Here is a 133629-nt window from a genome sequence, read left to right on the forward strand (position 1 = left end):
ATTTTTCAACACACATAAAGAGACAGTGTAGAAATGGTTCACCTTTATGTCATGACAGCAAAGAAAGGCAAGCTCAAGATGATTTCTCTTCTGACACTCATTTATTTCATGCGGTACCCATCTATCCAGCTTCTTAACCTTTCCAATTTGCTTCAAATGGTCCAATATTGTTGGAATAGTAATGTCAAATCTTGCTGCTAATTCACATGTAGGTTGAGATGGATTTGCTTCCACTATAGCTTTCAACTCATCATTAGCCACGTTGGTCTCAGGTCACCTGCATAGCTCATTTTCAAAATTAAAATAACCAGAATGGAACTTCTCAATCCATCGACATACTGTGTGTTCATTAGCCATATCCTTCCCAAACACTTCAATGATATTTTGAGCTGTCAGTACTGCATTGATTCCATGATTTAAATCATATTCAAAAATAACATATTTTTTTGACTTAACCATCGTATCACAAAAATTGCTCTAAAAATGTGAAAGATAATCACAAGCCAAAATATGTATTTGATAATTATGGCTAAAATCATTATACAGAATTTACTATTATGAAAATAGTATGGAATTGGTAGAAGAATGTACCCATCAACAGGACAGCTGCTAGCATACAAGTGTACAGTGTTCGATGAAGAAAGGTTAAGATCTTAACAAGAAAGACTATGTTTTTCAACAAACAATTTTGGGGACAAATTGCTTACTTGGAAAAAAATATATATTACATTCACCTCTTACACTATCAACTAAAGACTGTGAACTGACCACCCGTGTACTATAACTAAGCCACAAATGTCTATTACTAATATGCTGAAATAAAAAAAAAAAGTCAAAAAAAAAATATGTATTTGAAAGACTGAGGGTATACCTTCACAATAGGGGGGAAAAAAAAGAAGTATCAAAGTGAATTGTCAGAAATGTCAACTGTCAAACAAGTACTTAAAGAAATCAGACATTTCATACTTAATGATCTAATACAAGGCTATAGGAACCAAAACAGAGTGGAACTGGCCCAAGAATAGACACATAGACCAATGGAGCAGGACTGAGAACCCAGCCATAAAACCATCTTCATATAGCCATCTGATTTTTGACAAAGCAGACAAAATCATACACTAGGGAAAAAAAAATCCTTATTCAATAAATGGTGCTGGGAAAATTGGATAGCCACATGTAGAAGACTGAAACAGGACCCACAGCTTTCACCTCTCACAAAAATCAAATCACGGTGGATAACAGTCTTAAATCTTAGGTGCGAAACTATTAGAATTCCAGAAGAAAATATAGGAAAGACTCTTACAGACATTGGCCTAGGCAAAGAATTTATGAAGAAGATCCCAAAGGCAATCCCAGCAACAACAAAAATAAATGAATGGGACATGATTAAATTAAAAAGCTTCTGCACAGCCAAGGAAATAGTCATGAGAATAAACAGACAACCTACAGAATGGGAAAAAAAATTTTTGCATACTACACATTAGATAAAGGACTGATAACAAGAATCTATTTAGAACTCAGGAAAATCAGCAAGAAAAAAATCAAACAACCCTATCAAAATGCGGGCAAAGGACATGAATAGGAATTTCTCAAAAGAAGATATAAGAATGGCTAACAAACACATGAAAAAATGCTCAACATCTCTAATCATCAGGAAAATGCAAATCAAAACCACAATGTGATATCACTTAACTCCAGTGACACTGGCCTTTATCAAAAAGTCCCAAAACTGTACATGTTGGCGTGGATGCAAAGAGACAGGAACACTCATACACTGCTGGTGGGACTGCAAACTAGTGCAACCCCTGTGGAAAGCATTATGGAGATACCTTAAACAGATACAAGTAGACCTACCATTCGATCCAGCAATCCCATTATTGGACATCTACCCAAAAGAACAAAAGTAATTCTATGAAAAAGACAACTGTACCCGAATATTTATAGCAGCAGAATTCACAATCGCAAAGATGTGGAAACAACCCAAATGCCCATCAATTCATGAGTGGATTAGTAAAATGTGGTATATTTATACCATGGAGTGTTACTCAGCTATAAGAAATAATGGTGATATAGAATCCCTCTTGTTCTCCTGGAGAGAGTTGGAATGCATTCTATTAAGTGAAGTATCTCAAGAATGGAAAAATAAGCACCACATGTACTCACTAGCAAATTGGTTTCCCTGATCATCACCTAAGTGCACATTTGGGAATAATACCAATTGGGTTTCAGACTGAGGTGGGGGGTGGGGGGAAGGAATACCTACATGATGAGTGCGATGTGCACTGTCTGGGGAATGGACACGCTTGAAGCTCTGACTCGGGGGGATAGGTGGGACATGGGCAATATATATAACTTGAACTTTTGTACCCCCATAATAAGCCGAAATAAAAATAAATAAATAACTTGGTGTATAAAAGATCACTAAAATGGAAATCTCTTAGCAGGACTAAATAAGGAAAAAGAGAGAAAACTCAAATACACATAGTCATAAATTAAAGAGGAGACATTAGAACTTATGCCACAAAAATAAAAAGGATTATAGAAGACTCCCCCAGGTTAGTAGATTACAACTATTAAGCATCCTTAATCTGAAAATCTGGAATCCAAAATACTTTAAAATCCAAAACTTTTTGAGTGCCAAGATTATGCTCAATGAAAATGCTTATTGGAACATATTGGATTTTGGATTTTCAGATAGAAATGCTCAACTGGTATGTACGATGCAAATATTCCAAAATGTGAAAAAAAAATTCGAAATCCCAAACACTTCTGATCTCTATCATTTCAGATAAGCGATATTCAACTTGTGTTTGGAAATAGGCTAAGAGACGTGAAAAGATTTCAGGAGCTTTGCAGGGCTTTGCCTTGAAGGAATCTGTGGACATGTTAGTTCACAGAATAGAACCTTCTTCCATCAAGGGAGACAGTGTCAGAGGACCTTTGCAAAGCAACATTTCTTCTTTGCTGCTGGCCATTGCCTTGAGCTTTTTTGCAAGGCAGAAACTCAGTTTGGGTCCTTGGCGGAGAAGCTGATTAAAATGCCTGCCCAGCAGATAACGTGCAGCTGGAACTATCCTAGATTTCAAGGCTATTCCTGCTTCACTCCTGACTACATGTCTCTGTGTTTAGAATAAATAGATTAGAGTAGTACACAGACTCAGTGTTCTCATTTTATACATTTTATCTTTAATTTGTATGCTCAGCTAGGTCTGTTTCTAACTTAGGGTTAACATGATTATCTTAGAAAAATTGTGCAACCATCTATTATTGTAGACAGAATTAGATAAGGTTCCCTTGGAAACCTCAAAAAGTGAATTGTACAAGTAATTCTCTAACAAAAGACAACTATTTGCTGTAACAATAAATACTGATGTGAGACTTCACTCGTGGCCTCACAGCTCATGGGAATGCTGGGGGCCCCATAACTCCCCCATCATTTAAACTGCACTTTGTCTCTGTCTTAATCATTTCTCCATCTATATTATTTCTTTATTTTCTATTATTTCCAAATCCCTTGCTAAAATCCTGCCTTGGGGCCTGTTTTGCTGGGAAAGTAGCTAACTCCTGGCAAACTTGTATGAACAATTTTATACCCCAACAGATTGGATAAACCAGAAGAAATGGACGAATTCCTAGAAACATAACACCTACCAAGACTGAATCACAAAGAAAGAAAAAATATGAAAAGACTAATAATGAGTAAGGACATTGAATCAATAGTCAGAAAACTCCCAACAAAGAAAAGTCTAGGACTGGATGACTTCACTAGTGAATTCTAATAAATATATAAAGCAGAATTAAGAGCTATCCTTATACTCTTCTAAAGTATTAAAGAAAAGGGAACACTTCCTACCTCATTGTATGAGGCCAGCAGAACCCTGATACCAAAGCCAGACAAAGACACTACAAGTAAAGAAAATTACAGGCCAAACATCCCTGGTGAACATAAATGCAAACATATTCAACAAGATACTAGTGAACCAAATTCAAAAGCACAGTAAATGTATCATAAATCATTATCAAGTGGGATTTACCCCTGGGATGCAAGGATCATGCAGCATACATAAATCAATTAATGTGATACACCACATTACCAGAATGAATTAAAAAAATCACATGCTTACCTTAATAGATGCAGAAAAAGAATTTGACAAAAGTCAATGCTGCTTCATGATAAAAACTCTCAATAAATTAGATACAGAAGGAATGTATCTCAACACAATAAAGGTCATATATGACAAACGCACAACTAACATCATACTTAATGGTGAAAAAGTGAAAACTCTTTCTCTAAGATCAGGAATAAGACAAGAATATCCACTCTTGCCACTTCTATTTAATATAGTATTGGAAGTCTTAATCAATTGGGCAATAAAAAAAGAAAATCATATAAATCAGAAAGGAAGAATTAAACTTATTTCTGTTTCCAGATGACATGATCTTATATTTAGAAAGACTATCTATAAAGACTACACACACACACACACACACACAAAAAAAATAAAAAACTGTTAGAACTGATAATACACAAAAATCATTTGTATTTCTATATACTAACAACAACCTATCTGAAAAGGAAGTTAAAGAAACAATTCCATTCACAATAGCATCAAAAAGAACACAATACTTTGGAATAAAGTTAACCAAGGAGGTGAAATACTTGTACACTGAAAACTATATACCATTGATTAAAGAAATTAAAGGGTACACAAAGAAGTGGAAAAAATGTGCCATGTTCATGGATTGGAATACTTAATACTATTAAAATATCCATACTACCAAGAGTGATCAGTAGATTCAATGCAATATATATCAAAGTCCTTGTGGCATATGTTTTATAGGAATAAAAAATACAATCCTAAAATTCCTATGGAACCACAAAAGACCCCAGATATCCAAAGCACTCTTGATAAAGAAGAACAAAGCTGGAAGTATCACACTGTTTGATTTCAAAATATTTTGTTTTTAAATAGCACAGGAATTAATGTGAGGGATAAGAACAATGAAAGAATAAAAAATGCATCCTACATTTCTGGCTTGTAAGTGGGTAAATGTCAGTACCATTTACTGAGAAAAGAGAAGAACTAGTAAGGATCAGATTTGTCCTTTGTGGACATCTTGGTTGTGATGTTCTTGTGAGACATTCAATTAGAGCCATTTTGTAATAGTTGATTATACACATCCAGACCTCAGAGAAGATGTATGGACCAGAGATAGACATTTGGAATTTACATTGCATTTGAAGCCATGAGAATGAATATATCACATAATGAAAAAGTATAGTGAGAACAGAATGTTCAGAACTTAATTCTGGAGAATTCTAACATTTGGAGGCCCAACAGAGAAGAAATGGCCTGCAAAGAAAACTGAAAAATGTCCAGGGAAGCAAAAACTCTTGGAGCCTGCGATGAGAAGAAAAGCAATAAATAAATAAATAAATAAATAAATAAGAGGATTTGAAGAAAGTGAAAACAGTCCACTGAATGAAACTCCACTGACAAGTTGTATAATATTAGGACAAAAGAAAATATCCTAATTTTACAATATGAAGACCAGTGGAGACTTTGGCAAGGACAATTTAGGTGGAACAGTGAGGGCAGAATTTAGACTGTAGTTAAGTGGAAGTGACAAGTGGAGACCTCATGTGAAGATAAATTTCTTTAGCACACTCTCTCACAATAATATTAACAATAATACCTTATAAATGTAAAGTGTTTTAAAATTTATACTACTATTTAATCTTTATAACCAAAAAAATCCTGAAAGACAGGTCCTGTATGTTCTTCCTACAAATAAGGATGCTCAGTAATTGGTGACATGTGCAAGATTAGAACACTAGTCAGGAATGAAGTTGTGATTAGAATCCAGGTCTTCTGATTTCAACTCCAGTCCTCTTTCTCCACAAGAAGAACCAAAGGGAAAAGGAATGACTGAATGATTACATAGTGCTCTTCACTATGTCACAAAAAATAATTCAAAAGACATGTTCTACTGACAGTGGACCAGGCACTCACCTGTCTGAAGCACATAATGACAAGTCTGCAATAAATAGAATATAACAGTGTACTCTTTTTTGACAGTGAGTCTTTTTTTTTTTTTTTTGAGACAGACTCTTGCTCTCTTGCTTGGGCTAGAGTGCCATGGCATCAGCCTCCTCACAACAACCTCAAACTCCTGGGCTCAAGCGATCCTCCTGCCTCAGCCATCCAAGTAGCCAGAACTACAGGCTAGCACCACCATGCCTGCTAACTTTTTCTATTTTTAGCAGAGATGGGGTCTAGCTCTTGCTCAGACTGGTCTCAAACTCCTGAGCTCAAGAGATCCTCCCACCTCAGCCTCCCAGAGTGCTAAGTTGCAAACCTGAGCCACCATTGAGTCTTTTTTTTAACAGATTATTTTATTTATTTTTTTTAATTCAGGATATTATGGGGGTACAAACATTTTGGTTACATGAAATGCACTGAGTCTTAATTCTTAAGCAAAATGAAAATTTCTGCAAATATTTCAACCACTAGATGGTGTAGGAATGACACAAGAGGTTCACTATTGTATACTCTGTCTTTGATTGCACTCGTCCAATCACACCCCTCCACATCTACCCAAAACACCTAAGCCCAACCAAAACTCCCTGATCAAAATCTTAAAATGGATAACAGCATCATTTGAAACAATGTGAGAAACATAACATGATGAAGTCTCAGGGAGTAAGATCCATTTGAATACTTGAAGAATATATAAAATTAAAGGAGAAATATTAGTGTTATTGATAAATCATCAGGGACATTAATAATTTTAAAAGACGTGGGAATTATAAGTTAATTCTTCAAAATGACTTTGCATTTTGAAGTAATATTTTACCACCAGATATATAAATTAAAGTTTAGTTAATGCTTAGTTTTTTAAAAATGTGATTTGTGGATGGTTTTATATAATTCATTAATTTTAAAATTAGAACGAAATAAGTGTAGATTCTTAATCAAAGTCATTAACTAAAAAACAAAAAAAAATCAATACCTAAAAAATCGTATCACCCATTTTAGAGAAATAATTATTTTGTTTACAGGGAGGTCTGCCGAACTCACATCGAATTATCTTACCCCACCACACACACACACACACACACACACACACATGCACACACACACACCGTTATTTTTCTAGTTAAAAATTCTAGATAAAATTTCAAATACTATCTCATTTAGTTACTGAATACATTTTTAGAAATTTTTCCAAGAGTCTTTTGACTAGCTTTACACAACTAAAGTGCAGGGAACTAGCAATTCGAGAGAAATGTTAATGTGAATAGGCCAAAGAGATAATTCAAGAGAAAAGACACCTTATAATTAAAATCCTAAAGCATTTCATTTATATGCCCTTCTGCCCTTAACTCCAATCTTACCTTTTTAAGTAGTTAAAATGTAGTATTTCTTGTAAAGCTATCAGTGTCAACCACTTGAGTAAATGGCAAATCCTCCCATTCCCCTATTGATTTAAAAAATAAATCCCATCTCAGCTTTTGTAAATATCCAGTTTGAGTTATGGTAGAAGCAGTTTCACATTCTATAATTCTGTCTTAAATCTAAACTACCTTATTTTAAAGTCTTGAGAGAGAATGTTGGCGCATTTGTTTCCATCTAAGTGGAAGATTTCAAATTGCACTACTTTAATAGTTTGTTTACCTGTATGAAAACAGTAAAGAGAATTACAGCTGTGATTGCTGCAATGAAGAGCTTATTTCTGGAAAACTCTGGGAGCAGGAAAACAAGGGAGAAGCATATCGCTCCCTTCAGACCCCCATAGGCTATGATAAACTGGTCCTTTCTGGTGACTATATTCACATGATATTTGTTCACGAAGAAAGTCAGAACAAGAACTCCTAAATTTTCCAATAGGAAGAAGAGCCAAGTAAGTAACCAACAGAAAGAAAAACATTACAACTATGTTGTAATAAATCAGTGTTAAACTAGAGCGGAATTTCAACGATTTATGATGGATAATTTAAGTATAAACTAATTAAACCATTAAACGATTTATTTCATAAAATTACTTGCAGGGAGTGTTCTTTAAATAGTTGTGTTTTGTTTGGTTGTGTTTTTGAGTTTCACTTTTGATTGCTCTCACTTTTTTTACAATGAAAGCAGTATAATTCCCTTTCTTAGGCTCATGTGGATTCTCTGGGATATTATGCAAAAGCAATCTTCACAATTAAAAGGTAATATTTCTCTTCAGTCTTATAAATATTAGTAGTACTGAGCTGACCCAAACTAGTGAACTAAAAGCTAAGTCATGTGATCTGTGCTGGTTTTAATCTTTGATGAGAACGATGTCTAGATAGTTTAAGGCTTTTAATAAAAAGTGGTTTTTCTCTTGCCATCCAGGGCGTGTCTGTGTAGGATTCTGAGACCCATGTCTCCATTAAAGCTTTATTTTTATTTTTATTTCAGGATATTATGAGGGTACAAACATTTTGGTTACATTTTATGACTTTGCCTCACTCAAGCGAGGATTAGAGGCATGCCCTTCCCCTCTACAATGCTCACCACATCCATTAGTTGTGAGTTTACCCCCCAACCCCCTAATCCCTAGAGCATATTATACCATGTGAGCTTTTTATTACTCACAATTGTCTATAGTCTCAAAATCTAGCCTTAACCATGAGAGATATACTTGGTCACATACCAATATAACTTGAAGGGCACTAATTAAATCTCTGTTCAGCAGATCTCACCCCTAGTGATGGGTTATATACTATTTGATTCATGCATTACTCATTTCTTCTCTTCTTTCAATATGCATTATGTCTCTAACATTTTATTGTGAATGAGTTTATCAGATGATTTGCTTCCAGACCAGAAAGAGAATGCAAAGTCCCTTGAAGGTGGACTAAAAGTAGAGACCTTTACACAAAATTTGAGCTGAAATAAGTTGTCCAACAAACAATTTAGCCAATTTTGCATGGAAAAAAATCATAGATTCTCTTCTTTTTAGTATATGGCCATTTGTGGTGCTGTGGGAGTAGTCTTGCAGCCTTTTGTGGATGATTAAGAATTTGTGTCTATTTTTCTATTTTTAAAAGCAATTTAATTGAATTTAAATATTTTACATGGTATAATAAAATTAAAATATAATCAAACTATTAGAGCAGCATAATTAGCTTAAAACAAGTGAAAGATAAATTCACTCAAAATTTCAGATTTTTAAATTTTCATTTTAAATCTTAAGTCTTTTTAGCTCTTTTGTCTTTTTTTATTACTATAAAAACAGAGGAAGTTCTTAGAGAAAATACAAATATGCAAAGGAAGAACATAATATCCATAATCTTAACCATCTGGAAAAAATTATTGCTAACATTTTGTAATAAAACCTTCCAAAGCCACATATAATTATATTTAATATTGTTAATTTTCTAGTAGTTTGTTTTAACTACTCCTCTATTGTTGGCCATTTAAGTTGTTCCAACAAATGCCTAAATATTAATATATATAACAACATTCCCAATCACCCTTATTCTATGTTAAAATGACCAGACCTCAAAGCTGGTGACAATATATTCATTTGGGCCAAGTTACAATTTTTTTTTTTCTTTCTGCATTGGTATTTTTTAAATTTTATTTCTATAAATTTATGGGATACAAGTGTAATTTTGTTACAGAGATAGATTGTGTATTGGTGAAGTTAGGGCTTTTAGGAAAGTATCCGTCGTTTCAGTTACGTATAGTGTACCCATTAAGTAATTTCTCATCATCATTGGCTAAACAGATAAGCCATCCAGCATATTTTCAATCAAACTGCATTTAGTCAACTTAAGTGTATTGCTTCCGCTAATCAAATATTGACAGGATCCTGACTTCAGTTTTGCTTATTGCTGATTCTATGTAGGTCCTTGAACCAAAAGTATTCAGAATATTCTGACATAACAACTACTGAAACCTTCTTATTTAATAGAATTGGAAAAAAAAAAAAAAGAACACTTATATGGTTAAAGTCCAAAGTGAAAAAATAGCATGTCCTCCTATGGTCTGTACTCACCTCATCTTTCCCTTGAATATCTAGGCACAGCATTAAACTAAATTCTGATCCCAAGTTCATGGAGTTGCAGACACCCCATTGACTATATTATGATAGAGATTTCTTCTTCTTCTCTCCTTACTCCAGAGGAAGTGATTATATATGCATTATAGCTTAGAAATAAAATGGTGTTGGAAACAGGATGTTTTGTCTCCTGAATTTTCACCAAAAGACTATATATACAAATATATGGAAATCCTTGCCTTTGTCTTGAATGCTTGCTCTTGCTAGGTGTTAGCATTTTATAGATAAACCTCCTCAATTATCTCTGACATTTTTTTCTTATCTGTCAGCTATTTTTCATAGCATACGGACACAAAGTAGTTTTTTGTCTGATTTTATTTTAAAATATGTGTAGATGAAAAAAGAACATTTTCCAACCTTAGTGAGATTTTCCAATAGGTTCAGAGTAAGCTAGAAATGGCCATCTATGAACTTGTAAGACATTCAGCTGGTGGTTCCACTGTTAATGGCCAACTTAAACACATTTTAGTTGGATAATAAAGCATGCCCTGGCCTGTCTTATTATTCATCCTTAAAACCCTAAGCAATTTTCCTAATGTGCCTCTCAGTATAGCTAGCATAAATTTCATAGTCTCCAAAGAAAAGTCTACAATGACTCTGTTCATTTATGGAGGAGGTGGAAAGTAGAGATATAAATGTGCAGAAAAGATGATTAACTGTAAACTGAATTCCTATGCAGACTATAAACTATAAGGTTAAAGAGACAACTCAGATTAAACAGCAATGACACTATGATGTTTTGGGGATGAAAAGTATGTTACACATGTGTATTTCACTTCAGTATGAATGGGATTTTTCTAATTCAAGGATTGGACTATGAAGAGGATTTAGCTGCAGCCAACAGTAAAGTCATATAGCGGGTGTGGTTTGGGGGCACCAGGTGTCACTCAGCCTCTGCCAGGATATGAAAAAAAGGCACATATGGTATGCATTTTCCTGTTGGAGTTAGCATTCCCCAAGATACAGTCAGTACTTCATAGCACTGATGCAGATGTTATCAAGATGCACACATGTGTTGTGCTAGGATGGGAAGTTGGAACAACAATGCTAAAGGCTGTGGTGATTTTTACTATTTCTTTGTAAGTTGGAGTGAGGCAGGAAGATGTAAAGACTCAGAAAGAGAAGAATGGCAGAAACCATTTAGCTCTCATCCTAGCAGTGGTAATAGTATTGGGTATTAGTTAATTCTTAGTAGTAGTACTAGGAGAATTCATGTATTTGTTATGTTATGCTATATTATACTAGTGTTAGTATTTATACTAGTAGTAGCAGTAGTAGCAGTAGCAGCACCTGAAGCCACAACAGCAACAATAGTGGTATTAGTAGTAGTAAAAATTAAATTTCACCAATGTGCCTGGCTCTGTGCTAAGCTCTTTGACTACACTATGTAATTCTCACAATATCTAGCAGAAGTTGGTAGTGTTACCACTCCCATTTTACAATTGAGGAATCAAAGACCTAGAGTGATTATATAACTTTCTCAAAGCCATAAGGCTAAAAAATGAAGCTAGGATTTAAATTCAGGTAGTCAGTTTCCAGAGGCAGTTTCTTAACCTTGCTATTACACACTTCCTATGTAAATGGAAATATTGAAAAGCATGCCTATGAGAATTAAAGCAAATATAGCATATTTCAATTTTAAATTTCTTGCTTCTGATGCAAATCCCAAGTTTAGTTGGCATATTTTTACATAAATAACAATATTCACCATACCTAATGCTCTCCAAATAAGACAAAAAACAACAGTGAAACAAATGTAAGGCCAATTCCATTCATGGTTATTTCCAATGGTAGAAACACCAAGGAAGATGAAGATAAGAGTGTCACTAACACTGCTACACATCTTCATAGAGTACTTGATAGTAGTATGGGACTTCTGAGAAACGTTAGCTTCCACATAGTGTTTCATGCTCATAGCACAGGTAACAATTCTAAAGAAGGAAAAAAATGTGTTGTGAGAGTAATACTTGTATTTCGCTCTAAGGGAAAGTGATCACACAAACATTCTTGAAGACTAAATCAAGATTTCTGTTTCTCAAGGTGCCTTACTCTGTTCCAGAATATAAAGTTGGAAAAATATGAAATTCTGGGAAAAAATATGCCATTTTTCCAGAATTTATACAATAGCATTTCCAAGACTATCAAATGCTTAGTTTTCAAAATAAATTACAGTGTCTATGTCACTTTTCTGTGCTGAGAACCCATCTGCTTTATCATCTTTAACATTGTCTAATCCGTCCTCCTTAAAAAGGGTTGCACTGAAAGATTCTAATCATTAGTTGGCAGGAAATCACTAAGAGGAAGGTGCAGAGAGTGAGAAATATACCCTCGTAGCCTCTAAAACACTGTGGTGTTACTAGTAAAAGTAATATTTTGTACTAAGGGAAGTTTTAACTTTTATTCATTACACTTTCAAAATTGTGTTTTTATCCTCCTGTTTAATAATACTTTCCAAGTCTTCCTCAAGAACATTTCAATGGATCTTTTGTTACCAAACCCAAAAGAGGTCCAGCCTAGGTCCTATTGCTCATGCATGTCACAGAATAACCAATTTCTGAGACAATGAGGATTGCCAAGGAAGAAAGAAATTTTTAATACAAAAGATTTCAGTCGAAGAATGGGGGAATGAGCCTCAAATCTGTCCCCTCTACTATCAGAGTGAGGGTACAGCCTTTTCAGGAGAGGTGTCAATGGAAAAGATGCCAAACTTGGGTGGTGCAAAGGCAATATATGTAACCAAAGCACTTGTACCCCCATAATATTCTGAAATATAAAAAAAATCATTAAGACATCAAAAAAAAAAAAAAAAGCCAAACTGTGTAAAATAAAGAGGATATTCTGAGCCAAATTTGAGAACCATGGCTCAGAGCCATGCCTAAGAAGCCTTGAACAAGTGGACTCACTGTGGTTCAGTTACAGTTTGGTTTTATACATTCAGGGAGACAGGAATTACACATAAATTCATAAATCAATACATGGAAGGTGTACATTGTTTTGGCATGAAAAGACGGGATATCTCGAAGCAGGGGGTTACAGGTCATAGGTGGGTTTAAAGACTCTTCAATTTGTAATTGGTTAAAAAATTAAGCTTTGTTTAAAGGCTTAGAATGTTTTAATTTAAAATAAGGAAGTCTGTTAATCAGAGATAAGCTACCAGCTTTATACCCAGGCTCAAATAATTTGTAATGTAAATTGAGGACCAGGTTTCTCTTGCATAGCCTTAGGTCAGTTAATGAGTTACAAAGGATATCTACAAGAAGGGAAGGGGGCATGATGAAGTGGGTCTGACTTCCATTCTCAAGACCAGCAACTCAGATTTAGGGTATTCTGTGGTTCCCTGGGCCAAGAGGGTGTCCAGTCAACTGGAGGGCTTCAAGATTTTACTTTATTTCACAGAAGCTATGTGCCTTGGAGAAGGTTGTGTGGAAATTAACCAGGGGCTATGTGTATTGGGATAGGTTGTAAGGGATACTGAGTCTTAGATTTAGGAAGTCTGTTCCAAGGGTCTTTGGAAGCTCCATTCCTTTGTCTTGTAGAAGTTCCATTTCTGGGAAGCAACTCAAAAAGGTTGTACAGTTAGCTAAAATTACAGGGTTTTGGTCATCAAGCCCTACTGGCCTGAGAATCTAAAACATGAGAGTGAAAGGATAATAAAAAGACATACATAGGCCATTGAAATTTGTTCATAGAGCCAATTACACTTTCAATCCACCAAAATGGTTTCTGGCCTGCAAGATTTTCTTCCTACACTTTTTTTTTCCTTTAATCTTTTTTTTTTTATTTCATCTTATTGTTATGGGGGATACAGAATTGCAGGTTACATACGTTGCCCATGTACCGCCTTTCCCCCCAAGTCAGAGCTCCAGGCGTGTCTGTTCCCCAGATAGTGCGCGTTGCACCCATCATGTAGGTATATATCCCTCCCTTCCCCACTCCCCCTTCCCGAGTCAGCACCTTCAAGCGTGACCATTCCCCAAACGGTGAGCAATGCACTCATTGTGTAGGCATACACCCATCCCCTCCACCACCCCCCCACCTCAGTCTGATATCCGATTGGTGTCGTTCCCAGAAGTGTATTTAGGTGATGATCAGGGAAACCAATTTTCTGGTGAGTACATGTGATGCTTGTTTTTTTCCATTCTTGGGATACTTCACTTAATATAATGGGTTCCAACTCTCTCCAGGAAAACCATAGAGATGCCATGTCTTCAATATTCCTTATTCCTGAGTAATATTCCATGGTATACATATGCCACAGCTTACTAATCCAATCATGTATTGATGGGCATTTGGGTTGTTCCCACATCTTTGCTATTGTGAATCGTGCTGCTATAAACATTCGGGTACATGTGTCTTTGTTACAGAATGACCTTTTTTCCTTTGGGTATATGCCCAATAATGGGATTGCTGGATCAAATGGCAGATCGACTTGAATCTGTTTAAGATACCTCCATAATGCTTTCCACAGGGGTTGCGCTAGTTTGCAGTCCCACCAGCAGTGTAGGAGTGTTCCTGTCTCTCCGCACCCACGCCAACATGTGTTGTTTTGGGATTTTTTGATAAAGGCCATTCTCACTGGGGTTAAGTGATATCTCATTGTGGTTTTGATTTGCATTTCTCTGATGATTAGGGATGTTGAGCATTTTTTCATATGTTTGTTAGCCATTCTTATATCTTCTTTCGAGAAGTTTCTATTCATGTCATTTGCCCACTTTTTGATAGGGTTGTTTGATTTTTTTCTTGCTGATTATCCTGAGTTCTAAATAGATTCTTGTTATCAGTCCTTTATCTGATGTGTAGTATGCAAAAATTTTTTCCCATTCTGTAGGTGGTCTGTTTATTCTCGTGACTGTTTCTTTGGCTGTGCAGAAGCTTTTTAATTTAATCATGTCCCATTCATTTATTTTTGTTGCTGCTGTGATTGCCTTGGGGGTCTTCTTCATAAATTCTTTGCCTAGGCCAATGTCTGTAAGAGTCTTTCCTACATTTTCTTCTAGAATGCGGATTGTATCACACCTAAGGTTTAAGTCTGTTATCCACCATGATTTGATTTTTGTAAGAGGTGAAAGCTGTGGGTCCTGATTCAGTCTTCTACAAGTGGCTAACCAATTCTCCCAGCACCATTTATTGAATAGGGATTCTTGTCCCCAAAGTATATTTCTTTCCTGCTTTGTCAAAAATTAGGTGACTATATGAGGATGGTTCTATATTTGGATTTTCTGTTGTGTTCCACTGGTCTGTGTCCCTGTACTTGTGCCAGTACCAGGCTGTTTTAAGAACCACGGCCTTGTAGTATAGTTTGAGGTCTGGCAAATTAATACCTCCCATTTTGTTTTTGTTGCTTAAAATTGCTTTTGCTATATGGGGTCTTCTTTGATTCCATACAAAGTGTATAATTATTTTCTCTATGTCTGTAAAGAATGATGTTGGTAATTTAATAGGGATTGCATTGAATCTGTAGATCACTTTGGGTAGTATAGACATTTTAACAATGTGGATTCTTCTGATCCATGAGCATGGTATATTTTTCCATCTATTTGCAAGTTCTGCTATTTCTTTTCTCAGTGTTTCATAGTTTTCCTTATAGAGGTCCTTTACCTCTTTAGTTAGGTATATCCCTAGATATTTTATTTTCTTTGTTGCTATTTGGAAGGGTATTGAGTCTTTAATTTGGTTTTCCGATTGACTGTTATTGGCGTATATAAATGCCTCTGATTTGTGTATATTAATTTTGTAGCCAGAGACTTTGCTATATTCGTTAATCAATTCCAGGAGTCTCATGGTTGAATCCTGGGGGTTTTCCAGATATAGCATCATATCGTCAGCAAAAAGTGAGAGTTTGATCTCTTCCTTCCCTATTTGGACTCCCTTGATTTTGCTCTCTTGCCTGATAGCTCTCGCAAGGACTTCCAATACTATGTTGAAAAGTAATGGGGACAGTGGGCAGCCCTGTCTGGTTCCAGTTCTAAGTGGGAGTGCTTTCAATTTTTCCACGTTCAGAATGATGTTGGCTGTGGGTTTGTCATATATGGCTCGTATCATTTTTAGGTAGGTTCCATCTACGCCTATTTTGTTAAGCATTTTTAGCATAAAAGGGTGTTGAATTTTGTCAAATGCTTTTTCTGCATCTAATGAGAGTATCATATGGTTTTTGGTTTTGCTTCTATTTATGTGGTGAATTACATTTGTAGATTTATGTATGTTGAACCACCCCTGCATCTCGGGGATGAAGCCCACTTGGTCGTGGTGGATTATTTTTTTGATAAGTACTTGGATTCGATTTGCTAGTATTTTATTGAAAATTTTTGCATCTATATTCATGAGAGAAATTGGTCTGTAGTTCTCTATTTTTGTTGCGTCCTTTCCAGGTTTTGGTATCAATGTTACATTGGCTTGGTAGAACGTGTTGGGGAGAATTCCATCCTTCTCAATATTGGAGAATAGTTTATGTAGGATGGGCACCAGTTCTTCTTTGTGTGTATGGCAAAATTCAGGTGTGAACCCATCTGGACCAGGGCTTTTCTTTTTGGGAAGGTTTTTTATTGCTGTTTCGATTTCAGATGTAGATATTGGTCTGTTCAGGTACTCTATTTCTTCCTGGTTGAGCCTGGGAAGACTATGTGTTTCTAAAAATTTGTCCATTTCCTCCGCATTCTCCCGTTTGTGTGCATAAAGATTTTTGTAGAATTCATAGATGATACCTTGTATCTCTGTAGCATCGGTTGTGATTTCTCCTTTCATGTTCCTAATGGAGGTTATTAGAGATTTTACTTTTGTGCTCTTGGTTAGTCTAGCCAGAGGTGTGTCTATTTTGTTTATCTTTTCAAAGAACCAACTTTTTGTTTTATTAATTTCCCTTATAGTTTCTTTGTTGTCCTTTTCATTTAATTCTGATTTGATCTTAGTAATTTCTCGCCTTCTGCTGGGTTTGGGGTCGTTCTGTTCTTCTTTCTCCAGCTCTTTGGGTCTATTTGTTAGGTTGTCTATTTGCAGGTTTTCTGTCTTTTTGATATAGGCATTTATGGATATGAATTTTCCTCTCAGGACTGCTTTAGCTGTGTCCCATAGATTTTGATAAGTTGTGTCTCCATTGTCATTTAATTCAAAGAACCTTTTGATTTCCATCTTGATTTCTTCTTTTATAGAATAATTATTCAGGAGAAGGTTATTTAGCTTCCATGACTTTGAGTAAGAGTGAGGGTTTCTGTTTGTGTTCATTGTTACTTTTATTCCGCTGTGATCTGAGAAGATGCATGGTATAACTTCTATTTTTTTGAATTTTTTAAGACATGCTTTATGTCCTAGGACATGGTCAATCTTAGAGAATGCCCCGTGAGCTGATGAGAAGAATATATATTCTGTGGACTTTGGGTAGAATGTCCTGTAGATGTCAGCCATGCCCATTTGTTCTAGCATTCTATTTAGGTCCATTATGTCTTTGTTTATTTTCTGTTTAGAGGATCTGTCCTGTACTGTCAGTGGGGTGTTAAAGTCTCCAGCTATTACAGTATTGTTATCTATCATTTGGTTGAGATCTAGTAGGGTTTTCTTTATGAATCTAGGTGCACCTAGGTTGGGTGCATATATATTGAGTATAGTCATGGCTTCTTGTTGAATTGTGCCTTTAACCAGTATGTAGTAACAATCTTTGTCTTTTATTATTTTTGTTGGTTTGAAAGCTAAGTTATTGGAAATTAAGATTGCCACACCAGCTTTCTTTTGGTTACCGTTTGCTTGAAATATCAATTTCCATCCTTTTATTTTCAGTCTAAATGCATCTTTGCTCATTAGGTGAGTTTCTTGAAGACAGCAGATATTTGGATTGTGTTTTTTTATCCATTGGGCCAGTCTATGTCTCTTGAGTGGGGAATTCAAGCCATTCACATTTATTGAGAAAACATAAGTGAGACAGTTTTTTGTTCAGCTTGTTGGGTAGAACTTCATTGCGACGTTTTCTCTCCTGAGCCATTGTGGTATCTGGAATTTGATCTTTAGCTCTTGAGTAGTTTTACATTCGTGGATCTTTCTTGTGCTGATCCATGTGTAATTCTCTTTTGAGTACTTCTTGTAGGGCTGGTCTTCCTACAACCTTTGTTTATCTGATAATTCCCTCAACCTTTGTTTATCTGATAATGTCTTAATTTCTCCTTCGTATAGAAAACTTAGCTTAGCTGGGTACAAGATTCTAGGCTGGGCATTATTCTGTTTCAGAAGCGTGAAAATCGGGCCCCAAACTCTTCCTGCTTGTAAGGTTTCAGCTGAGAAATCTGGCGTAATTCTGATGGGTTTTCCTTTGTAAGTTACTTGTTTCTTTCTCCTTACAGCTCGGAGAAGGGACTCTTTAGTGGATATTTTGGTCAGCCTGATGACTACGTGGCGTGGTGTTTTCCTATTTGCTATGAATCTCCCAGGGGTCCTTTGAGCTTCTTGAATCTGTATGTCTAGAGTATTGGTAAGGCCTGGAAAATTTTCCTTGATTATGTCTTCAAATAGCTTGTCCAACCCTTGCTTATTATCTTCTTCACCCTCAGGAATGCCAATAACTCTCAATTAGGTTTCTTCACATAATCCCACATTTCTTGAAGACTCAGATCATTTCTCTTACTTCTTTGGTCTATCTCTGTGACTGACTTATTTAGTTGGAAAGAGTTATCTTCAATTTCTGAGATTCTTTCCTTTGTTTGATCTACCCTGCTCTTGAGACTTTCCACAGTGTTTTGTAGCTCTCTGAGTGAATTCTTCATTTCTAGGAGTTCAGTTTGGTTTTTCTTCAATATTTCAATTTCTTTAGTGAATTTTTCCTCCAAATCCTGTATTTTTTTGTGGTTTCTTTGTGTTGGTTATCCATTGATTCTTGTATATTATTCAGCTTGTTTATGATCCATAATTGGAATTCTTCCTGTGACATGTTGGTGTTTTGAGTCTGGTTTGTGTCAAATGGTTGAGAGCTAGTATTTCTCTTTGGGGATGAGCTTTCCATTTGATTCTGTGTGCTCCCTGTGTTTTTTCGCTGGGCCCTTCCCATCTAGATTTATCGTTGGATCTTTACTTATAGATTTAGTCTGGTTAACAGCACTCTTTGTGCTCTATTCTTAGGCTGTGAAGCAGTCTAGGTATGTTGCTTCTTTTGGCAAGAGGGGGAGACTGTTGTGTATTTTTTAGTGATTTTTCTATTTCAGTTGGGGGACTGCTTCTGATGGGTCCAATCCTAGAGGATTGGAGTGATCCAAACTGCTTTGGCGAGTTAGGACACTGTGTTGTGGTCTTTCAGAAGGCAGGCAGGGCAGGGTCCACACTTCTAGTAGACCGAAATTCTCTTTGTTTGTTTGTTTGTTTGTTTCCCTTTGGTTCCTCCTCTATAGGGGTGGTTTCTGTATCTATCCACAGGAAAGATTCTAGCTATGGGGAGTCGACAGTGCCCTCGCTCGCTCAGTGTCCCAGTTGCTGCAGCTCCCATGGGCAAAAGTCTGCCTTGGCCCAATGTCCCCAGGGATCAGGCTCCACACTCTCGCTTCTGGAGAAGTATTCAGTGTTTACACATGGGTGGGGCCCATATATAAGGTCCGTGGACAAGGGGAGGGGGCCGCCCAGGGAGCCTATTGGCACCCTATTGCTCCACAGTGACTTGGCTGTGGGCCCCAAGATGGCAATTGCGTGCCTGGAGATCGTAGACACTGGGGGTGACTGCTCAGGTTCCGGTATGTACCAGAGCCAGTGCCTGGCCCGTTCTGAAGCTCACCATGGCTCCCCAGTTAGAAGGCAAAAAGAGAGAAGAAAGAAAAAAAAAAGAAAAGAAAAGAAAAGAAAGAAAAAGAAAGAGAAAAGGAAAAAAGAAGAAAAAAAGTGTATGTATATATATATATATATATATATATATAAAGAAACACAAAAAACCAAACCAAAAACACCAAAAACACAAACAAAAAAGAACAAAAACAAAACTACACAACACCACACCACACCGCAAAACGAAAAGATACACAAATCTGAAGTATATAGTTCGGCGACTCAATGTTTTTGTTTTTACGCCTTAGTGTAGCTCCGCCCCTTCATGCCCGCTCGGCTGGGTCCAGAGCATTTTCGCAGTCAATTTCAAGACGGCGTCTGCGTGCCCGCAGAGCTCCGGGGGGTGGTGGGGATCTAGCCTCCGTGTTCAAAAGGCGCGGCAGCCAGAGGCCCGGAGGGCAAAGGTGCCCACTGAGGCTGTCCAGCTCGTGAGCTGCCGCAAAAAAAAACCAGAAAAAATTCACCAAGAATAAAATATATAGTTCGGCAAGCCTATTATATTTTTTTTTTTTTTTTACGCCTTAGCACAGCTCCGCCCCTTCGCGCCGAGCAAGGCCCCAGCGGAGATTCCCCCAGGGTCCAAGTTGTTCACCCTTTATTGTCTCCTACCCAGCGTGCTCATGCATATCCCGCACTCCTGGCATTGGTTCACAGACCAGCGGAGGGCGCCGGGCAGAAAGAGCTGCTCAGCACTTTATGGCTCCCGAGCGGTTTCACCTTTGCTTTCAAGATGGCGCCTGCAGAGCTCCGGGGCTGGAGAGGACCGTCTCCCCGGCAGGGAGAGACCACCACTGCCGGGGGGCTGGCGAGCAAGGACACGCACCGGGGGTCACCAGCTGGAGAACTGCCGATAAAGGCAGCACGGAGGCACAACGTTATTCACTGTTTGGGGATCCTTTGTGTTTTTCCGCCCTGGCGCAGGTCCATCCCTCCTCGCCAAGCGCTGTCTCAGCTGAGAGCCCCCAGGTTCTAAGCTATTTTCCCGAAAAAGCCTCCTGTCTGCAATGCCCCATGTCTCCCTCGGTGATTCTGCACTGGCCTGAGGCAGGTCTCTAATCAATTGGGAATGGAGGTCATTGAGGAGAGCAAGCCGCTTTCCCAAGAGGCTGCACCCACCCCACCTGGGGGCGGGTGTAGCCGACCCAGGCTCCGCTGGCTACTGTCTGTCCCACATTCTGCAGAATCCCGTGATCCTAATTTTCGTTCACCTCAGACCTCACTCACTCTGTTTGTCCCACATTGATTTTCCGTGGATTCACACTGCTGTTCCTGTGTGGGAGCAGTCCTCTAGCGTTGTGGCAGGTCCAGATCCACGTCTTCCTCACCGGGAGCGCGGATCCAGGCAGTCACCACCACTCCACCATCTTCGAGACTCTTCTTCCTACTCTTATTCATTTAGGGGTCAGATATTTAGATATTTTTATAATGACTTGGGGGTGGGCAGCAAGAGGCAGGGATGGGGAGAACATTATACGTGGAATGAGCAAAAATGTGTTGCCTCCCCAGGCTAAATTATTTTTGTTATTTTTAAATCATTCTTTACTGAAGATGTGGGAAACAGTGACAGCCATTCACATATCTGCACTCATATCAGAAGCCACAGTGAAAATAGATGTTCTTCAACCTCTAGTATAACCCTTTTAAAATTCAAAACCCCCAGAAAAGACTCATATTAAAAGTCTTTAAGGTAAGAATGCCACAGTAGGAATCAAAAGTTCAGACTAAGGATATGGGTCATTAGCTTTTTTTAATCCTCAATTTTGCCTAGGGCCAGACCTGGCTAAGCAAACAACTTAAAATCTTGTAATGTGGCATAAAACCAATAGGTTGCTATCTTTTAGCTTAAGTCAATCTACCCTGAAAAAATCTACCCTGTAAATGGCCAGAGGATTACCTTATGTAAAACCTAAAGTAGTAGGCAAATCAGTGATCAGCAAGGAACCAGGTTCAAATTTCAGCTCTAGTTCAACCCAGATTCACAAAAGGGCCCTTGAAAAAATAATTCCCCTTCAGCTTTTTTAATAACAGTAATAACTTGTTGACCTTGTTGTCTAAACCACAAGGAGATTTCAGTCTAGGTCCAGTTGCTCCTCATACAAAAATCCAATTATTGAGACAACAAAGATTGCCAAAGAAGAAAGCAGTTTTTTATATGATAGACTTCTTGTTGGAAGAACAGGAAAAGCTGCCTCAATACTGTCTCCCCACTAAGGGATCTCATGGGCTCTTAAAGGAGGGGCCATGTGTCCTGGGGCAGGTCGTAGTGTACCTCACAAGGGGCTACTTGCATTGGGGGAATGTTGTAGGGGATGGTGAATCTTGGTGGCAGGAAGTCTGCCCTGGGGCTTCAGAATTTCAACTCCTTTGTTTTAGCAAATCCATTATTTCAGGCCAGGTGTCATAGCTCTGCCTATAATCCCAGCACTTTGGGAGGCTAAGGCAGAAGGATCACTTGAGTCCAGGAGTTCTGAGTCCATCATTTCTGGGAAACAACTCAAAGGGTCAAGTAATTAGTTAAGAAAGAGGATTATAAAAAAACATATAGGGATTCATAGAGCCAGTTACAAACTTTTTCTTTAAAGTTACTGTAGGCTTTCTGGAATTGCTCTACTCCATTTAAACCCGTGGAATTCAGTTAGAAGCAGACTGACTTAAGACAGTCAATGACTTGAAAATGCTATTTGGTAAACTTAATTATTTTTCTTTTTTGATGTGAAGAGGTGGAAAATAAATATTCATAATTGTATATAATTATAACAAACATTTCTTAAGTGCTTATTTTGCGATACATCTTCTGAGTGTTTTATATATTTTATCTCAATTAATTCTCAAATCCACCTTTATGAAATAGATACTCTTACTATCTCCATGCTGAGATGAAAAGCAACTTGCTTGAGGACACATGGCTAGGAAGTAGCAGAGCTATCTCCAGAGCCCCTGCTCTTAACCACCTTGATAAATATTTCAAATATACACAAGGTATTTAATTTGTGTAAAAGACAGCTTAATGCTTTTCAAGTGTAACATGTTCAACCAACATGATATTTGGCTATTCTATTTCTTGAAAGTTAGAGTTACATTTTCTTACTGTCTTGTTCTTTTATGTTTTCTATTATTGATATCATCAGTTGAAGTTTTTTGACATTCGGTATCAGTACAATACAACCCACCTCCCTCTCTTTAAAGAAACGTTGGTGGCTATTCCACTCTGGAAGCAAGAGAAGAATGAATATAAGACACTTCTCTGGGTTTTCCTTTCTTTTTTTCATTACAACAGTTTACAAGGATATTTTTCCTGGTGATTATTTCAATTTTTGAAGGTATTCTTTCAAAGTATTAGTTACATTCAGAATCAGGCATTGTTATCATTGTATATATCATTTTTATCTGCCAAATTCTATTTTCTCTCTAGTCGGTTTAGTTCTAAATAACTGCCTTTCCTGCCATTGTTACATGGTGTTGCTTTTTCGTTCTCCAAATAGTTCGGGATTACTTTCAAAAACTGGAAGAGTTCTGTGATGATAATCAGTGCTCCAGGACAAAATTTTGTTAATATTTTTAATGGCACTATTTTTATTTTAGCTTCAGCTCCTTTAAGTAGATAAGCTTGGTCAACTAGCAACCGACCAGTCTTTCAAAATTGTGATAGCCAACCATCTGCTTTCAATCTGTTACAGATTTTTTCCTTTCAATTGTAGTTCTGTGTGCAAATTTTGAAGGAGAAAGCTTAATTCTTCTTTTAAATGTGTCTCATGAATAATGTTTTATTTGGCTGGTGAAATTTTATTAATTTTATTTTTAAAAGTTCATGGATAATATTAAAAAATATCTAAAAGTAATATGGGTATCCAAAGCCTTAACTGAATTGTCAAGTGCTAATTAATCTCAAGAGAATTCATTTTCTTATTATTTTCACTATGATCAATAATGTCTTCTAATAAATAGCATTTGGTGACTTGATAATTATCAATTTCTTGTTTTCCCACCTGTTACCATGCAAGCTTTATTTTCATTTCCTATTCTATAAAAAGAAATTAAAGCAGTTCAATAACCACAAAAGTCCATTCTATTGGGCCAATTTGTGATTGTTTGAGAGAAATGGAATAATCACATCCTTTGGGAACATGTTTCACATTGAGCATCTGCTGAAATGCCCGAAATACTACCTGGTGTCTTTCAGTACAAGATAGTTCTTTGTTTGCATTTTTTAATATCTTACAAGAGGTAACTAATTAAAATATTACCCAAAATTTATTACTGCCACCATAAATGAACTATGATTACACACTCACCTCTGTTCTGAGGCAATTATCAATTGCTGCTGTTTAATATTTCCTGAGTACTAGGATCTATTGTGTGATTTCCCTCCCTGTTCCTGTTCCTGTTCTCAATCACTTTATGACCTAAGGTGATATGACATTACCCTGTCAGTATATATATTAAGGTAGAAATGCAATTTGCATGTGTACTGATTACTTTTAAAGATGAATTGTAATTTGTTTTTGTAAGGCTGGTGGCGGGCACTGCTCCCCTCCCCAAAGAAAAAAAGAAAAAGGCCACAAGACCTGCCGAGAACAATGCCTGCTAGGCCCAGCTGAGTTAAAAGAATAACCACACCTGATGGTTACCATGACAAGGGTCTTGACTCCTGGAGTCTGTCACGGTGCCTGGAGTCCACCCATACCATCAGCCCCTCCTATTTCTCCACACCTGCCCTAAAACTGCAACAGAAAATTCCTTGCTCTCCCCACCATAAATCTTTCTGCCAAAGAAACCCCTACCCCCAGCCCTAAAAACATATATAAACCCACACAGACTTCTGGGCGATGCGACTTCTCAAGTCTCTCTCTCTCTCCCCCCCCCACCTCCGGGACCTGGGAACCTCGCCCGGGTCCCTCTCTTGGGACTAGTTACCCCCACCCGGGGGCACTCCAATAAAGCCTCTTTATTTATCCCTTTCAACTCTGCTTGTCTTTCTTTCTCTAGCACCAGCCAATCCAAAAAACCTTAAAGTTTTCAATTCTGTTTTCTAAGTATAGACACACACACACACACACATCCACACACACACACACATCCACACATGTCTCATAAAGAAAGACAATCTCTAAAAGAAGATTAATAAAGTATCTGCGGTTTTACGCCTCCCCCCAACCACCTTAGGTCATTTCTAATTCTTTTGTAGAAATGTCACCTTAAAAAATTTTAAGAGAAGATGAAAGATCCATTATGCAAAACTAGAAATATGGTTTGGTCATTTATTTTAGCCAGGGAAAGAATAGCTAGTGAAAATGGCAAGGTCAGGTAAATGAAAGTTATTCAAGTAATTAGGGATAAAGTAGGATAAAAATTATATTTTGATTTATTAACTATTAAATATAGCACATTTTAATACAAACAGTTGTAATTGCTAATATTTGAATACCCACTATATTACAATTACTTTTACATTATTCTATTTAATCCTCACAATAAACTCCTAACAATACATGAAGTGCAAATAAGTTAACTAACTTAGGCCCAAGATTAAACAACAGGCATATTGCAGAACAGAGATTTGAACTCAGCCTTACTGACTCCAAAACTCCTGACCTTTCCATTACACAGTGCCACTTCATTAAAATGGACAAAAATTTTCCTATATAGATATACTTATTTTCATATTTTAAAAAGTTCTTGGAAGAAAGATGGCGGAATGGTGGTGAGGGCCTGGATCTGCGCTCCCGGGGAGGAAGGCATCGATCTGGACCTGCCACAATGCTAGAGGACCGCTCCCACACAGGAACAGCGGTGTGAATCCACGGAGAATCAGCGTGGGACAAACAGAGCGAGTGAGGTCTGAGGTGAACGAAAATTAGGAACGCGGGGCAGACACTAGCCAGCAGAGCGCGGGTCGGATATACCCGCCCCCAGCCGGGGTGGGTGCAGCCTCTCGGGAAAGCGGCTTGCCCTCCGCTCCCAATTGAATAGAGCCCTGACCCAGGCCAGTGCAGAATCACTGAGGGATACGTGGCGCATTGCAGACAGGAGGCTTTTTTGCGAAATTACCTTAGAACCTGGGGGATCTCAGCTGAGACAGCGCTTGGCGAGGAGGGACGGATCTGCACCAGGGCGGAAAAACACAAAAGATTCCCAGACAGCAAATAGCGTTGTACCCCGTGCTGCCTTTTTCGGCAGTTCTCCAGCCGGTCACCCCCGGTGCGTGTCCTTGCTGGCCAGCCCCCGGGCAGTGGCGGTCTCTGCCTGCCGGGGAGCCGGTCTCCTCCAGCCCCGGAGCTCGGCAGGCGCCATCTTGAAAGCGAAGGCGAAACCGCTGGGGAGCCATAAAGTGCCCAGCGGCTCTTTCTGCCCGTGCTGCCTTTTTCGGGGGTTCTCCAGCCGGTGACCCCCGGTGCGTGTCCTTGCTCGCCAGTCCCCGGGCAGTGGCGGTCTCTGCCTGCCGGGGAGCTGGTCCCCTCCAGCCCCGGAGCTCGGCAGGCGCCATCTTGAAAGCGAGGGCGAAACCGCTCGGGAGCCAAAAAGTGCCCAGCGGCTCTTTCTGCCCGTGCTGCCTTTTTCGGGGGTTCTCCAGCCGGTGACCCCCGGTGCACATCCTTGCTCGCCAGTCCCCGGGCAGTGGCGGTCTCTGCCTGCCGGGGAGCCGGTCTCCTCCAGCCCCGGAGCTCTGCAGGCGCCATCTTGAAAGCGAGGGCGAAACCGCTCGGGAGCCATAAAGTGCTGAGCGGCTCTCTCTGCCCGGCACCCTATGCTGGTCTCTGAACCAACGCCAGGAGTGCGGGATATGCCGGAGCCGCACTCGGGGTGAAGGGGCAGAGCTGTGCTAAGGCATAAAAAAAAAAAAAAAAAGGAACAAGAAGAATAGGCTCGCTGAACTCTATATTTTATTCTTGGTAAATTTTTTCTGGGTTTTGTTTGTTTGTGTTTGTTTTTTTCTTTTCTTTTCTTTTTCTTTTTCTTTTCTTTTCTGGAGGCTCACGAGCCGGACAGCCTCGGCGGGCACCTTTGCCCTCCGGGCCTCTGGCTGCCGCGACTTTTTGAGCGCGGAGGTTGGATCCCCACCACCCTCAGAGCTGTGAGGGCTCACAGACGCCATCTTGAAATCCACTGCGAAACAGCCCGGGACACAGCTGGGCAGGCGTGAAGGGGTGGAGCTGCGCTAAGGCGTAAAAACAAAAACATTTAACGGCCGCTCTGGACCCAGCCGAGTGGAAGTGAAGGGGCGGAGCTGTGCTAAGGCGTAAAACAAACAAACAAACAAAAAACATTGAGTCGCTGAATTATATACTTCAGATTTGTGTATCTTTCTGCCTTGAGGTGTGGTGAGGTGCTATGTAGTTTGTTTTTGTTCATTTTTGTTGGTGTTTTGGTGTTTTTTGGTTTGGCTTTTTGCGTTTCTTTTCTTTTTTTTTCTTTTTTTTCCTTTCTTTTTCATCTTTTTTTTTCTTTTCTCTTTCGTTTTCTCCTCTTTCTTTTCTTTCTTTCCTTTTCTTTTTTCTTTTTTTTTTTTTTTCTTCTTTCTTCTCTCTTTTCACCTTCTAACTGGGGACCCACGGTGAGCTTTGGAACAGGCCAGGTCCCTGGCTCTGGTACATACCAGATACTGAGCAGTCACCCCCAGTGCCGGCGATCTGCAGGCGCGCAATCGCCATTCTAGGGCCCACAGCCAAGTCACTGCGGAGCAATAGGGTACCAAGAGGCTCCATGGACGGCCCTCTCCCCTGGTCCACGGACCTTATATAGGATCCCCGCCCATGTGTAAACACTGAATACTTCTCCAGAAGCGAGAGTGTGGAACCTGATCCCTGGGGACATTGGGCCAAGGCAGACTTTTGCCCCTGGGAGCTACAGCAATTGGAGCGCTGAGCAAGCGAGGTCACCATCATCTCCCCATAGCTAGTATTTTGCCTGCAGATAGAGACAGAAACCTCCCCTATAAAGGAAGAACCAAAGGGAAACAAACAAGCAAACAAACAAAGAGAATTTCGGTCTACTATTAGTGTGGACCCTGCCTGCCTTCTGAAAGACCACAACACAGTGTCCTAACTCACCAAAGCGGTCTTGGATCACTCCAATCCTCTAGGATTGGACCCATCAGAAGCAGTTCCCCAACGGAAACAGAAAAATCTCTAAACAATACACAACAGTGCCCCCCTCTTGCCAAAAGAAGCAACATACCTAGACTGCTTCACAGCCTAAGAATAGAGCACAAAGAGTGCTGTTAACCAGCCTAAATCTATAAGTAAAGATCCAACGATAAATCTAGATGGGAAGGGCCCAGCGAAAAAACACGGAGAGCACACAGAATCAAATGGAAAGCTCATCCCCAAAGAGAAATACCAGCTCCCAACCATTTGACACAAACCAGACTCAAAACACCAACATGTCACAGGAAGAATTCCAATTATGGATTATAAACAAGCTGAATAATATACAAGAATCAATGGATAAACAACACAAGGAAAACACACAAAAAATACAGGATTTGGAGAAAAATTCACTAAAGAAATTGAAATATTGAAGAAAAACCAAACTGAACACCTAGAAGTGAAGAATTCACTCAGAGAGCTACAAAACACTGCGGAAAGTCTCAAGAGCAGGGTAGATCAAACAGAGGAAAGAATCTCAGAAATTGAAGATAACTCCTTCCAACTAAATAAGTCAGTCACAGAGATAGATCGAAAAAGTAAGAGAAATGATCTGAGTCTTCAAGAAATGTGGGATTATGTGAAGAAACCTAATTGAGAGTTATTGGCATTCCTGAGGGTGAAGAAGATAATAAGCAAGGGTTGGACAAGCTATTTGAAGACATAATCAAGGAAAATTTTCCAGGCCTTACCAATACTCTAGACATACAGATTCAAGAAGCTCAAAGGACCCCTGGGAGATTCATAGCAAATAGGAAAACACCACGCCACGTAGTCATCAGGCTGACCAAAATATCCACTAAAGAGTCCCTTCTCCGAGCTGTAAGGAGAAAGAAACAAGTAACTTACAAAGGAAAACCCATCAGAATTACGCCAGATTTCTCAGCTGAAACCTTACAAGCAAGAAGAGGTTGGGGCCCCATTTTCACGCTTCTGAAACAGAATAATGCCCACCCTAGAATCTTGTACCCAGCTAAGCTAAGTTTTCTATACGAAGGAGAAATCAAGACATTCTCAGATAAACAGAGGTTGAGGGAATTCACCAAGACAAGATCAGCCCTCCAAGAAGTACTCAAAAGAGAATTACACATGGATCAGCACAAGAAAGATCCACGAATGTAAAACTACTCAAGAGCTAAAGATCAAATTCCAGATACCACAATGGCCCAGGAGAGAAAACATAACAATGAAGTTCTACCCAACAAGCTGAACAAAAAACTGTCTCACTTACCAGTTTTCTCAATAAATGTGAATGGCTTGAACTCCCCGCTCAAGAGACATACACTGGCCCAATGGATAAAAAAACACAATCCAAATATCTGCTGTCTTCAAGAAACTCACCTAACCTGCAAAGATGCATTTAGACTGAAAATAAAAGGATGGAAATCGATATTTCAAGCAAATGGTAACCAAAAGAAAGCTGATGTGGCAATCTTAATTTCCAATAACTTAGCTTTCAAACCAACAAAAATAATAAAAGACAAAGATGGCTACTACATACTGATTAAAGGCACAATTCATCAAGAAGCCATGACTATACTCAATATATACGCACCCAACCTAGGTGCACCTAGATTCATAAAGCAAACCCTACTAGATCTCAACCAAATGATAGATAACAATACTGTCATATCTGGAGACTTTAACACCCCACTGACAGTACAGGACAGATCCTCTAAACAGAAAATAAACAAAGACATAATGGACCTAAATAGAATGCTAGAACAAATGGGCATGGCTGACATCTATAGGACATTCTACCCAAAGTCCACAGAATATACATTCTTCTCATCAGCTCACGGGACATTCTCTAAGATTGACCATGTCCTAGGACATAAAGCATGTCTTAAAAAATTCAAAAAAATAGAAATTATACCATGCATCTTCTCAGATCACAGCGGAATAAAAGTAACAATGATCACAAACAGAAACCCTCACTCTTACTCAAAGTCATGGAAGCTAAATAACTTTCTCCTGAATAATTATTCTATAAAAGAAGAAATCAAGATGGAAATCAAAAATTTCTTTGAATTAAATGACAATGGAGATACAACTTATCAAAATCTATGGGACACAGCTAAAGCAGTCCTGAGACGAAAATTCATATCCATAAATGCCTCTATCAAAAAGACAGAAAACACGCAAATAGACAACCTAACGAATAGACTCAAAGAGCTGGAGAAAGAAGGACAGAACGATCCCAAACCCAGCAGAAGGCGAGAAATTTCTAAGATCAAATCAGAATTAAATGAAAAGGACAACAAAGAAACTATAAGGGAAATTAATAAAACAAAAAGTTGGTTCTTTGAAAAGATAAACAAAATAGACACACCCCTGGCTAGACTAACCAAGAACACAAAACTAAAATCTCTAATAACCTCCATTAGGAACATGAAAGGAGAAATCACAACCGATGCTACAGAGATACAAGATATCATCTATGAATTCTACAAAAATCTTTATGCACACAAACTGGAGAACGTGGAGGAAATGGACAAATTTTTAGGAACACATAGTCTTCCCAGGCTCAACCAGGAAGAAATAGAGTACCTGAACAGACCAATATCAAGAACTGAAATCGAAACAGCAATAAAAAACCTTCCCAAAAAGAAAAGCCCTGGTCCAGATGGGTTCACACCTGAATTTTACCATACATACAAAGAAGAACTGGTGCCCATCCTACATAAACTATTCTCCAATATTGAGAAGGATGGAATTCTCCCCAACACGTTTTACCAAGCCAATATAACATTGATACCAAAACCTGGAAAGGACACAACAAAAATAGAGAACTACAGACCAATTTCCCTCATGAATATAGATGCAAAAATTTTCAATAAAATACTAGCAAATCGAATCCAAGTACTTACCAAAAAAGTAATCCACCACGACCAAGTGGGCTTCATCCCCGAGATGCAGGGGTGGTTCATCATACGTAAATCTATAAATGTAATTCACCACATAAATAGAAGCAAAACCAAAAACCATATGATACTCTCATTAGATGCAGAAAAAGCATTTGACAAAATTCAACACCCTTTTATGATAAAAACGCTTAACAAAATAGGCATTGATGGAACCTACCTAAAAATGATACAAGCCATATATGACAAACCCACAGCCAACATCATACTGAATGGGGAAAAACTGAAAGCACTCCCACTTAGAACTGGAACCAGACAGGCTGCCCATTGTCCCCATTACTTTTCAACATAGTATTGGAAGTTCTTGCGAGAGCTATCAGGCAAGAGAGCAGAATCAAGGGAGTCCAAATAGGGAAGGAAGAGATCAAACTCTCACTTTTTGCTGATGATATGATGTTATATCTGGAAAACCCCCAGGATTCAACCATGAAACTCCTGGAATTGATTAACGAATATAGCAAAGTCTCAGGCTACAAAATCAATATACACAAATCAGAGGCATTTATATACGCCAATAACAGTCAATCAGAAAACCAAATTAAAGACTCAATACCCTTCAAAATAGCAACAAAGAAAATAAAATATCTAGGTATATATCTAACTAAAGAGGTAAAGGACCTCTATAAGGAAAACTATGAAACACTGAGAAAAGCAATAGCAGAACTTGCAAATAGATGGAAAAATATACCATGCTCGTGGATCAGAAGAATTCACATTGTTAAAATGTCTATACTACCCAAAGTGATCTACAGATTCAATGCAATCCCTATTAAATTACCAACATCATTCTTTACAGACATAGAGAAAATAATTATACACTTTGTATGGAATCAAAGAAGACCCCGTATAGCAAAAGCAATTTTAAGCAACAAAAACAAAATGGGAGGTATTAATTTGCCAGACCTCAAACCATACTACAAGGCCGTGGTTCTTAAAACAGCCTGGTATTGGCACAAGTACAGGGACACAGACCAGTGGAACACAACAGAAAATCCAAATATAGAACCATCCTCATATAGTCACCTAATTTTTGACAAAGCGGGAAAAAATATACTCTGGGGACAAGAATCCCTATTCAATAAATGGTGCTGGGAGAATTGGTTAGCCACTTGTAGAAGACTGAAACAGGACCCACAGCTTTCACCTCTTACAAAAATCAAATCACGGTGGATAACAGACTTAAACCTTAGGTGTGATACAATCAGAATTCTAGAAGAAAATGTAGGAAAGACTCTTACAGACATTGGCCTAGGCAAAGAATTTATGAAGAAGACCCCTAAGGCAATCACAGCAGCAACAAAAATAAATGAATGGGACATGATTAAATTAAAAAGCTTCTGCACAGCCAAAGAAACAGTCAAGAGAATAAACAGACCACCTACAGAATGGGAAAAAATTTTTGCATACTACACATCAGATAAAGGACTGATAACAAGAATCTATTTAGAACTCAGGAAAATCAGCAAGAAAAAATCAAGCAACCCTATCAAAAAGTGGGCAAATGACATGAATAGAAACTTCTCGAAAGAAGATATAAGAATGGCTAACAAACATATGAAAAAATGCTCAACATCCCTAATCATCAGAGAAATGCAAATCAAAACCACAATGAGATATCACTTAACTCCAATGAGAATGGCCTTTATCAAAAAAACCCAAAACAACACATGTTGGCATGGGTGTGGATAGACAGGAACACTAATACACTGCTGGTGGGACTGCAAACTAGTGCAACCCCTGTGGAAAGCATTATGGAGGTATCTTAAACAGATTCAAGTAGACCTGCCATTTGACCCAGGAATCCCATTACCGGGCATATACCCAAAGGAAAAAAAGGTCATTCTATAACAAAGACACATGTACCCGAATGTTTATAGCAGCACAATTCACAATAGCAAAGATGTGGAAACAACCCAAATGCCCATCAATACATGATTGGATTAGTAAGCTGTGGTATATGTATACCATGGAATGTTACTCAGCTATAAGTAATGATGAAGATATGACATCTCTATGGTTCTCCTGGAGAGAGTTGGAACCCATTATATTAAGTGAAGTATCCCAAGAATGGAAAAACAAGCATCACATGTACTCACCAGAAAATTGGTTTCCCTGATCATCACCTAAATACACATCTGGGAACGACACCAATTGGATATCAGACTGAGGTGGGGGGTGGGGGAGGTGATGGGGGTATGCCTACACAATGAGTGCATTGCGCACCGTTTGGGGAGTGGTAACACTTGAAGGTGCTGACTCGGGAAGGGGGGGTGGGGAAGGGAGGGATATATACCTCATGATGGGTGCAATGCGCACGACCTGGGGAACAGACACGCCTGGAGCTCTGACTTGGGGGGAAAGGCGGTACAGGAGCAACATATGTAACCTGCAATTCTGTATCCCCCATAACAAGATGAAATAAAAAAAAAAATTTCTTAATATCTTTCTAACAAACTGTTACCATAAGCACCCCAAGATTATACTTTATAAAGAAGAGAAGTCACAGATCTAAAATGCAATATTAGACACAAATTGTTTCAGGTATGTTTTATTTAATACACTCTGAGGATCTTACGATTTCTTTCTATACAAATTTTTATGATACATTAGCAAGTTGCTATAAAATTGGATTATAACTATTCACTATTCTTGAAAATGGCTAGAACTAGAATCGATAATCTAGAGCATTGATCAAAAAAGATCTTTTTCAATCACCAGCAATAATCAGATATGGTTATGGTAGCTCTCCATGCAAAGCAAAAGAAGCCTGCTTGAGCAAGTTAAATTTAGCTTCTTGTAGTTCAGCACTTCCTGTGCCCTAATTTGGCAATAATTTTCATGTATTTTATAAGGTTTCCTGTCCCTACTTTTTCATTACATTCTCCTCCACTATCAGATGTCATCCAATGCTTGTCATATATATCAGAGTATTTTTATTCATCAGACCCTGACCTTTGGTTGCCCTTTTTCCTTTTAATTTCTGTCTCTTTTCACTGTGAAATTCCAAAATTTTATTTCAGTAAAAGATTTTTAAAAAATAGCTGAATGCTGTTTTTTAAGTAAAGCCACTTAAGAATCAAATTTAAAAAAATAGAAAAAATTTTGAAGATATCATAACAAGGATTTTTTAAAAAGTAAAACAGCTTTATTTTTAGGCCATTTATTAGACCATTTATTTGCTTTCCCCATTACCATACAGTGTTGAAGTATGAACAACCTCTCATAATAAAAACAGATTGTATCTCTGCAATGTTTTTATGTAGCACCTTGTACTGCAACTTGGTCTACTAGGCATTTAATTAAGCAATCAAATAATAATATTTCTACTAGCCATCCAAATATTTTACCAGCCTAACTTTTCTCTATGAGGCACACATAAGGCAATTAATACTAATAGTAAATGAATTAAAAAATAAAATATATCTTTAATAAATATTTATTATCTATGATATGCTAATTAACAAGTAAAACAGAAAAATACAAAATACATTGTTGCTGCCTTACAGGAGCTCACAATCCTAGAGGGTGGTGATGGACAAAACATGCTCACTTGTACATAAGATTAAAAAAAATAAAAGTGCTTTATGGCCACTTTCTGGAAGATTTAATGAGTAGCTAGTTACAAATTGTCCTAACCACATAAAGTAGTTAATATGAAGCAGAAGCTCTGTAGTATCTAATGACATTGAATATTAAAATAAGCTATTGTGGCAGGCACAAGGAGGAAATAGGCAGAAAATGCTACAGCCTCCAGATCTTCAATATTGAGCGAGTCGTGAAGCCAGCCTCTTCTCCACAGGACACTCTGGCCCAAACCCAGGCATTGCAGTGGGTAAATGCTCTTAGTTGTTACATACATTTGAACATTTCCTATCTTCTTTTGTTCTCAACCTATTATTTCATGTGTGTGTGTTTTTGCCTCATTAAGTAGATTATGAGACCTCTGAAAGTGCAGACCTTGCTTTAAAATTTTCTTATATCTCCTATAACAATGAGAACAATGCTAATCATATGATAAGAGCCCATAAATACTTGATTTTTTTTGTTTTAATTAAAGTTTTATTTCTGGAACAATTGAAAAGTGATTGACTGAAATCCATTTTAACCCCAGGCACTCTCACCCAGTAGGAGTGTGACTGTTTAGACTACAGCCCCAAACAGGCTCCTACTGGCAGAAGTCAGATATAAAGGTAGGTGAAAAAATCAGAGAATATCTTTGTAAAAATTCTTTGAGATAACAAATGGAATCTACTATATTTAAAGGCCCTTCCTCCACATATTAAACAACCAATCAAAAGGTTGCTTCCTTAAGCTTCTATAATAAAAGGGAGAAAATGTCTTAATAATGGTTTAATACTACTGTTAAAACTATAAAAATATAGACATTAATAAATCCTTTGCAAGGAAGAGATGCAAAAATTTATTAAAAAAGAAAATATCAATTCATATGCCCCATTCAAAGAATGTTTCTCTTTAGCCTCATTCTAGTAAATCAAAAATAATGGAAAATCAGTATCATTTCTACATGTCAATAGAAAACAATCTGAAAAAGAAACCAAGAAAGTAATCCCATTTACAATGGCTACAAATAAAATAAAATACCTAGGAATAAACTTAGTCAAGGAAGTAAAAGATTTCTATAATGAAAACTATAAAATATTGATGAAAGAAATGGAAGAGTACACAAAAAATGGAAAGATATTCCATGTTCTTGAATTGAAAGAAACAATATTCTTTAAATGTCCATTCCACCCAAAGCAATCTACAGATTCAATGCAATTCCTATAAAAATACCAATGACATTCTTCACAGACATAAAAAATATCCTAAAATTTATATGGAACCACAAAAGACCCAGAGCCCAGATTGCTAAAGCGATCCTGAGCCAAAAGAACAAATCTGCAGGCACCATATTACCTGACTTCAAGTTATACTACAAAGCTATAGTTAACAAAACAGCATGGTACTGGCATAAAAACAGACATATAGATCAAAGAAATAAAGGAGAGAATCCAAAAATAAATCTACACATTTATAGCCATTTCATTTTCAGCAAAAGTGCCAAGAACACACAGTGAGGATAGGACAGTCTCTTCAATAAATAGTGGTGGGAAAACTGGATATCCATATGCAGAAGAATGAAACATGACCCCCTACCCCTTGACATATACATAGATAAAGTCAAAATGGGTGGGCAATCACAGCAACAACATAAATAACTAAATGGGACTTGTTTAAATTAAAAACTTCTGCACAGCCAATGAAACAATCAACAGAATGGGAGAAAATAAATATTCAAATGCTATACATCCAACAAAGGGCTAAAAACCAGAACCTACAAAGAACTCAAGCATATCAGCAAGAAAAATCAAACAAACCTATACAAAATTTGGCAAAAGACATGAACAGAAACTTTTCAAAAGAAGATAGACTAATGGCCAATAAACATATGAAAAAATGATCAATGTCACTAATCATCAGAGAAACGCAAATCAAAACCACAATGAAATGTCACCTAACCCCAGTGAGAATGGCTTTTATCAAAAAATCCCAAAACAATAGATGGTGGTGTGGATGTAGAGATAAAGAACACTTATACACTGTTGGTGGGACTGCAAACTAGTACAACCTCTATGGAAAATAGTATAGAGATTCCTCAAAGAACTAAAATTAGAGAAACAAACAACTCTCAATCTGTATTTCTTTCTCTGGGCCATTGTCCTAGAAAATTCCAAGTTTAAGAATGAAAAGTAGAACTACCATTTGATCCAGCAATCTCACTACTGGGTATTTACCCAAAGGAAATAAAAGTCATTTTTTTCAAAAAGACACTTGCACTGGAATGTTTATTGCAGCACAATTCACAATTGCAAAGATGTGGAATCAACCCTAGTGCCCATCAGTTCATGAGCGGATTAATAAAATGTGGTATATGTACAGCAGGAAGTACTACACAGCCATAAAAAATGAATTAATACTTTTTGCAACAATCTGTGTGGAACTGGAGACCATCTCCTAAGTGAAATATTGCGAGAATGGAAAAACAAACACCACATGTATTCACTATTAAATTGGAACTAACCAATCAGCATTCATGTGCACAGATGAAAGTAAAACTCAATGGACATCATGCAGGTGGGAGCAGGGAGGAGGGGATGGGTAAAATCATACCTAATGGGTACAATGTACACTATCTTTGTGAGGGGCACACTTATAATGTTGACTCAAGCAGTACAAAAGCAATCCAGGTAACCAAAACATTTGTACACCTGTAATATTCTGAAATTTTAAAAAAAGACTTAAACATAAGAACTGAAACTATGAAACTACTAAAAAAAAAAAAACATTGGGGGGAAATACTTAAGGATGTTAGTCTGGGTAAAAAAATTTGTATAAGACCTCAAAAACACAAGTAATCAAAGCAAAAATGGACAAATTGAATTACATCAAGATAAAAAGCTTCTGCGCAGCACAGGAAATAAGAAAGTAAACAGACAATTATAGAATGGCAGAATATATATATTTGCAAACTATTCTACTGACAAGGGAGTAATAAACATAGTATATAAGGAGCTCAAACAACTCAGTAGCAAAATAAATAAATAAATAAAAATCTGATTATAATATTGGAAAAAGATATGAATAGACATTTCTCAAAGGAAGACATAGAAATGATCAACAGGTATATGGAAAACTGTTTAACATCACTAATCACTAGAGAAATGCAAATTAAACCACAATGAGATATCACCTCATCCCAGTTAAAATGGCTTTTACCTGGGCAATCATAGATACTGACAAGGATACAGAGAAAAGGGAATGCTCATACATTGTTGGAAGGAATGTAAATTAGTACAGCCACTATGGGAAACATTATGTAGGTTTCTGAAAAAACTAAAAGTATAACTACCATATGATCCAGCAATCCCACTGCTGAGTATATATCCAAAAGAATGGAAATCAGTATATCAAAGAGATATCTGCATTCCATGTTTATTGCAACACTATTCACAATAGCCAAGACATGTAATTAACCTAAGTGTTCATCAGTGCATGAATGGATAAAGAAAATGTGGTACATATATGCAATGAAATACTATTCACTCATTAAAATGAAGGAAATTCTGTCATTTGCATTAACATAGACAGAACTATAGAATATTATGCTAAAAGAAATAAGCAGGTACAGAAAGACAAATATCACATGTTCTCATTCATACGTGGGAGCTAAAATATTGATCTCATAGATATGGAGTATAGAATGGTGGTTAGCAGAGTCCAGGAAAGGTAATGGGAAAGGAGGAATAAAGAGCAGTTGGTTAATGGGTATAAAAATACAGTTACATAGAAGGAAGAAGATCTAGTGTTCAGTAGCATAATAGAGCAACTATAGTTAATGATAACTTTTTGTATATTTCAAAATAACTAGAAGAGTGGAATTGGAATATTCCTAACACAAAGAAATGATAAATGTTTGAGGTGATGTATATCCTAATTATGCTGATTTGATCATTATACATTGTTTTCTTGTATAGAAATATCACATGTACCTATAAATATGTACAATTTTATGTATCCATACAAATTTAAAAATAAAGATGATGATCTTCTTTAATAAATATGATTAAAATTCCTACAGCAGTCTCCCTTTTCCATTTTAAGTGTAATTTCATATTGGTATTTGCCAGGCTTCGATATTTGGGTAATGGTTACACAAGTACCAGCTTTCTTCTATTCTTTACTGCTTCACACCTTAGAGCTGTCAATCCAAGAGAATAAAAAAGACAACTGAGGCTTTTAATATATTGTCACAGCTTTTAGTCTCAAAAAAGTAATTACTAAATAGTTTAAGAAAGAAACAATTGCTGAATGTGAATATACTTAACACCATTGAACTGTACACTTAATGGTTAAGATGGTAAATTTTATGGCTTTTACCACAATTAATATAATTTTTCTTAAAAATAATGACCGAGCTTCATGAGAATTGCTTTACTCTATAACTCACTAAAAGTAAAAGAGAGTGTTATCTGTAAGATGACTTAGTTATCCTCCTGTGTGAAAATAAAAACTTAACTGTGTAATCATCCTCATAACTCCTTATTCTTCTGGGCATCAGCTTCCTCATTTGAGAAATGATAGGTTTAGATTAATTAATCTCCAACTTTCCTTAAAACTGTAAGGTTTGTACTAATTTTGTACTTTTCTTTTTAGTTTTTAAGAGGGGAAAATAAGAAGTGCATTTCACTCTGAAAAGGGAATATGCAGAACAAGCAGCAGGTTATTATCGGTAAATAACTAACTGTATGGTCACAGTGAAAGCAATAAATGCAGCAATTAATACTTTATATTTAAATCATTTCACATGTTTGAGAAGCATGAAGAAATGAGAATTCTTGTGGTTTTACACTAGTAAAGTTATAATCTATGGATGAGAAATCTTTGGATCAATATATATATATTATTTTGTACTATTCAAACCTAATTTTAGGCAGATTGGTATCACATCATAACCTGAGGAAGGAAAAAAGCTCGTCAAAATGTTTGAGCCCAATGCCAAAAAAAAAGTCAGTGGTTGCTTTGGGTTGTAATTCTTAGATTATGCATAAGCAATTCAACCAAAGTTAAAAAATCAATGTACTAATCAAGTATAAAATTTGCCAAATGGAACGAGTTATAATAAGCCCAAAGTTTTTCACTGTGTGGAAAAAAGAAAACTACAGGCTCATAGAGGAATGGCCTTTATAGATATTTGCATAGACAAGCCATTGTACACTGTTGAATGATGACTGTTTTGTAATATGCTAATTAAATACAAGCTTTACCCCATTGGCCAAAAATAAACAGAACCAGACTACTCTGAATTGAAGCTAAGCCTTTCCCTTCTCCTTTATAAAGGATTTCTCACCCTGCTTTTTAAATTTTATAACAATATATTAAAAGAATCCTAGAAGGATATTCACCAAAATATCACTTAGGGTTTTATCTTTGAATGCTTATTTGTATATGATGTGCTTTAAATTTTTTTCTCAATTTTGTGAGTATTTTCCAATTAACATGCATAAATTATGAGAAAAAATATTTTTTTCTAAGTTAATATGAGTCATACACAGTTGGCAGCACTATAGACTACCAGCTCCACAGAAGTCTGAAATAAAGGTAAAATCTGGAAGGCAGAAATGAAAGATTCTTCTCATTGCATTTAATAGATTATAAGGCTTACATATGCTTAAGGATGAAGGGGAAACAGAAAATAAGAATATACCATTTATTTAGCTCTCATAATGGGCCAGATACTGTGCTAAGTTCTTTATATCTCATTTGATATTCACAACAAGCTCACACAGCTAGTAAGTTGTAGAGCTGGAACTTCAACCCAAACCTGTTTACTTTTAAATCTTATGGTCTTAACCACTACCTTAATATTACCTTTCTCTATCTATACCTCAGTTAAAAAAAAAACCCAAGCTCATCATACTTCCAGTAATTTAATTATAATGAATAACTAACTGTTTTCTGAAACACAAAAACATGAATATGTTTGTTCTGCAATGATTATTTCATTTATTGAACTATATTCTGCAATCTTCTCACTCCAATATTTTCAGACCTTACCCACTTTATCCCAGTTGTTGCTTCTGGAACTTGATCTCAAGAATAAATCCATACATATATACATACATAAAAGAATACATACATACATGAAAGCACAAACCAACAGAATACAAACACAAATACTAATGAATGATCATTCATTTGTAAGACAAAATCATATGTTATCCTCAGTTGTACTTCACATTTTTAAGAAATTAGAAATGAGAAGTCTACAAATTATATATTTATGAATGAGATTGATTCCAAAAGTCTATTATTTAGAATTTGAAGATATCAATATTATGAATGGTGGTTGCATCCCCCAAACCATCATGAAAAACCTATTTAACCCAGAAAATAGCCAACCAGTAGTACTAGGCCGAGCTATACATACTGGGAACTGAAGGTCCTGCAGTGATAGAGGTAGAAGTTTGTCCTTTGGTTTTATTGGATTAAAGATTAGCCTGGAGCAAAATTTCAAAATTAGATGCTTTTAAGTCCTCAACCAACTGCATCTCCTCCAGCTGTTATTTTATCTCTTTATATCACACAAATCCAAGGTCAGCTTAGAAATGGAATATGCCAATTAAAGTTTTGTCCTTTGATTACAGTTGAATAATTGGTTCTTTAACCTTAAGTATACATCAGGTTAGTTTAATAGATTAACTTTTTAAGAGCTCTATAATCCTGTTTAGCAATCCAAGAAGGTCAAAGCAATCAAAAAATATTTTTAATCAACCTTTTTCTTCTGTGCGGCTTTTCATCAATAGATCTCTAAAAAACTAAAGAACCAACTACCGAAGTCAAGAAAAATGAAAGTTATAAAATTGCTAATTCTTTTGAGTACCATTTTTTATGGGAAAAATTTTTTCCAGAAAATAACTATTTGCAATCTACTGATTTCCTCTAGAAAATTATAACTCAAAAAATGGTTCATACAAGATAAAGCATTACTACTTGAAATAGCATCCTCCAACCATCATCCATTTACTCAAATCATACTCATTCCTCAAAGATCAACTTAAATGTTTCCTTGTTTGTGAAGCCTGAATTACTCGTAGAAATTCATTCACAAATGCAGCATGATTCTTGTCACATCTGCCTTGTATCATACTTACTCATATAGAAGTCTCTCCCCTGCAAGTAATAGCTAATATTCCTTGAGCAGTATCCCTGTCGCTTTACATCCATTAACTTGTTTAATTCTCACAGCAACTGCATCATTAGGCATTATTCATTATGCCCATTTTGCATATCAGAGAGATTAAGCAACTTGCCTAAATTTATGCAAGGATTCATACTCACATCAGTCTTACTGCAAACCCCAACATCTTAAAAACTACATTATAATCTACCACCTACCATCCAGCCTACCCCCACTAAACTCACAGAGGACTCAGTCTCATTCATTTTTGCATGATCAGCTCCTGATATGGTGCCTCATACATTTAAAAATGCATAATAAAGGTGTTGAATGACATTTCCAAGGTTCATTTTGGCCTAGATCAGTATTTCTCTAATTGTCAGTAATGAAAGACCAGATTCTATTAGGTACACCAAGAATAAATTACTAGAAAAAAAATGAGATAGAAAACAAGACCTAGTCAGCCACAAAAAAATAAAAATAAAAATAAATGGTGACATAGCACCTCTTGTATTATCCTGGATAGAGCTGGAACCCATTCTGCTAAGTGAAGTAACACAAGAATGGAAAAACAAGCCCTATATGTACTCACCATCAAATTGATTTTAATTGATCAACCCTTAAGTGCACATATACTAATAACATTCATCGGGTGTCAGGCAGATGGGAAGGGGGGAGGAGGGGATGAGTATATTCACACCTAACGGGTGCGGTGCACACCGTCTGGAGGATGGACATGCTTGAAGCTCTGACTTGGATGGGGCAAGGGCAATATACATAACCTAAACATTTGTATCCCTGTAATATGCTGAAATTAAAAATAAAAGAAAAAGAAAGAAAACAGGACCTATAAAATGCAATCCCCTATGTATTATTATATTATTATAGTTCGCAGAGCATTAAACACTATAAAAGTTTTCAATTTCTATACCAACCAACAGTTCATGGACCAGCACAGCTTCACGGACCAGTACAGATCCATGGACCACACTTTGAATATCATTGGCCTGGATCATTGTGAATTATTTCACACTGTAAAAACACATTTCATTAGGCTGTTATAGTCCCTTTGTGCAGAAGTTACAGCAATGCATCAACTCTCTAGGTAATTCATGGGAGAAAATCTAGCACCTAAATAAGATTTTATGAAATAAAAACGATAGCTTATTTCCAAGTCCTTTCTCTTTTTATAGAATTAGTTTTGATTTTTATATGCCATCTTAATTGTTTATGTTTGTTTCTTGATGAAATCAGTAAGATTTCTCATAGTCTTTAAGACTAGACTTTGAATTTTAATTAAAGTTCCAAGTATTGATTGCCATATGAGTAAAAGAGTTTTTTAGTTATTAAATTCTAAAATAAAAGGTCATGTCTGTCATTGACTCATTACAGATCTTTTGGAAATTCACTTCATCTTTTTTCTTAAGTAAAGAATACTTAAGAGAACTGGGAGGGGAGGGTGCCCTGGGGGCGGCTTGGCGAAAGCAGCCCCGGCTGGGGAGTAGCAGTGACTCCCCGGGCCGGGGCCAGGGCTTTCCGGGCTTCGGTGAGGCCGCTGTGGGCCCCATCTTCTGGCAGTCACCGGAGTTTGTGGTGATTGTTGCTGCCGCTGCCACCGCCCGACTGCCATCTCCTGCTCCTTTTGGGCGGCCGCCCCCTCCCCCTCCCCCTCCCCCTCCCCCTCCCCCTCCTCCTCGATGATCCCCTCCCTGCTGCCGCCTCCTCCTGGGCTAGGCCCGCGGTGTGTCGTCCCCTCGCGTAGGCGCTCCTGCTGCAGTCGCCGCCGCCGCCCCTTCATTCATCCTCCTGCACTCACAGGCCGCACAGGCACTGAGATTATGCAACCGAGGGGTCTACTGGGGAAGCCAGTCACACCGGGAGCTGGTACACAGCCTGAGGACCGCAGCTGAATGCACAGCTAGAAGGTTGGTTTTCACAAGTACAGTCTACAAAAAGACGTGCTAGAGCCATTATTGCACCCCATGCAGGATATACGTACTGTGGGTCTTGTGCTGCCCATGCTTACAAACAAGTGGATCCATCTATTACCCGGAGAATTTTCATCCTTGGGCCTTCTCATCATCTGCCCCTTTCTCAATGTGCACTTTCCAGTGTGGATATATATAGGACACCTCTCTATGATCTTCGTATTGACCAAAAGATTTATGGAGAACTATGGAAGACAGGAATGTTTGAACGCATGTCTCTACAGATAGATGAAGATGAACACAGTATTGAAATGCATTTGTCTTATACAGCTAAAGCCATGGAAAGCCATAAGGATGAGTTTATCATTATTCCTGTACTGGTTGGAGCTCTGAGTGAGTCAAAAGAATAGGAATTTGGAAAACTCTTCAGTAAATATATAGCAGATCCTAGTAATCTATTTGTGGTTTCTTCTGATTTCTGCCATTGGGGTCAAAGGTTCAATTACAGTTACTATGGTGAATCCCAGGGGGAGATTTATAGATCCATTGAACATCTAGATAAAATGGGTATGAGTATTATAGAACAATTAGACCCTGTATCTTTGAGCAATTACTTGAAGAAATAGCATATACTGTATGTGGAAGACATCCCGTTGGAGTGTTATTAAATGCTATCACAGAGCTCCAGAAGAATGGAATGAATATGAGCTTTTCCGGTTTTCAATTATGCCAGTCAAGCCAGTGTAGAAACTGGCAAGACAGTTCAGTGAGTTATGCAGCTGGAGCACTCATGGTCCACTGAAGCTCTGAATCCTCAGGGATACCACCTGCACATTCTCATACTCTGTCTGGGGTCCCAGCCTAGCCTTTACCAAGATACTGGTCTTTGGGGGATTCTGAAACCTCTAATTAATAGAACTTTCTTCTCTTCTTTTCTAGTAGGTGTAGTCCTTCCTTAATTTCAACTCATTAAAAAATGCTTTATAGTTTAGGGCAGTGAAAGGAAGGCTGGCATCAAAATATTTTGATCAAAAAAAATGACAATGTAAAGGCCTGGTTGTGGCAGACAGTTTTTTGAAAGTAACTTGTAAAGCATTTACAATATCCTCAATTTGCACTCTTTGCAGACTTGTGCACATATATTCCGCTTTCAGAATAGCTTTGCAAATTGCACACAAACAAAAAAGGCGGAAGCTTTTTAATAAAAATTGCATTTATAAATGATCTGTATTAGAATATAATAAATCTCCAGTTATAGTCAATTACTACCCGTGTTGTACAACAGATACCTTCTATTTTAGTTGCTAATAAAGGGCTACACAACTCAAAAAAAAAAAAAGCATACTTAAGAATGTCATCTGCTCACTTCCGGGATCCATTTTTCTATAGGTTGAGCTGTGTGCGAGTCATAGAAGCATGATTAATACACATACTTTTTTTTATAGAAATGGCCTCATGATGTCTAAAATTCCCCTAGTCATTCATGCACTCATTCAAAAGGTGACAAGTGAGCCCCCACTGTGTGCAAGTCTTGCTACAGATCTTGCTTCTCACATCATTCTCAGCAAAGAGCAGTTGTTTCATGAGAACATATGTTAACGTTACATTTCCACAATTGTCCAAGCCAGAGAAGGTTTGCTAAGGACCCATCCAGGGGAGCTTATTTTATTCTGGTCTTGGAAAATTTGAATTGAAAAGGAGAGTTAGTAAGCAGGAGCAGCTTCGTGATTCCCTGTTTAATTGTTTGTTCTAGTATCAGTGATTAAATAGTGCGAGTATCCTTTCAGCTACTCCAAATGACTGTAAGATGGATAGGTTTGATAAATTTCAAAAGAAATAGAAAATAATATGATATTCTATGATTCTGTTTGGTATCTTTAATGAATATTCACAAACTAGTAGTGTCTACTATGAAAATGAAATACGGGCTACAGCTGTAATTTCTGATTTTATTTATTTTGAGCTAGGACAACACTTTAAATTTAAGTTTAATATTTAAAGTTTATGACTAGGCTAGAAAGTAAATAGAAGGTACTTATCTGGAAGCGATAGATAACAAAGATCACAGTTGCCAGGTAAAGCCATCTGTGTGTCAGTGGGATAGAAACAAACTCCTTCCAAAAGTGAAAGAGCTCTATGCCTCACAGGCATATAGAGTTCTACCATTTGAACTAAAAATGGGGAACTTATACTAGATTCCAACGATTTTGAAAGTTAAGCAAAGTTATAATACAATATAGAAACTGGATTATAAGGCATTTTTGTGCTGATTGATATCACTTTTTTAAATAAAGCATTATTATATTGTAAAACAGATAAATTATGAAATTTACCAACTAATACAACTCAAACTCATCATAAAACTGGAGACCTAAGCTATAGTATTCTTACTTCTGGTGCCTTGGTTTTCTGGTTCAAAATGCACAAAAATAGCTTCATAATAGATTTCTAGTATCACAAAAATACTGTTAGTCACTATACAAAAACATCTTTCTGAATTCTTACGTTCTATAAAGACCACTTTCTTGCAAAGTTTAGGAGTTTTTGTTGTTGTTGCTGGGGAAGAAAGTGGTTATAAAAAATCCTTTGTGTATTTTAGTTATAAGTAAAACTTCATTCTACATTTGAATGTAAGATAATTTTTTCTAAGCTCTTGAAGAGGAATCACAAACAAGCATATTACAAAAATACTTTTGTATAGACAGCATAATTCTTTATGTAAGGATGTTTATAATATGAGAGCGAAATATGAGAAATGAATTGGCCTGCTGCTTTTTGCACTTTAACTTTGGTAATACCATCTGCAGAGCCAGTGAATGGTGCACTTCATTAATTGTATACAGAAATGATACCAGACAAGAAGAGTTGTTCTTCTGTCTCTTCTGCCAAAAAGTGGTGTCAACTTGACATTTAATAGCAATGCCTAATATTTTCTGAGAGTATCAAAAACAATGTTAGACAGTCACAGCTGCCTTACACAACCACAGTTAATTAACAAACATTGTTCTCGTACCTATGCTTGTGGGCAAAAAGAGCAAAATAGTAAACAGTTTTCTGAATGAAAGACAGACCAATTTGAAATTTGGGAAAGCAAATTCATATTTGCCAGGCTTTTTAAAGTGGTAACACAATATAATGGTGATAAAAAACATATTCCCAAGTTTCCACACAGAAATCTATCTATTGATATTAATCTCAAAAAAGTCACTAATAGATGTTAACCTATAATGTGAAGATATATATAATATAATAAATGTACAATATATGAAATAATGTAATTTTTATTATAATAAAAACTTAATATTTATACATAAGTTTTATATGTAGCAATTAAAGTTACTGATAAGTGGATTTTTTTTACCAAAAAATATCTAAAATAGAAGGCAATTTAATATAATAAAATATGTCTTTGAAATATCAGTAAATGTGTACTTATTGACTTCAGAAACAATGCATTATTGAGAAGGAACAAAATGAGTTCTAAAATGGATGCAATATACCACTGTTAAAAGCAACCATCATTAAGAGTGGGTGCTTTATGGTTTCAGGCTGAAAAGAGGGTCCAATTTCTCAATTCTCCTAATAGAGTTTTAATTACTTTTCACACACTAAGGTTGTGTCTTCATCTTTCCTCTCCCCCTCTATACAAAATCAATAATGATACTGACCATTCTGAGAACCAATAATCCTCCAGGTAGAAATTGATTCATACACAATTAATTTCTGAAAAAATGATGAATTCTTAATGGGTGCAGGTGTTTCATGCCTCATTTTTCAAGTTATTGGACAATGGAACAAAATAAAAGGGAAAGGAATATCCCCCAAAGTAATATTATATTAATAGCTACAATTACACTTTTGCTTCATGCTTAACATGGTGATTCAACCAATGAATAACTACAGAATGACTAAAAATTACTTTTCATATTTAAATCATTTACTTAATAAATTATTCCATTTTATTACTCACAATCATACTGTGCAATAGATATTATTGTCTTCATTTAACAGATGAACAAACTAAAGTTCAGATAGTTTTGGAGGAGGTTTCCTATTTGCATCACAAAAAAGATAAAATTTTAATTTTTCAGAACAGCCTCCTCTCCCCAGCTGGCATGTCCTGCAGTCTGAACTTTCCACAGAGACTGCAGCCCTGGCCTTTCCCTAGAAGAGCTGCAAGGGACCTAGGGCACCCAATCTGGGAGCTCCCTGCCTGCCCCTCTTTCACAGAGACTCATGCCAGTAGGTGAGACACACGGGCCGGATTCCGTTCCTCCTGGACTTCAGTGGGTTGCTGGGGGACAGAGTGGGGAGCTATGGGAGCTGGACTCAGAGGGTGAGGAAGCCCACGTGGACAAAACTGATAGGAAATACTGTGGAGTTCTGAGAAACAGCAATCTGGGAGATTACCCATCCCCCCACCCCACTATAGGAAAGCCACACTGTTGGATTAAGGCAGGTCTTCCATTGGGGAAGATTCCAGCTCCGGAATCCATAGCAACCAAGTGTGGCACATTCAGGAATTTGGGTGTTCAGGGAACTGCAGCCCCTCTTCTATCCACTGCAACCAGGATAGTAGTTTGAGCCAAAAATTTGGCGAGTGACCGCCTCTCCCCAGCTGATGCATACTCCAGGCTAAGGTTTCCACAAAGAGTAGGGTCCACGCATTTCCCCTTGAGGACCTGCAGTGGACTCAGGTGCCAGTTCTGAGAACTCCCTGCCCACTGGCATTTTGCAGAGACACATGCCAGCAGGTCAGACACGCAGGCCAGATCCCGTGTCCCCTGGACTGGAGTGGGTTGCTGGGGGACACAAGGGGAGGTTTGAGAGCTGGACTAGGGTGGTAAGGGAGCTCACATGGACAGAACTGACAGCAGAATACTGTGAGGGTCTAAGACAGAGCGATCTAAGAGACTGCCTAACCCCCTGCAGGAAAGCCATGCTGTTGCATTAGGGCGGGTATTCTGGCAGGGAAGATCCAAGCCTGGGGTGCCATAGTAACCAAGCATACAGCACCGCCCTCCCCACAAGCAGCCCTCTCTGTCTGGAGAGTGGCTTTGTCTTTCATCCCAGTGGCTCCCCCTAGCGGCGGGGAAAACAACCTCGGAGTCCTCCTGGAGATCAAGCAACACACTAGGAGCAACAGGGGCACTCCCAAAGCCTGGAGAATTCAAGTGCTCCTCCACCTGAGGGACTAGAGCTCACCATGGGCACAAAAGAACATCTCAGCAGTTGTCTCTTTCCTGCAAGCATCAACCACTGACAGGGAAAACAACCCTATAGCTCATCATAGCATCTACCAGCTCAATCAAACAGGGAGTTTGGGTGGCTGATACTTACAAGTACCACTCACAATCTTGGAGATTAAGCTGGGGACCCAATACAATTCACACTTCTGGGAAGAAATGAAGAAAGAAATGTAGAAGCAACCCAAAGGGACACTGTTTATTAGAACAAAAGTTATAGGCAGCTTGAAGAGTGAGGGTCTCCCTCTTCCACTGTAGATCTCTGGGCTGATTGAGAAGCTGCTCAGAGTCTGTGCAGAGACATTGCAACAGAGAGCAGGTGCAGCAGAGATCTGGTGCCTGCTAATCCCAGGCTTCTGAAATTGATCACATCCTGATTGTTCTGGTGCATGTAGCCAGGTCCAGTCAGGACCCAGCCATCCAGCAGTAACCTTAGCATCACCAATGCCAGGCTGGGGAGGGAACAGATGCTCCCTTGTGTTGAGCCTGTGACTGGGGGCTGAGCATGCTTCCTCACCAGCATGGAAGCCAAACAGGAGGGATGCCTCAGACTGCACAAGCACCACTAAGGAAGGCTCAAAAGACTGCCTCAGTGAGTCCTAGGAGTTGGGGAAGAACCTTGGTTGACCAGCAGCTCTGGCCAACCTACATGGAAGCTGGGCTGCTAAGAAAAACCTTTACCTGTGTGATTGGCCATCAGCAGTCCCCACACTGGTGGAACAGCACCCCATATGGGAAGCTCTGCCCTTGAAATCCCCAGATGCAGCTCTGAATCTCTGACTCGGCCTGAGTCCAAGGCTCTGCCCCTATAGCTCCAGAGCCCCTGCCAGGCCTGTGACTCCACCTATGAGACTCCAGAGTTGTGCTTGGACCACAAGAACCCGCTACTAAGTCCATACCACTACCACTGGAACAGCAGAACTTCCCTGAGATCCAACAGCCCTGAACAGCCATCACTCCTGGACTTGGTTCAAGAAAGTCCCCAGCAAAGGATAGGAGGTGTCCTGCATTCCTATTAACCCAGAGATGAGGGAAGAGGAACCAGATGAGAAGAAACCAGCAAAAGAATCCTGGCAACATGAAAAAATATAATAGTTCAATACCCCCCAAGGGAACACAATGGAGCTACAGTTGTGGACTCCACCCACAAGGTAATTGCTAAAATGACAGAAACTGAATTCAGAATATGGATGGCAAATAAGATGATTTGAATTGAAGAGAAAGTGGAAAATCAGAGAAAGGAAGCTAAAAATATATTTCAGGTAATCAATGAAAAAAGTAACTAGAAAGCTAGACAACATAAGAAAGGATATAATAGAACTTAAAGAAATGAAAGAGTGGAGGGGGAAAAAAATGGTGGAGTAAAGGTGACCTTCTGGATGCCTGGTCCCAGAGAAAGAGGCATAGATCTTGGTCTGCTACATAAGAGTGGATCACTCCCCAACAAGAACAGCGTTGTGAATTGGCAGAGAATCAGCGTGGGACACACAAAACAGGAAAAAAAAAAAAAGGTGAACGGGAGTTAGGATCATGAAATCTGGACAGTGCGAGACAAACAGTAGAGAATAGAGTATGGGACGGCTGCACCCACCTGGCCAGCGAGTGAAGTGGGATCAGACCCACAGGAGAACTTCTTGCTTCCCCACTGACCTCCACACTCACTCAGACAAGGACCTGCCTGAAGTTGGTGCAAAATCACAGCAGGAGGCATGGGGCTCTGTGGAGAGGGGACAATAGAGGGAAGTGTTTTGAACTCCCTGGAGCTCTGTGCCAGGACTGCACTGGGCAGGGGAGGGACTGCTCTGAGCTACTGCTTTAGGTACTAAGGAGACAGGTACCTTGCCTCTGGCACTCAGCGGGTCCAGATCAACGGAAGTGAACACTAAGTAGGGGACTCTAACCTGGAAACCGCTGCAGGCAAATAGGCCTGCTCAGGATGGGTCAGAAAGAGGGAGAGCTCCTGCTGGACAGGCATGAAATTGTGGGAGTGTGACATAAAAGAGATAAGGGGGCATCCTGATAACTCAGGTCCCCGATCTGGGACCTGCCAACTCCTGAACAGTGGTCCCCAGTGCTAGTGCTTGGGCGGGTGATCACGATTTTCAGGGTCCACAAACCAAATGCTGCAATGTGATACGGTGTTGGGCAGCTCCCTTCCCCTAGCCTGGGGACTCTCGCGACAAGCTCCAACCTTACATGACCTATGGTCAACTAGCCAGGCCCGTTTTGATGGGTGAATTCTGAATACTTCCCTAGTTGTGGGAGGTTAATACCTGCAGGATTTACAGAGGCTGGGGTGCTGGGCAGACTGGGGCACCACCCCCTCCGCCTAGCCAGCATCTTTCGCACTGAAAGTGGTAGACTCCACCCCTAGAGGTAGGGTGAGACAAGAAAAGCCACTTCCCTCTGCGACTAGAATGAATCTGTGGGGCCTTGACAACCCAGTGACTTTGCTCATCAGACCAGTTTAGGTCATCCAGTAGGATGATAATTCTGGGGCTGGATTTCCACCTCCGGTCAACTGCCAACAGTGGGATCCATGGTCACGGAACAAAAATCCTTGCAAGAGGCCAAAACAGGCTCCCCAAGTAACCCCTCCCATCAGGAGCAGCCTCCCAACTGTGGTAGAACAACCCTGACCAACATATTAGCAGCTCCCCCTAGTGGCAGATCAAGCAACCATACAAGCGCACACATCCAGGCTGGTAGGCAGCAGCTGCAATCTGTCTTGCTCCTCCAGCAACTACTGGAACAGAGACTACGCAGGGCATCTTACTTTCCAAAAGAAAACTGAAGGGTGGGAAGCAACGGCTGATCCAGTTAGGAAAGACTCAGTGAAAGAACTCTGGAAGTATGAAGAATCAAATGGAAAGGACACTCCCAGAAAGGAATGCCAGCTCTCTAGCAATGGAAATTAACCAAATTCAGAACACTAAAATGACAGAAGAAGAATTTCGAATGTGGATTGTAAGAAAACTCAACAATATGCAAGAAAAATGGATAACAAACACAAAGAAACCACAAAAGAAATCCAGGACTTGGAAGAGAAATTCACTAAAGAAATTTAAATATTAAAGAAAAATCAAACTGAACTCCTGGAAATGAAGAATTTATTTGAGGAACTACAAAACACAGTGGAAAGCCTCAAGAACAGGGTAGATCAAACAGAAGAAAGAATCTCAGGGACTGAAGATAACACCTTCCAATTAAATAAGTAAGTCACAGGGATAGAGCAGAGAAATTAGAGAAAAGAACAAAGCCTACAAGAAATGTGGGTTTATGTGAAGAAGCCTAATGTGAGAGATATGGGCATCCCTGAGAGTGAACAAGAAAATTCACAAGGGTTGGATAAGCTATTTGAAGATAAAATAGAGGAGAATGTCCCAGGCCTTGTAAAAACCTAGATATCCAGGTACAAGAAGCTCAATGGACTCCTTGGAGATTCATTGCAAACAGGAAGACACCACAACATGCAGTCATCAGACTGACCAAAATATCCACTAAAGAGGCCCTTCTACAAGCTGTAAGGCAAAAGAAACAAGTAACACACAAAGGAAACCCCATGAAAATAATGCCAGACCTTTCAACTGAAACCTTACAAGCAAGAAGAGACTGGGGCCCCATTCTTACTTTTCTGAAACAGAATAATTCCCAGCCTAGATTCTTGTACCCTGCAAAGCTAAATTTTATATACGAAGGTGAAATAAAGACATTCTCAGAGAAGCAAAGACTGACAGTATTCAACAAGACAAGATCAGCCCTCCAAGAACAACTGAAAACAAAGTTACACATGGATGAGCATAAAAAACACTTGTGAATGTAAATCCACTCAAAAGCTAAAGATCAAAGGCCAGATACCACAATGGCTACAGAGAAAAAACAAAGCAACAAAGTTTAACCCAACAGGATGAACAGAAATTTGCCCCACTTATCAGTTCTCTCAATAAATGTGAATGGCTTGAACTGCCCACTAAAGAGACATAGGCTGGCCGAATGGATAAATACACACAAGCCAAGTATCTCCTGTCTTCAGGAAACACATCTAACCTGCAAGGATGCAGTTAGACTCAAGGTGAAAGGCTGGAAAACAATATTTCAAGCAAACAGAAGCCAAAAGAAGGCTGGCATGGTGGGCTTGACTTCAGATAATTTAGTCTTTAAATCAACAAAAGTAATGAAAGACAAAGATGGTCAATATATAATCATGAATGGTACAGTTCAACAAGAAGACATAACAATTCTAAATGTGTATATACCCAACTTAGGTGCACCCAGATTCATAAAGCAAACTCTACTTGATCTAAATAAAATGATAAACAGCAACACCATAATAGCTGGAGACTTCAACACCCCACTGACAGCATAGGGCAGATCCTCCAAACAGAAAATAAGCAAAGAAATAATGGACTTAAACAGAATTCTAGAACAAATGGGCCTGACTGACATTTACAGGAAATTCTACCCAAAAACCACTGAATATACGTTCTGATCAGCTCAAGGGACATTCTATAAGATTGACCATATCCTAGGACACAAATCATGTCTGAAAAAATTTTAAAAAATAGAAATTATACCATGCATCTTCTCAGATCACAGTGGAATAAAAGTAGACATCAACCCCAACAGAAATTCTCCTTTCTATACAAAGTCGTGGAAACTAAACAACCTTCTGCTGAAGAATTATTTCATAAATGAGGAAATCAAGATGAAAATCAAAAGATTCTTTGAAATAAATGACAAAAGAGACACAAGTTATCAAAATCTGTGGGACACAGCTAAAATAGTCCTGAGAGGAAAGTTTATTTGCATAAGTGCCTATATCTAAAAGATAGAAAGATCACAAATATACATCGTAATGAATTGACTCAAAGAGCTGGAAAAAGAAGAACAGACCAACCCCAAATCCAGCAGAAGAAGTGAAATTAAACAGATCAAATCAGAACTAAATGAAATAGACAACAAGAAAACTATACGGAAGATTAATAAAACAAAAAGATGGTTCTTTGAAAAATAAGCAAAATTCACACACTTGGCTAGAGTAACAAAAAGGAGAAAATAAAAGTCTCTAATAAGCTCCATCAGGAACAAAAAAGGAGAAATTACAACTGATGCCACAGAGATACAAGATATCATCTATGAGTACTACAAAAACCTTTATGCACACAAACTGGAAAACGTGGAGGAAATGGACAGATTTTTAGAAACACACAGCCTCCCTAGGCTCAACCAGGAAGAAATAGAATTCCTGAACAGACCAATATCAAGTACTGAAATTGAAACAACAATAAAAAACCTCCCCAAAAAGAAAAGCCCAGGACCAGATGGTTTCAGGCCCGCATTTTACCATACCTACAAAGAAGAACTGGTGCCTATCCTGCAGAAATTATTCCACAACATTGAGAAGTATGGAATCCTCCCCAACACATTTTATGAAGCCAACATAACCCTGATACCAAAACCAGGAAAGGACGCAAAAAAAAAAAAAAAAAAAAAAAAAAGAAAGAAAGAAAGAAAGAAAGAAAACTACAGACCAATATCCCTTATGAATATAGATGCAAAAATTCTCAACAAAATCCTAGCAAATTGAATCCCGGTGCTTATCAAGAAAATAATCCATCATGACCAAGTGGGCTGCATCCCAGAGATGTAGGGATGGTTCAACATATGCAAATATATAAATGTAATTCACCACATAAATAGAAGCAAAAACAAAGACCATGTGATCCTCTCAATAGACACAGAAAAACATTTGACAAAATTCAACACCCTTTTATGATAAGAACACTTAACAAAATAGGCATAGACGGGGCTTACCTAAAAATGATACAAGCCATATATGACAACCCCACAGTCAACATCACAGTGAATGTGGAAAATTTGAAAGCATTTCGTCTAAGAGCTGTAACAAGACAAGTATGCCCACTGTCACCACCCCTATGCAATAGAGTGCTGGATGTCCTAGTCATGGCAATCAGGCAAGAGAAGAATATTAAGGGAATACAAATTGGGAAAGAGGAGGTCAAACTACCACTCTTTGTTGACAATAAGATCTTGTATCTAGAAAACCCCAAAGATTCCACCAAGAGTCTCCTAGAATTGATACATAAATTCAGCTGTCTCAGGATACAAAATCAATGTACATAAATCAGTAGCACTTATATATACTAATAACATTCAAACCAAGAGTCAAATCAAAGACTGAATACTATTCACAATAGCTACAAAGAAAATAAAATACCTAGGAATACACTTAATCAAGGAGGTGAAAGATCTGTACAAGGATAACTGTAAAACTCTGAGGAAAAAAATTACAGAGGATAAAACAAATGCAAAAACATATCATGCTTATGTATAGGGAGAATCAACATTGTTAAAATTCCACATTACCCAAAGAGATTTACAAATACAATGCAATCCTCATCAAGTTACAAAAGTTACACTTCACAGATTTATAAAAATTAATTCTATGTTTTGTTCCAAACAAAACCAGGAAAGAGCCTGAATAGCTAAAGTAATCTTAATTAAAAAGAACAAATCTAAAGGTATCACATTGCCAGACTCAAAACTATACTACAAGGCTATAGTAATCAAAACAGCATGGTATTGGTACAAAAATAGAGCCATAGACAAATAAAACAGAATAGAGAACCCAGATATCAAACCATCTACCTACAACCAGCTATGTTTGACCAGGCCAACAATAACATGCACTGAGGAAAAGAGGCCTTTTCAATAAATTGTGCTGGGAAAATTGAACAGCCACATGCATAAGAGTGAAACAGGACCCCTACCACTCACCACTCACAAAAATTAATTCATGATGGATAAAAGATTCAGATCTAAGGCATGAAACCATAAGCATTCTAGAGGAAAATGTAGGAAAAACTCTTTTAAATATTGGCCTAGGCAAAGAATTTACAAAAAAGATCTCAATGGTAATCATGGCAACAACAAAACTTAATAAATGGGATTGGATCAAATGGAAAAGCTTCTGTGTGACTAAGGAAACAATAAACAGAGCAAATAGACAACCTACAGAACGGGAGAAAATATTTGCATACTATACATCCTATAAAGGTCTAATAACCAGAATCTAGAAAGAACTCAAGCAAATCAGCAAAAAACACCCAAACAATCCTATAAAATGTGGGGAAAAGATATGAACAAAAGTTTCTTCAAAAGAAGAATGACAAGTAGCCAATAAACATATGAAAAAAAATGTTCAACATCACTAATCATCAAGGAAATGAAAATTCAAACCACAATGAGTTATTCCTTATCCAAGTTAGAATGGCATGGTTAAAAAGTCCAAAAACAACAGATGCTGGCATCGATGCAGTGATAAATGAATGCTTATACAATGTTGGAGGGACTGCAAATTAGTACAATCTCTATAGAAAACAGTATGGAGATTCCTCAAAGAACTAATTGTAGACCTACCCTTTCATACAGCATTCCCAGTACTATGTATTTACCCAAATAAAAATAAGTAATTTTATCAAAAATACACCTGTAGTCAAATGTCTGTTGAAGCACAATTCATAATTGCAAAGATGTGGAATCAACCCAAGTGCCCATTGATTCATGACTTGATTAATAAAATGTGTCACTGAGTAGTACACGGAGTACTACTCAGATATAAAGAAAAGATGAAATAATACCTTTTGCAACAATCTGGATGGAACTGGAGACCTTTCTCCCAAGTGAAGTTTCACAAGAATGGCAAAACAGATTCAACATGTACTCCCCATTTAATTGGTACTAATCAATGAGCACACATGTGCACAGAAGGAAGTAAAATTCAGTGGAAAGCAACCAGGGGGAGCAAGGAGGAGGGGAGGGGAATAAACTCACCCTATGGGTATTATGATCACATTTTGGTTGATGGACACACCTGTAACCAGGACTCAAGCATTACAAAAACAATCCATGTACCCTAAAACATTTTTACCTCATTAATATTTTGACATAAAAATTAATTTTTTGAATGTATTTAATTTTTTAAATACATGAATTGATTGTTAGTTGAATTATTTTATCCATTTTAATAATGTGTTCATATATCTTCTTTTTTTTTTTTTTTTGAGACAGAGTCTCACTCTGTTGCCCAGGCTAGAGTGAGTGCCGTGGTGTCAGCCTAGCTCACAGTAACCTCAAACTCCTGAGCTCAAGCGATCCTCCTGTCTCAGCCTCCCAAGTAGCTGGGACTATAGGCATGAGCCATCATGCCCGGCTAATTTTTTCTATATACATTTTTAGCTGTCCATATAATTTCTTTCTATTTTTAGTAGAGATGGGGTCTCGCTCTTGCTCAGGCTGGTCTCGAACTCCTGAGCTCAAACGATCCGCCCACCTCGGCCTCCCAGAGTGCTAGGATTACAGGCGTGAGCCACCATGCCCGGCCCCATATATCTTCATTATCTATCTGCTTTGATCATTTAGGTGGCCCAAATGTCAGTTTGATTTTTTTAATCCAATGTTTTTAGGCTAAATAATTTTCTAATTAATACAATGTCTTAGAAAAGGATTCTCTCAAATATCTTAAGTGGTGCTAGTCTCTTCTTTTTCAACTATACTCAAAACATTTACACTTTAGGTAAGACAGAGATTAACACACAAACACAAAGTTTACACAAGTGTATACTTTTAAAAGAATTTTAGGCCGGGCGCGGTGGCTCACGCCTGTAATCCTAGCTCTCTGGGAGGCCGAGGTGGGCGGATCGTTTGAGCTCAGGAGTTCGAGACCAGCCTGAGCAAGAGCGAGACCCCATCTCTACTAAAAATAGAAAGAAATTATATGGACAGCTAAAAATATATAGAGAAAAAATTAGCCGGGCATGGTGGTGCATGCCTGTAGTCCCAGCTACTCGGGAGGCTGAGACAGGAGGATCACTTGAGCCCAGGAGTTTGAGGTTGCTGTGAGCTAGGCTGACGCCACGGCACTCACTCTAGCCCGGGCAACAAAGTGAGACTCTGTCTCAAAAAAAAAAAAAAAAAAAAAAAAAGAATTTTAACACAACATTTGAGTAACAAAAATGCAACTAAAGCCCTAGGCTAAGATGGTCTGAATAAAAACTATAGATTTTGCTAACCTATCTCCCTGGAAAATGAGGGGAGCTCTTATTTCAGTACATTTTGCATTCAAAAAATAAAACTAGATTATCAGATTATAGCCCTAAAGGATACTTGTAATCATAACCCAAAATAAAAGATCATAACTTGTAAGAAGGCTGGGCGTGGTGGCTCACGCCTATAAATCCTAGCACTCTGGGAGGCCAAGGCGGGAGGATCGCTTGAGTTCAGGAGTTCGAGACCAGCCTGAGCAAGAGCAAGACCCTGTCTCTACTAAAAATAGAAAGACATTATCTGGACAACTAAAAATATATATGGAAAAAATTAGCCAGGCATGGTGGCACATGCCTGTAGTCCCAGCTACTTGGGAGGCTGAGGCAGAAGGATTGCTTGAGCCCAGGAGCTTGAGGTTGCTGTGAGCTAGGCTAATGCCATGACACTCTAGCCCCAGCAGCAGAGCAAGACTCTGTCTCAAAAATAAATAAATAAATAAATAAATAAAATAACTTGTAAGAAAGCTAAGCTTCAGGAGATTTTCAGAGGAAGCAGGTAGATTTGACAATATTGTTTTCCCTATCTTTTATTCTTTCAGTACTCAACACAAACTTGGAAACAATTTCCATATTGTCAAAGTTTTTGAAAGTCTAAGGTGCTCAAAAGAAGAAAGCAACTTAAAAAATAACATATTAAAATCTCTGGACAATGCCCTGGATTAGAAGAATTAAAATTAAGTTGCTTCATCCAATTCCATGTTCTTGTGTAATGCAGAAAATAAAAATCAAAGACATTTTAAAGCACAAGCTACATCTTTTAACAAATTAAGATACAATCAGCCAGGCCCCAGATAGAATCTTTGCTTTCAACATATAACAATTTCATCTAAAACAAACTAATTCCATCCATCATACCATGACATTTATTATTCACACAAAATCCTTTTAGAACTTAGAGTAACCTAAAGGCATTTAGTCCTGTGAAATTTAACTTAAATCAATATTTTCTTTTTTTCTTTTTAAGCTTCTGGAAAAGCTGCAACATTTGGAAAAAGATATCCCATTATTTCTTTAAAATGCCCAAAACAGAATGGCCTGTCTAAACCCTAATGCAAAAGCATTTAGATGTTAATATTGCTTAGCTTACCTTGTGGGCATTTAGCCTCACAAATTTACTATTGACATGAGGGACTATCATCACTAGTTAAATGCCAGTGATGGATAAGAGAAAAATACAGCATATTCTGTATGGTTTACAAAAAAGAAGTAATACAATTCTTTAATTGTTATGTCAGAAATTTCATCTACACAAGAACAATAAAGCCAAGCTTATTTATGTGGAATGCCATCTAATTACTTACCACAGGTAAGCTATTGTGCTCAGACACACTAATCTGTGAAGAGAATAATTCTCCCCTGCAAAGATGGAGAATTGGCTTAGGTAACCCCATGCCAAATTTTCAGAATTTTCATTATGCAGTGAGGGAGTCAAATGGCTCCCCTATCACAATATAGGCAAGGTAGTTGCAATTTAGCCATTTAACCTCTACAGGGAGCTCATAAGCTTGGCCACACATAACAATTGCTATACTGTGACTAAGTGACTCTATTAGAAATAACAGGAAATCCTAGTAGAGATAAAGGGAGAGTCCTCCTCCAATATATAGGAGATGCAATTTCTTAGATTTCCAGTGGAAAATCAGATTCAAACTCCAAAAGAAATAACCCAGAGCAAAGACTTGTCCAGATACTTACGCCAAAATCCCTGAAAAATGGAACATTTCAGCTGTCAAGTAGGAGAGGTAACTATATGAGAAGACAAAGAGGGGTTTGATGACCTGGATAGTCTTGGTAAAGCAGCTGGTAAAGGCAACGAACATGCCAAACAGGAGCCCGATGAAAACTCCTCCCATTCCAACCAAAAAAAAAATTTCCTATTGCAGCCAAAATATCCACCAGTTTTATAGAGGACATTTCACAGAAATAGTTGAACAGCTTATAGAGTACCTGCATAGGAAAAGATCAGAGCAAATCTATCAATCAGAAAAGCATGAAATTATGCCCTATCTATCCTTTTAATTTGAGGTTTCTCAATTTTGATGTCCTCCAACTCCCTATTCTCTCACCCTCAATATAAGTTCCTACAAAGTGTCCAGGTCAAGAGGAAAAGTTCAGAGCCCTAACCAAAGTTTCTCCATATCAAGATATATTTCTACAGATCATTCTAAAACTGTGAATGATGCCATTTGAAAAATGTTTGATGGTCTATGAAGATACCGTTTTTATAGCTGAGATTTTCTTATCTGGCATGACTGGAAAGATTATAGTCTCTAGATGGCTTATTCCAGTTTTCACTTAATTAACTGACAGATTAATATGGTGGCAAGGAAGCACTGTCATATTCTAAAACATATTAGTGACTATTAAATCATATTCTCTCTCAATTTATAAACTTACTCCTGGAACTAAATTGTTCAATTATGGCCTAAACCAGAATTCAATTTTTATGTAAATTTCAAGGCTGAGCATAAGGAAACCTAATTCAATACCTATTATAGAAAGCCTATGCATAGGATACTTACAACAGTAACAGCATCGTTAAGGAGGGATTCTCCAAATACCAAAATATGAAGCTTCTCATTCACATTAATTTCTTCAAATACAGAGAGTACAGCCACAGGATCTACTGCAGCAATCAAACTACCAAACCAAAGATTATGGAGCAATGACACATCTTGAAGATTGAAGTATTTCACCTGACATATACCATAAAGGGAAAGGCCTATTCCAAATGCATTCCACACGGTTCCAACAACAGCATACAACAGAATGGTTCCTATATTCTCAAAAAAGAGCCGACCGGGCATAAAATATCCTGCCTCAAGGACTGTCAGTGGAAGTAAGTACAGGAAAAATATGTCACTGTCCATGACTGGTGGGGATTTGTCATTTAAACTGTAAATTAGTCCTCCCATGATGAGACCTACAAATATCAAGAGGCAGATTTCAGGTACAACTGTGGGCATCTTATTACAGAGGTGAAATCCTGGAAAAGAGAAAGAAGATAAGAGTATGAAAAGATCTTCATTAGACATAATCGAGGAAAATTTTCCAGGCCTTGCCAATACTCTAGACATACAGATTCAGGAAGCTCAAAGGACCCCTGGGAGATTCATAGCAAATAGGAAAACACCACGCCACGTAGTCATCAGGCTGACCAAAATATCCACTAAAGAGTCCCTTCTCCGAGCTGTAAGGAGAAAGAAACAGGTAACTTACAAAGGAAAACCCATCAGAATTACGCCAGATTTCTCAGCTGAAACCTTACAAGCAAGAAGAGGTTGGGGCCCCATTTTCACGCTTCTGAAACAGAATAATGCCCAGCCTAGAATCTTGTACCCAGCTAAGCTAAGTTTTCTATACGAAGGAGAAATCAAGACATTCTCAGATAAACAAAGGTTGAGGGAATTCACCAAGACAAGACCAGCCCTACAAGAAGTACTCAAAAGAGAGTTACACACGGATAAGCACAAGAAAGATCCACGAATGTAAAACTACTCAAGAGCTAAAGATCAAATTCCAGATACCACAATAGCTCAGGAGAGAAAACATCGCAATGAAGTTCTACCCAACAAGCTGAACCAAAAACCGTCTCACTTATCAGTTTTCTCAATAAATGTGAATGGCTTGAATTCCCCGCTCAAGAGACATAGACTGTCCCAATGGATAAAAAAGCACAAGCCAAGTATCTGCTGTCTTCAAGAAACCCACCTAATGAGCAAAGATGCATTTAGACTGAAAGTAAAAGGATGGAAATCGGTATTTCAAGCAAACGGTAACGAAAAGAAAGCTGGTGTGGCAATCTTAATTTCCAATAACTTAGCTTTCAAACCAACAAAAATAATAAAAGACAAAGATGGCTACTACATACTGGTCAAGGGCACAATTCAACAAGAAGCCATGACTATACTCAATATATATGCACCCAACCTAGGTGCACCTAGATTCATAAAGCAAACCCTACTAGATCTGAACCAGATGATAGATAATAATACTGTAATAGCTGGAGACTTTAACACCCCACTGACAGTACAGGACAGATCCTCTAAACAGAAAATAAACAAAGACATAATGGACCTAAATAGAATGCTAGAACAAATGGGCATGGCTGACATCTATAGGACATTCCACCCAAAGTCCACAGAATATACATTTTTCTCATCAGCTCATGGGACATTCTCTAAGATTGACCATGTCCTAGGACATAAAGCATGTCTTAAAAAATTCAAAAAAATAGAAATTATACCATGCATCTTCTCAGATCACAGTGGAATAAAAGTAACAATGATCACAAACAGAAACCCTCACTCTTACTCAAAGTCATGGAAGCTAAATAACTTTCTCCTGAATAATTATTCTATAAAGGAAGAAATCAAGATGGAAATCAAAAGTTTCTTTGAATTAAATGACAATGGAGATACAACTTATCAAAATCTATGGGACGCAGCTAAAGCAGTCCTGAGAGGGAAATTCATATCCATAAATGCCTATATCCAAAAGACAGAAAACATGCAAATAGACAACCTAACGAATAGACTCAAAGAGCTGGAGAAAGAAGAACAGAACGACCCCAAACCCAGCAGAAGGCGAGAAATTTCTAAGATCAAATCAGAATTAAATGAAAAGGACAACAAAGAAACCATAAGGGAAATTAATAAAACAAAAAGTTGGTTCTTTGAAAAGATAAACAAAATAGACACACCTCTGGCTAAACTAACCAAGAGCACAAAAGTAAAATCTCTAATAACCTCCATTAGGAACATGAAAGGAGAAATCACAACCGATGCTACAGAGATACAAGATATCATCTATGAATTCTACAAAAATCTTTATGCACACAAACTGGAGAATGCGGAGGAAATGGACAAATTTTTAGGAACACATAGTCTTCCCAGGCTCAACCAGGAAGAAATAGAGTACCTGAACAGACCAATATCAAGAACTGAAATCGAAACAGCAATAAAAAACCTTCCCAAAAAGAAAAGCCCTGGTCCAGATGGGTTCACACCTGAATTTTACCATACATACAAAGAAGAACTGGTGCCCATCCTACATAAACTATTCTCCAATATTGAAAAGGATGGAATTCTCCCCAACACGTTCTACCAAGCCAATGTAACATTGATACCAAAACCTGGAAAGGACGCAACAAAAATAGAGAACTACAGACCAATTCCTCTCATGAATATAGATGCAAAAATTTTCAATAAAATACTAGAAAATCGAATCCAAGTACTTATCAAAAAAATAATCCACCACGACCAAGTGGGCTTCATCCCCGAGATGCAGGGGTGGTTCAACATACGTAAATCTATAAATGTAATTCACCACATAAATAGAAGCAAAACCAAAAACCATATGATACTCTCATTAGATGCAGAAAAAGCATTTGACAAAATTCAACACCCTTTTATGATAAAAACGCTTAACAAAATAGGCGTAGATGGAACCTACCTAAAAATGATACGAGCCATATATGACAAACCCACAGCCAACATCATTCTGAACGTGGAAAAATTGAAAGCACTCCCACTTAGAACTGGAACCAGACAGGGCTGCCCACTGTCCCCATTACTTTTCAACATAGTATTGGAAGTCCTTGCGAGAGCTATCAGGCAAGAGAGCAAAATCAAGGGAGTCCAAATAGGGAAGGAAGAGATCAAACTCTCACTTTTTGCTGACGATATGATGCTATATCTGGAAAACCCCCAGGATTCAACCATGAGACTCCTGGAATTGATTAACGAATATAGCAAAGTCTCTGGCTACAAAATTAATATACACAAATCAGAGGCATTTATATATGCCAACAACAGTCAATCAGAAAACCAAATTAAAGACTCAATACCCTTCAAAATAGCAACAAAGAAAATAAAATATCTAGGGATATACCTAACTAAAGAGGTAAAGGACCTCTATAAGGAAAACTATGAAACACTGAGAAAAGAAATAGCAGAACTTGCAAATAGATGGAAAAATATACCATGCTCGTGGATCGGAAGAATCAACATTGTTAAAATGTCTATACTACCCAAAGTGATCTACAGATTCAATGCAATCCCTATTAAATTACCAACATCATTCTTCACAGATGTAGAGAAAATAATTATACACTTTGTATGGAACCAGAGAAGACCCCGTATAGCAAAAGCAATTTTAAGCAACAAAAACAAAATGGGAGGTATTAATTTGCCAGACCTCAAACTATACTACAAGGCCGTGGTTCTTAAAACAGCCTGGTACTGGCACAAGTACAGGGACACAGACCAGTGGAACACAACAGAAAATCCAAATATAGAACCATCCTCATATAGTCACCTAATTTTTGACAAAGCAGGAAAGAATATACTCTGGGGACAAGAATCCCTATTCAATAAATGGTGCTGGGAGAATTGGTTAGCCACTTGTAGAAGACTGAAACAGGACCCACAGCTTTCACCTCTCACAAAAATCAAATCACGGTGGATAACAGACTTAAACCTTAGGCGTGATACAATCAGAATTCTAGAAGAAAATGTAGGAAAGACTCTTACAGACATTGGCCTAGGCAAAGAATTTATGAAGAAGACCCCCAAGGCAATCACAGCAGCAACAAAAATTAATGAATGGGACATGATTAAATTAAAAAGCTTCTGCACAGCCAAAGAAACAGTCACGAGAATAAACAGACCACCTACAGAATGGGAAAAAATTTTTGCATACTACACATCAGATAAAGGACTGATAACAAGAGTCTATTTAGAACTCAGGAAAATCAGCAAGAAAAAATCAAACAACCCTATCAAAAAGTGGGCAAATGACATGAATAGAAACTTCTCGAAAGAAGATATAAGAATGGCTAACAAACATATGAAAAAATGCTCAACATCCCTAATCATCAGAGAAATGCAAATCAAAACCACAATGAGATATCACTTAACCCCAGTGAGAATGGCCTTTATCAAAAAAACCCAAAACAACACATGTTGGCGTGGGTGTGGATAGACAGGAACACTAATACACTGCTGGTGGGACTGCAAACTAGTGCAACCCCTGTGGAAAGCATTATGGAGGTATCTTAAACAGATTCAAGTAGACCTGCCATTTGACCCAGGAATCCCATTACTGGGCATATACCCAAAGGAAAAAAGGTCATTCTTTAACAAAGACACATGTACCCGAATGTTTATAGCAGCACAATTCACAATAGCAAAGATGTGGAAGCAACCCAAATGCCCATCAATACATGATTGGATTAGTAAGCTGTGGTATATGTATACCATGGAATATTACTCAGCTATAAGGAATGATGAAGATACGACATCTCTATGGTTCTCCTGGAGAGAATTGGAACCCATTATATTAAGTGAAGTATCCCAAGAATGGAAAAACAAGCATCACATGTACTCACCAGAAAATTGGTTCCCCTGATCATCACCTAAATACACATCTGGGAGCAACACCAATTGGATGTCAGACTGAGGTGGGGGACGGGGGAGGGGATGGGGGTATGCCTACACAATGAGTGCATTGTGCACCGTTTGGGGAGTGGTAACACTTGAAGGTGCTGACTCGGGAAGGGGGGGTGGGGAAGGGAGGGATATATACCTCATGATGGGTGCAATGCGCACGACCTGGGGAACAGACACGTCTGGAGATCTGGCTTGGGGGGAAGGGCGGAACAGGAGCAACGTATGTAACCTGAAATTCTGTATCCCCCATAACAAGATGAAATAAAATAAAAAAAAAAAAGAGAGAAACAAACAAACAAACAAACAAAAAACATCTTCATTATCAATCACCTCTATATGTCATCCTTCTTGTCAAGCCTCATGACTTCAGGAAAATAGCTTCTTAGTTATTTTACCATTTTAATAATGACTTAGAGATACAGAGGCATGAATGGAAGCATTTGTCTCTATAATGGAAAAATATTTTCTAATATAATAAAAGTATTCACAGTTAACAACAGGATTATTAATGTGCCCACTGAATCATTTTCAAATATGGGCACATATTTTATAATGGAAACAATGCATTTAACAGCTGGAAATATAATTCTACTCTTCTCATGACCATAGTGATAGACATTGGTAGCCTAAAAAGCGTATATCTGAGAAACATAATTCATTGTCTTCTTTATGTAATAAGACCTGAGAAGGCCTTCAGTAATCATAACTAATTCTTCACTGATAAGTAATCATAACTAATTATTTATAAACAAATTGAGGCAAAAGAAGCAAGGTGACATTTCATGGTTACACAGTAAGTATGTGACCTAGCTAGAATGACAACCCAGCCAACTCTCCTGACTCCCAGCCCAGTGGTTCTATACCTATCATAAACTGTTACTTGGGCTGTTTGGCAGACCTACACTTACATCAATTCATACTACTGGATTATCAAATGCAATCCCAATCATAAAGTTTGTTTTCTCTCTTAGAAACACATGAGTCTTTTATCCCATGTTGGAAATGTGGCCACTTCTAGCATGCCACATGACAGCAGTTCTATGTTTTATTCTATATACTTTTACCTTTTCCCTGTATTATATTCCACATCATCACACTTTAGCTTACATGAAGCCTATAAATAATGACTCTAATTATCATCAACTGCCTCTACTACATAAACAACTTTAAAGACCATCTGGGATGATCCATCTCTCTCCTCATTACCCCAGTCCCCACCAATACACTGCAGAAATCCCTTTCTATTATACCTGTAAATTAATTTAACTACAAGTTTCCCAAAAATTAAGGATAGTATTTAAATTTATCCCTTAGCACAATGCTACATAAAAATAGATGAGGAAATAATTTGAAAATAAGTAATAAATACATTTTTGGAAAAGAAAGCTATCTGGCTCCTGAACTACACTTTATTTCTCAATAGTTGCAAAACTGTTTTCACATATACTCTCCCACTTAATTCTCTCATTGCACCAACATAGCAAGGTAAATACTGTTATTCCCACTTTAAAAATGATAAAAATGGGGCATAAAGAACTATTCCACTCATTCAACAAGTACTTATTGATTGCCTGTCATGTGCTAGGAACTGGCTTCTAAGCTTGCGCAAATATTAAATAGGTCAAAGTATCTGCTCTTTCCACTACACTATGCTGCTTCCCTCTTTATCCTGCAGGACAATTTCTTTCCCAGGCATTGAAATTTTTTTAAAGCTCTTCATAGGAAAGATGAGGTCTTACTCAGTTCTATAGCCAATGGGCCCAATATAAGGCTCCACACATAAAATGTGCTTGGAAAATATTTGCTCAATGAATGAAAGCTAACAAAATTTTTTTTTAAATTTACATTCTCTTACTAAGGTTATGGCAAAAAATTATCTGTCAGTGATGACTCAATATAGTCCTACTTAAACAAATGGGTATGGATGACCTATTGGGATGTCCCTTTTGCCCTATGATCCTGGCATTAACATCTAATTAGACTATTTATTGCAATCAATTTATCTAGTACTGTAAAAAACCTTAACTATCCACAACTGCTAATTATTTTCACCCAAGACAGCATGTAAGTCTGATTAAGGAGACAGGAGACCAGCATTCTTGTTATGGTTTATGAACATGGCAAAATATCTTCTCTCCCTGGGCCTCATATATCCTATCTATAAAGGGAATGAATAAAAATGAAGGGGTTGGATGAGAATGATCTCTAAGGGTTTTTCTAGCTCTCACCATCTATCTTGTGGTGAATCTATGGATCTCCTTTGTATCATCATTAAACAATATATTTAATTATTGCTAAAGCTATGATACACATAAAGTCACTTAAATAAAACTTTGGAATGTTCAACGTGATTTCTTTTATAGCTAATAAATTCATTTTTAAAATAAAAAATTCTATAGATTCTGCCATATTTTCCTGGCATTGTTTTTCATTCTGAGCCTACAAAGAAATGGCCACTCAATAATAAACACTTAGAATGTTTAAAAGACCCTTATAATTTTGATGTCACCAAGGCAAAAGTCAAATAAATTATCAAAGAACATAAAAGGAATAATTGAGAATATCTCTCCTTAGGTGATCCATAATGCTACCAAAATTTCAGTACTTGTCCCCAAAGCCAAACGAAGAACAAAGAGAAGTGGTTTGAGGAAAACAAAAGAGAAGATTATTAATTTGCTGGCAAATAAGGAGGATGGCAGATTCTCGTCTTAAAGAGCAGTCATCCTCCCTTTAGGCAGAAATACAGAGTTTTTAAAAGGGGGCTTCAGCTACAGGCTACTGCTGTTTAACTATGGTTGGTGGTCCTGCTCAACCTTATCTCCAGTGAAGATAATACCATAACTTTGCCCGGACAATTCTGTTGAACCATCTTCTGTGGTTTGAGATACTAGAAAACAAAGAACAAAGGACACTCCCCTGCCACTCTGATTACTGGCCTAGGGCAGGAATGCAGGTTTTAATTCCCAAAAAGGGGGGGGGGGTAAAGAGACAATGTGTAATACATTTTGCCCTTTTCCAGGCCTTTACCTTTATTACAATAATACTATAAATTTAGGGTATTCATAAAGGCTAAATAGTTAAAACATGACAGCTCTTCTATTCCACTTGCTGGATTTATTTTTTGTTTTTTATCTTATATTCTGAATGGAGGCAAAAAAATTCTTTTTTTAAAAAATGGAAAATGCTTCATAGAAAGCATCTGAGTCAGGGGATAAAAAAAAAGAAAATGAGAAAGAAAAAAGGGAAATGGACTTTTCCCAGTTTCCCACTACCTGGCAAATAAAATAAGCTTCCTGTTGGTGGGGGGGAAAGGCTGCCTAAAGACTCAGGTCAATTAGTATCTGAAATCTATCTAGTGAGATTTCTCTGTTGTTCTTTTCAACTTTATGCCATCTCCTCCCAACCCTTGGACAACTGGATCTCTTTGCAGTCTAAATTCCTGCACTGGGCCTATTACTTTCTTCTGCTGCTGGGAGACTAATTTGAATATAATCACTGGCAAGTGGGGTTTGAGTAATGAAGAAAAGGTCGTTTTGGCAGAAATCAAGAGGCAAATATTCCAGCTTGCCTTTCTCTGGTCTCTTAAATATAGGTTACATTTCCTAACATCTAGAAAAGCCCTGAGAGTGCATACTGTTAGGCAACTCCATGGGAGAACCCTGGGAATTCCCTCACTTACCTATCTTTGCCAGAGAGGCTAACATAAACCAGAGTGTGATCTCAAAAGGGACCTGCACATTCTGGTAATCCAGGGAGAAGAGGAGTGTGTGAGCAAACACCACTGAGCCATTATCCTGTGTTCCTTCCAGTCCCCAGCTGCCATTGTCTGTCTGCAGGTCCCAGTGTTTCTGCATACTAACCCCAGAGGTTTCCAGGAACTGGGAGCAGAACTACCCCAGCAGCAGAGGCAACAGGAGCTCTAGCCCATGGGCCATCACCAGTTCTTCCAGCTATGCTTTCTCAAGCAGTTTGATCTCCTCCCTAGATTCAGCTGCTCACAAATGCAGTTTTCTGCCCCTGACTCTTAGGCCTTCCGGCTAGCATTTAGTAGATCAGTGGATACTCCAGCAGCTCCCTGGAGACCCTGCAGAGAAATGCTAGGTTGTTACCCCCTGGAATTAGATTAGAGCCAGGAGCCAGCAAAGGGAGGGAGCTGGAAAAAATCCATTGATTGACATAGAAAAGGATTTTATCCCCAGTCCTAATCCTTAAGGGAAGAAAATCACTGGGGACTCATTTCTGGCCACGTAGCAATCTATTCACTTATTGTGAAACTACTCCAATTCCCCATAGATATGGAAAAAAGTATTGAAGAATAATTCCTAAATCTCTTGAAGACTATAAAGGCCTCTGTGCACAAGAACCTTAACTAGAATGCCAAAGATGCATTTAGGGGGAAAACCCTAGAGCAGAACTTCTTGTTTTCACAGAGAGGGAAAAAGTATGACAAACATTAAGTCATGAAAACTCCAGGAAAAATTCCTTTTCTTTATTTTGAATAAGTGACCCAGTAATTAAGAGCAAGCAACAACATTATTTTTACCATAATTCCTATCATCCATGTGATGTCTTTCAATAGAACTTCTGAAAAAGGTCAAGGACCTTTTCCTTCCACTTCCAACCCATGGAAATTATTCCTATTTTATTTCTTTATCAAATTACTCAGGTTTCACCATGACCAAAATATATTGGTTTGATGAATATAAAACTCAGGGAGATTTCGCCAGTTAAGCTGACTTCTAGAATACCTACAAATCCTTTTGTATTATTGTGCCCTTTTCATTTTTTCCAGCTTTATTGAAGTATAATTGACAAATAAAAATTGTATATATTAAAGTTGTACAACGTAATGTTTTGATGTATGTATACATTGTGAAATGATTTCCACAATCAAACTAACATATTAATATACTTAAGATCTACTCTCAGTGAATTTCAAGTATGCAATACATTATTAGCTATAGTCTCCAAGCTCTACATTAGATCTACAAATTTATTCCACTTATAACTGCAACTTTGTACCCTATGACCAACATCTCCCCATTTTCTCCACCCTCTGATCCCTGGTAACCACTCTTTCTACTCTGTTTCTACAAGTTAGACTTCTTTAGATTCCTGTATTTAGTCATGATTTTAAGCCTGGTTTCTTCTTTTCTGTTGTTTTCCTTTGTCAAAATCTTCAGAGCACATCCTGGCATGTGGATTACCAAGCTTAATGTCATCAAAAATTTAAAGGAAAAGAAGTCATTTTATCAAAAAGATACCTGCACTTGAATGTTTATTACAACACAATTTGCAATTGAAAAAATGTGGCATCAACCTAATTGTCCATCAATTCATGAGTGGATTAACAAAATGTGATCATATATACATATATGTGTATGTATACACACACACACACCATGGAGTACTACTCAGCCATACAAAGAAATGAATGAATGTGTTTTGCGGCAATATGGATGGAACTGGAGACCATTATCCTAAGAGAAGTATCTCAGGACTGGAAAAACAAGCACCACATATACTCTCTAATAATTTGTAACTAATCGATGAGCACACATGGGCACAGAGAGAAGTAAAACTCACTGGAAATCAAGAAGGGAGTGGGGGGCAGGAGGTGAGGGTTAGGGGCCCGCCTAACAGGTACAATAAACACTGTTCTGGTGATGGGCACACTGGTAGCCCTGACTTAAGCATTATGAAAGCTCTTCATGTAACAAAAACATTTGTACCCTCTTAATATTTTGAAATAAAAAATTAAACACTGAACATATTTATTTTGACTGCAGTAGTCAGGGAATATGTGCAACTAAATGTAGGATGTAGTGTGTTAATTTCCGAGGATAGAGCCAATCATCTAAAAAAGAAATAGGCTTTATGCAATCTTCATGTGACTCTTTCCCCTGAATTTCCAATGATAAGCTTTTACCTCAAACTAACCATATAGTTAATAGGTAATTTATATGTGTGTGCATATGTGTACGTGTGTGTGTGTGTGTATATATATATATATATATATATACACACACACATCATATGGCACACTGACAAATATGGTAAATTTTGTTGACTACAATTACATTTTTAAACTACATCTTTGTATTTGTTCTATGTTATTATAAAATCCCCTATTATCTCTTTTCTATAAATATATTGTATCTTTAGCTTGTAAAATTCAATAGACCAGAATAAATCACCATTTTCTCAAGGTAAAGATATTTGAAATAGAGCAATGCTTGAAGTAGGTACTCAATTAAAAAAATTCACAGGGGATGAAGACTATTGCACTTTGAAAGTGATGTACATTTTGAGCATTATGGCAAATATAAATATTTGCTATACGAAGTAAAATTATTCTTTTTTTTTTGTTTTCTGTGTGATGAGAATACTGGTAAATTACACAGTAAACATGGGAACATATTTTCCTGGTAATTTCTTGATTTAAAAATAATCATTCTTTATATTTAACTAAGGAGGTAAAGGACCTCTATAGGGAGAACTACGAAACACTGAGGAAGGAAATCGCAGAACATGTAAATAGGTGGAAAACCGTACCATGCTCATAGATTGGAAGAATTAATAATGTTAAAATGTCTATACTACCCAAAGTGATCTACAGATTCAATGCAATCCCTATTAAATTACCAACATCATTTTTCACAGATATAGAAAAAATAATTTTATGCTTTGTATGGAACAAGAGAAGACCCCATTTAGCAAAAGCAATTTTAAGCAATAAAAACAAAATGAGAGGTATAAATTTGCCAGACTCCAAACTATACTACAAGGCTGTGGTTATTAAAACCGCTTGGTATTGGCACAAGTGCAAGGACACAGACCAGTGGAACAGAACAGAAAATACAAATATAAAACCATCCTCATATGGCCATCTAATCTTTGACAAAGCAGACAAAAGCATACTCTGGGGAAAAGATTCCTTATTTAATAAATGGTGCTGGGAAAACTGGATAGCCACATGTAGAAGACTGAAACAGGACCCACAGCTTTCACCTCTCACAAAAATCAAATCACGGTGGATAACAGACTTAAACCTTAGGTGTGAAACGATTAGAATTCTAGAAGAAAATGTAGGAAAGACTCTTACAGACATTGGCCTAGGCAAAGAATTTATGAAGAAGACCCCCAAGGCAATCACAGCAACAACAAAAATAAATAAATGAGACCTGATTAAATTAAAAAGCTTCTCCACAGCCAAAGAAACAGTCACGAGAGTAAACAGACAACCTACAGAATGGGAAAAAATTTTCACATGCTACACATCAGATAAAGGACTGATAACAAGAATCTATTTAGAACTCAGGAAAATCAGTAAGAAAAAATCAAACAACCCTATCAAAAAGTGGGCAAAGGACATGAATAGAAATTTTTCAAAAGAAGATATGAGAATGGCTAACAAACATATGAAAAAATGCTCAACATCCCTAATCATCAGGGAAATGCAAATCAAAACCACACTGAAATGTCACTTAACTCCAGTGAGAATGGCCTTTATCAGAAAGTCCCAAAACAATACATATTGGCGTGGATGCGGAGACACAGGAACACTCATACACTGCTGGTGGGACTGCAAACTAGCACAACCTCTGTGGAAAGCAATATGGAGATACCTTAAACAGATTCAAGTAGACCTACCATTCGATCCAGCAATCCCATTATTGGGCATCTACCCAGAGGAACAAAAGTCATTCTATAAAAAAGACATCTGCACTCAAATGTTTATAGCATCACAATTCACAATTGTAAAAATGTTCAAACAACCCAAGTGCCCATCAATACATGAGTGGATTAATAAAATGTGGTATATGTACACCATGGAGTACTACTCAGCTATAAGAAATAACTGTTATATAGAATCTCTTTTGTTCTCCTGGAGAGAGTTGGAACCCATTCTATTAAGTGAAGTATCCCAAGAATGGAAAAATAAGCACCATACGTACTCACCAGCAAATTGGTTTCCCTGATCATCACCTAAGTGCACATTTGGGAATAACACCAATTGGGTATCGGACAGAGGTGGGGGGAGGTGGAAGGGGATGAGTGTATACCTACATGATGATTGCGATGTGCACTTTCTGGGGAATGGACACTCTTGAAGCTCTGACTCGGGGGGATGTGGGGGCATGGGCAATATACATAACCTGAACTTTTGTACCCCCATAGTAAGCTGAAATAAAATAAAATAAAATAAAAATAAATTACCAAAATCATACACAGTTCTTAGTTTAAAAAGTAATACAGAAATGTGTATAATAAAAATTCAAAGTCTCTAAAAAAATAAAAAAAATAATCATTCTTACCTTTCCAATAATAAACAAAAATAGAGAGAAAGAGAACAAGGAAAGAAGGAAGGAATATAGGACGAAAAGAAGTACCAAAATAAGTAAATGAGTGTTTCACAAAACAGGATGCCTGGGCATTAACAATATGGTTGACTATTCACAGAGAACATGGGTAATTAAAACATGGGAGCCTCAGGTTATTACATAAATCAATGCCCCCTTTTTTTTTCTTAGCTGTCTAAACACCATCCAACCTAATAGCTAATGAGAAACCAATGACCAATTTTTCAACAAAGAGGGGAATATTTGGAGACACAGACTCACCAATGCACATGGGTTTGATTTGTTAACAAGAAGTCTTTCTTGAAAAAAAATCTAATTTTAAAAAGTGGGGCATAATTTTAAAACCTGAGAACCTAAAATTTCATTTCCCTATAAACTTCTCCACTTGCAATTTCATTTACCATCATCCTGTACTCAACATTCAGCTATTCACTTCACTTTTAGAACAAAGACTGATAATTTGACACTAACCAAAATTCTTAGTAATTATTTTCTATGTGTCCATTAGGCCAAATTCTAGAATAATTAAATTAGGAATGGAATATTCAATATTGATGAACCTCATTATGTAGGTCTAGTCTTTTATGTCACAGTCATATAATGTTGCGATTTTAGGATCTGTGGAAGGTCATTTAATGATCTGAAACATACCTTTCCATTCTTTTGTTTTCTTTATTAATGTACAATGTACATTTAATAAAATGTACAGTTATTTAGTGTGCAGTTTGATGAATTATTAAAAATTTATATACACCTTTACAACTACCACCCAAAAGAAGATATAGATCCTTTCTCTCATGCTCCTTTTTAGTCTATCCCCCACCCTAATCCTCAGGTAACCACTGTTCTGATGTTTTTCAGCATAAATTAGTTTTTGTCTGTTCATGAACCTCATATAAATTCAAGTATACAGTATCTACTGCTTTCTGCCCTAGCTTCTTTCGGTCAGCATAATGTCTATAGGAATTATATATGTTGTTGTATGTATTAAGAGTTCAATTCTTTTTATGGCTGACCAGTGCTCCATTGTATGAATATACAAAAATTTGTTTATCCTTTCTCAGGTTGATGAGCATTTGAGTTGTTTCTGGTGTTTGGTATTGCACAAAAGGCTGCTATGAACATTCTTGAACAAGTTTTATATAGATGCATGATTTCATTTCTTTTTTCAAATTAAAAAAAATTAAGCTTTATTAAAGTATAATTGATATTAAAAATGCACAAATTTAATGTATACATTTTTATGAATTTGGACTTATGTATATACCCATCATGCCATCACCACGATAAAGATACTAACTATATCCATCACTTTCAAAAATTTCCTTGTGTTCTTTTATGTGTTTGTGTGTGTTTGTGTGTATGTGTGTGTGTGTGTGGTAAGAATACTTAACATGTAATATATCCTCTTAATATATTTATTAGTGCACAATACCATATTATTAACCATAGGTACTATGTTGTACAACAGATCTCTAGAACTTATTCACCTTGCATAACTTAAACTTTATATCCATTGTGCAACAATTCCCCATTTCCTTCTCCCCCCATCCCTGGAAACCACCATTCAGTTCTCTGCTTCTATGAGTTTGACTATTTTAGATACCTCAGATAAGTAGAATCATGCAATATTTATTATTTTATGACTGGGTCATTTTACTTAGCATAATGTCTTCTACATTTACCAATGTCATCATGGTAGGATTTTCTTCCTTTTTGAGGTTGAACAATATTTCATTGTACATATATACCACATTTTCTTTATCCATTCCTCTGATGATGGATTTTTGGGGTTGTTTCCATATCTTGGCTATTGTGAACAGTACTGCAATGAACATGGAAATACATATCTCTTTTTGAGATCCTGATTTCCACTCTTTTGGATATATACCCAGAAGCTGGATTGCAGGATCATATGGTAGTTCTAATATTTTGAGGAACCTCCATACTCTTTTCCACAGTGACTGTACCATTCTACATTCCCAACTTCGTTACCAACTTTCTTTTGGTAAATTACCTATAAGTGTAATTTCTAGGTCTTCCTTCGTGGAAAACAATGTGGTACAAAGTATTTAATTTCTATAGCCCCCTGTTATCAAAACTTACACAGTATAAATCTATAAAGAAGATAATTGTGAGCTTAAATTTATACTAAGGGATAAATGACTGAAGTCAAATGGAGTAGGTAAACATAGAAGATCTATAGACTATGAATCAAGAGACCTGGAAATGAGCCCAACTATTAGACATTAGTTCCATGACCTTGGATAGTTTACTCATCCTCTGTGAACTTCTATTTGGTCCTCTTCAAAAATGATGAGGTTTCCCATTTACTTCTGAACAATATGAGTATCTGTTATGCACCAGTTATAGAAGTATATGCTGCAGATACTGCTTCCATTCAGTCAATGAGTTTCTGCTCTAGTGGGAGAAATAGGCATAAAATAATGTCATTATAATAGAATAAGTGAAGTTTATTCAAAAACAAGTGTATAACCAACCGTTATCTATTGAGTTCCTACCTTGTATTTCCTACTAAACACTAGGCATGTGACACTAAACACTTCCAATATAGTTCTGGGAATCTATTCAAAAGAACAAAAGACCATTCTATAAAAAATACATCTGCACTAGAATGTTTATTGCAGCACAATTCACAATTGCAAAGATGTGGAAACAACCCAAGTGCCCATCAGTACATAAGTGGATTAATAAAATGTGGTATATGTATACCATGGAGTTCTACTCAGCCACAAAAAACAATGGTGATCTGGCACCTCTTATATTACCATGGATAGAGCTAGGGCCCATTCTACTAAGTGAAGTATCACAAGAATGGATAAACAAGAACCACATGTACTCACCATCAAATTAGTATTAACTGATCAACACTTAAGTGCACATATAGTAATAACATTCATTGGATGTCGGGCAGATGGGAGAGGGGAGGAGGGGATGGGTATATACACACCTAATGGGTAGGGTGCACACCATCTGGGAGATGGACAGACTTGAAGCTCTGACTTGGGTGGGACAAAAGCAATATATGTAATTTAAACATTTGTACCCGATAAGATGCTGAAATAAAAAAAAATTAAAAAGATGTAACAATGTGGAAAAAATATATATAGTTCTGGCCTTTGTACTACAGACAAATGGTATATGAAAACATAAAAAAAGAGTAATTCTAATGTAATGTCATAGGTGACAGAGGGAGTACATAACACAATGAAACACAGAATCTAAGGTATTTAATTTAGACTAAGAGAAAAAGGAAGAGAGAGAAAACTTCTCAGAAAAAGAAAACTACATATCTGAGTTGAGACCCAAAAGAATCAAAGTTGGGGACAATCTGACAAAAATGGAATAATTTCATTGGCAAAGCGAAATAGAACATAAATGGCCAAAAAATGATCATAGCAAATCCTAGAAATGAAAAAAAAAATTATGTGACTGCATCTTAAATGAGTGGCATAAATAGAGACAAAGAGATGCATTGGGAGATGATGGCAACTTGAAATAGAGAGGTGACAATAAAAACATACAGTTGACAGATCAGTGAGATTAGCAACAATAAGAAGCAGCTACTACTCCTAGGCTGGAGGTACAAAGAGAGGAAATGGAGCTTTATCCCATTGGCCAGAATCACCTGGTATAAACTAGAACCTTAACAGGCATGTTCAGTGGGAGTTAGAGTCATGCATAGTTGCTTTCAGAGATACCACTAAGGAAGATGAGAGGGAGAGGAATACTCTAGGTTCTCCATTCTTTTCTTTCACCAATGACTTATCAGTTCCTACAATTAGATAAGTTCACCAGGAAGCCAGCTGACACAGGAGCCTGAGAACCACAGCCTAGAGGAATCAGGCCCTCTTTGATCAGAGCAAAGCCAGGGAATGACAAAAAATGAATCTGAGAGCAGACAGGTCAACGACGGCCACGTGGTCCTAATACTGTATTACTATTCAAGCTACATGTGAGAGAAAGAAAGGGGATGGGAGAGAATAGAAAAGAAAATATCAAAAAAGAAAGAACACACAAGGTAGAAATGAGAACTTTTGATCTCTTCACTTCTGAGAGGCAGAATAGGAGAGGCCTTTAGTATACCCACATATACACAGAATTTTTTTTCTTTACCCAAGCAACCAAGAATATGACACTGCCCATCAATGTCTTTGGCTCACCACATTAGTGATTTGTAACAAGGTGGACATATCAGGTACTCCAAGAGGCATGTGTAGCTTGAAGTGCCTCCCCAACTTTGATGCATGCTCCTACACACCACACACAGACACACACATGCACACACACAAAATTGCTCCAATAGAGTTTTGAGTTTAGGTCCAACATACCACATTTTTATTCATGTCATCCCTTTATTAAAGGAGATCAGTATCAGAAAATTATTGCCTGTACTTTTGTAGAGCCATTTTTTTATACCAAGAGAAATTCCTGCCAGGAGAACTGGCCCTCCCCTAAAAAGTAGGATGAAGCATCACAGTCAGAAACAGAAAATAAGAGAAAAGTGATAATTAGTCAACTAAAGGGGCATAGGACTATACATGGCAATGGGTAGAGGAATATCCCTAAAGGGGATGGGCTTTACTAAAAATTCACAAAGGGGAATATCCATGGGAAAAATGTTTGAATTTGGGTACATGCCACACTTGAGGGCATTAGGTGCCAAATTATAGGACCAGTACAGTAAGATGTATGTTCTGCTCCTACCTGCTCTTCCAAACCCCAGCCATCCTACATGAGCTAAAGGCAGCCAAATAAGTGGGGATGTAAGGAATAAATAGGAAGGTAAAGAAATAGCAATGAAGTCATCAACATATACCCTCCTCTCTACCACCACTTCTTACCTCTGGCTTCCAGTCATGACTCAGGCCAACTATAGGAAGAGAAAGATATTAAGAATAGGATAATAAACTGGACTATCCTTTTTAATACCTAAAATGAGATTGTTTCTTAATCCCTGAAAGTGACCTGAAAAGCACTGGAATCTACACGAGATATAATCTATGAACAGAAAATTGAGGTTCTACAGAGCTCAGTTAAAAAATAGTAATGAGAGTAAAATAGAAAAAATGAAGCAAAGAAAACTCACTCAACCTAACAAAGGTCAAGAAAGGCAAAGGAAAAAACCCTAGAAATTGGCAAATCACAAAACACAAAATAAAATACAGGAATAGGTCTAAATATAACAGTAATCATAGGAAATCTAAATGGGATAAGCTCATTATTAATTGACAGATGCTCTCAAATTGGAATTGTTGTATCCAGTTATATATTGTTAACGAGTGATAAACCTAAAATAAATGTTGCACAGAAATGGACAGAAAAATATATGAGGCAAATTGCTTTAAAAACATAAATAAATATAGAATATATCAGATAAAAGAGACTTCAAATCTCCAAAGGTTCCATGGACATACCTTGTGGTTATTTCTTCTGTACCTGAATAATAACTGAGTTGAAATACTCAACATCTGGAAGAAACCTTACATTGGTTCCCCTTCCAATAAGAAAGCAATACACAACCAGTGGTCCACATCGAATGCTGGAGGCTATAATATACCACAATTGGAAATAAATGTTCTTATTCAGTTATCAAGAGTTTCAAAGGGCACAGTTTTGATTAGGCTTCTGAGCAGTAAGAGAGTGTGGTTTTTATTGTCTCTATTCATCCATTTGGTGAGTAAGGCTCTGGGGTTATGGGGATGACCAAATACACAACACCTGACACTACACAGATGTGATCAACATCAATTTATTGGTCACATATACTCACAGGCCAGAGGATAAGGACACCACACACGATTCAGGGCCATGTGGGGGTTTCACTTGGGAGCAGAGTGAACAAAAAGAAGCTGTGGATGCAGGCTTTATAATACCAAGAGGGTGGGGTGGTTCCTGATTCCATGAGAGGCTGAGATTGCCTTGATTGAATAATTTGGCAGATAGATGAAACTGGCTACTGAGGGATAAGCAAGAACTGTGCCTGGTGCTCTTAAGAAGTAAGGTGGTTTGGCTAGGAGACCTTATCTGCAGAGGTTTTGCAGTTAGGCTTTTTGAAGCTCTCCTGGTTTCAGATATCAAGGCAGCAAATAATATCGGGCCTTAATTTTAGGCTCCAAAAGAGATCCAGGTGAAAGCTTCCCTGTTGCTCAAGCCATATGACCTAACAGATTTTATGGTTTTAGAGGTGTCTGTAGTGGATTGGGATGCTATGTGGATTTTCTGGTTAACCCCAATTAGAAAGTCATAGCCCAGATCCCGGGAGTTCTGGAGCAAAGCCATGCCCTCTATAGCAGAGTACTCTTTGATGTTGGAAAAGAAGACTTGGATGTGCTACTAGACTCTAGTAGAAATTGAGCACAAGACTATGGGACATCAAGTGACTATTTCACTAGATCTGATCATCATGAGCTGGTTATTGTCAGACCCATTAAGTCAACAGCAATCCATTATACAATAGACTGTTCCCAAGGTCCCAAGTAAGTTGTGCAAAGAAATGGCCCAGACTCCATGTCACCTACCTTTGTTGCACTGATGCCTCTTGCTCATATGGGGTTCCCCCTGAAAAGGAGGAAAATATTCCAGGGCTTGGTTCACAGTTTTGTAGGCTGAAGACTCAGTAAGTTGTTGTAAGTATTCTGCTACTGCGTCTACCAGTTACATACATAGATGTCCCTAAGGACAGAAGTAAGGAGGAAACCTCCCAATGGGTAAAGATTTAAGTAGTACACCTGGTTATCAACTTAAAGTGTATAGTTTACTCATAGTAAAAATGACTGCAAATCTTTACCCTGTTATTTCTGACTTTTCACCTGTAAGGGAAAATGGATTTGTATAGGCAATAGGTTTCTTAGGCCAAACTAAGATGACTGCCGCAGTGTTTTTCTGGCCCAGCCCCTCAGCTAGCCAGCCTTCCAGGGGAGGCATGAGTCCGCATACTTACATAACCAAGGTGTTATCTCCCCACTGTCTGGGATCACTTCGCAAATGAACCACCTGCATGCAAAGCTTTTGAATCATGCTCAACTTTCAAGGTAACTCAGGACAAGACATGTATTTTTTTTTTCCTGGCTGTATTTTTTTTCCTTCCTGTTCTTTCTTATCTCAGGGGACAGTTTAAATTCAGTGCTAAAAGCAGAAGTTGCTTTCAGACAACTGAAATTTCCTATTTTTTTTTCCAGAAACCTGAGGTGATTAGGTCTGGAAACAAAGAATGGAATGTGTGAATTTGAGGAGATAGAGGCAGGAGCAGTGAACCGGAATGGGATTTCCCAAGAGAAAGGAGATTATGGCTTGGAGTTCCACGAGTACCAGAGGACCAATGCCCTGTTTCCTCTGAGTGCCTTGAAAAGATTCCATGACCTGGTGGTAGGGCTGAGGAAATCATACTGACAACACCTGGGAAACTGGACGCTAGGCATGACAGTTTCCAAACTTGGCAAAGTCTCATGCCAAATTTGGCATAAATGCAGCAGGTCTTCAAGGTACCATGTAGATTCAGAAAATGATTGTGTCAGTAGCATCAATGATAAACAAAGTATGAAATTTCCAAGAACCATATACAACTCCCAGATATTTGTAAGATTCTAAAGGGGGTAATGGTTCTCACACACACACACAAACACACACACAGACACACGCAACACCCAGTGGCTGAAATGGAAACACCAGTTAGGATGGGGCCTCAAAATCAACTTTATTTGATTTTTTAAAATTAAGTAATGTGATGTTTAGTGCACGCCCAAAACTGTGTTTACAAATTCACATGATCACACACCCCTCTTAGCTGAACATAGAGTGTATAAAGGCTCTCTTTATACATGATGTTTCTGCAGGCATCTGAGCATGCTTCTATATACACACACATACAGATACACAAACACACACACGGAGAGAGAGATAGAGAGAGAGAGAGAGAGAGAAGGGTGGGCCAAATATAAGTCTAAATTCACTCCAATATTTTCCAAAATGATGCCAGGATTGAATCAGAAATATTTATGGCAAGAGCTGCATTATTAATATAAAAATAGATAAAACTAATATCATAAAACTTATATAATGCTTATAAACCCACACTCCAACTCCACCTGTCCAGAATTGTACCCATTACTTCTTTTTTTCTTAAGAATATTTTATATCGAGGTATGATTTACATACAGTGAAATATACAGATTTTAAGTGTACAATTTGATTAGTTTTGACAAATGTATACGCACACATCATGTCCACCCTAAGCCACAAAAAGTTTCCATTGGCCCTTTCCTAGTCATTCCCTGACCCTCCCTCACCCTGAAGCAATGCTGATCTGATTTATTTCTTCATTATTCTCTTTGATGTTTAAATTGTCCCAAATATTGGAAATGAAAGCCCTGTCCGCTTGGCTCTGTGTCTTTTTTTTTTTTTTTAATTTTTTTAACTTCAGTGTATTATGGGGGTGAAAATGTTTAGGTTACATATATTACCTTTACCCCACCTGAGTCAGAGCTTCAAGCATGTCCACCCCCAAGACGGTGCGAATTGCACCCATTAGGTGTGAATATACCCATCCTCTCCTCCCCTCTCCCACCTGCTCGACACCCAGTGAATGTTACTACTATATGTGCACTTAAGTGTTAATCAGTTAGTACTAATTTGATGATGAGTACGTGTGAGGCTTGGTTTTCCATTCTTATGATACTTCACTCAGGAGAATAGGATCCAGCTCTATCCAGGATAATACAAGAGGTGCTATATCACCATTTTTTGTTTGTTTGTGGCTCAGTAGAACTCCATGGTATAAATATACCACATTTTATTAATCTACTCATGGATTGATGAGCAATTGGGTTGTTTCCACATCTTCACAATTGTGAATTGTGCTGCTATAAACATTCGAGTACAGATGTCTTTTTTTATAGAATGTCTTTTTTTTCCTTTGGGTAGATGCCCAGTAATGGGATTGCTGGATCAAATGGTAGTTCTACTTGTATCTCTTTGAAGTATCTTCATATTGCTTTCCACAGAGGTTGTACTAGTTTGCAGTCTGACCAGCAGTGTATGAGTGTTCCTATCTCTCCGCAACCACGCCAGAATTTATTGTTTTGGGACTTTTTCATAAAGGCCATTCTCACTGGAGATAGAGATAGCCATTAAAAACAATTTGATAGTGAATACATGTGGTGCTTGTTTTTCCATTCTTGTGATACTTCACTTAGTAGAATGGGTTCCAGCTATATCCAGAATAATAGAAGAGGTGCTATATCACCATTTTTTTTTGTGGCTGAGTAGAACCCCATGGTATACATATACCACATTTTATTAATCCACTCATGTATTCTTGGGCACTTGGGTTGTTTACACATCTTTGCAATTATGAATTGTACTACTATAAACATTCCACTCCTGAAAACAAAAAGTGGAGATGAGAGGGTGAGGAACACTGAGTAAATATCATTCTCCTTGACTTTTCCCCCAAGGCTGTCATAGACTGAGAAATTAAGCATTTTGTGCGGTATGGTGGTTAAGAGGACAACCTTTGGAAGCAAAGAAATCTAGGTTGGAATATCAATTTTGCTATTTACCAGCTATATGATTTTAGAGAAACTAGCTAACCTCCCGAAGCCTCAGTTATCCCAACTATAAAATAAGGATAACAGTAATATGCACTTCCCTAATGGGGTTGTTGTGAAGAATGAAGAAGGAAATTCATTAGAGGGCTGAGAAACCAGAGTAAGCAATATCTGATTACTATTTCAGGTTATTTTGAGGAAGACATTAGGAGATTTTGCTAAAAACTGCTCTGTCTCTTCATGGTCTGAATGTTTTACTTGCTCCCCTACAAAAAGAATGCATTGATTAATTTTGGTGCCAAGAAAGGAGATGGAAAATTTCTCTTGATTTTGAGCCAAAAAATTCCATGAAACAAATAATATTTTTCATTGTCATTTTTTTAATCTACATCTGCACCCTCATAAAGATTGATATTGATTCCTATTCTAATTTATGCCACACCCAGAGGAATGAACATAGCCTAGGTATTAAGAGCATCTGATTTGGAACCAGGAAGATTGAGATTCAAATGTCTTATCTGCAGCTTCCTACCTTAAAGACCTTGGTAAATTCATTTAGGATCTATGATCCTCAGTGTCATATACAATGGAGATTATGATAGCATTATCTTAATTAATTGAGATGGTGTATTATAAATAATCAACAAATGCTAGTTATTAATGCATAATTTAAAGTATATAACCCTTCCCCACTCATAGATCCAAAGAGGAACTTCCATTATGAAAAACAAAGAACACTTCTTTAGTTCCAAAATGATGGTAGATAGAAACCCTTACAGAAACAAAACTGGTGAAACTAGATCATATATTAACCTTCACACAAATTCCTGATTTTGTTCATTCTCTCATTTTAAAAAGTAATATATATTCATCATGCACAACTTGGAAAGAAGATAAAAAGATTACTCACTAACTTCGAAAAATTTTTCCTTGAGTATAAATTTACAATTTCCATGTTTTTCCACTAGATGACACTAGTGGGTAAAAAAGAATGGCAATTTTGCCAATATTTCCCCAACTGTAGCACGTATCCAGATTATTTTCTAAGATTGGGCCAAATTTAAGAAGCAGATTAAAAGAGTAAGAAGGAAGTAACACATGTATAGCTTTAAGGTACAATCAAATAAGTGAATCTGCAAAATTTGAAGCAGCAAAGCAGAAAATGCTTACTTAATATAGATTAGGAGAGGAACAAAAATAATTTGGGCAGTCTATTTGTGGATTTTCCAACTGAACATACAGCAACAAAAATCATAACCTCAAATTTTCTTGAATATGTGTTTCAAACATATGTTTGAATATATTAATAGATTACCAGATAATAAAAGTTTAGTAATCCGACATGTTTCTCTTCATCATTTGGCTGCCAGAATTCTCAGAAAAAAAATTTAATAGCAAGAAATATCCATAATGCCCTTTTATATATTCTTCATAGTGTCTCTTTTAAATTTAATTATAACATTCCATGTCTGTGTGCTGTAATTTTAAGCCCTCGTCACTTACTATTGGAAGTGCTTAGAGTATATATTACAGGAAGAAGATAACATATTGTAATTATTTATAAAAATAAGAAAAAGGATTACTATATAAACTGTTAACTTTAAATGCCAGGACAAATGCTTTCTCTCAGATATTGTCTTGCTTTATATTTTAAAAATATGTTATTTTATACTTATTAAATTGATTTTAATTTTTTAATCACACAAATACCTTTTATGAGTTTGTGGTAACAGTGGTACCTTACTGGTGGCACTATGAATATGTACAATTTTTTTTTTTTGTTGCCCAGGCTAGAGTGAGTGCCGTGGCGTTAGCCTAGCTCACAGCAACCTCAAACTCCTGAGCTCAAGGGATCCTCCTGTCTCAGCCTCCCGAGTAGCTGGGACTACAGGCATGCACCACCATGCCCAGCTAATTTTTTCTATATATATTTTTAGCTGTCCATATAATTTCTTTCTATTTTTAGTAGAGATGGGGTCTCACTCTTGCTCAGGCTGGTCTCGAACTCCTGAGCTCAAACGATCCACCCACCTCGGCCTCCCAGAGTGCTAGGATTACAGGCGTGAGCCACCACGTCCGGCCAATATGTACAATTTTTATTCATGCTAATATGATAATATGTATTAGGAACCATAAAATATTTTTCACTGATCTACATGGAACAGGTATTTTGTTGAGGAAGTTTACAACCAGGTATATATATAGAAGCCAATAAGGCAGTGGAGAAAGTGGAAATTGAGTGTAGCAGGAACCTTGGAAACTAATTTAGTTGCAAAAACTAGTCCCATCAAGAGTAAGTTAATAGTGCATCAGGGAGGGTCTAACCTGGTAGACAGGGTCCAGCCATAGGAGGTAGCAAGTGATAGGCAATCAAGTAGTGAAGTAGAGATATATCTTGGTTTTGGAAAGCTCTCAATGGCTCTAAGGGAAATCTTTAAAGCTAATAAATACCATGGTCAATAAGGAATGGGGTTCATCCCCTCTCTCAAGAAAAGCACTGACACAGGATAGACATTGTATCAGGAGCCCACAATGAGATGGGATCCTAGAATATGTTTATATCTTAGAAGAAAACTAGAATGCTCATCAACACAAACTGCATAGTTGGGTTGAAGATAAATCCCAATCCTATGGGCTGGAAAAAATTGCAGATGGGTTATGCTATGACTTGGTTGCCAATAGAATGCCTGAAATTCAGGCTGTATCAACTTAGACTCAAGAGTCTTCACAGCAGCATGACCATTTTAGGCCCTACCAAATATTTGTGCTGAGGCTATTTACATATTTTCTGACTATATTAATAGACTTGGACACTGTGGTAAGTCTGGCAGGCAAGTGAGGTATTTCAGTAGAGGAAGCCTTGGAGGTATTAAATAGGTTAAAAGAAAAGGAAATGAGTTAAGGAGAGGCAGTAATACCCTTTGGCCCTTTTTATCCCATTCCTGTGAATATTTTCAATGAAAATAATCCAAAGGAAGGAAAAAAAAGGAGTAGGAAGAGGAGGAAGAACAGAATGAGAAACAAAAAAGTAGATCAAAGAAGAACCAATTTGCACAAGGGAAATTATTACAGAATTGATTACAGTAGTGAAAATCACATATAAGCTTAAATGGCCAAGAAGAAAGATGTTGTTTCTCAGGAAACTATTACACATCAAGTCAACATCCTACTATGCAGTCAAAAATAATCCATCTTAAAATGGTATCAATATAGGGAAATTTAGGACATGGTAAATGGAAAAAATAGATTATTAAATCAAATGTTCACTAAAGCTACATTAAAATGTATGAATGTGGTCAATTATTAAAGGAAAATATATAAATTTAAAATAATTATTTTAATACACAAATATGTTTTCTTTTTAATATCATTATCATGTTATTTTGAAAAGAAAGTGTTTAGAAATCAAAATAAATTATATTAGCCAAAGTCCATAATGGATAGGTTCAAATATTTAAAAGCACACAATAAATCATCCAGAAATATATGGTGTATGTAAAAACCTGTGTCACATGAAGTTCTCTAGTGAATTTTGAAGAGGAGAGGGAAGTGGAGCGGAGGAGCAAGGGAAAGGAACAAGGAGAAAAAGCTGAACAAATATTTAAATTTTACCTTACTATTGAAAAAAAGGAAGTACAAAAGACACAGGATTATATTGCCCATATAGCCACTGAATCAGCATGTTTTGGGCCTAATTAAAGTTTTGGTGATGACTTTCCACCATTTCTTCTTTCATATTTCTACCATCTGCCTGCTTTTATTACCTCACAGGCACAGCTCTGCTGAAGGTTGTCATCTCTCTTTTTCTGAATAATTGTACAACCTCCTAAATCACATTCCTATAATATTGCTTCCCTGTAATATATTTGTCACAGTGTGCAATAATTATATTTGGAAAAAAACCCAAATCTAGTCATTTTACTGCCCTGCTTAAAAGTCCTTCAACCTTTTGTACTGTCCTAATGTTTATCTATGTGTGTCTTTTAAGTGTTGTATAGGGATACTTACATAAGCTGGCAGAAGCACAGTGGGAACTTCATAGCCATTTTCCTTATAATAGTCTCTCTTATCTTTAAGTAAATGGATTTGGCAAGTGATATTAGGGAGGCAAAGCAAAGAAAGTCCTAAGCATTTCTATGGTAATGAGACTGATGGGACTCACAAACCAATACCCCAAAATATGGCATTTTGACATGCTGAACTGAAGAAGCCTCAAGGGGCTTGTTATTATAATATCTAAAGTAAATAATTATTTACACTTGTATAATACCTTCATTGTATTCCACAGTGGTTTCATGTCCATATCTTCTGTGTAATGTGAGTATTGAAAAGCAGATTTTGGAACTATTGGCTGAAAGAAATGGTTTCTGAATCTCATAACTCTTAGTATTAGCAGTACTTCCAGAAAGGTGGAGTAAAGATCTTCTAAAATCTACACCTTCCAATAAAGAAAAAGAACACTGAAAAAATTACCAAAATCAATTTTGTCAGAACCCTGGCAGTTAGCTAAAGGCTTAGAACAGCCTGAGGGACATTTATTCAAGAAAATTGGCTAATTCTTGGTAAGAAAAGTGAATTTTGTGGCATTTTAACTTGCGTTATTCTAATTCCATCTTTCCCAGCACCACAATTGCCTTGAAATCCAGCAATCTTGTAATTATGATAGCTATGAAAGTAAGCAGCCTTGCAATCACAGCAGAGATCTAAATGGCTTTGGAGCCACCCCCTCCACCCACCAAAAGTCCTATTCCATGAATATTATCATTATTTGACCTGTGTAGCAGCTCCTAGTAAACACCCTCACAGAGCTTTTCTTTATTTGATCTGACACAGAGCTTACATAGTGGGAAAGAGATTATGCCTGGGATTTTATCCAAAAAACATCAGAAGCAATTGTTTAACATTGTGTACTGAGGCAACAATAGAAGGAGATTCTGTGATAGGTGACAAGGAAGATGGGAAGCCACACATCCTTGGAACATGGTAGCGACAGAAAGGCTGAAGGGTTCCCTGAGAACTTGAGGCAGGTATGGCTAGGGAGAGTCATCCTATGAGAAGCACGTGGTTTCCTCCTTTCTCCTTAACCTGATTATTATCTTTGACTTATTTAGTCATATCCCTTTCATTTGTATTCTTATTTGTCACTGGCAGCTCATTGCTGGTCTCTCTTAACCCCTGCCAGTTCCCTAGCAAGTCTTTAAGGCTTCTAAAATCAGGACTGTGGTTTACTTTTATCATTTAATTTCAGTAATTATTAAGCCACTATTTTTTGTAATTGCAAATTTTTCTTTTATATCCTTTTTGTCTGTGTTTGCCTCTAGTTGCACGTGTTATTAATACTGTTTGGTGTGCACTATTGAAATTTTTGTTAATGTTTTAAATAAAAATATAAAAGTAATGAAAACAAAAAACAACAACAACAACAAAAAAAAAAACAATAGTAGTTGGGGCAAAAAAGAAGCTTATCAAAAAATGTTTAAAAAGCTAGGAAATGAGATTTCCATAAGGGTCTTTGAATAGCTGTGATTATATTCCCAGGAATCTGGAATGCCATATACATGTGTAGAGGTGTGTGCGTGCCCACACCTCTGCACATGCTCATGAAAGATCTATAAACGTCCTAAGCTCTCACCTCTGGCTGACTTACGACTTTGAGGCCCTACATAAGCAAGAAGTGCAGGCTAAGGCAGAGTTGTAAACTGCCAGGCAAAGTGTGAAAGGCATGCACTGATACAAACACAAAGTACTTTGGCAAACACTGAGAGACTTATTATTTTCAGGGGTTTAAGGAAATCTCTGCCCAATCATTAGCTGAGCACTTAGAAAACCATGTAGAGTTTTCAGTTACCATACCTGGAAATGAATAGACTTTACAGAACTAGTACAGACAGGGAAGTCACTAAACAAACATCAGCAACAACTACTACCACTACTTACCACAACAACAAACACAAGGAAGAAGAGGGAATCTAATTATTAGAGTTGTCACATTGTATTATTTATAATGTTCAGGGTATTTTAAATGAGATATGTGAAGAAACAGGACAATATGATATATTCATGGAAATAAAACACAGTCAATAAAAGTGTCTGTGAAAAATCCCAGACATTGTACTTACTAGACAAATACTTCAAAGCATCTATTTATAAATATGTTCAAAAAACTAAAAGAAACTGTGCCTAAAGAACTATAGAAAAGTATAAGAATGATATTCCACTAAATAAAGTATATCAGTAAAGCAATAAGGAGGCAGAAATTATTTAAAAAGGGAAAACTGTTGAGTTGAAAATTATAATAAATGAAATTAAAAATTTACCAGAGGGATTCAACAACAGATTTGAGCAGACAGAAGAAAAAAATTGAACTTGAAGATAGATCAATAGTGATTATCTGATCAAAGAACAGAAAGAAAAAGGAGTTAAGAAAAATAAACAGAGCCTAACAGAGTTCTGAGACATGATTAATTGTACCAACATAAGCATAATGGGAATCCCAGAAGGAAAACTGAGAGAGAGAAAAGGGGCAAAAAGAATATTTGAAGTAATAATGACTCAAAACTTCCAAAATTAGATAAAAAACATTAATCTATTTATCCAATAAGCTCAATGAATTTCAAGTAGGATAAACTCAGAGATCCACAGTGACATATGTCATAATTAAACTGCCAAAAACCAAAAGAGAATTTTGGATTCATCAAGAGAAGTAACTCCTTAAATGCAAGAGATCTTCAGTAAAATTAAGAACTGAGTTCTCATAAGAAACCAAGTATGACAGAGGCAGACGGATGAAATATTCAAAGTTCTAATAGTATAAAAAGCTGTCAACTAAGAATTTTATATCCAGCACAATTATCAGAAATAAATAAATTAAGATATTTTCAAAAAGTACAAAGAGAATTTTTAACTAGCAGATCTTCCCCTACAATAAGTATTAAATGGAATCCTTCTTGCTGAAATTAAAAAAAAAAAAATCTAGGCAATAACTCAAATCAGCACAAACGTATAAAGAGCACTGCCCCCCCCAAAAAAAATACATAGATAAACAAAAATGAGAGTATAAATTTGTTTTTTGTTTACTCCTACCTGATTTAAAATGTCATTACATAAGACAATAATTATAAATATGGGTTGATTGGCTTATAATGTTAAAAAGATGTAATTCATACAAAAATAATATTGCACAGAAGGGGAAAGAACAGAGCTATACAAAGCAAAGTTTTTATATACTATTGAAATTATTATAAGTTGACATTAATTTAAACTAGATTATAATAAGTTTATATGTTAATTATAATTCCAAGGATAACCACTAAGAGAATACCTAAAAATATAGCTTAACAATTTTATTAAAATGTTACAAAAGAAAATATCTATTTAACAGAAAACAAGGCAGTGAAGCAGGAATAGAGGAACAATAAAAGCATAAGATATGTAGAAAATAAAAAGCAAAATGGTAGACACATATGCTACCTTATGAGTGATTACATTAAAAGTATATGCATTAAACACACCAATCAAAAGGCAGATATTGGCCCTATGAATTAAAAAATATGACTCAGCTATATGCTGACTATCAGAGATACAACTTAGATTCAAAGAAAAAAAATAGTTTGAAAGTAAAAGGATGAAATAATATATACCATAAAAAAGTAATCAAAAAAGAACTAAAATGGCTATACTAATATCTGAAAAAACAAAACTTCTTAAGACAAAAGTCTTTACTAAAGAAAAAGAAAGAAATTTTATAATGATAAAGTGGTCAATATACCAGCAAGACATAACAATAAGAAGCATGCATGCAACTAACAACAGAGTTTCAAATTTACATGAAGCAATAATGAATGAAACTGAAAGAATGAATAGACAATTCAACAATAATACTTGGATTAGAAATAGTGCACTTCTCATAATGGATATAACAAGTAAGTAGAATATCAACAAGTAAATAGAAGTTTTCAACAGCACTACACACCAAATAGACTTAACAGTCAAAGATAGGGCCCTCTAACCAATAACAGAAGCATATACATGTATTCTCAAGTACACATGGAACAGTCTCCAGGATTAGCTATATGTTAGGCCTTAACAATGCTCAATAAATTTAAAAGGATTTAGATCATACAAAATATCTTCTCTAATAGACAACCAAATGACATTAGAAATACATTACAGGAGAATATTTCGGAAATTCACAAATATGTAGAAATTAACACACCCCTAAATAGCCAATGGATTAAAGAAGAAATCATGAAGTGAGTTAGAAAATATTTGTAGATAAATGTAAATGAAAACAAAACACAAAAATCTAAGATACAGTGAAATCTAATGCTTAGAGGGAAAGTTTTTGTTTTAATTGCTTATATTCCAAAAACAAGAAAGATCTCAAATCAGTACTTTAACCTTTCACCTTAAGAATTAGAAATAGAAAAATAATCTAAACCCAAATCAAAAGAAAGAGTAAATAATAAGCATTAGGGTAGAAATAAATAAAATAGAGAATAATAAAAAACAAACAATGGAGAAAATCAACAAACCCAAAAGTTGATTCTTTAAACAGATCAACAAATATGACAAATCTGTAGCTACACTGACAGAGAAAAAAAGAGTGAAGATACAAATTGCTAACATTATCAGTAAAAGAGGGGACATTACTACTGAATTTATAGAAATGGAAAGAATTATAAGGGGACAATATAAACAACTGTATGCCAAAAAAATGGATACGTTTGAGTCAGGGCAATTTGAGAAGGAAAAAAATAAAGGCATTCAGCCTAGAAAGTAAGAAGTAAAATTATCTCTATTTGCAGATGAGAGTATGTTGTATATGTAAAATCCTAATGAATCCATCATGAAATAATTAGAACTAACAAACAAGTTCAATAAGATTGAACTTCAACAAGATTGAAAAATACAAAATCAATATTGAAAAAATCAATTGCATTTCTATACACTCACAATGAACAATCTGAAAGTGAAGTTAACAAAGAAATTCCATTTATAATATTTTAAAAAATAATAAAATAAGAATTAACTTGACAAAAGAATTTCAAAATTTATACTCTGAAAATCACCAAATATTATTGAAAGAAATTTTAAAAGACCCAAATAAAGACAAAAAAAGCCCATTCATGGACTGGAAAACTTCATGCAGCTAACATGATATTAATCCCCTAATTAAGCAACAATCTCTATCAAAATCCTGGATTGTTTTCTGTAGCACTTTAAAAGTTGGTCATTAACTTTATGTGGAAATGCAAGAGACTCAAAATAGTGAAAACAATCTTGAAAAGAAATAAAAATTTGAAGAACTCATACTTCATGAATTCAAAACTTGCTACAAAATTAAAGCTATCAAGGCTGTATAGTACTGGTATAAGGATAGATATATAGATCAATGGAATGGAATTAAGAGTCTTAAAATAAACCCATTATATTTCTGGTAATTCATTTTCAACAAGGGTACATGGATAATATAATGGAGAACGAATAATCTTTTCAGCAAATGGTTAATAGCTGTTAACAGCCAGACATCCTCATGCAAAAGAAGGAATTTGGACTCCTACTTTATACCATAAACAAAAATTGAATCAAAATGGATTATACACTTAAATATAGGAAATAAAATGATAAAACACTTTTAGAAGAAAACAAAGGCGTAAATCTTCATGATATTGGATTAAGCAAAGCCTTATAATATATGATATTCAACACACAAGCAGCCAAAGAAAAAATATATAAATTGAACTTCAAAATTAAATACTTTTGTGCATAAAAGGACATGATCGAGAAAATAAAAAAGAACCCATAGAATGAGAGAAAATATTTAGAAAACATATATATGATAAAGGTCTACTATCCACAATATATAAAGAATTATTACTACTCAACAATAAAAAGACAACCCAACTTAAAAGTGAGCAAAGAATTTTGGATATTTTTTCAAAAACTATATACATAAAGCTAATAAGCACATGAAAATATGCTCAACATCATTAGTCATCAGGGGAATGCAAATCAAAACATCATGAGATATCACTTCACACCAACTAAATGGCTACAATTTAAAAATGGACAATAAAAAGCAGCAATGAAATGGAGAAATTAGAATGCTCACACATGCTGGTGGGAATGTAATATGGTAGGTAGAACCTTGGGGTAAACAGTTTGACATTTCCTAACAAAGTTAAACATAGGACCACAGGTCCCAGAATTTCCACTTTTAGATATGTACCCAAGATAAAAGAAAACATATGCTCCCAAAAAAACTTGTACACAAATGTTCATAGCAGCATTATTCATAATAGCCAAAATATGTTAACAATCCAAATGCCCAGCAACTGATGAATGAGTAAACAAAATGTTGTCTATCCATACAGTGAAGTATTATTCAGTCATAAAAGGAATGAAGTACTGATAACATGCTACAACCGGGATGAACCTTGAAAACATTATAGTAAGTGAAAGTTGCCAGTCACAAAAAGCCATGCATTTTATGATTTCATTTATATGAAATGTCCAGCAATGGCAAATTCACAGAAACAAAAAGTAGATTAGTGGTTGTTGAAAGCTTGGGGGAAAGAGTAGTGGGAACTGACTACTAATGGGCATGGAGTTTATTTTTGGGGTGACGAGCATGTTCTGAAATTAGACAGTTGTGATGATTGTACAACTCTGAGACTATACCAAAAACAAATGAGTTGTACATTTTAAACCGATGTAATTTATGGTTTGTGAATTATATCTGAGTAAATCTGTTGTTAAAAAATACTCCAGTCATCAGTAGACAAAAGTATGGTATAAATAATAGTCTTGAGGGTAATGGAAGCTGGTATTTTAGTAAGTTCAGAGATTAGGGGGGAGAAACATCAGAGAAAATAAGTTTCATTGTAGATATGGTTTATTAGATGGACCATGAGAACAGAACATCTGAGAAATGAGGGGATGTGTGTCGTTCTTTACACATAGAATCCTGGAAGACAGTAGCTTCCCAGATGTTCCCTGTACCAATATATTATCAGGGATGTAGGGAAGCTCACATGGCCCAGAGTGACACAGGGGTAGTTCTATTTTCTCATGCCACAAAAAAAAAATGATGGAGTTGAGAGATAGAGAGAGAAGAGAGAGAGAAAGAGAGACTAAAGTGTCATGACTTTGATTTTGAGAAGTAAATACTGCAGAGGGTGGGGGGGAGTGAATTGTAGATGGATCACATAAAAGACAGATGTAACTGAAGTCATCTCAGCAGGTTCCAAGACAGAAGGGAAACATCTGCCAAGGAAAAAAGTATTTCCATGCTTTAGTGGATGCCAGACATTAGTGGATGAGCAGGCATTAATGACTAAGTGTCTCCCCCCAGATGCCATGATACTATTTGAGCAGCTGGAAATGTCTATGCCACCCCAGGGGGAGGAGGATGAGATGAGAAAAAATTCTAAATAGACTGAACCCTGATATAACTGAGAAAACCTGAAAGTGACTTGAGCTTACCCAGAATTTACTAATAGCAAGCTTCTGCCACTAGGTAAAATCAAGGATCAAGGTTGAAATGAAATTTGGTTATATAAAAATAATGACTTTTTGGAACACTTGAATAAATGGTTTATGAAATTCACTCATATAGTCCATTAATATTACAGAACAAATAAACAGAAAAAACTTTATTATCAAATTTAAATGGGTAATCAAAGACTACTCATACTTCCTCCTTCTTATGAATGATCTTCCCATCCCTTATGTAAGTTTTATTTCCAGATAACAGAATCCAGAGTTGGATAAGACTTCAGAAAACAGCTAACCCCATGAACTATCCTTAATTGTACCTACTTCCTCCATGAATACCTCCAGTGACATAGAAATTCAAAATTCACAGTAAAGCCTATTCTATTTTGGACTGTTCTATTAATAATTGTTAGAATAATTGTGTCATGATCCCAAATCTATCTCTAATGCCTGTAAACTGATCTTAATTCTGATTTCACAATTTATTCATTAGATAAATGTTAATATGTGAAGAACATCATGCTAGGCATGGAAGTTGCAACAGGAAACAAGATAGGCATAGAATAGTGGATAAGACGGACATTAAACATGGATCAAGTATCCTGTATCTTTCCCTAGTTTCCACAAAACCATAGGTTTACAAAGGAATTTGGAAAAAAACAAATGCAACAAACCCCCTTCCTCAGGTAGTGCCTATTTGCCAAAATAGTTATTGAAATAATGGCTTGTGGAATCTAAGATGGATGGGGAGGAAAGTGAAAATAGGAGGAGGCTACTGGTAGGAGCAAGTCAGAAGTATCAATGGACTAGAAGTTAAAGAATAATTGTGGCAAGAGTGTTTGAGTAAGCATTCTCAGAAGACTATCGTGAAAAAATAGGATGCTTGGTGGGATTAGAGCATTTTGGAGTTTCTTCAGTAATGCCATCTCTAGAGTTAGTACTGCAGTTTCCTCTAACATCTCCAACTTTTATGGACTGAATGTGTCCCCCCAAAGATTATATATTGAAATTCTAATCTCCAATGTGATGTATTTAAGGGAGGACACTTTGGGAGGCAATTAGGATTAGATGAGTTCGGGTGGGTAGGAACCCCATGATGGGATTAGTGTCCTTATAAGAGAAAGAGATCAGAGCTCTCTCTGCTACATGAGGATAAAGTGAGAAGATGGTTGTCTGGAAGCCAGAAGATGACTCTCACCAAGAGCCGAATCTGTCTGGTACCTTGATCTTGAACTTCTAGCCTCCAGAAATAGGAAACAAAAATAAATGTATATTGTTAATGCCACCCAGTCTGTGATATTTTGTTACAGCAGCCCCAGCAGATGAAGACACCAACCTGAAATCTGTCTTCTCACCTACAAATTATAGCTCAAATATGATTTTTCCACCATCTGGATTAAATGAACTATTTCAGGTAAGTCACCTAAAAATGTTGCATGTCACATAATAAGCACTCAGTAGATGTTACACTTTATTATTTTTATTATTACCATTACAGTTACTTTAATCTCTGGAATGAGTCACAAGAAACCATAGGAGCCTTGAGAATTTGGAGGAGGAAAGGATCACTAAAAGCTAGAAAAAAATTGCATGAACAATACATTAACATTTATATAGACCTTACAATTAGATTGCAAAGCACTTCCAAACATATTTTATATACATATATTCAATACTTATTTATAAATATATACTTATATATAATTTGTATAATATTCCTGTGAGGTATGAGTAGCACAAGTAATAACCTGATTTTACACATGGGGAAGTAAGTGACTCTCAAAAGCTCTGATAAGAAGCAAGCTATGGTGTGAACCTAAGTCATTCTACCTCAAGTTTGGTGTTCTTTATTCTCTTCCACCTCCCTTGATAATAATGAGGCTGAAAAAGAAATTTTAAAGAGTGAACTGGTCCAAGCCAGTCTAAGTTAAAATGGAGAGCAGGAAGTCTAAAATCATTCAGAACCTTATTATTATCTTGATGACTTTGTAAAAATCCTCCAGGGAAGCCTTCTCCCTGGCTAACCCACTGTTTTCTGTACCTGTTTCTCAGAACTGTTTTTATTGTCCCTTTCAGCTGAAGAGCTATTCCTATGATCAATTATTTCCACATATGAGATCTTAACATCCCTTTCTTCCTCCTCTGCACCAAATACTTCTCCCTGCGAGAAGACAACTTAACCCTGCTATCATAAAAATAGCGCATACTATCATCAGTCTTCCTGTGCTTCGTTAACAAGTCTTGTACCATTTTGGATCAAATCTGTTAAAATTGGGTATGTTCTTTGTCTCATGTGTTATAAGGGTAGTAAGTATTTATGTTCCTTGGGACATCTGAATGTTTTTGCATTGTATCTCATTAATGCTAAAGATGAAGCTGGAAAATGGCTTGTTTGCTGTGGTTAAACCTGTAAAAGACTTTTCAGAGAGCACTTTCACTATTTACTCTCAGGGTGGGAAAATACAAGAGCAGTAGATCTTATGGAATTTTTTTTTCACTAGTTTGGTGATAAAATACCACAATGCATAACTGAAAGATTATTCCTCAAGAACTTTAAAAATAATAATACAATAAAATAACTATTCTCTTGGATAAATGATTTAGACCTTCAGCAGCTTGAAAGCAATATACTGGAAAGTATCACTTCCTAACATCTTTGTTCTTTTTTTGGTATAATAACTATTTATCCAAAAAGTCAATAAACAACATTAATGTTCTTTATAGAATATGTACCACTGATATTATTACTATCACTCTAGTCTCAAGATGAAAGTACAAAAGAAATATCCATAATTGAAAAAGTAATGATTATATAAACAGCAACAAGCCAAATGACTAAAATCAGGAGTTCCCAGTGTAAGGTGACCCTAAAATTGTGGCCTCTTCATTGTGATAAGTTGAAATAGACTTTTGTGATAAGGTAAAATAGACTATACCCAAAGGATGAAAAAGCAATAAAGAAGCTAAGTAAATAAGTTCAAAAATAGCACCTGAATTTCTGAGTCACACTGTACTTCAGTGGATTCTGATCTTCCCCAAGAAATACTGTATGATGAATTCTGAAAAGCAAGGATGGATGATCCTGTATCCATCTATATCCTTCAATATTAGGTCTCCCAATTTCTCATATAAGGCCCCAACTTCTTCAGGAGAAAAAATTAACTGTATTGAATTGTTTTCCACTTGTTTAATGTGTCTCAATCTTGTCTTCCCACTGAGAATGTAAACCTCTCTGGGATGGGGGCACCTTCCGCATCACTTACTTCCCTCCTCCTCCAAATTTCATTGTTCATGGATACAGGTAAAAAAAAAAGTGACCTACAGTAGGTCACTTAATCTTGGTGACTCTGTTTCTTTATCTTTACAGTGGAGGTTGTTCTAGATCAGAAGTTCTTCACCAAATGTCAGTATCAGAACTCAGATAATGTTTCCGAGCCCAAACCCCAGAGTCAAATGAAATAGATCTGCAGTGAAGGCCAAGAAAACTTACCTCAGAGAAGTTCCTCATGTAGTTTTAAAGAGGATCCCAAGTTGAGAAATGAGATGTAAGAAATCTTCCACTCTACAAACAAGTTATTTTTCTGTAGACCATATAAAATACATAGCCCTTCTTGAGATTTTATTTTAGCCTGGGGCTCTTTACACTGGATATTTCAGCCACTGCTCTACATCTGTCAGCTGTCAGTTCTCACAATCTAGTCCACCCAGATTCCTAAATGTAACAGTGAGGTTTATCTTGTTCTCCTTTGTCTGGACATTAGCACTACTGAAGTGGGTGTCTTATATATATTTGTGTATTAAAGAGCAGTTTTAATGGTCAGATGTGGCTGGAGAGAAGAAAGAAAATGTATCTATATATTCAAACAAATAATGACAGATTGTCATATTATAGCTTCTCTTTCTTCTTAGTGAGATTCCATACTCACTGCATTTTATAAACTCTATATTGCTCATTTTGATTATTTCCTCACCATTTCCCAGTCAGCAAAACCAAACCAGTGGGAAAATTATCACATCCAATGTTGTTATTTCTCTTTGAAAAAAAATCTCAAAAAAATTAAAATAAATTTACAAAATATGTAGTGCATCAACCTTTATTCTTAATGGATTTGGGGGTGGGGAATGAGAAATGATGAGTGACTGCCAGTGGTTGTGTGACAGTTGACCCCTGTGGTTCTTGGAGACCCAGAGCATCAGTTTTACAACACCATTTGGGAAGAGGATTTATAAGCAGGATTTGCCACTATGCAGAAACCCACATGCCACTTTTGGCATGATGCCACAGGATAAAATTTCTGACAGCTGCTGGTGATAATGGTGATGATTATGATGTTAATGGTGATATTCTGATCCCAAAATGATAGAGAAGCAGTATGGGCCTATAAAATCATCATATTGCTAGCATATAGAAGCCTGGTACTTTGATTGAAGAAAAGGAAAGCAAACTGCACTGGGAATCAGCAAACCTGTGTATTAACGCAGTTTGGTCACTCACTAACTGCTTGTACAATTTCTTTCTTTCTCTTTGGGAATATTTTTTTTTCATTTATAAAATAAGAGTGTTGGATTAGACCAATAATTTTCACACTGTTATTTAAGGATCCCTCTCAATATCTACCTAAAAGTGGCAAGAGGACAGAATCTATATTCTCCCTCTTTCAGTCAGAGCAACTCTTTCAATGCCCATGAGAGATTGAGATTTAGTTCCCTGCATTTTTAAGGGGAAAAAACCATCTAGATTATCTCCATGGGACTTTATATCTATGATACCTTAGAATTCTACAATAAGATTAGAAAGCAAAGATATTCCAAAAGTTCATGATAAATGCCTCCTTTATTTTTCCTCCATCAGTTTTTTTTTTTTTTTTTTGCTATTCTCATCATGCACTTCATGAGCCTGAAGTCATAAGGCATTTGCCTAACGGAGAAGCACTAGCTACTATCTATAAAATGTCACTGTTGCCCTACAGGGCTGGTTTAAGATCTAAGCAGATTCAGGATTACTTAGGTAGTGGAATTTTGAGGAACTAGAATGGGAGGCTCAAATTCTCATCCCATAGGGTTGCTGGCTGAAGCCCGAATGCCTTTTTCAGAGAATAGAACCTATTGTTATACACAGGGAATTTAGGCTTATAATACAGACTATTCTGGGAGAAGGAACACTGACATATTCTTACTCAGTTAGAAGTGACTTTTATCTGAGAGTGATCTTTTGACTATAGAAAAAAGAATTGAATGCCTCAAGTAAGAATGGAGCAAGTCTTAATTTTTTCATGTATAAAGTGGAAATAATTTTAAATATAAAAAAAGCAATGACACTGACCATTTACTGAGTCTTAGTAGGTACCAAACATCATACTAGACACCTGACTTATACTATCTTATTTTGTCCTCACAACAATCTTATAAGGTAGGTGAATTATCTATTGCCATGATAGGGCCTCTATAATTTATAACTTTATTACTATTAGTTAAGATATCTGAAATGGGAAGGCTAGGGAAACAAATTTTACCAATTGCACTGTGTTGCTATCACACTTCCTTGACAGTATGGAGTTACCTCTCTCTTTCAGTTGGTATCCTAATCTCTGCCAAGATTACATTTACTTACCAAAACCAACTACTGCAGACACAGTCTTTATTTCTAAAACCTACCACCTCTTTACTGATTTTTCCACAAAGGTTCCCACCAGTCTCTGTATACTTCCATGTAATAGAAAATAGTATACAGTGAGCTTAAAAGTTTACTTCTTTCATTCAGTGTTTACAATATGATTTTACTTTAAGATGCATTCAGGTTAAATATCCTTCTCTATCAGAAAAAAATCATTTTAAATCAAAATGATACAAAGTTTCTCAAGCATTGGGAGAAATTCAGGCAAATCTTTTTCTTCATATAATATATCCCTGTAGAACACAAAATTGTCTCTCCCAGCAGGAAACACTAACAGCTTGTGTGGACTCCTACCTCTTCTTTTACTTTCAGATGGTCCTGTTAAATGATCAGAAGGTATTTATTACAAGCATTCATTAAGTTGGCAAAAAATAGATCTTTCCCTCATCCCAACTTTGAACATGATGATTGATTAATCTGTTAGAATTATGCTTATGCCTTATAAAAGGGCTTATATTATCAGGTTGATGCAAAAGTAATCATGGTTTTAGCATTGTTGAAATTTGCCATCTGATATTGGAATCCATTCTTAAATAAATGTAGTTATGTTATACAATATTTTAATGTGCTAATGACTTATTACTTGCTGTTTATTTTATAGTTATCCTTTTATATTTATTTTAAACTATGGAAATGATGTTAGACAAAAAGAAAATTTGAGCAATTTTCTTATTTGAGTTCAAAATGGTTCATAAAGCAACAGAGACAACTCACAATATCAACAATACATTTGGCCCAGGAACTGCTAATGAACTTACAGTGCAGTGGTATTTCAAGAAATTTTGCAAAGGAGACAAAAGCCTTGAAAATGAGGAGTGAAGTGGCTGGCCATTGAAAGTTGACAATGACCAGTTGAGAGCAATCATCGAAGCCCACCTGGTCATGGTGACTTATTTTTTTTTTGCTACGCTGCTGAATTTGATTTGCTAAAATTTTTTTGAGGATTTTTGCATCTATATTCATGAGGGATATTGGTCTGTACTTTTCTTTTCTTGTGTCCTTTCCTGGCTTTGGTATCAAGGTGATATTGGCTTCGTAGAATGAGTTAGGAAGGATACCATCTTTCTCAATGTTGTGGAATAATTTCCGTAGTAGAGGTATGAGTTCTTCTTTGTATGTTTGGTAAAACTGTGAAGTGTAGCTATCTGGTCTGGGACTTTTCCGTTTTGGGAGGTTTTTAATTGCTGCTCCAATTTCTGAGCTTGAGATTGGTCTATTCAGAAATTCTATTACATCTTGGGTGAACTTAAGGAGGTTGTATGTTCCCAGGAATTTGTCCATTTCCTCCTCATTATATAGTTTTTAGGCATATAGGTTTTTATAGTAATCAAAAATAATGTATTGTATTTCTGTGGTCTCTGTTGTGATTTCTCCTTTTTCATTTCTAATTAAGTTTATTAGAGTCCTTTCCCTTTGAATTCTTGTCAGTCTCACAAGAGGGGTGTCAATTTTGCTAATCTTTTCGAAAAACCAGTTTTTGGTTTTGTTGATCTTCCCTATAGTTCTCTTATTCTCAATTTCATTTAGTTCTGCTTTGATCTCAGTTATTTCTTTTCTTCTACTAGGTTTGGAATTGATTTGTTCCTCCTTTTCCAATTCCTTGAGACTGTTTATTAAATTGTTGATTTTTTAGCTTTCTGTTTTTTGAATGTGACTGTTTAATGCTATTAGTTTCCTCTCAGGTATGCTTTTGCTGTATCCCACAGGTTTTGATAACCAGTGTCTCCATTATCATTAGTTTGAAGAAACTCTTGATTTCCCTCTGTATTTCCTCCTTGACCCAATAGTTATTCAACAATAGATTGTTTAATTTCCATGAATTTGTGAGGTGGTGAGTATTTCTGTTGGAATTGAACTCTAATTTTATACCACTATGATCAGAGAATATACACGGTATAATTTCCATTTTTTTGAATTTGTTGAGGTCTGATTTGTGGCCTAGTATGTGATCAATTTTGGAGAAAGTTCCATGGACTGATGAGAAGAATGTATATTCAACTTTATTTGGGTGGAATGTTCTGTAGAGGTCTGTCAGACCCTTTTGTTCTAGAGCTCTGTTTAAGTCCATTATTTCTTTGCTTATGTTCTGTTTGGTAGATCTGTTCAGTTCATTCAGTGGGGTTTTGAAGTCCCCTGCTACTATGGTGTTATTGTTTATCATGTTATTTAGATCAGACAAGGTTTGCTTTATGTAACTGGGCGCTCCTGAGTCGGGTGCATAAATATTAAGAATTGTTAATTCTTCTTGTTGGATCTTCCATTTCACCATTATAAAGTAACCATCTTTGTCTTTCTTTACTTTTGCTATTTTAAAGCTTATGTTATCTGAAAATAGTATAGCTATCCCTTCTTTCTTTCGACTTCCATTTGCCTGGATGATTGTTTTCCATCCCTTGACCTTGAACCTGAAGGTATTTTTGTGGGTTATATGCATTTCTTGTAAGCAATAGAAACTAAGCAGATATCAACAAAATAGCAGTGCTGGATACATGATTTAGACTAGATTATGAACAGGCCAAGCAAACAAAACTGTAAGGCTGGTGGTGGGCATCCCTCCCTTACCAATAGTGGAGTGGGACAGGAGGGCATGATAAGGAAGGAATGGGTGATGGGACGGTCATCTATTAGACAGGTTAGGGGACTGGTGGTGGGGGATTGAGAGGGATTGCCATCAATACCCATGACTGACACCTAGGAAGGATAAGTAAGGCCTCAAAAGGAAGGTAGGAGAGAGTAGGTAGCCCCTGTGTCAACCAGAAAGGACACTGCCTTACCCGCTACCTTGATTGTTACCCTGGGCTCGGCGAGGGTAATTGGGGTCACTGAGTCAGGGCCTCTTCAGTCTTCGGCAGCCAGACCCAAAACTGCCATCAGCAGGTCTAGAGATGGAAGGACTGACTCTCCAGACTTCTGTCCCAAGGGGCAGTCACTTTTCCAGTGTCCCTCTTGACCACATGCCAGGCAAGGCTTGGTGGGTGGATGTGGCTGCGGGCACCATTTAACCCAGTGGCCTTCCTTACCTCACTTGAAGCAGGTGCCTGGTGGAGTGCGGCTGGTCACCTTAGACAAGGTTGATGGCTTTGCGGGTCCCACTGGCCGCAGGGCTGCAACCAAGGCTTGGGCTTGCAGTGTGCATTTTGGCGGAAACGGGCCTCCTCTTGGGCCTCTGCCTGTTCATCTCGGGAATTAAGATTTTAAATGCCATGTTTACCAGGTCTCGGATAGGGGTCTGAGGGCCCTCCTCAGCCTTTTGAGTCTTTTTCTGATATCAGGAGATGATTGGGTAATGAATTGTATTGTAAGAACAGTATTGCCTGCCGGGGATGTGGGGTCTAGGCAGGTGTACTGAATGAGAGCGTCAGTGAGAAGATTGAGGAAGGCAACGGGGTTTTTATCTGCCCTCTGAGTGATCTCTCTAAGCTTGTCATAATTTACAGCTCGGTGGGCAGCGGCCTGGAGGCCAGCGAGGATGCACTGTAACATGGGGTCCCTCCGCTGTCTGTCGTCCCTGCCGGCGGGGGTGTCTGGTTGGTAGTCCCAGTGGGACTCTTTGTGGGGAATGGCTTCAGCCCCCCACCGGCATGGATCGGTCTGTAAGATGGACCTGGTCAGCGTGTCCCTGAGCTGTCATCCAGATGTGCTCCTTTTCATTAATGGTAAGGGTAGAGGAGAGTATGACAAAAATGTCATGCCAGGTAAGATCACATGCCTGTGTTAGGTAGCGGAACACCTTGATGAATGTAGAAGGAACCCAGGCGCTTTTTAATCTGGGATAGGTAAGAAAGGGAGAAGGGAACATGTACATGTACGACCCCTTCGGCGCCTGTCATCTCCCGAAAGGGAGAGAGGAGGGGCTGGTCTGACGGGTTTATGTGAGAGCTAGTGTGATGGCTGATGGGAGACGTCGGCGGCGAGAGGCTGGGTGGTGTGGGAGGGCAAGGGGGCGTATCCGGGTATGGTGGAGGTCAAGTGGGGGGAGAGCTGAGAGAGTCAGGTGGATCGGAGAAAGCAGAAGGGGCATCTGAGGAGATGCTGGGTGGAGAGTTAGAGGGAGAAGAGGTGGAGGGCGGTGGGGTACCCTGCACAAGGAGGACTTGGGTGGGGTGGCAGTTCAGACAGAGAGGACAGGAGCGCAAACAGAAAAAGGCTCGGTGGCCGGGCGCGGTGGCTCACGCCTGTAATCCTAGCACTCTGGGAGGCCGAGGTGGGCAGATCGTTTGAGCTCAGGAGTTCGAGACCAGCCTGAGCAAGAGCGAGACCCCACCTCTACTAAAAATAGAAAGAAATTATATGGACAGCTAAAAATATATATAGAAAAAATTAGCCGGGCATGGTGGCGCATGCCTGTAGTCCCAGCTACTCGGGAGGCTGAGACAGGAGGATCGCTTGAGCTCAGGAGTTTGAGGTTGCTGTGAGCTAGGCTGACGCCACGGCACTCACTCTAGCCTGGGCAACAGAGTGAGACTCTGTCTCAAAAAAAAAAAAAAAAGAAAAAGGCTTGGACATATAGGATCTCTGACCATTTGCTGTTCCCGTGACAAAAAATTATCAAGGTCTCGTAAAACATTGAAATAAAAAGTCCTATTCTGGCCGGGCGCGGTGGCTCACGCCTGTAATCCTAGCACTCTGGGAGGCCGAGGCGGGTGGATCGCTCGAGGTCAGGAGTTCGAGACCAGCCTGAGCAAGAGCGAGACCCCATCTCTACTAAAAATAGAAAGAAATTATCTGGCCAACTAAAATATATACAGAAAAAATTAGCTGGGCATGGTGGCACATGCCTGTAGTCCCAGCTACTCAGGAGGCTGAGGCGGTAGGATCGCTTAAGCCCAGGAGTTTGAGGTTGCTGTGAGCTAGGCTGACGCCACGGCACTCACTCTAGCCCGGGCAACAAAGCGAGACTCTGTCTCAAAAAAAAAAAAAAAAAAAGTCCTATTCTCAGGCCATTGAGAGCCATTGTCCAATTTATACATTGGCCAGGCCATATTGCAGTAAAAAATGAGGTGCTTGGGCTGGATATCTAAACCCAGGGCCTTCAGATTGGCCAGTAGACACCCTAGGGGCATCTCGTGGGAAATCTTAGAAGACTGGCTACCCATGTCACCCCAACCCAGATGGGGAAACAGTAGGGAGGCAGCAAAAGTCTGGGGGGACATCTCCACCTGAGACTAGTCTGCCAGTATGGAAAGGGGTGAGAGGAATTCAGGCGTCCCCGAATAGCCTCAGCCCCTGGAACTGGGGAGCCTCTGACGTGGGCCCACAGTTTAATGGACAGGGAACAGTTTCCCAGAGAACAGAGGCTCCCGGTGGGGGATCCGGGCTGGGACAACATGGAGTGACTCACCCAGGCCAAGGTAGTCAATTAGGGACTCGAAAGCAGTCAGCGGAGGTCCTAGTCCAGAATGCGAGAGTTCATGGAAGGGGGTGGCACAGCCAAATGCCCCTCCCAGGTTTCGGCACCAAATGTAAGGTTTTTTGGATTGACCGGCACCAGAGAAAGAAAAACGAGCAGAGTTGAAAGGGATAAGTAAAGAGGCTTTATTGGAGTGCTCCTGAGTGAGGGTAATGGGTCCCAAAGAGAGGGGCCCAGGCCAGGTTTTCAGGTCCTGGGGGGGCGGGGAGAGAGAGAGAGAGAGAGCGCGCGCTGAGAAGTCATCCCGTCCAGAAGTCTGAGTGGACTTATATAAGTTTTAGAGATGGGGGATGGGGGGTTCTTCAGTGGGAAGGTTTCAGCGAAGAGTGAGGAGTTTCTTTGTTGCAGTTTTAGGGCAGATATTGAGGACTAGGAGGGCCTTCTTCTTTTTTTCATTAGGGAAGGGAGGGGTGCCTGCCACCAGCCTTACATTTCTGTCTTTTCGTGATAACAGGGCGCCGCGGTCTTTCTGGCTACTTCCTGCTAACCTAGTGGGGGTTATGGGCTGGAGTTGGCTGGTGGGGGGATGACTGGAAGGGGAGAGTAGGGATGAAGAAGCATCTGATTTACTGCCATTCTGGATAATTCTTGTAGGTGACATTGGAGAAACTTAACTCTCCAGATATAAATTGAATCAGGAGCAGCTGTTGGAAGGGTCAGAAGATATAGAACTCCGCATAAAACGTAGTTTAGTGGGACCCACCTGGTGGCAGGAGTAGGATGGAGAAGCATATTGAGGTGAGGACCTTTTGATGTGTGAGATGTGATGCCAACAATCGGTAGGAACATTTAGTTTTACAGCCGTAGGTGTTGTCAAAACGACTGTATGAGGCCCCATCCACCAGGGCTCAAGGAGCTTAGGGTGAAGAATTTTAAGAAGTACCTAGTTGCCGGGCTGTATACCTGTATGAGAGATATCAGAGTTGGTCTCCAGAGGCTGAGGAAGATATCTGTCCATGTGGGCATGAAGAAGTTGCCTGAGGAGAGACAGATATGGGAGATAGGAGGCCAAAGGTGGGGGCTGGGCTGGAAGATGATGGTCAATGAGAAAAGGCCAGCAGTACATGAGTTCGAAAGGGCTAAGGTAGGTAGGATACCGAGGGGCTGCCCTGATCTGGGCGAGAGCTAAGGGTAAAAGGTCAAGCCATGATTGGTGGGTCTCAATAATGAGTTTGGTGAGGTGGTCTTTGATTAATCTATTAGCCCTTTCAACCTTTCCTGAGGACTGGGGCCTGTAGGGAACATGAAGTTTCTACTCAATATCAAGAGCCCCACAGACATGATGAACAATCTTAGAAATGAAAGCAGGGCCATTGTCAGACTGAATGGAGGAAGGAAGCCCGAAGTATGGGATAATTTCAGTAAGGAGAGTGGAGGCAACAACAGCAGAAGTTTCATTGACGGTGGGGAAGGCTTCAACCCATCCCGTAAAGGTATCTACCAGTGTTAAAAGATATTTGAGAAAGGAGATCAAAGATGGCGGAGTGGTGGTGACGGCCTGAATCTGCGCTCCCGGGAAGGAAGGCATCGATCCGGACCTGCCACAACGCTAGAAGACTGCTCCCACACAGGAACAGCGGTGTGAATCCACGGAGAATCAGCGTGGGACAAACAGAGCGAGTGAGGTCTGAGGTGAACGAAAATTGGGAACGCGGGACAGACACTAGCCAGCGGAGTGCGGGTCGGATACACCCGCCCCCAGCCGGGGCGGGTGCAGCCTCTCGGGAAAGCGGCTAGCCCTCCGCTCCCAATTGAACAGAGCCCTGACCCAGGCCAGCACAGAATCACTGAGGGATACGTGGCGCATTGGAGACAGGAGGCTTTTTTTGAGAAATTACCTTAGAACCTGGGGGATCTCAGCTGAGACAGCGCTTGGCGAGGAGGGACGGATCTGCCCCAGGGCAGAAAAACACAAAAGACTCCCGGACAGCAAATAGCGTTGTACCCCGTGCTGCCTTTTTCGGCAGTTCTCCAGCCGGTCACCCCCGGTGCGTGTCCTTGCTGGCCAGCCCCCGGGCAGTGGCGGTCTCTGCCTGCCGGGGAGCCGGTCCCCTCCAGCCCCGGAGCACGGCAGGCGCCATCTTGAAAGCGAGAGCGAAAGGGCTCGGGAGCCAAAAAGTGCCCAGCGGCTCTTTTTGCCCGTGCTGACTTTTTCGGCAGTTCTCCAGCCGGTCACCCCCGGTGGGCGTCCTGGCTGGCCAGCCCCTGGGCAGTGGCGGTCTCTGCCTGCCGGGGAGCCGGTCCCCTCCAGCCTCGGAGCTCGGCAGGTGCCATCTTGAAAGCGAAGGCAAAACCGATCGGGAGCCAAAAAGTGCCCAGCAGCTCTTTCTGCCTGTGCTGCCTTTTTCGGCGGTTCTCCAGCCGGTGACCCCCTGGTGCGCGTCCTTGCTGGCCAGCCCCTGGGCAGTGGCGGTCTCCGCCTGCCGGGGATCCGGTCCCCTCCAGCCCCGGAGCTCGGCAGGCGCCATCTTGAAAGCAAAGGCAAAACCGCTCGGGAGCCAAAAAGTGCCCAGCGGCTCTTTCTGCCTGTGCTGCCTTTTTCGGCGGTTCTCCAGCCGGTGACCCCCCGGTGCGCGTCCTTGCTCGCCAGCCCCTGGGCAGTGGCGGTCTCCGCCTGCCGGGGAGCCGGGCCCTCCGGCCAGGAGCTCGGCAGGCGCCATCTGGAAAGCGAAGGCAAAACCGCTCGGGAGCCAAAAAGTGCCCAGCGGCTCTTTCTGCCCGTGCTGCCTTTTTCGGCGGTTCTCCAGCCGGTGACCCCCTGGTGCGCGTTCTTGCTCGCCAGCCCCCGGGCAGTGGTGGTCTCTGCCTGCCGAGGAGCCGGTCTCCTCCAGCCCCGGAGCTCTGCAGGCGCCATCTTGAAAGCCAGGGCGAAACCGCTCAGGAGCCATAAAGTGCCGAGCGGCTCTCTCTGCCCGGCGCCCTCCGCTGGTCTCTGAACCAACGCCAGGAGTGCGGGATATGCCGGGGCCGCGCTCGGGGTGAAGGGGCAGAGCTGCGCTAAGGCAAAAAAAAAAAAAAAAAAATAAACACAACACGAACAAGAAGAATAGGCTCGCCGAACTGTATATTTTATTCTTGGTAAATTTCTTCTGGGTTTTGTTTGTTTGTGTTTGTTTGTTTTTGTTTTTTTTTTGGGTTTTTTCTTTTTTTTCTTTCCTTTTCTTTTCTTTTTCTTTTTTTTTTCCGGCGGCGGACAGCCTCGGCGGGCACCTTTGCCCTCTGGGCCTCTGGCTGCCGCGCCTTTTTGAGCGCGGAGGTTGGATCCCCACCACCCTCGGAGCTGTGCGGGTGCACAGACGTCATCTTGAAATCCACTGTGAAACCGCCCGGGACCCAGCCGGGCGGGCGTGAAGGGGCGGAGCTGTGCTAAGGCGTAAAAACAAAAACATCTAATGGCCGCTCCGGACCCAGCCGAGCGGAAGTGAAGGGGCAGAGCTGTGCTAAGGCGTAAAACAAACAAACAAACAAAAAAACATTGAGTCGCTGAATTATATACTTCAGATTTGTGTATCTTTCTGCCTTGCGGTGTGGTGAAGTGCTATGTAGTTTGTTTTTGTTCATTTTTTTTTTTTTTTTTTTTTTTTTTTTTTTGTTGAGACAGAGTCTCACTTTGTTGCCCAGGCTAGAGTGAGTGCCGTGGCGTCAGCTTAGCTCACAGCAACCTCAGACTCCTCGGCTTAAGCGATCCTACTGCCTCAGCCTCCCGAGTAGCTGGGACTACAGGCATGCGCCACTATGCCCGGCTAATTTTTTCTATATAGATTTTTAGTTGTCCATATAATGTCTTTCCATTTTTGGTGGAGACGGAGTCTCGCTCGGGCTGGTCTCGAACTCCTGACCTTGAGCAATCCACCCGCCTCGGCCTCCCAGAGTGCTAGGATTACAGGCGTGAGCCACCGCGCCCGGCCTGTTTTTGTTCATTTTTGTTGGCGTTTTTGGTGTTTTTTGGTTTGGCTTTTTGCGTTTCTTTTCTGTTTTTTTTTTTTTCTTTTCTTTTTTCTTTTTTTCTTTTTCTTTCTTTCTTTTTCTTCTTTTTCTTTTCTCTTTCGTTTTCTCCTCTTTCTTTTCTTTCTTTCCTTTTCTTTTTTCTTTTTTTTTTTTCTCTTCTCTTTCTCCTCTCTTTTCGCCTTCTAACTGGGGACCTACGGTGAGCTTCGGAACGAGCCAGGTCCCTGGCTCTGGTACATACCGGATCCTGAGTAGTCACCCCCAGGGCCGGAGATCTGCGGGCACGCAATTGCCACTCTAGGGCCCACAGCCAAGTCACTGCGGAGCAATAGGGTACCAAGAGGCTCCCCGGACGGCCCTCTCCCCTGGTCCACGGACCTTATATAGGATCCCTGCCCAAGTGTAAACACTGAATACTTCTCCAGAAGCGAGAGAGTGGAACCTGATCCCTGGGGACATTGGGCCAAGACAGACTTTTGCCCGTGGGAGCTACAGCAACTGGGGCGCTGAGCAAGCAAAGTCACCGTCCTCTCCCCATAGCTAGTATCTTGCCGGCAGATAGAGTCAGAAACCTCCCCTATAGAGGAAGAACCAAAGGGAAACAAACAAACAAACAAACAAAGAGAATTTCGGTCTACTATTAGTGTGGACCCTGCCTGCCTTCTGAAAGACCACAACACAGTGTCCTAACTCACCAAAGCGGTCCTGGATCACTCCAATCCTCTAGGATTGGACCCATCGGAAGCAGTCCCCCAACGGAAACAGAAAAATCTCTGAACAATACACAACAGTCTCCCCCTCTTGCCAAAAGAAGCAACATACCTAGACTGTTTCACAGCCTAAGGATAGAGCACAAAGAGTCCTGTTAACCAGACTAAACCTATAAGTAAAGATCCATCGACAAATCTAGATGGGAAAGACCCAGCGAAAAAACACGGAGAGCAAAAAGAATCAAATGGAAAGCTCATCCCCAAAGAGAAATACCAGCTCCCAACCATTTGACACAAACCAGACTCAAAACACCAACATGTCACAGGAAGAATTCCAATTATGGATTATAAACAAGCTGAATAATATACAAGAATCAATGGATAAACAACACAAGGAAAACACAAAAAAAATACAGGATTTGGAGGAAAAATTCACTAAAGAAATTGAAATATTGAAGAAAAACCAAACTGAACTCCTAGAAGTGAAGAATTCACTCAGAGAGCTACAAAACACTGTGGAAAGTCTCAAGAGCAGGGTAGATCAAACAGAGGAAAGAATCTCAGAAATTGAAGATAACTCCTTCCAACTAAATAAGTCAGTCACAGAGATAGAGCGAAAAAGTAAGAGAAATGATCTGAGTCTTCAAGAAATGTGGGATTATGTGAAGAAACCTAACTTGAGAGTTATTGGCATTCCTGAGGGTGAAGAAGATAACAAGCAAGGGTTGGACAAGCTATTTGAAGACATAATCGAGGAAAATTTTCCAGGCCTTGCCAATACTCTAGACATACAGATTCAAGAAGCTCAAAGGACCCCTGGGAGATTCATAGCAAATAGGAAAACACCACGCCACGTAGTCATCAGGCTGACCAAAATATCCACTAAAGAGTCCCTTCTCCGAGCTGTAAGGAGAAAGAAACAAGTAACTTACAAAGGAAAACCCATCAGAATTACGCCAGATTTCTCAGCTGAAACCTTACAAGCAAGAAGAGGTTGGGGCCCCATTTTCACGCTTCTGAAACAGAATAATGCCCAGCCTAGAATCTTGTACCCAGCTAAGCTAAGTTTTCTATACGAAGGAGAAATCAAGACATTCTCAGATAAACAAAGGTTGAGGGAATTCACCAAGACAAGACCAGCCCTCCAAGAAGTACTCAAAAGAGAATTATACACGGATCAGCACAAGAAAGATCCACGAATGTAAAACTACTCAAGAGCTAAAGATCAAATTCCAGATACCACAATGGCCCAGGAGAGAAAACATCACAATGAAGTTCTACCCAACAAGCTGAACAAAAAACTGTCTCACCTATCAGTTTTCTCAATAAATGTGAATGGCTTGAACTCCCCGCTCAAGAGACATAGACTGGCCCAATGGATAAAAAAATACAATCCAAGTATCTGCTGTCTTCAAGAAACTCACCTAACCTGCAAAGATGCATTTAGACTGAAAATAAAAGGATGGAAATCGATATTTCAAGCAAATGGTAACCAAAAGAAAGCTGGTGTGGCAATCTTAATTTCCAATAACTTAGCTTTCAAACCAACAAAAATAATAAAAGACAAAGATGGCTACTACATACTGATTAAAGGCACAATTCATCAAGAAGCCATGACTATACTCAATATATATGCACCCAACCTAGGTGCACCTAGATTCATAAAGCAAACCCTAGTAGATCTGAACCAAATGATAGATAATAATACTGTAATAGCTGGAGACTTTAACACCCCACTGACAGTACAGGACAGATCCTCTAAACAGAAAATAAACAAAGACATAATGGACCTCAATAGAATGCTAGAACAAATGGGCATGGCTGACATCTATAGGACATTCTACCCAAAGTCCACAGAATATACATTCTTCTCATCAGCTCACGGGACATTCTCTAAGATTGACCATGTCCTAGGACATAAATCATGTCTTCAAAAATTCAAAAAAATAGAAATTATACCATGCATCTTCTCAGATCACAGCGGAATAAAAGTAACAATGATCACAAACAGAAACCCTCACTCTTACTCAAAGTCATGGAAGCTAAATAACCTTCTCCTGAATAATTATTCTATAAAAGAAGAAATCAAGATGGAAATCAAAAATTTCTTTGAATTAAATGACAATGGAGATACAACTTATCAAAATCTATGGGATGCAGCTAAAGCAGTCCTGAGAGGAAAATTCATATCCATAAATGCCTATATCAAAAAGACAGAAAACATGCAAATAGACAACCTAACGAATAGACTCAAAGAACTGGAGAAAGAAGAACAGAACGATCCCAAACCCAGCAGAAGGCGAGAAATTACTAAGATCAAATCAGAACTAAATGAAAAGGACAACAAAGAAACTATAAGGGAAATTAATAAAACAAAAAGTTGGTTCTTTGAAAAGATAAACAAAATAGACACACCTCTGGCTAGACTAACCAAGAGCACAAAAGTAAAATCTCTAATAACCTCCATTAGGAACATGAAAGGAGAAATCACAACCGATGCTACAGAGATACAAGATATCATCTACGAATTCTACAAAAATCTTTATGCACACAAACTGGAGAACGTGGAGGAAATGGACAAATTTTTAGAAACACATAGTCTTCCCAGGCTCAACCAGGAAGAAATAGAGTACCTGAACAGACCAATATCAAGAACTGAAATCGAAACAGCAATAAAAAACCTTCCCAAAAAGAAAAGCCCTGGTCCAGATGGGTTCACACCTGAATTTTACCATACATACAAAGAAGAACTGGTGCCCATCCTACATAAACTATTCTCCAATATTGAGAAGGATGGAGTTCTCCCTAACACATTCTACCAAGCCAATATAACATTAATACCAAAACCTGGAAAGGACACAACAAAAATAGAGAACTACAGACCAATTTCCCTCATGAATATAGATGCAAAAATTTTCAATAAAATACTAGCAAATCGAATCCAAGTACTTATCAAAAAAGTAATCCACCACGACCAAGTGGGCTTCATCCCCGAGATGCAGGGGTGGTTCAACATACGTAAATCTATAAATGTAATTCACCACATAAATAGAAGCAAAGACAAAAACCATATGATACTCTCATTAGATGCAGAAAAAGCATTTGACAAAATTCAACACCCTTTTATGATAAAAACGCTTAACAAAATAGGCATTGATGGAACCTACCTAAAAATGATACAAGCCATATATGACAAACCCACAGCCAACATCATACTGAATGTGGAAAAACTGAAAGCACTCCCACTTAGAACTGGAACCAGACAGGGCTGCCCATTGTCTCCATTACTTTTCAACATAGTATTGGAAGTCCTTGCGAGAGCTATCAGGCAAGAGAGCAGAATCAAGGGAGTCCAAATAGGGAAGGAAGAGATCAAACTCTCACTTTTTGCTGATGATATGATGTTATATCTGGAAAACCCCCAGGATTGAACCAAGAGACTCCTGGAATTGATTAACGAATACAGCAAAGTCTCAGGCTACAAAATTAATATACACAAATCAGAGGCATTTATATATGCCAATAACAGTCAATCGGAAAACCAAATTAAAGACTCAATACCCTTCAAAATAGCAACAAAGAAAATAAAATATCTAGGTATATACCTAACTAAAGAGGTAGAGGACCTCTATAAGGAAAACTATGAAACACTGAGAAAAGAAATAGCAGAACTTGCAAATAGATGGAAAAATATACCATGCTCGTGGATCGGAAGAATCAACATTGTTAAAATGTCTATACTACCCAAAGTGATCTACAGATTCAATGCAATCCCTATTAAATTACCAACATCATTCTTTACAGACATAGAGAAAATAATTATACACTTTGTATGGAATCAAAGAAGACCCCGTATAGCAAAAGCAATTTTAAGCAACAAAAACAAAATGGGAGGTATTAATTTGCCAGACCTCAAACTATACTACAAGGCCGTGGTTCTTAAAACAGCCTGGTATTGGCACAAGTGCAGGGACACAGACCAGTGGAACACAACAGAAAATCCAAATATAGAACCATCCTCATATAGTCACCTAATTTTCGACAAAGCGGGAAAGAATATACTCTGGGGACAAGAATCCCTATTCAACAAATGGTGCTGGGAGAATTGGTTAGCCACTTGTAGAAGACTGAAACAGGACCCACAGCTTTCACCTCTCACAAAAATCAAATCACGGTGGATAACAGACTTAAACCTTAGGCGTGATACAATCAGAATTCTAGAAGAAAATGTAGGAAAGACTCTTACAGACATTGGCCTAGGCAAAGAATTTATGAAGAAGACCCCCAAGGCAATCACAGCAGCAACAAAAATAAATGAATGGGACATGATTAAATTAAAAAGCTTCTGCACAGCCAAAGAAACAGTCCAGAGAATAAACAGACCACCTACAGAATGGGAAAAAATTTTTGCATACTACACATCAGATAAAGGACTGATAACAAGAATCTATTTAGAACTCAGGAAAATCAGCAAGAAAAAATCAAGCAACCCTATCAAAAAGTGGGCAAAGGACATGAATAGAAATTTTTCAAAAGAAGATATAAAAATGGCTAACAAACATATGAAAAAGTGTTCAACATCTCTAATCATCAGGGAAATGCAAATCAAAACCACAATGAGATATCACTTAACCCCAGTGAGAATGGCCTTTATCAAAAAAACCCAAAACAACACATGTTGGCGTGGGTGTGGAGAGACAAGAACACTAATACACTGCTGGTGGGACTGCAAACTAGTGCAACCTCTGTGGAAAGCATTATGGAGGTATCTTAAACAGATTCAAGTAGACCTGCCATTTGACCCAGCAATCCCATTACTGGGCATATACCCAAAGGAAAAAAGGTCATTCTGTAACAAAGGCACGTGTACCCAAATGTTTATAGCAGCACAATTCACAATAGCAAAGATGTGGAAACAACCCAAATGCCCATCAATACATGATTGGATTAGTAAACTGTGGTATATGTATACCATGGAATACTACTCAGCTATAAGGAATGATGAAGATACAACATCTCTATGGTTCTCCTGGAGAGAGTTGGAACCCATTATATTAAGTGAAGTATCCCAAGAATGGAAAAACAAACATCACATGTACTCACCAGAAAATTGGTTTCCTTGATCATCACCTAAATACAAATCTGGAAACGACACCAATTGGACATCAGACTGAGGTGGGGGGTGGGGGAGGGGATGGGGGTATGCCTACACAATGAGTGCATTGCGCACCGTTTGGGGAGTGGTAACACTTGAAGGTGCTGACTCGGGAAAGGGGGGGTGGGAAAAAAAATATGAAACTATTGTTTTTATCTTGCACTGTTCACTTAATAATTTATCATGAATATTTCCCATATTATTTCATATCATTGTACAAGAAATAATGTATACATTATGAGGACATACTGTATCTAACAAGATATACTGTTAGACTCTTTGATTCTGTAAAATAAAAAAAAAATAAAAAAAAAAAAAAGTAGGGAAAAAAAAAAAAAAAGATATTTGAAACACCTGTGAGGTGGCATATGAGTGAAATCGACCTGTCAATCTTGTCCGGGGAGGTGACCATGCATCTGGTGGGTAGACATGGGGGCTTTGAGGCCCCCTTGAGGGTTAAAAGGGGCACAAATGTCACAGTCTGAGTAAACAGTTTTGATGAGAGAATATAGGGAAGGGTGTGAAAATAGAGGCTGTAAGAAGTGGGAGAGGCCCTTCATGCCAATATGAAGCGAGGAGTGGACCTGGCCAACAAGTTCTAGGGCCTGTTCCTTACGGAGAGCCAGCTTGCCATCCTTAAGAAGGACCCACCCTTCGGTGGTGGTTGATCCCCCTTGGGTGAGAAGGCTGTCACACTCCTCTGGAGTGTAGCAAGGTTGGAGGGAAGGAATGGAAAGGAAAAGAAGAGGAGCCTGACTAGGATGTTTTGGGGATGTTAGACTATGGGCAACAGTATCAGCATAGTTGTTTCCCTTAGCGAAGGGGGACCCGTCCGTCTGGTGTCCGTTGCAGTGTATGATAGCTAATTGGGTGGGTAATTGAAGGGCCTCGAGGAGACAGGAGATAAGGGTAGCATTAATAACAGGGGAGCCCTTGCTGGAGAGAAAGCCCTGTTCTCTCCATATGGCAGCATGGCAGTGAGCTATCATAAACACATACTTGGAGTCCCTGTAAATATTTACAATCCTGCCTTGGGCTAGGTGTAAGGCTCGGGTGAGAACAAAGAGTTCTGCCTTTTGGGAGGTGCTGCCCTCCAGAAGACGGGAAGCTTCTATTACCTGAGAGGCAGAGACAATGGCTTAGGTCACCCGGCGTTTGCCGTCCTCACCTGTGACCGAGCTGCCATCAACAAAGAAAGTTAAGTCCGCTGTAGGAAGTGGCTTGTCTGACAGATGGGGTCTAGGGGTAGTGGAGGCTTCAACCATTTCTGCGCAGGAGTGTGAGGCCAGGGTTAGGCAGGGAATGGGGAGTAGAGTGGCAGGGTTTAGAGTTGGGGATTATGATAAAGTAATGGTGGGATTTTCTATAAACAAGAGATGGAATTCCTATAGTCTAGATGGAGTGAGGAGGGCTAAAGAGCGGTGCATTAGAAGGTCCTGTAAATGGTGGGTGGAGAAGACATGTAAGTCCTGTCCCAGGGAAAGTTTAAGGGCCTCCCTGGTGAGAGTAGTGGCCGCTGCTAAGGCACAGAGACAGGGCGGCCAGCCACAGACCATGTTCTCCAGTTGTTTGGATAAGTAGGCCACTGGGGTGGAAATGGGAGTAGGTCCCAGAGGTTGGGTGAGGACGCCGAGTAACCATCCAGGTGTGGTCATTCTTTAACTTAGCTGGGCCTTGCAGGCATTGATCTTGGCAGGTCTCATGGGCTGCTTCTTTTTCCATTAGGGAGAGGAGGGGTGCCCGCCACCAGCCTTACAAAAACTATCAGTGTAGAATATCTAGAGCTGCGTGCTTGTATCACTCATAGCCCTTGAGTTGCTATTTCTAACTCATCCTACATCAGCTAGACTCTAAGTTCAGTGAAAAGCAGGAATTGCATCATTTTTATTCACCATTTATTCCTATCACTTATCATAGTGCTCAAGAATTATTTGTTTAATGAATGAAGAGCCAGGAAATTTTTTCTAGGACATGGAATGTCCTGAGGATATGTCTCTCTGGAAGAGAGAAAGCTCTGAGAACTCATGGTTTCAAACTGGCCTCTGAGATCTGCTCCACACTCAAGCTGGCCCCATATCATTAGAACCCTTATAATATCAATATTTCTAAGCTCCTCCTAAGGAGAAGACTACAAGGATGTTCTACAATTCTATGACCTCTCTAAAGTAGAGCTGAACTTTTAAAGGAGAGAGACAAAACCACACAAGTACCTGGGATCCTGAGCTGTTAAGCTTTTCAATTCTACTCAGAGTCTATTTAGCAGAAATGGATCCAGATTACAATTATAGGGAGAAATAGTTTCAGGAAGTAGCCTACATACAGACGTCAGTCACTTTCAGATAAGACCAACGTTTTCAACAATTCATTTCTTGTGATAAACTGTCTTCACTTATTTGGGGAAGTAAAAACCAGAACTATATAATAATTCTGCTAGCTACAAATTTCTCAGCTTTAAATAGAAAGAGCAGAACAATTCAACGAATTAGCTGCCCATAGCAATGATTCATTTTTAAGTTGAAGTCAATACACTTTAATTTGGTTCTCATGATTTTTATATTAATAGATATGTTATTAAATATAATTATTTAAAGGTTATTTCATAAAACTCCAAGTGATGCTGTGCATTTACACTGTAACAAATACTAAACCAATATTATAATAGTATAATAATAAAACCATTTTCACAAATTTCTACTAAATCTTGAAGAAAAGAACACACAATTGGGGACTAAAAGTCCCAAGTTGCCCTTAGGCATTTTTTAAAAGGATAGTTACCTCTATTTTAACATGATGAGAACATTTTTTGGCAACCATTCTTGTTTTGCTTTCAAACATTAATTCATTTTTCATGGGTTTTCATACATACATGTCTAATTGGTTAATTTTCCATGTAAATGACTAGTAATGAAAACATTAAATCACTTTGAATTTGATTTAATGGATGTCTGTTGATATTAACTTGTTGATTTCCTTTCTTCCTGTATTGACTGAAAAGAATTTTCCATTTAACTGAATAATTATTCCAGTTTATTTTCACACTAATTCTCATCAAGCCACCCCTCCACCCTTCATTCAAGCACACATTATGTAGTAATGCTATGTCAGACAGATTTACCTCTTAATAGGAAAATAAATTAATGGGGTGTATATAGATAGATAGATAGACAGGCAGATAGATATAGATATAGTTTATTTAGTCTATTCTTGCCACCAAGACAGGAACTATTTGCTTTGTTTCTTCACTTCGAAAAAGTCTGCTTACAACCTTGAATGGACCATATCAGTGTTAGCTCCAGTCTTAAGAACCTCAAGGAGACTGGCTTCTTTTGGGGACCAACACGAGACACATCAAGCCCAAGAATTCCAGAAGTCCAGTATAGATTCTATCCTTTGAATAGGTTTTAATGTTTCAAGGACACTCCTGACAGAAAATTACCTGAGATTGGCTCAAACCTACTCTGGGCCCTACAATAGTAACCTGAAATCCAAAGGTGGGATATAAATTAAACTGACCTATATAGGCAGTGTGGGGGGGGCAGCATTGTATTGAGCATCATACTTAACCTCCTTGATTTATTACCTGATAAGAAATATGATGATCCTCTCCAACTGCTGAATTGCTAACATTCTGCACTTTCATAGAAACCTGAAACTAATATTTTCAATTCCCACAAAAGTGAGACAGAAAGAAATTTATTATTCTATACATTTCAAGAAATGATTTGAAAGGGAACAGTACGGTCATATAAGTGACACCCATGGGAAAAATGGAATGAAGAGTGACTGCTTAAAGCCAAACCATGCTAAATCACAACCTCATATGCATATTTCATTCAAGCAGTGAACTCAATAGGTATGAAACCAGGATACAACAGAACATCAAATTCATCCTCTTTCCTTATTTAAGTATTACAATAAATATTTAGATCCTTTTAACTAGAAGTATCTTTAGATAATAAGAAGTTTGATAACATAGACAAGAGGAGGAAATTTAAAATCTGAGATTATAATTAAATGCATTTCTAAATTTGATGTGCACTAAATACTGTGGCTTTTTATGTAATACCATGCAGTGTTAACACTATTTATGAATATATCTGCTTCACAAAGTATTAATACATATCACTGTTTCTAAGAAAACTATTCACACTAGTAATGCTGAACAATGACATTTAATTCACTTTAGTGAAGTTTAACCTAAATATTTTGTCATTTTAGCAACTATTTTATTAAATGTAGAAATGTAATGATATAAAAGACAATCTACAAACAACTATTTTTCAGTATCTACAAAACATTAAGTCAGTTTTTCTGAAACCCTTAACCATTATCTCTTCAGAATTAAATGTCCGAATGATGAAAATTGATTGGGAGAGTTACAGGAAAGGATGGTGGAGAAAAGCATGATAAAGAGAAGAACAGAAGATAAATCAGGGGTAGTTTATTAGATCATAGAAATTTGAAGAGGGAAAAAATAAACTAAAGATTGTATGACCAAAAAGATAAATATGTGAGGGAACTGAGGTTACTCATTCTACAAAGTTTAATCAAAGACCACAAAGATAATCAGAGGGTAATACATGACTACTAATGCACAAATCTTCTTAATATATAATGCAATCATAATTTTATAAGAGAAATTTATACCATTTCATTTTACAAACACAAGTGCATACCAATCATTTTACTATTTCTAGAATTATGAGCTGTTATGTATGGGGTCTTTTTCCTAAGCCTGCAATAAACCATACAATTACTTTAGGTACTCTGCAGACTTTTATTCTAAACCAGGAACATGATTGAGAATAATCTGAGAAGTGTAAAAGGTTGGTGAGAGAGCCTCTCCATTTCTCAATAGTGGTTATCTATGCACTTTGTTCACTCTACCTGTATGGTTTCCTTCCTCTAATTCCTTAAAACAATCAGGCATAACATAGTGATATAAAAAAGTTGGTGGTTGTCCCAGGAAAGTTCAAAAGCATCAAGTTTCAATATAAATAGCACTGGCAAATTTTCTATTTTTCCTTAAGCCCTCCCTCCATATTTTTTTCAAACACCATTAAACTCTTACTTTTTTAAAGCATTTCCTTGTATATGCCCTCACACCTGATCTTGAGATATATATAGACATAGATATGCAAATCTACATCTAATTACAATAATTTCCCCTAGACTATTCTGATTGTCAGTGTAAAAGCATTTTTTGGAGAAATAAATCCCCCTCTCTGATATATCTTCTAGTGGTCCTTTCAGTAGCTTAGAGCAACAATCCATTCCTCATCCTACTTTTGTGGCAAATAAAGCTAAGTGACAGTGAGGTAACCAATTTGGGGTGCCAGTGGCAATTAGATAGGTAAGCACATACAAACTTGAATGTGGAAACTATTAAATACGTCAAAACAATAAGAAAACCTGGTCATAAAATTTAGTTATTATAGTTGTCTCCTACAAGAATTCAGATGTAACATGGGTCAAATCATTTCTAAAAGGGTATAACAACCACACTCCAAAGAAGACCTGATGTGACATGATAATCCAGAGAAGACTGTTGTTATCGCAGTCTCTTAAGTCAGTCCAACCAACCTACAGTTTGTTCCTACTGTACATGAGATACAAGCTCCCTACTTGTCTGGTTTGATATTTGTAAATTAGGAGTGCTGAATTCAGAACTGTTTCCATGGGAAACATTATGGAGATTACATCGTGCTAAAGAATGCAGGAGAGCTTCTCGAGCTTTCGACACTTCTATGTTCTGTTCTTGAGAGATTTGAAGGCTAATCTGATTTACATTGTTCATTAGCAGATTGGAAGCCATAAGATTGGTTATGGAGAGGCACTTGGTGAGATTTTCTTCCAAAAATTGTTTGTAGAGTTCGTCCACCTTTTTTTCCATATAACTATTAAGCATGGAATTAGAGAGGGGCTGTTTCTGAAACAACATACTTTTTTCTTGGATTTCATCTGCATTCAATAACTTTGAGGCAGGTAGTTTCCCTAGAGGCTCAATGATAGGAGAATGACTCAATGGCATATCCACTGAAAGTAAAAGAGGACCATTAGAAACATCATCATGTGTGTGTTCCACAAAGCAGCCTGAATCATACATGTTTCCCACGTGGTCACCTCCAATCTGTAGGTCAGGATAATTATGGCAAATACTTGTGCACGACCAGGATCGATATAAATCCAGTTGTCTTTCATCTTGTTGTTCTCTCTTTGGAATGGGCAATGCAATGGACACATTTCCTGGAAGAGGTATACCTTTGCATTTTGCTACAGTTATCTCATCCACAGATTTTATTTGATTTGTATTATTACTTTGTTCTGTTAAACTTTCTTTCATATGTTTTTCTTGATTTTCCATCTTAGCAGGGAAGAGTGAATTTTCTTCTATATCTAAAAGCTTCTTTTTCCAAGTTTCCTTTTCATCATTTGAAGTCTTCTTACATGTGAATGGTTTGCAAAGTTTTGTATATTTCTGTTCTTTGTATAGGAGATCAATTAGGAAGGCTTCTCCAAGCATTTTTACTAGACAAGTTTTCCAAAAAGAAGACTGTAGTATATTCCTGTAATATAAAAGAACTCATTAATGTAATGTACATTGAAGTGTCAAATAAGGATTTATCTCCTACCTGAAACAAAAGTGATTTATGGAAGCAGTGTTGCTGAAAGGATAGAAAACAGGATCAAGAATGAGGAGACTTGGGTTCCAGTTCTGCCACTAACTTTTAACGTCAGGTAATTGACTTAACTGTTTCTGCATCTCAATTTTCTCATAAATTAAGAGAAATTAATTAATCTTCACAAGGTTATTGTCAGGGTAATATTATATGGTGCACATGTATTTTTAAAAGTATTAACATATAAATATATAATTATTATATTCAACTATCTTTAAGGATTTATTTAGAAATGATAAATTCTCTATCATCAAAAAGTCTACTTAAAATGAAGGCTGCTGTCAAGGAATTGATTTTAACTGAACTTTTAATTAATGTCATTAGAGTTGCACATTTAAAAATTGAGTATACCTTAGAATGTATACAAGATGTGGTAATTAATACATACCTTGGGTTCATGCAAATTCTTTATTGAAATCAAAATATAGTCAGTTTACCTTTTCAATAATGTAGATGCATAGTTATCATTTTTGTGGTAAGAGCTATGTGAGGTAATGCACTTGTTAAGTAGCTAGATTTAGCCATTCCCCTTGTATATACACTTCAAAATATCCTGTCAATACATGATCAAAACATACATTGTTATCTCTCAGTTAAAAAATAAATTTAAAAAGTAATAATAATGTAAATGCAAATAGGTTTGCCAAATTCACTGTCATTCTTCTTTCTTTTTCTTTTCCTTCCCTTTGTTGTTTTGTTTTTTTTTTTTTTTTGGTTTGTTTGTTTGCTTTTCTGTTCTTTTGGACTCAAATCTTACTTCCCTAAGCACTTATTTCAGTCTTTTACATGGTTCTTTAGCACAATTTTTAGACTTCCAATTTTCTCTATAGACTCCATAAAAGTGTGAAAGGATAAAGCAGACTTGATTCAATACACAATTTTCCTCTTATAGGTTTATAATATTTGCTATAAATATATCCAGAAAAAAATATGCTTATATTCATACTTAAAGGCTTTTTAGAACAAAATAAAACAGTATGAACCAAAAATATGTAAGAATTTAGGCTTACCTTTTCCAAATGTCAGGATATCTAAAGATTCTGTCCCTGAGATTCCAACAGTCCAAATACAGAAAAAGTCCCTTTTGGCTCCTTTGTTTCTCAGCTTTTGCTTACTCCTCAGAAAGATAGCTTTAACCACACAGAATGGTTCTGCTTTCCACTCATACTCTAGGATTTAACCAAACTAACAGGAAAATGGAGTGGGCTGATGGCATGTGTGGTATGGTAATGATCCAAAAGAGGATCTTGAAAGTGTTTATTCAAGTTTCGAATGGCAAATAGAGTGAGAAAATGTTAACAGCAATAGCTTTCTTCATGCAAGTAAATGTAGAGACAGTTTATTTTAATTTTTTAAGTACAAGAAAACAGTATGGTAACTAGAATGTTTTGTAACAATGAATAATCAGAAGTAAACTAATTGATCATCAATAAAAGAGTGGATAAATTATGGTATATCTATAACATGAAATACTAAACTGAGCATTTTTAATGATATAGTGATAATTAGCATCTGTTGAGTAACTACTACACGATGGTCATTCTAAATGTTCTGTATATACTACTTTAAAGCTAAAGCTATGATCCCAACTTCACAGAGAAAACAAAGACAGAAAGGTTATATATTTGCTGAAAGTAACAAAGCTAGTAAATAATGAAACTAAGATTTGTACCAGACAATTAGATTCAGAAGCAGAGCCCATGCTCTTAATCAGTACACTATATTTTCTCTATGAATATACAAGTGGCAGAACAATATATTCAGTATGATTTCATCACAAATTGTGTGCACTATATTGCAGACACTAATATAAATATTTCACACATATTAACTTAATCCTCATGACATTTCTATGAAACATATTATCCCTGTTTTACCTATGAGGAAGGGCAGGCACATCACAAAGAAGTTAGATAACATGCCCAATATCACATAGTTGTAAGTGGTAGAGTCTAGGTTTTAACTCAGACAGCCTGGCTTCAAAGCCAGTGTGCTCAACTTCCTTGCTAAGCTGACTTTTTCTCCCTTTTAATTGCCTTAATATATGTAACCATGTTGGTAGAAAATGATACAAATCAAACTGTTAATAGTTTCCTTTGCAGGCGGAGGGGATAGAGTGGTAGGAAGTAGGTGAAGGAATATTTTTACTATTTAATCCCTGTATTTCTATATGGTTTGAATTATTGTACAAATGAGGATGTGTTCATATATCATTTGAATGATCAAAAACTAATTTACACATATAAAAAGAGAAGAAAAAACTTTATTACTTTCTTTATAATGTATTTTCCAACCACAAATCTCTTATCCATTTTTTTTCAATGATCTTAAACCCAGAATCAAACTGCCAAAACAGACTGGGAAGCATAACCAAAATTTCTACATAGTTGATATTTTTGGCTACAATTATCAATACAGTTTTTGTTTTACAGTGTTTTACCACTTCAAATAATTATCACAAACATTTTATAGAGTAATTTAATCCCAATTTTGTATGCCATACCAACCAAATTCTTTTACGTTGTTAAAAGTCTCCTCTTTGTAAGAAATAGTGCATTGATTTAGCTTGGAGCCAAGGGAATGGCTTACAGTGAAATGAGGAAGTATGTCACAATCCCAAACCAGAAAGATGATGAAAATAATGGTAAAAAAGAAAAAAAAAGATTTTCTACTAATGCTACTCCAAAGAAATATTAAAAGAATATAGAGCTCTCAAATTTCTCCTAACCGAGACTCCTTCAATTGCTTATATCCTGTCTCATTTGTCTTCTTCACCCCTACATCCAGCTGACCCAAATTGTACCAATGCCCTGTCCTAAGAATCTCTGCTTTTCACTACTGTGATGACTTTTCATTCTTGGATTGCTGTACCTGCTTCTAGTCTTGCTTCTTTCCAACCCACTTGTCATACCAGGTTGGCCTGCCTTTCACACAAACCTGTTAAAATCTTCAATAGCTTCTGATCACCCATGGATTAACAATAAGAATAGATACAATTCATTCAGTGCTTCATAAGTGAAAGATGTTCTTAGGCAACTTCTGCGCTTAATCTTCACATCAAATCTACAAGTTATTATTATCTACAATTTAACAAAACAGGAAACAGCCTCCAAAAGATTAAAAACCAAAAGCCAACATCAAACTTGAAAGCCTCTGTGATATGCCCTGTTTATTTCCTCAGCCTTCACTTGCTTCCAAAGGTCCAATTACCATCTTGCTCCATGACTGTTCCTTCGATCTATTTTTTTTTTAATTCCCATAATTTTCTAGAACACTATACATCTTTCAGGTTTCAGTTTACCTCTCAATTCTTCAGAGAAGCCTGCCTTGACCCACCTAGTCTGGCTTAATTTTCTCTACATTATATTTACCTCATCTTACCAGTTATCCCTCTGTAAGTTTCCTGAAGTTAAATGCTTTGTCTTATTAACAGATGTGGTCCCAAGCAATATACAAAGAGTCTGGCAGTCATCAATAATAATTATTACCATTTTACCATTTTCTGAACTACCTACAACATGTCAGACCATGTGACAAACACTTTTACATATTGAATTCATTTAATCCTCACAATGATGCTCTTAGGTTGATATCACCATCGTCACTTTAACAATAAACTGACACTTGGAAGGAAGTAATTTGTCTGATATCCATTGCTTTTAAGTGGTAGAGGCATGAATACAAATGTATTTAACTCAAAAGCTATAGCTGCAGTTCTTTGGCCCTTCGCTCTCAATTCCTATTTCCCACTTTTGTCAAACCCACAAAATCCTGTAAATATTGTCGCTATCTCTCACTACTAAGAAAAGTTAAACTCGAAAATAAAGGCTGGACAAATGAGCTATGGTGTATTGAAGAGGAAGCAAGCATTTAAGCGAGAGGTCATCTTTTTTACACAGGGGAAAGGAAGAGGAAGTGCTAGGAGAGGCAGGGACTATTACACCGGCAGTTACACAAACCAAAAGGTGGACTCCCAGAAGGGAAGGGCAGCCTGCAAAGCAGGTCCTTAAGAAGGGCGGGGGCACTGGAGAGAGAAAGGAGGCACCTCCCTGTGCTAACAGATAGCAAAGGGTGCTAGGGTGGTCACATCCCTACCAGCACCACTAGCTCTGTCCCTACAAACCCAGGCAACACGAGTTTATTTATATCTTTTCTTTACTCATCAAATTGTATTTTGACCATCTTCTCCCAAAGGTGTCTCAGTTCTTCATACGCGGCGGCTGCTGCGATTGCCAGCAGGAAGGCTCCCGGCTGGCTTCAATTCCCAAGCAGGGAGGAAGAAAAGGAGCAGCAGGACTGCAGAGTCCACTTGTTCTTCCCGCTCCCCCACCCCTGGGCCTCGCAGATGAGGAGAGAGAAGAGGACTTAGCCAGAGTTTATCACCCGTAGGAGTCCAACCTCCGCCCTTAGGCCGGTGGGGGTTCCACCGCCTTGTCACCAGGCACGCTGTGTTCCCCAGAATAGGCGCTCGCCTGCGCCACAGAGACACTTGTTTCCCAGCCAATCCTGAGCGCACGGGTCGCCGGCCCTTAGCAATGGCCATGGGTAAGGGCAGGGCCCGGTGCTGGGACTCAGCAAAGCCGAATTAAGCGTGAAGCAGCAGTGAAGAGGTTGACCCTGTGTTACTTCTGTAAAATAGCCTTGGAGCAATGAGTTCCGTTAAAGTGTCAGGTTTCAGGGAGGTGAGTAGGAAGAAAATGACCTCAGCAGGGGATGGGAGTGGGAGGGAGAGACTAGAGTTAAGATATTCTGGTTGGGGGCTTCAAGATTGTGCTAAGACATTACCAGCCCCTTTCTGCCTTTTATTCTTCAACTCCCTACTTTCTAGGTTTACAGAGTGGGAGGGGCAAGAAAGAGCAGAGAAAATGGTTAATGCCCTCACCCAGGTTGTGCTCTGAGAACTGTTGATCTGGGAGATTTTGATATCCTGTGCTCAACCATCTTAAGAGCTTCTAATAATTTTGCCATGTTTCAAATGAAAGAAAAATAAAAAAACCCTGTTTAGGATGGGAGAGAAAAAAATACCAGTGAGTGGATGGCCAGAATCCTGAAAGAAGACTAGGCAACCCCCAAGAAGGCCAAACTAATTGTTGATTTCTAAGCAGCAAGTGTATTTGCATAGATCAGACATTTTTTAAGTGAATTAAAATTTAGAGGAATTATTTTGACCAGGATATAGGAAGTATTATATAACAATGCTATCCAACAGAAACAAGAGCCACATATATAATTTAGAAATTTTAGTAGTCATTTAAAAAAGATATGAGATTAATTTTACTATATTTTGTTTAACACAAAATATCAAAAATGTTATCTTTGCAATATATAATCAATACTTTTTAAAATGTTACACATTATTCTTTCATATTAAGTCTTCAAAGTCCAGTATGTATTGTGCACTTATAGCACATCTCATTTTGGACTAGCCACATTTCAAGGACACAATGGTGACGTGTGGCTACTGGTTATCAACTGGACAGCACAGTTATAGAAGAATCACTATATGGCTAAGAACCTCATTCTGCAAAGTTTTTAGGGAAGCATGAAAACTGAAGGATTGGTAGTTGATTATAAATGGTTGACAAACACTCATCACACACTTGCTATATGCCAGACACCAGGATAGCTGCAGGGAGGAATGAGATTTGATTTCAACCTAGAAAAAGTGTATTGCTTTTGCAGAAGGTCTGTCCAGGTAGATTAGTCATCTCACCTGAGTACTAAGAAACAACAATAACAAGAAGGAGTTTTTAAAAAGAAAAATATGGGCAATTTGACTAGTGTAAAAACTGTTGTTAACATTGGGATTTATGTTATTGGGTATGGAGCTAAGAGTGTGTAAGAGGGCATGTTTGTAATAAATAAAGATCACAATGGATGCAGCAGAGGACTCACCCAACTCTTGGTCCATGACTCTCAAACTGTACCATAGAAATCATCTGGAGGGCTTGTTAAAACATATTCCTGGGAACCACCCCCCAGAGAGTTTGATTTTGTAGATTTAAGGTGGAGTAATGCTGATGCTACCTATCTGTTAATCACACACAGAGCAGCACTGGTCAAGGAATTTGCTCTTCTCTTAATGTGTTCCTCTAAAAAAGGTTTTGAAAAACTACTAAAAATGTGACTTAAGCCACATTCAACATGCTTTTGAAATTTTAAAAACTAATGAGCCTTAGAAAGTAGAAATGCTGTATTTTGGAATTTCAGAAATTTCTCAGCTGTCCATTGGAAACAGGCAGAGTTTTCTAAGCACTGCTGGATTACATTTTCAAGTTATCAAACAAAAAGCCTACTGACAAGCACTTTCACAGGAATCCCACTTGAATAACCCAGGGTTTGTACTTGTCAAATTGCTTTCACATATGTTTTCTCATTCTATCATCAGAGGTTTTATGTGACAAAATGGTCCCAGGTTGTCATGTGAAAACATAGAAACCTCAACTTTCACCTAAGATTCATGTTGTAGGTTTTGTAAAAATTGTAGTTATAAAATATGTTTAAAAGATAACCAACTATTACAATTTTACTTTAGCAGTTGTATGTGTTTCAAGGGAAAAGACAGTGGGAGAAATACAGACTATTAACAGATGATACAAGTCTAACATTTCATATGGTATGACATAGCAAAAACTGACCATTTTTATCCACTTGCATATTTGTGAATCTTAATTCTCTTGTGTATTTATTTATTTTAATTTTTCATCCTTTGGATTTTATCCTTATATTTAGGCATAGTCTCTGATTGTGATTTGGAATTTGTAGTATGTTTCCCTAAAATTTAAAACCTTGGTATCATGTCCATTTCCTACACAGAGCTGCCATAGATATCAGCATAAATGAATGTGGTGATGAATGCAAAGGCCTGCCTCAACTGTTGGCAGAATGTTATAACCACTTCATTGCAGTATGAAGTCAATCTGGTAAATATTTATAATGCATTAGGGATTTTCAGCCCCCACTGAAACCTTACTGTAATTCTTCTTTTATATACGTATGGAAATGGGCATGATACCCGGTTTTTAAATTCAAGGGAAACATACTACAAGTTCCAAATTACAATCAGAGAGTATGCCTAAATATGGAGATGAAATCCATGGGAAGAAAAAAATAATATATATTGTATATAAAATATATCTATTAAACATATTTGTATATGACACATATGCCATATATATAAAATGTACATATGTATGTGTGTGTGTGTGTGTGTGTGTGTGTGTGATTTCACAGGAAAATTACCTTTCATTTCTTCAAGAGACTTTACACCATTAAAAACTCTCCCTCTCTTTCAAGGAAAATACAAGAGGTGTATACATGCATAATGAGTGCGATGCGCACTGTATAGGGGATGGACACATTTGAGGCTCTGACTCGGGGGGAGGGGGCGAGCAAGGGCAATATACATAACCTAAACTTTTGTACCCCCACAATATGCTAAAATAAGAATAAAAAAAACCCTGTCCCTCTTCCATAACATAATGCACAGAAAAAAATGGAAAATACATATAAACGTTGGAACCAGTTGATTAACATTTCTACTTCTCTATACCTCTACCTAGGTGAAGCAGAGACAGGAAGAAGTTATCAGAATTTTAGATGCTTACAAAATAAAATATGAATTAATAGATATTTCTGTCAGTTTGAAAGTACTTCAAGAAACGAGGATGAAAGTATCTACCCCTAAGGCTCTACCACCTCAGATATTCAATGGCCAAGAATATTGTGGAGAAAGACTAAATGTCCATTTTATTTTATTTTCATATCTTAAGGTCATATACATAGGAAAATAATACATTTGTGGGGCATGAGGGTCAAGTTTGCCCATCTATAGAATAAGTTAATTATTATCTTGAAGACAAAACAATTTGTACTTTATGATGAAAAGATTGTCATAAAAAGGAAATATATCACACTGCTTGTTTTGGGATACTCCTACAGTGGTTTTCATCATACATTATAATATGAAATAACTGATATTCTAAGGAATTTTTTCATCTAACTTAGCTGGCAGAGGTTTGCAAAGGCCTGGCAAGATAATTAGAAAACTTAACCTGGACAGTTGAGTTTAATGACTTCATAATTGGGAATTATCAACATTGACATTAAAGTTAATTTTAATTTTTTTTAGGATTTTGAAATGTTTCACAAGGCAAAGGAGAATAAAGAGATTCTGAAATTCTTGAAGATGGAATGAATGAGCAGTTGTGATACAAGAGACATTTACTTATATGGATCCACATATACTTACATATATATCAGTTACTTTTAATTATAATGACAGAACTGTTCCATTAAATTAATCACTTTAACACACAGGCCTTTACCATTTCAATCATGCATTAAAATCATTTCTCATGATTAAATCATTTGTGAACATTTTGTAGAACTGTGTAAAAAACCTGAAACGTCTATCAGTATCAAACTTTTAGGAATTACTAATAAATGTCCATTTATAGGTATGGAATAGACTTTTTTTAATTTCAGCTTATTATGGGGGTACAAAAGTTCAGGTTATATATATTGCCCATGTACCGCCCATCCCCCCCAAGTCAGAGCTTCAAGTGTGTCCATTCCCCAGACAGTGCGCATTGCACTCATCATGTAATTATACCCCCATCCCCTCCCCCCACCCCCTATCCCCCCGAGTCAGAACATTCAAGCGTGACCATTCCCCAGACGATGCGCAATGCACTCATCATGTAGGTATACACCCATCCCCTCCCCCCACCCCCCACCTCAGTCTGATACCCAATTGGTGTCATTCCCAAATGTGCACTTAGGTGATGATCAGGGAAACCAATTTGCTAGTGAGTACATGTGGTGCTTGTTTTTCCATTCTTGGGATACTTCACTTAATAGAATGGGTTCCAACTCTCTCCAAGAGAACAAAAGGGATTCTATATCACCGTTATTTCTTATAGCTGAGTAATACTCCATGGTATACATATACCACAATTTACTAATCCATTCATGAATTGATGGGCTTTTGGGTTGTTTCCACATCTTTGCAATTGTGAATTGTGCTGCTATAAACATTCGGGTACAGGTGTCTTTGTCATAGAATGACTTTTGGTCCTTTGGATAGATGCCCAATAATGGGATTGCTGGATCGAATGGTAGGTCTACTTGAATCTGTTTAAGGTATCTCCATAATGCTTTCCACAGGAGTTGCACTAGTATGCAGTCCCACCAGCAGTGTATGAGTGTTCCTGTCTCTCCGCACCCACGCCAACATGTGTTGTTTTGGGACTTTTTGATAAAGGCCATTCTCACTGGAGTTAAGTGATATCTCATTGTGGTTTTGATTTGCATTTCCCTGATGATTAGAGATGTTGAGCATTTTTTCATATGTTTGTTAGCCATTCTTATATCTTCTTTTGAAAAATTTCTATTCATGTCCTTTGCCCACTTTTTGATAGGGTTGTTTGATTTTTTTCTTGCTGATTTTCCTGAGTTCTAAATAGATTCTTGTTATCAGTCCTTTATCTGATGTGTAGTATGCAAAATTTTTTTCCCATTCTGTAGGTTGTCTGTTTATTCTCATGACTGTTTCTTTGGCTGTGCAGAAGCCAGGTCCCATTCATTTATTTTTGTTGTTGCTGTGATTGCCTTAGGGGTCTTCATAAATTCTTTGCCTAGGCCAATGTCTGTAAGAGTCTTTCCTACATTCTCTTCTAGAATTCTAATCATTTCACACCTAAGGTTTAAGTCTGTTTAGGTGGAAAACCATACCATGCTCGTGGATCAGAAGAATCAACATTGTTAAAATGTCTATGCTACCCAAAGTGATCTACGGATTCACTATTAAATTACCAACATCATTTTTCACAGATATAGAAAAAATGATTATACAGTTTGTATGGAATCAGAGAAGACCCTGTATAGCAAAAGCGATTTTAAGCAATAAAAACAAAATGGGAGGTATTAATTTGCCAGACTTCAAACTATACTACAAGGCTGTGATTATAAAAACTGCTTGGTATTGGCACAAGTGCAGGGACACAGACCAGTGGAACAGAACTGAAAATCCAAATATAAAACCATCCTCATATAGCTATCTAATCTTTGACAAAGCAGACAAAAACTTACTCTGGAGACAAGAATCCTTATTCAATAAATGGTGCTGGGAAAATTGGATAGCCACATGTAGAAGACTGAAACAGGACCCACAGCTTTCACCTCTCACAAAAATCAAATCACGGTGGAATAGACTTTTAATGCAATTTTCAATTTGCTTTCAGCTCTAGTTTTTAAAAGTTTCTCAGGACATTTAACAAAGGCTTAAATATTGTATTGGGCTGTTTATTTAAAAAAAAGAAAGAAAGAAAAAAGCAGATCACTGGGCCCCATTCCAAGTCTTCCTAAAAAGAAAATGGGAGAAGGAATAAGAATTTGTACTCTTAGCAAGCTCAGGTGATTTTGTTTTTGTACACCGAAATCTGGGAACCAATACTAAAGAACAACAATAATTTCAGATCACCTCTCCCTTGTTCCTATCTCCACTATAAAATGGTAATCTTCTTCCGAATCTCTTTCTTCTCCCATAATTCCCATCTTGTTGAATGGCAAGTCCATTTACTCCAACTCCAACTTAAAAACCTGGAAATCATCCTTTATATCACCCACTCTCTCACCCCCATTTGGAGTCAATCATCAAATCCTAGATGAGCTAGTCTTAACATCTCAGTTACCCTCTACTTCTGCTTTCCAACTGTTGCCTTTGTTCATGTCCTCATCACCCTTGCCTGTATTATTACAATGATATCTTAATTAACTGCCTATTTCTAATTTTTCTATTTTAATGTTGGCCATCCGCATTGCTGCTGCTGGATTTGTGCTTTTCAACCTTTGCTGAACATTGGGATCACCTAAAGAATTTTTAAAACTATAATCTCCGGATCCCACCTTTAACAAGTGTAACAGCTAAGGTTGAGAACAATGGCATTAGAGGGATATTTAGAAAATATGTTTAACCAAGTCTACATAGCCTGCAACAGAAAGTTTCTCACAGCGTAGTGTAGGAAAACCACATTCCTCAGAATCATCTGGAGTACTTACTAAATGTGCAGATCCATGAACCTTCCTCCAAAACTCTAAAGCTAGGGCAAAGATAGTTAAATTTTAAATGAGTAGCTCCAGGTGATTCTCAAGCACAGTAATTTTTGAGACTTGTTGATCTACAGG

The 133629-nt window shown here is 37.8% G+C and overlaps 2 protein-coding genes and 1 pseudogene across 2 annotated transcripts; 1 reads left to right on the forward strand and 2 right to left on the reverse strand.

The window, feature by feature from the left end:
• Window positions 1-7553: 7553 nt before the first annotated feature.
• On the reverse strand, window positions 7554-69288 carry LOC138378947 (sodium/hydrogen exchanger 2-like). Its single transcript, XM_069464244.1, is given in 7 exon segments — window positions 7554-7584; window positions 7660-7876; window positions 11806-12023; window positions 59679-59851; window positions 59853-59930; window positions 60506-60969; window positions 69114-69288. Coding segments are annotated over 7 exon segments (1356 nt in total).
• On the forward strand, window positions 43579-44414 carry LOC138378452 (protein MEMO1-like; annotated as a pseudogene).
• A 52070-nt stretch (window positions 69289-121358) lies between the features above and the next one.
• Window positions 121359-122285, reverse strand: LOC138378948 (TLR adapter interacting with SLC15A4 on the lysosome-like). The gene has a single exon (XM_069464245.1). It carries the CDS (start codon window positions 122283-122285, stop codon window positions 121359-121361), a length of 927 nt encoding a protein of 308 aa, XP_069320346.1.
• Between the last annotated feature and the right edge of the window lie 11344 nt (window positions 122286-133629).

This window comes from Eulemur rufifrons, chromosome 30 (genome assembly GCF_041146395.1).
Source record: "Eulemur rufifrons isolate Redbay chromosome 30, OSU_ERuf_1, whole genome shotgun sequence".
Classification (NCBI taxonomy): Eukaryota; Metazoa; Chordata; class Mammalia; order Primates; family Lemuridae; genus Eulemur; species Eulemur rufifrons.

Bases quoted from the DNA above. Each gene is read 5' to 3' on its own strand.
- LOC138378948 (XM_069464245.1), bottom strand. From the start codon at position 122,285: ATGCTTGGAGAAGCCTTCCTAATTGATCTCCTATACAAAGAACAGAAA.